Below are 144,179 nucleotides of genomic sequence, written 5' to 3' on the forward strand. Positions count from 1 at the left end.
CATAGATCTCAATAACACAATCAACGATTTAGACTTAACTGACTTATATAGAACATACCATCCAACAAAGAATGAATACACTTTCTTCTCAGCAGCACATGGATCCTTCTCTAAAATAGACCATGTTTTATGCCACAAAGCTACTGTTAGCAAATACAAGAAGACAGAGATACTACCTTGTACTCTATCAGATCATAATGGATTGAAATTAGAAATAAATGATAAAATAAAAATCAGAAACTTCTCCAATACCTGGAGATTAAATAATACACTATGATATGATGAATGGATAACAGAAGACATCAGGAGGGAAATTAAAAAATTCTTAGAAGTAAATGAGAACAAAGACACATCATATCAAAATCTCTGGGACACTATGGAAGCAGTACTTAGAGGAAGATTTATTTCATGGAGCTCATTCAACAAAAGAAGTAGAAATCAACAAATAAACGACTTAACACTACAGCTCAAAGCCCTAGAAAAAGAAGAGCAGACAACACCAAAAGTAGTAGAAGACAGGAAATAGTTAAAATCAGAGCTGAAATCAACAAATTGAAACAAAGAAACAATCGGAAAAATTAAGAAAATAAATAGTTGGTTCTTTGAAAAAATAAACAAAATTGATAAACCCTTAGCCACACTATAAAAGAGAAAGAAGGAGAAAACTCAAATTACTAAAATTTGGAATGAACAAGGAAATATCACAGCAGACACGAATGAAATACAAAACAAAATTTGAAGCTATTTTGAAAATCTATACTCCAACAAAACAGAAAACCTCGAAGACATCAACAAGTTTCTAGAGACATGTGAATTACCTAAACTGAACGAGGAGGACATACACAACTTAAATAAATCAATTTCAAGCAATGAAATAGAAGAGGTCATCAAAAGCCTACCAACAAAGAAAAGTCCGGGACCAGATGTGTTCTCAGTAGAGTTCTACAAAACCTTTAAAGAAGAGCTCATTCCAATACTCCTCAAAGTATTCCATGAGATAGAAGAGGAGGGAACCCTCCCAAACTCATTCTATGAAACCAATATCACCCTGATACCTAACCAGACAGAGACACATCGAGGAAAGAATTTCAGACTAATATCCTTAATGAACATCGACGCAAAAATTCTCAACAAAATTTTAGCAAATTGCATACAAAAATATATTGAAAAGATAGTGCACCACGATCAAGTGGGTTTTATCCCAGGGATGCAAGGTTGGTTCAACATCCGGAAATCAATAAATGTCATTCACCATATCAACAGACTTAAAGTTAAGAATCACATGATTATTTCAATAGATGCAGAAAAAGCATTTGATAAAATACAGCATGCCTCATGCTCAAAACACTAGAAAAAATTGGGGTAGTGGGAACATTATTTAACATTGTAAAGGCCATCAATGCTGAGCCCATGGCCAATATCATTCTAAATGGTGGAAAACTGAAAGCATTCCCCCTAAAAACTGGAACAAGGCAGGGATGCCTTCTTTCACCACTTCTATTCAATATTGTCCTTGAGACTCTAGCCAGAGCAATTAGACAAATCAAAGAAATTAAAGGGATACGAATTGGAAAAGAAGAACTCAAACTATCCCTGTTCGCTGATGACTTGATTATATATTTAGAAGAACCTGGAAATTCCACCAGAAAACTCTCAGAACTCATAAGTGAATTCAGTAAAGTAGCAGGTTATAAGATCAATGCTCATAAATCCAATGCATTTTTATACATAAGTGATGAATCTTCAGAAAGAGAAATTAGGAAAACTACCCATTCACAATAGCCTCGAAAAAAATAAAATACTTGGGAATCAATCTAACAACAGAGGTGAAAGACCTCTACAATGAGAACTACAGAACACTAAAGAAAGAAATTAAAGAAAACCTTAGAAGATGGAAAGATCTCCCATGTTCTTGGATAGGCAGAATTAATATTGTCAAAATGTCCATACTACCAAAAGTGCTATACAGATTCAATGCAATTCCATTTAAAATCTCAATGAAGTACCTTACAGAAATAGAGCAAGCAATTATGAAATTCATCTGGAAGAATAAGAAACCCAGAATAGCTAAAGCAATCCTTAGCAGGAAGAGTGAAACAGGGGGTATTGCAATACCAGATCTTCAACTCTAGCTACAAAGCAATAGTAACAAAAACAGCATGGTATTGGTACCAAAATAGAAAGGTTGATCAATGGTACAGAATAGAGGACATGGACACAAACCCAAATAAATACAATTTTCTCATACTAGACAAAGGTGCCAAAAATATGCAGTGGAGAAAAGATAGCCTCTTCAACAAATGGTGCTGGGAATACTGGAAAACCATATGCAACAGAATGAAATTAAACCCCTATCTCTCACCCTGCACAAAAGTCAACTCAAAATGGATCAAGGACCTCGGAATCAGACCAGAGATCCTGCATCTTATAGAAGAAAAAGTAGGTCCAAACCTTCAAGTTGTTGGCTTAGGGGCAGACTTCCTTAACAGGACTCCCATAGCACAAGAAATAAAAGCAAGAATCAACAACTGGGATAGAGTCAAACTAAAAAGCTTTCTCTCAGCAAAGGAAACTATCAGTAATGTGAAGAGAGAGCCTACAGAGTGGGAGAATATCTTTGCCAATCATACTTCAGATAGAGCACTAATTTCCAGAATATATAAAGAACTCAAAAAACTCTACACCAAGAATACAAATAATCCAATCAACAAATGGGCTAAGGAAATGAACAGACCCTTCACAGAAGGAGATGTACAAGCAATCAACAGATATATGAAAAAATGTTCAACATCTCTAGTAATAAGAGACATGCAAATCAAAACTACCCTAAGATTTCATCTCACCCCAATTAGAATGGTGATTATGAAGAACACAAGCAACAATAGGTGTTGGCGAGGATGTGGGGAAAAAGGTACACTCATACATTGCTGGTGGGGCTGCAAGTTAGTGCAGCCACTCTGGAAAGCAGTATGGAGATTCCTCAGAAAGCTTGGAATGGAACCACCATTTGACCCAGCTATCCCACTCCTTGGCCTATACCCAAAGGACTTAAAATCAGCATACTACAGAGATACAGCCACATCAATGTTCATAGTGGCTCAATTCACCATAGCCAGATTGTGGAACCAACCTAGATGCCCTTCAGTTTATGAATGGATAAAGAAACTGTGGCATATATATACAATGGAATATTTCTCCGCCATGAAGAATGATAAAATTATGGCATTTGCAGGCAAATGGATGAAATTGGAGAATATCATGCTAAGTGAGATAAGCCAATCTCAAAAAACTAAAGGACAAATGATCTCGCTGATAAGCGGATGAGGACATATAATGGGGGGTAGGAGGGGTTAGCGTTAGGGTTAGGGTTAGGTTTAGGATTAGGGATAAGGAGGGTGTTAAGAATGGAGGAAGGAAGGACTGTATAGAGGGAAAAGATGGGTGGGAGAGGTGGCGGGAAGGGAAAAAAAGAACAGAATGAATCAAACAACATTGCCCTATGTAAATTTATGATTTTTAATAAAAAAAAAAAAAGGAAGTCAGATCCTAGGCTGACATGGTGAAGATTTGGGCCTTCTTTTCCTTCTATTAGGTGAAGGGTCTCTGTTCTAGTGCTTAAGTCTTTGATCCATTTTCAGTTGAGTTTCTTGCAGGATGAGAGGGATTTAATTTCATTTTTCTACATATGGATTTCCAGTTTTCCCAGCATCATTTGTTGAATTCAGCAAAGTAGCAGACTATAAAATAAACACTCATGAATCACATGTATTTGTATACATCAGTGATGAATCCACAGAAAGAGAAATTAGGAAAACTACCCCATTCATAAAAACCTCAATAAATTAATAATGAACTTGGGAATCAATCTAACAAAAGAGATGAAAGACCTCTACCATGAAAACTACAGAACACCAAGGAAAAGAAATTGTAGAAGACCCTAGAAGATGGAAAGATTTCCCATGCTCTTGGATAGGCAGAATTAATATTGTCAACATGGCCATACTACCAACAGAGTTACACAGATTTAATGCAATTCCAATTAAAATCCCAATGACATGCTTCATAGAACTAGAAAAAGCAATCATGAAATTCATTTGGAAACATAAGGGACCCAAAATAGGCAGAGCAATCCTTAGCAAGAAGAGTGAAGCAGGAGGCATCACAATACCAGACCTTAAACTATACTACAGAGTCATAGTAACAAAAATGGTATGGTACCAAAACAGACTTGTAGACCAAGGGTACAGAATAGAAGACCAGAGAAAAATCCACCTAAATACAGTTATCTCATTCTAGACAAAGGTGCCAAAAACATTCATTAGAGAAGAGATAGCTCTTGAAGCCTTTTATCAGCTTATAATTATATAATTGTTTTAATTATACAATTATAGTATATGGCACCTATGACCATTGGATTCCAGGCTAAGATGGTACATGTTAACGTGCTGGTGTTTCTAACGGATGTGCTGCAGCAGCCCAGTTAGGAAAGAAGAAGCACTGTTATTAGATATTTATTAAATGTCCACTTTGTGTTACATGAATTTTGGTTATTATTATTTACACACCAAACACTGTGGTGTAGTTAAATATCCCATCTTACAGAGAAGAACACTGAAGATCATACCGTTTAAACCACCCGCTCCGGTGATGTAGGCAGTAAGGAGCGTCAGCCCATGGACACTGGTTGATTCCATATCTTAGCCGCTGTGAAAAGGGCTGCAATGACCACAGGAGGGCAGAGGTCTCTTTAATGTCCCGATTCCCTTTTTTTGGTATATATTCCTAGTAATGAGAATGCTGGCCCATCTAGGAGTTCAATTTTTGTTGCTTTAGAGAATCTCCATATAATTATTTGAAGTTTTCTGTCTGGTTTAAAGTCCTTCTCAAATGTATGCTTATGATTTTTAAGTTTATATTAATACATGTGTGTATTGGTGGGGATTTTTGTTCCCTTTGGAATTCATACCTTCAATAACTTGGATATGAAGGAAGAACTTTCCAAGGCCTCCTATCCCAAAGCATTTCTTGCCCCTCATGTTTCCCTCTATTCCTCTCATATAATACCACTTAAAATTCTGTCTAATTTTAAATGGAATGTTAATCAACCAACAAGCCTAAGACTTTTATTAGATGCACATAATTTTACTAGGTAACATGAAGAGCATAAAGAAATACAAACCATGCACTGAAAACACATAATCTAGGTGAGAGGGAGAAAATATATTTTATAATACATAAAGGTACATTCATTCATTCAGTAGGGAAAACCTAATTATCCCTGAATAATTGTCTCTAAAGTGATTTTTCTCCCTTCCCCAGAGTCTATGGTCTATAGGTACTCAATAAAGGCCTATTATCAGAAGCAATAACATTCATGTTATCTTACCCTGGCCCCTTCCTCTCTCCCTCTCCTTCTCTGCTTTCCAGCTGACATGAGTGGAGTGACTTTCCTCTGCCATGCACTTGCATGACACTTCTGCAATAATTTGTGAAGCATTTACATGCAGTCACTATCAAATCACTCACTGTTATGGATTAATAAAATACAGAGAGTGTTATTCATGTGGACAGAACCTTAGGCATAATAAAAGAACTACATGGACATTTTGAATGACAATGACAATAACAACGGTACTCATAATGATTCTAATATAATGGCTTATACTTTAGAAGCTACTATGTGTTAGATCCTGTTCCAAGTGTTTTTCATATAAGAAAACTTATTTAATCTTTACACTAACCCTCTAATCCACTTTGCCCCTGCCTCTCAAGTCACATACATGTATGCTTTAGAAAGAACTTTCATGTAAAATAAAAATGGTACAGGATACACAGCACGAAACCCACTGGATCCTGTTGCTGTTAGAACTGCACCCCACATTCATGACAGCTATGGGACATCACACAGTTCATGCACATCAAGATAACCCTTGGATCCCCATATTCTCAGGGTATTAATAATGAGCAAAGTTTCAAAAGAATTGCAATATTTAGGGAAGCAGGAGGCAACAACTCTGGAAATAATTTTCAAAATATTTCAGTAGCAAGTATTGGCAGAGAGCAGACTTTATGCAATAAAATTTCTAGAGCATTTAATTGTTTGAGTCGTCAGAAATAAATGTCAACACCGTTGTTTCACCAGAGAGAGAATGGCAGAGCTCTCATGTCACCATTCCAGAAGTGGCCCCCAGTTCACATTTTAAAGTCCTTGTATACTTTTATTTTATTCAAAATAGTGGATAATAAGAGAGTATGGTGTTTTCTAGCAGCATTATTTACTTAATATATTATGAACATAATTCTATTTCATTATTCTGTCACAAAATACTTTCTGGTCTTATCTTAGAACTCCATTGCATAGATGAACAGTAACTTATTAAACAATCTTCTATGGATTGTTTAATGTAGCCATTTGTCAAGGATACTCTATTAATAGGCAGCATTCTAGTGAATATCTGTGCAGCCAATATTTGTACATGCAAATGTTTTCTGTAGAAAAATTTCTAAAATTGGCAAGGTGTCGTGGCACATGCTGTAATCCCGGAGATTGAGGCAGGAGGATCACAAATTCAAGGCCAACCTCAAGCAACTTAGAGAGACCCTAAGCAACTTAGTGAGACCCTACCTCAAAATTAAAAATTAAAAGAACTGGAGATGTAACTCAATGGTAAATCATCCGTAGGTTCAATCCCTAGTCCCAAACCAAACTAAAAAAATTTCTAAAATTAGAACATCTGAATAAGTGGATAGGCTTACATTTTTAAGATAACTGGCAGGAAACTGCTGCAGTGAAAACTCCCAGGAGAGGGTTAGGGATACAGCTCAGTTGCCAGGGTGCTTGCCTCCTCACATGCACAACCCTGGGTTCAGCACAACCAACCAAACAAAACAAAACAAAGACAAACAAACAAAAACATATTCCAGGTAGAAGTGTAAACCTTTGTCTCCAGACCTTGATACCATTTAGAATGTGTTGTTTTGAGTAGAAAATTAAACAATGGCAGAGTGTTTGTTTAGCATGTCTAAGGCTCTGGGCTTCCTTCCAGCACAGCAAAAGAAGAAAAATATGGAGACAGTTCATGTCATCATATTGTTAAGGAAAAGCTCTGAGCATTTTCATTTTAAAAGCTAACTAAACTGAAATGACAATGACTTGGTGTCTTTGGCCCTCTCAGCTGTCCTTTCCTACAGTGGGTGAGGAGTGTGGACTGCATGAAGTTCTCCATTGGCAGAACTGTGTCCAAGTGCAGCAGCCTGCTGGGAGACTGCTAGGTGGGGAGGCCAAGGCAAGTGGTCATGGGCTGGAAAATACCTGATGGGTGAACCAGAGTTTTACTGATAAAAGTAGCTTTCTATTTGAAGTGTTGACGAAGACAAGAATAAATTGTACTTGTATTCATACTGTCATTTTCATTCACCATCATTTTCAAACTTTTTTCTTTGAAACACATTCACTCTTTGGTTCTATAAAACATCAAGGTAATCTTATTCTAAAATCCTTCCCCTGAGACACTTGTGTTCCTCTCTAACCACAGATCAAATGAGAATCTGGAGGTGTCACTCAGTATTCCACACACGGATGGCTCCGCCTTTAATGAAGGGTACAATTAAGTTGAACAATTTTCCAGTGACTGAGAATTACTATTATTTGCTCTAAAATTATTTGGCTCCTGAATTTCCTACAAAAATTACTATGTACCAGAGTCTGCATAACCCCATCAATAACACTTTGGTTTCTTTTCCCTTGTTAGGATGAAAGACTGGGTCATGCCAGTGAGATCCACAGGAACAGATGGAGCAGCTGGTGTGGGAAAAGCTGGGGCACCGGGAATCTGATAATACAGCTTCCAGATAAGTCACAGTCTAGGCACACCTGTGGGACTCAATGTCAGCCTCCTCCCAGTCCAGAGGGCGGGAATATGAAGGTGGAAACCGGCGCACTGATATCCAGGTATTGTGGTAGACAATGGAAAGTTTAGTAGTTTGAGAGCTGACGGGCTATGGTTGTGCACCCTACACACAGCAGCTCTGCTTACTGACATTTAACCATAGAGGTTTGCAGCAGCTCACAGGCACCTGTAACAAGAGAACCACAGTAGGAGAAGAAGAAAACAGCAGCGGGGACAGAAAAAAAACCCTTTACGCTTAGTGCAGTAAAAGTCCCTAAGCTGAATGAGCTAAGAGAACTTACACCTATAGAAGTAATGTAAGATGCACCCTCCAATAGAATTGTGCCAACTCCTTTGCCTGGATGGACCCCAAACTTGCTTTTGTATAAAAGTAAAAGCCCTCCTGTGCTTGGGGCTCAGACTTTGGGAATTATCCCTGAGGGCTAAGGCTACAATAAAGTATTGCTTCCAGGTCTTGGTGTCCTGACCCTCATTTCCTGCTACAGAATGGTGTGTTGGTGTGTGGGTTCCTGAGGGGCGAGAAGGTGACTGTTCCAATCACCATAACAAATACACTATTTATACACCCTGATTAATAGATGATGCTCCTCTGATGTCACTCATTGTTATCTTCTGAACATTATTTATTTTGTATAAACTTTATTTTATATAAACTTAACCAGGGGATCAAAGCTTGATGGTGTTTTTTCTTCTTTTTTTCTCATATGGAAATCTAGATGTGAATATTGAGTTCAGGGAAAAAACAGAACAAACAACAAAAAACAAAACAAAACTAAAACCTTTAAAAATATACTGAGTTATATGCCCATTTGCCATTTTGCCTGTGCCCTCTCAGTGGAGGATGAAGTAGTATTTACAAGCTAGATGAGGATGGTCAGAGGGCTTCCTAGTTTCACTTCCAGCAGCAAAACCAGTATTGCCATTTTCCAACATGTGACTGGACTACAGCATTCCTTTCCCTTCAGGAGGAACTCAGGAGCTCAATACATGGTTTTCTTTTAAGAAAGGGCTATTTTTATTTCAACTACTTTCCTAGGGTGAATGTTTCATGAAAATCAAGTAGAACAGAGCTCAAAACCACATGATGTGTATGTAGTCATTATTCTAGAATTGTATGAATTATTCAGATTAGTGTTAGGTACTAAATTTGTTAGTCTTGCAGGACTAACTGTATATCTTAATTTTACATTATATTAATATTTGTTTGAAATGAGCTAAGAAAGCAACCAAAGATCAATTATAAGATAAAATGGTGTTTCGAACCATAGATGAGAAAAATCAGGATTTTACATTGTCATTGTTTTCCTTTTTCAGTAATTTGCTTAGTAAAAAAAAATTCTCCATTTTCTCTTTCCCATTATCTCAATTATTTGCATCTAATTTTAATGTTACAACTTATCTAGTAGGACCCACTACTTTTATTAATATGCACTCAAATGTTTTATCTCAGCAAATATGTTCATGTTAAGAAAGATATCAAGAAAGTTTTGAAATTAAAGCATTATAAAATTAAATATGTTTGGGTTTTGTACCACTCGAAGAATATAGTTCTCAAAAATTCTGATCAGGTACTTCAAAACTACACTACATTTCAAATGAAGTTCGATTTAATGAAAAGGAGGTTTTCATATCAGAAAGTTCACCCATTGAAAATTCACCCATTCTTGGAAAATATCATCCAAATTTGAGTTAGTAGCAGTTGTTTTTGTTCTCCCTAAGTTCCTGAGTGTCGCCGTCCAGCGGGACATAAAGACACGTACACCTCAGATTGTCATGAAGCAGCTTCTTCTTTATTCGGATCCCAACAACAACAACAACAACCCCCTAAAAGCACTCTCACCCTCAATATATATGCAGTCTCATGCATAAGCCATTTCGATCAGATATGTCCACCCAATCCTGTTAAAGGTCAAGCAATCAGGAGTTCAAGCATACATGTAGCCAATTTTAACAGCTTCCTGTTTTTCTCCGGCATACCAAGCATGCCCTTTGGCTCCCTGCCAGCCCACACAGAGGAAAATCTATTTCTCAATAAAAATGTTATTTTTAAAAACTGTTCATTAAAGTGACATAGTGGGAGCTAAAGGGACAAGCAAGAGAACTCACAGTGTTGATGAATAGCCAGCAGAAGAAAGCTTCCTTTTTCAAATGCTGTGCTTAAATTCACAAGGGGCTCATTTAATTGGTAACATATGTCAACGACAATCTCTACTGTAAGGAGAAGCACACCAGTCTTTCTAACTTAGCTTATAGAGAAGTGAAATATACTAGATTTCTTTGACATCTTTCCCCATGGCTTAATCTCTCTCTCTCTCTCTCTCTCTTTTTTTTTTTTTTTTTTTTTTTTTTTTTGCGGTGCTGGGGATTGAACCCAGGGCCTTGTGCTTGTGAGGCAAGCACTCTACCAACTGAGCTTCCTATGAACATGTTACCCAAAGTTTTTGATCCCTGGGCAGTGAAGTTTGCATTCCAATGGTATAGAGTATACTTATTTAGTATTTGTACCGCATTGTTAAAAGTAAACAAACTTCAATTTAAAGTGCAGCCTTTTTTGTGGCATCTGTGTATTGACCATGTGCCATATGATGATTAAGGTCTCTAGAAAGTCTTTATGATACTTGCTATACTGTTTTTTATTTCACTTGCAAAATTTTGCCAGATTCTTTCTTTTTACCCATGAGTTCAATACAGTTTTCTTCTTTAGTCATGGAGAAGTCAGTCTCCATCTTTTCCTAGCATCTTTTCAACTATATGACAGAAGTAATTAAGATGTTACATTTGTGAGTCTGCATCAACAATCAAGAATTTCATAATTGTGTAGAACTGAGCACCTTACTATTTAATGAAGATGATAGAATAGCTGATGTAAGAATTGTCTGTTTTCTAACTAGAAACTATTGAGTCATTGTCACTTTTAGTAAAGGCTTAGATTTTGAAAAAGACACCTTCCCTTTCTATATCCAAACACAACACAATTGACTCATTTCCATGTTTATGAGAACCATATAAACACCTTGGGTAGTCATTTAACCTTTATACACAGGGCTGCCATGCCTGGTGTCTTCTTTTTAGGTCCCTCAGAAGTACAGCCCCAGACAAGGATTCCAGGCAGGACAGGTAGCCGATTGGGGAGGTGGAGGCCAAGGGAACAGTAGAGTGGGGAGGCCAGGAACGTTTAAGTGTCAGTAAAGGACATGCTATGGAGCTGGCTGAACTCTCGGCTGCTGAAGCAGTAAATATTTGGTGATACTGGCAAACAGTATGGAACACACAATCCAGACTTAACCCCACTAAGGAATAGGACTTCAAGTGGAAAGTTATTCTGGGCAAATGGAAGCAATTCCCTAGTCCTTCTAGTAGACAGGATAGCTCTTGCTGGCTTCTGATCAAGGAAAGAGCTGTAGGCACAGGTAGCTGGAACTTAGTAGGCACACACAAAGGATCTGGACAAGGTGCCTACAGTGTCCACTAGGTGTAATCACACACAAATTTTAACTCCAAGGGATTCTATTCCCATGTAATACAAGGAAAATGATACATATGGAGATGTCCCAAATGACCTTCTTTATAGATCACACAAAAAGAAGGGGAAAGTATAGAGAAAATAGCAGTACGCTATCTTCTGTCTTCTGGCTGAGATTCCAGTCTTCACTCTACACTTACTAGCCAAGTGACTTCGACAAGACTAATGGTGCATGAGCCCACGTTTCTGAAGACTCTCTTTTCTTGTTTGCAAGTTGAGAAAAATGAATATTTACCTTGTCTACCTCACAGGATTCTGTGGACAAAACAAGAAGATGTTTGAACAAAGACATATTAAGGCTGAAATTTCCCTTACAAATAGAAGAAGGTGGTATGGTACCTGGCACAGGGACTTGCTCAACAAATAAGTCTGTTGAATGACCACAAGGAATGCATTTCTGAACAATTTCAAATTTGAAAGGCAAATAAAAGGTACTGACATTGCCAAATGAAAATTAAATATTTACTTAAAATCTAACAGTCTTCAGCATACACACACACATATATGTGTGTATACATATATATACTTCAAACACATGTACACTTTTTACTGCCTTTTACTTCATATTATATCATAAATCTGCCACGAGATCTTAGTTTTACCAAGTGCTACAGAGTACATTAATATATATTATATAATATTAGAACATGTGATGTCTACATATAAGATTAGTTATAAAGTTATAATTCATTAAATGACAAAAATATGTTTTCCCCAAATCATCAAAAGTAATTGTTTACAAATTTTAAAGGTCACCAAATTCCAAGTAGGGCAAAATGTTCCTACCACACTTATGAAAGTACAGTTGAACTCCCAAAGCAAGGAAATTTCAAAGAAGTCAAAAAAGAGGTTTATGCTATACAAAAAGCATCTTGGGTGGCAGACACAGCAAAACAAAGTGATATGGTACCGTAATCTCACTTAACAGCAAGGTTCAGAGATAAAAAGAAAGAAAACTTTTACATAGCTGTACAGTAAGTTTGGGCTTGAAGTGTTTTTAAACGTGTGAAGAAACCAAAATTTTTGAAAGTTTATAAAGTAAAAATGGTACAGTAAGCTATCAATTTGTTATTGAAGAAAGAAAAATATCTTTCCTTACAGATCCTGTATAGCCTAAGTGCAGAGTGTTCACAAAGCCTACAGTAGTGCTGATGTCCTGGGCTTCTTTTCACATCTGATCACCCACTCACTGATTTGCCCAGAACAATTTCTGGTCCTGTGAGCTCCATTTATGGGAAGTGCCCTCTATAGATATACCATTTTTATCCTTTATGCCTTTATTTTTCCTGTATCTTTTCTTTTTAAACATGTTTTAGATACAAAAACATCATTGTGCTAAAAATGCCTACCATATTCTGTAGCATGCTGTAAGGCAAGTAACCTAGGTATAGCCATATAGCCTAGGTGTGTGATAGGCTATAGCATCTCTGTTTGAAAAAGTGCACTCTGTGATGTTCACACCACCATGAAAGCAATTAATGATGCTTCTCTCAGGAGGTGCCCTTTTGTTAAGCAACAAATGACTATGCTTTGAAAAATGTGATCTGTTGTCTTCTCACTTGCATTATTTTTAACAGGAAATTTGACAGGAAGTTTGTAGTGAATAGTGGTCCCTGATGCCTCCATTTAAAACTCTTTGCACATACGTGATTCCCTTGTTGACTTTTCATGACTTCCTCTGTATGTAATAGGTGTTGGAGTGCTGGAACCCCACTGTATAAATGCTTTTTCCCAGAACTGTCAGGCTGCCCTCCAGAGTGACTTTCCTGTCTGCAATCCCAGCACACACACACAGACTCCAGGTTTAGCCATAATCTCAGCAGACTGGTGCCTTCCAGCTTCCTCATCTGTTAAAGGAATAGTGCCAAAGTGAAACTTCATTTTATTCTGCATTTCTGATTCCTAAAAAAGTTGGAACAGTCCTTTATATGGTTGTTAAGCACCCGAGTTTGCCTTTTGAAAACTGCCTACTCAAACCTTTAGAATCATATATTTTGGGCTAATGGAACACAAGCATGTTTTTGTTCACTGCCTGCTTATCAACTGGATCAAGGTCATCTGTATTCTTGCATGGTGTTGGCACTAATTCCATATAAGTTTTGGACACAATATGTCTCATCCATTTGATAAATTGTCCATGTTTCCTTCATTGCCACAAAGTAAAAATCCACTAATGTTTTTGCCTTATTGGGTTAGGGAAGTTGAAAGTGACATCCCTAAGATCCCCAAATTCTTATTCATTAAACTTGATTTTTATCATTCACATTTAATGCAGGTTGTAGGATACAATGTCTGTCAGTATTTTCCACCATACAATGAGCCAGTGTTGTCAGAATTCTCTATTAAGTCATTTTTCTTTATTAGGTCATGGTATCACTGATATAGTTCAGATTCTCACATATGTACGTCTGGTTTTGAATTCTTTTGACATATATGTGTGTGTGTATATATATATATATATATATATATATATAATTACTCCTACATGACAATTTTTAATACTAGGTCTAAGCAATATATGTCCATTTATAAGAAGGCAATGCTTCTCTTCATTTTGTTTTTGTTTGCTAAATCAACCAAGGTATGCTTGTGAAACTTTGTTTTTCTATATACACATTAGAAAAAGGTTCATGGGCTCTTGAAGGAAAAAAGGGAGACAAACTCCACTGAAATTCAACTTGAATTGTGTCGGCTTTATTGGTTTGGGAAAAACTGACATCTTTATGTCAAAAACAGAGTCTCCATTTATTCAGATCTTCATTTATGTCCTTTCACTGTTTCTTAAACTTTCTTAACAATCTCATGTACACATTCATATCAGTGTGTTTTTCACAATGATTTCACTATTATTTAAAGTTTTGTTACTATGATGAACATAATCTTGTCTTCCATTATATTTCCAGTTGTCTATTGATATTACAAAGGAAAATCACTTATTCTTTTATAACAGAATCTTACATCCAGCACATCTGTTGAATTCCTTCGTTAGCTCTGAATGTGTGAGGATTCTTTAGATTACCTGTAGAACGTCTCCTCTGTAAACAAAGACAGCATTGTATGGGTGAACAGCAGTCATAGAAGAAAAACTCGTTTCTGCCTTACTGGGAAAGTGCTTTGTTTACGTTCCCCAGAAGCAAGAGCCCAGCCAAGGACTTGGTTCAAATAGTTTATTTAGAAGGTAATATTGGGTAAATGGAGTAGGAAACATAGTGAGACAGGAAAAGAGGAATGCCAACATAGAGGTGTGCTGCTGAAGTCTTCTCTGTAGGCGAAAGGGGCTGAATTCCTTCTCTCTGAGCAGGAAGGAGTGCCTCCCATAATTCCATCTGAAATACATGAGGCTGAGGCGTTTCTTCCTGGCGTGATCCCTGTTGTTGGGGTACTCCTGGGGTGTTAATGACTGCAATTTCCAGCTACACTTACACAAGAGCTGAAATTATTTCAGATTTGGAGAAGAGCGTGGTACAGGCTTGAAGAGGAATGCTGTCAGAATGAGCCCACCACATGGAACTGTCCACCACAGATGCAACCAGAAGTGCGGGAGCACAGAGGAGATGTGACAGCACCAGCAGCACCCACTGCAGTCTACCCCTCACCACGCAGATCCACTCATGATTGCCTTCAGTCCTTCTGTACTATTTGAGCAACTAGTTGTAATCTCTAGAAAACAATCCAGAGGTTTCATGGAACAAGCTGGTTTCCATTGCTGCTGCCAGTTACAGGCTTTGACCATAATTCTTTACTTCTCACCTAGACCATCCTTTCTAGAAGGTCCTCATTCTTTGCCAGTACTTCAGCTCCACTAAGCTGCCTGCCTGGCACAGTGATCCACATCTTCAAACCTAAGGGCTCAGACTCTTGGCTCTCATGCCCCTACCACCATGTGGGGCATGGAAACTCCAAATTTCCTCTATGAATTCTCTGCCCATTATGTAGCAAAAGCCAGAGCCTTCCAGGTGACAGGGATGACCAACACTTTAAGGACTTTCTTTGCTGCTGATCTAGTAGTGTGGAAATTCGAAAGTGACTAAATGATAGACACTGTCAGATTCCATAGAACCTTTTCTTTATTTCCAGGTGCCCTGGTCCCCTGAATCTTTTGGATTCAGGACTTCTAATCCAGCAGGACCTAAAGCTGCAGAGACAGGAAGCATAAACTATAAAATTTAGTTAATGAAAATAATATTGTGAGAGGGCAATATTGCTTGATTCACGGACCTACGTATTCCAATTATTGGGAACAAACACGATTGGTTTAATGTAGAGGTCTGCAAGCTTATACATAAATGAACAGACTAAACATTTTAGGCTTCGTATGTTATAATGGTCTTTATCAAAATGTTTTGTCATCAAGGGGCAAAAGTAGACATATATGAAACAAAAACATTTCTGGAAAGGCAATGCCTTTGCCTTTGTAAGGATCTATTGCCCAAGATAGTAGTCCACACATATGTCAGGAAAAATCATTCAGTTATTGCATGTAATCATTTTGCCACCAAGTTGCCAGATAGTCTGGTTGTCAAAAATTGCAGGCCCATACTGAGAACTCAGTGTCAGGTCCTGCTGCTGAGGGCTCAAGCCCCAGCAGAGGTCATCAGTATAGCAGCCTTGGTGAGAGCCCCAGCTGGCATGGGACCCAATGAAAGTTCCATTCCTGACACCTTGACATTCTGTCCTGAAGCCCATTGAACAAGCACTAGAGTAGGCCAAAGACATCTCATAAATGAGTGATGCTACTTTTCAAGTTTGTAGATGCTATAAATGTTAATAAAATTCTAAAGATCATGGAGGGTGGCTTCAAAGATAGGGAAAGAGGTATGTGCACTTCCTCTTTAACATCTCTCTCCAAACATCTCTTTCCAGCTATTTCTCTCCTTCCTCCCTCCTACCTGCAACATACCAAGGAAACTTCCACAGCAGCAGTCTTCTTGCAGTCTTGCTTGACAGCCTGGTAAGAGTATCTGGAGTATCAGTAGCAACTAGCATTCACTTATTCATGTGGTTTCTTTTATTTTAAACCAAATTAACTGGTCCCTCCGTTATATATTAAATCTGATGTCTCATAAAATATCAACAAAATTCATAAGAATATATACATACCCTTAAGTAAATTTTAAAGAAGTAACATTTTGTTCTTCAACTTATGAAAAATAAATTCTCACTTTCAAAACTATTCCTGTAATGAATTTTTATTATGTGTTTCTTAATACAATAAAAAATATAAAAGGCAATATTACAATAAAAGGGAGGACAAATATAAAAGAATATATCTACATCCTTATTAACTGAAAAAGTAGTTATCAATAATTTTGGTTGTTTTGGTAGGCATACTTTGTGAATAAATATAGATATAAATGTTTCTATGGACTGAAGAAGTGTGAACATAGGGAACTCTGAGTGAGGAGTGGTTATATATTAAAAGATTGGAATCAAAACTAATTGATGGATGTGTATTACAAATTTGAAAAAAATAAAATAAAAAGGATCAATGAAACAGAGAGTTGGATCTTTGAAAAGTTAAATAAGATTGATAAACCCTTAGCCAAACTAACCAAAAAAAAAAGAAGGAAAACCAAAATTAATAAAATTAGAGATGAAAAAGGAGAAATCACCACAGACATCTCGGATTACAACAGATCATTACGGATTATTTTGAAAACTTATACTCTAATTGGAAGGGCTAAAGGAAATGTATACATTTCTAGACAAATACAATCTGCCAAAACTGAATCAAGAGGACACAGAAAACCTAAAAAGACCAGTAACCTGTAATAAGATACCAGCACTAATAAGTCTTCCAACAAAGAAAAGCCCAGGACCACATGGTTTCTCAGCTGAATTTCACCAAACCTTTAAAGAAGAACTAATACCAATACTCCTCAAATTATTCTATGTATTAGAAAGAGAAAGGACATTTCCAAATTCATCCTCTGTAATATCACAGTCATACCAAAGCCAGATAAGGAAATATCAAGCAAAGAAAACTACAGACCAATATCCCTGATGAACTTAGATGCAAAAATACTTAATAAAATGTCAGCAAATTGTGTTCAACCTAGTAAGATTGTATACCATGAACAAGTTGGTTTTATTCCAGAGATACAAGAATGATTTAATATATGTAAATCAATAAATAAAATTCATAAAATAAACAAAAATAAGGACCAAAATCACTTTGTAATCTCAGTAGATGCAGAGAAGACCCTTGACAGAATTTGGCACCCATTCATGATAAAAATACAAAAGAAACTAGGAATAGAAAGAACCTATGTCAACATCATAAGGCTATATATGAAAAAAACCCAGTCTAGGGTAATGGTTCAGTGTTAAAGTGCTTGCCTAGCCTGTGTGAGGCACTGGGTTCAATCCTCAACATCACATAAAAAATAAACAAATACAATAAAGTTTAAAAAAATTCCAAATGCAACCTCATTAGTAAAAGGGGAAAAATTGAAAGCATTTCCTTTAAAATTTGGGACAAGACAAGGTTATTCACTCTCACCATTCCTATTTAATACAGCTCTAGACATTCAAGGCAGAGCAATTTGGCAAGAGAAGGAAATAAAAGGAATAAAAATAGGAAAGGAAGAAGTCAAAATATCAGTTTGTAGATGGTATGATCCTATACCTAGAAGATCTAAAATCTCCACTAAAAAATTGTTAGAGCTAAAAACAAATTTGGCAAAATAGCAGATTACAAAATTAGCATACAAAAATCAATAATTTAAAATCAGCATACTACAGAGATACAGCCACATCAATGTTCATAGCTGCTCAATTCACCATAGCCAGATTGTGGAAACAACCTAGATGTCCTTCAATTGATGAATGGATAAAGAAACTGTGGTATATATATACAACGGAATATTACTCAGCTATAAAAAATAATAAAATCATGAAATTTGCAGGCAAATGGATGAAATTGGAGAATATCATGCTAAGTGAGATAAGCCAATTGTGAGATAAGCCAATCTCAAAAAACCAAAGGACGAATGATCTCACTGATAAGCGGATGATGACACAAAGTGGGGGGTGGGAGGGAGGTAAAAATGGAGGAAGGAGGAACTGTACAGAGGGAAAAGAGGGGTGGGAGGGTTGGGGGGGAGGAAAAAATAACAGAATGAATCAAACATCATTACCCTATGTAAATGTATGATTACGCAAATGGTATGCTGTTACTCCATGTACAAAGAGAGAAACAACATGTATCCCATTTATTTACAATAAAAATAAATCAAAATTTAAAAATCAATAATTTTCCTTTATAAAAACACTTTCATAGCACAGTAAATACTTCCCATTCCTAGCAAAGGCGGCCTGTGGAAATAAATGAGGTGTTACAAGAGGTGGGCGGACTCTGTGTAAGCAGAGATACACAAGTTATTAAAACACAACTGCAACATTTTCAGATCTGAGAGAATCTTGGAAATGGCAAAACCCAGCTCTGGCAAGTTCTTCACGGAGATGGCTCTTAAGGAGCTGTGTGGTGGGACAGGCAGGGCCAGACGTGTAGCATAGCAAGGCTCCGCAGGAGATAAGGGTGCAACCACAGTATATACCACTGAATCATGCCAGGAAGTGAAGTGACTTCAGAGCAGAATGTTCCAGAAATGGCACAAAAGCCATGTCTCCAGACCCCTGGCTCTCTACTGCTCCTGTAGCCATAAGCCCCAGCCAAGACTCCTGAGCTCTTACAATTCCACAAGGAAAGTATCAGTGAATTCCACCAACCTCAATAAGCTTATAGAAGACACGTTTTTCAGTCATCATGACTTTTCTTATCCTAGAAATAATACTGACTTTTCTAACATATTTTAGATTTAGTACTTCCATAAAGCTTTCATGTATGTATTACTTATTCAACGATGGCAGATCAGAGATTCACAGACAATTAAAAGTGGAGGACTATCAACTGGCTTATTCATTTTGAAGATGAGAATACTGATTCTAGAGATATTAGTCACTTGACAAGCATTTCTAGAATTCCATTTTCCTTTTTTAGGTCAATAAAATATAGTTTTTCCTTCTTGGTTACTGTCTGTAGAGATGAACTAATATGTAATGCATAATCTTGTTAGTGTTTAGCTTGGGTTCTTCTGTGTATAATACAGTTTGTTGTGATTTTTCTGAACGTTTCTATTGATAATAATTGTTGCTATACAACAGTGTGATGGCAGCTGAACCCAAGACCACAAAAAGCCTTCATCGGATACTTAAATTCAGGTGCTCCTTTTGAATGTGAGGGTGATTCATGGTAAATTAAAGGAGAATTTAAGAATATTTTTTGAGAAATACCAGTTTTAGATAGGTAACGGTGAGGAACACAAGAATCATACAAGTCAGACTCAGGAGATTCTTCCACAAGCCCCAAGGCGAGAGATCGATGCCCTGGATGGTCAAGAATTCTTCACCGGTACATCTGAAATTCAATTAAAAAAAAAACACATCTAAATTCCTAGCATCTGTCAAATTTTACTGAATATATTCACTAGTCTTTTGTTAAAGAAACCTATAAGTTATCCAAATCATTAGGAGTTAGTCCTTCATATATAATAGCTAAAAGTCATTGAGTGCTTACAATTTTGCAGAATCCTGTGCTGAGCAACTTGTTTAGTTATATCGAAAAACAATCCAAGGGGATGGAGATATACACATTTAAAAGAGGAGAGGAAGTAGACTTAAAAACTTGGCCAAGCCTACAGAGACATACTGCAGAGCAAGTTTCTAGCCTCTTAGAGACTTTCATTTACAAATCTATAATGCTGCTCTCTTCAAAGGAAAGATTGCGTATGGTAAACTTTCACTGAGACTTCCCCATTAGGGCTAACTCCCAATGGGTAACCCTCAGCTCTAAGGGATGACATCTATGGCCCTTGCTAAGACGATCAAAGCTCCCCATAGTTCTGCTCACCCACAACACAGCCGTCCTAAAAACTCAGGCTAAGAATTCTGAAACTAGGACCAAAACGGAGCAGGCTTCCAGCCAGAGTGCTGTCTGTCAGCTCTCGCACCAAGACTGTGAAGAGCATCACAGATACTCAGCCACAGGAAGTCACCTGCAGCCCAGGAATCAGAACCAGAACTGAAGTACCAGCTGGAGCAGAACAGGATAGAGCATTCCAGCCACAGGTGGAAAAGCACCTAATACTAAAAACACCTGATGCAGCCACAATACTTGACAGCTGCCATTCTTGTGCCTATTGTTCCATCTCTTGGAATTTAGTGTCATAAAAACATCTGTTGGCCTCTCTTTGCTGTAATAAGAGCTTTGTCCTTCCTTTTCTGAGGTTAACCCCTGTGAGCATGAAGGCTGTGGTGGCTCCTCTTTATCTGGTCCCATTTTTTCCATCCACTTCATTCTGATAGCAACTTGGCACTGTTTTTGTGCCACACCCAGATCAAAAAGAGAGTGGGAAAGTGAAGAAAACACCTCTTCACAGATTTTCTGATTGGTATAGAATCACTTCTATACTATTTGAAAAATGCACGATATTCCAGCATTCTCTTTTTTCTTGTTAATATAAGCAACAAAGTCGAACCATTAACAACAATAATTGAAAAGGTAATAAGCATTATCAAAAATTTAAAGCAAGATCTTCTAATTTTATTAAAATCTGCATTTGTGTTTTAATGATATTATATGAAAATAAGATGTCCTTTTAAATTTACTGAAATACATATTTTTTTCTCTGAAGGTCATTCTATGATAGGAATTATTCCAAGTCAGTTTCCACACACACACACACACACACACACACACACACACACACACACACACACAACTGAGCAGTCTTTGATGTCACGATGTCTCCCATCCCAGGACCTTGGGGCCAGCGTTCACTTCCCTGATGCGATCACTGCCCTCTTGGTTCTTATTACTGTCCGTGGGCTGGGCTCACAGGCACCATATGATCTGTTCAGTTCAGAGACCATAGACCCTTGCTAAACTATCGAAGCATCCATTTCAAATTCAAACGTTCTGAAAAATAAGAACTTGAACTCACAATCAAAACATCAAAATAATTTTTCCAAAGGGAGAAAACAAGCATTTCTCCACATTTAATACAATATTGACTATAGTGGAATACAAGTACAGCATGTTCACATGCATCTGCGTACAACAACTCACTTTATGAGTGAGAAAACTTATGTTCAGAAAGATTCATTGTGCTTGGGCTCTAAACCCAGGGGACTTTCTATATCTCACCATAGTGGTGAGAAATCTCATTATGACATTGAATGGAAACTTATATCACATAGCTGGTGCAGCCACTGCTTTCTGTTGTACTGAGTCCTGGACAGAAGTTTCGTCCCAAAAATTCATTATGCTGCAAAGCCTGTATCATAAGGGGAGCAAGGCAAGATAAATAGTTTTAAATTTCAAAAAGTTTCCAGATGCCAGATACAGAAGTACACACTGGTAATCCAGCTGATGGGGAGACTCAGGCAGGAGGATGGCAAGTTCAAGGCCAGCCTGGGCAACTCAAGATAAGGAGACCCCGTTTTTTAAAAAATAAAAAGGGCTGGGGAAGTAGTTCGAGGATAAAGTGCTTGCCTAGCAAGCACAGGTCCCTAGGTTAAATTCCCATTACTGAAAATTTTATAGTTGCCAAAGAATTATCACAATTATATCTTTGTTTAATCTTCATTGTTGCTTCTAAAAATATACCAAGTCTCACATTCACAGCCTTTGTCACAGCACAGCAGCTGATATATTTTCCCTGGTAATCAAGAGGCATAGGTTTGAGATGTTGCCTCTCATTGGCAAAAAAGGGAGACCTCTGGCTAGATAACCCAAACGTCTTTCTTCTCACTCAATCTTATAACCCCATAAAAACTATAATTAAAATGATACAACAGTGCTCAGTGAACATTGTCAATGTATACTAACAATATTTTCTTGCTTGTTTTCATCAAAAAGCAGTTATAATTCTGGGAGTTAGAAATTTGGTTACACTATGCTAAGACACAGCTTTATTTGGAATTGATTCTCTTGCCAATATGTCTCTGGGTATTAGATGGTCTTCTGACACTCTCTTAAATTCACTTTCAATGTAAACAATGCGTTCCAGTCTCCCTTCCTCCCATTGATTCCCTGATTGAACTAAAACACAAAATATGTTTTTTATTAATCAGTCAAGCTAACTTTTCCTGTTTACTAGATTTCTCCACAGACTTTCTCTTCCTCAAATACTGATCTGACTCAAAAACCCCAGATACCTTCCTGAAAGACAATTCCTGGAAGGAAGAAGTTCATAGTTCATGCCCATGGAAATTAGACAATTAGGATTTTATTTTGATTGTTCCCACTTTGAGAACTCTGTCACAATGGCAAATAAGGACATCTTACCATGTAGCCATAATGAGGAATACTGAAGTATTCAAACCATGAGAGCCACGGTATTGTGTTTCCAAAATTTAGTGACATACCCAAGAAAACCTACAAAAAGCAAGACCAAGTGTCATGAGGACTCTAGATAAGACCCTCTACAAGAACTCTACAGCCTTCTAAACATTTCTACTAGCACCACTCTTCCTTAAAATTTCTTCCACTTACTTCTAAATACTAATTTTGGTCCTTTTCATGTATGTACCTCTGCATGGCTAAGGCAGTTTATGGTATTAAAAGAAGAACAATATACCTGTAACCTACATTATATATTCCACTTATTTAGGAAGATTCTTTATTATCAAGATTCTGTCTTTAAATTGGTCTATAACTGTATCCAATGGAAGATTAAGAAGTAAGGTCATCCCTTCGTATCTGACAGGGATTAGTTAGGGAGCCTTCAGCAACTCCCACCCACAGATACCAAAATCTGACAATGCTGATATCCCTTATTTCTAAAATGGCATAATATTTGCATGCAACCCTATATATCCTGTATGCTTTAAATATACATATTCTGTATGTTTTAAATCACTTCCATATTTCTTTTGAAACATACCACAAGTAACCACCAAGTAAAAAATTTATGTATACCAGAAGAAAAATTTGTGTATACCAGAAGATTCCTGAGCAACACATGCTCCTCTTTTCTTCTACACAATAATAATATTTGTTATTTACAAGAGTTTGCTTTTTGTACCCATTTCTAGGAATAATTTGGGATTCTGAATGCTGGCTTCAATGCCCCAAAGCTCTACAACTCAAAAACGAATAACATGGTGAAGTTCAGCAGAACACACAGTCAATACCTCCATTTTAAGCTACCAGAAAGCAGTATCGCAGTAGAGATGCCAGGAAGGACTGCTAGAGACGATCGAGAGATAGCTACAAGGTTCACATAACACTTGTCCTAACTGGTGTGAGATGCACTAGGGTATGCAGAACAACAACAGTGTTGGGGTGGGTGTACATATGTTTAGACTGGACCTAACCAAGTGCTTACTACATAACAACAACTCTGGGTTTCATAATTGGTTTTTAAAATTCCATTTGGAATTCTTTACATAAGAATTAGGCAAAGCATCAAATCAAACAAAACTGCATTTATTGAAAGACACTTTATTTGTTGTACGACAGCATAGGAACTATAACAAGATTTATCCCTTTACGATACACATTGTAGTTGCCAAATTCACCAACAGAAGAATTAAACTTTGGCAAGAGCTTATAATAAATCTGTATCATTGAAACACATCTCCTCCTACTGTGGCAGAATGGATGTGTGGATTAATAGGAGAAGCACTCTTGTTTAATTCATGCCCCAGGGGGAAGGCTGGTAACTAGTTATCTGCTGAGTCATCATTTTGAGTACAAAATTTAAAACATATAAACTAAGTAAACATTAAAAACAATCAAAAGATGTGCAGAAATATATTGATATAAGAGAACATCAGGAATTCATAAGGGAGGAAACCTAGTACTGTGGACTTTGGATTTTCCAGTGCTTTCAGTACTTCTTTTCAAAATATAAGAGGCACTTCAGTTTGACTTTCCATGCCACAACTGCTGAACTTCCAATGGATCTGCACTTTTACCTTGAAGTTACACAATCCAACCAAACCATCTCTGCTGGTTAAAGAGCTGGCAATTCTCTAACACCAGCACGAAGGTCAGGCAGGTTTTCATGAGGCAATTAGCCAATCATAATAATTCTGGGTTTTGAGTTTCCACTTTATCAAGGTTTCATAATGTCACCCAGAAGTGTTTTTAAAAGCTCATTAGTGAGGATATGTTTAAAAGTTATAGTGACAAAATTAGGACACTAGCAGAAAAGACTGGATAAGGGCCAGGAGGAATGTGGTACATTCTGTAATATCAACTGTATGGTCTCCTGAAAGCATTAGCGTCCCATACAGAATCCTAAAAGCAGGTTTTATAGGACAGGCGAAGGAGCAGGAAGAACAAGGGGACAGATTCCCCCTAAAACAATACAGTTCACACTCACCATCATAAACACAAAATAGACGTTCACAAGAAATGTCTTCATGTCCATTGCCTTCTCCCCTGCTCCCAGCACCAGGGCCATGGAACTGGTGGCATAAGCCACCAGTAAGACAACAGACATCAGCATGAAGAAAGCCTCCACTTCTAGTTTCAACCCTTGGAAGGAAAAGAAAGTCAGTCCAGATGCCTAGGTCACCTCGTATTTGAGATTGTTTATTTTGCAAATAACACTACAACATTCTGATCAACTAATATCAGCGTGAAAAAAAGTCACCCACTATCCAACTGTCATTATTGTTTCCTTCCAATAAGCCACATAAAGTTATCACATGGTTTTCTTTTTTATATTTACTGCGAAAGCACTTTCCACATAACATCTATGCTCCTTTATGTGTAAAGATGAACAACTTCTAAGTTGCTGAGATGGAGAGACAGGGGCAACACAAACAGCCAAAATTCTACTGTCACAGGAAACTTCTCAACAACACATTCACGTATCCAGACAGCTCCATGTTGTCTGTGAATGTATTAGTGAAGAAATTGGGATTCAAATTTTAAGGTCCTACAGTGGGAGGAAAAGGGGGAAGTACTAGGGACTGAACTGGAGCAAATTAAATTCCATTCTTGTATAATTATGTCAACAAGAACCCCATTATTATGTATAAGTATAATGCACTAATAAAATATTTTTTAAAATATTTAGGGGAAGGAAAGGTACCCCTATAACCTAGATCCCCCTGAACAAACCACCACATGGCTGTGATAGAAAATGAGCTAAATTAAATACTCTGTAAACCATAACAAGCTAATGCTCTGAGTCATATTATCTGAAGGTTTTGGAACATTTGAAGAACACTGATCAGCAGCCTGGGGGTCTAAATTTCATAATTCTTTATGATACATCTGATTTGTAAAACAGAAGGTTTAAGCTCTATCAGTGGTTCTTATTCTGCAGTATGTTGTCAAAAACAGATATTCTTGTGTGTGTGTTGATGAGAGGGTGGGGGAAGATGTGGAAATCCTGATGTAGTACCTGAAGTGAAGCCTGAGTCTAATGCACAAAGGAATACATCTACAGACATCAAATAGGAATTTTATTAAATAAATAAACACCAAATTTATCATCTTTCTTTCTCTGATTAGAGGAGAGGGAAAGAATATATATGTATATCGACTTTCTTATCCCTCACGATACATCCCTATACATAGTACAGGTATTACCTATGTGTATTTTATCTCTACATAGAAACATATGTAGATATAGAGGATAGATAGATAAACCATAAATATCAAGTAGTTTTATAATTTCTTCCATGTTTGTATATGACACACAGCATCTCTTGGTAAATGCAGTTTTATAAATTGTTTTAAAGTTTGGTTGGCCCAATGACAGGGGTGCACACTGGCAATCGCAGGTATCTGGGAAGCTGAGGCAGAAGGATCCCAAATTCAAACAGGTCTGGGCAACTTATCAAGACTCCATCTCAAAACAAAATAAAAATAAAATTGCCTATCATGCTCACACTTGGTTGAGTTTCTAGTACCAGTTTAAAAAAAAAAAATGTTTGGCTGGAAAAAGTCTTGACAACAACAGTGAACAGTTATTTTAGAGAGTGCACAATGGGTATATGTACTTCCATAGCTTACATACAGCTTGGTTTGTAGTTTTAATAACCATGAAAGTGCTCACAGAAATTGGCATCACCTCATATTCAAACTAAAGACACATCTTCTTCCTCTTGCTACTTAATTAACATGAAGTATAGTATAAAATTAAATAGGACACTTGGCAAAAACCTCCTGGGTAGTAATTCGGATAAGAGTTCTCCAAAGAAATAAGGCAACACTCTGTAGTATCCACTGATGTACTCGTGTCTACAGAACAAAAACACAAATCACACATCCAGATGAGTCCAGGAAGGCACGGCCTAGATGAGATGCTGCTGTGCAGACTCCTGCTGCCACCAGGTCTGACACCGCAGCTGCCCACAGGCTTCAGGCTGACCCCGATGTCCTTCTTTATCTCAGAGCCACCTCCCTAGGGGTCTGCCCCAAGAGGCTCATACTGTGACCCTCTCTCATGCTGTGAGGAGCACCCCTCCTGCTGCTGCCCACTCTAGCCTACCTCACCCCTCCAGGGACACAGAGTCTGCATCTCCTCACTCTCCTCAGAGACTCTGCTTCTCCTCTGAGGTTGGCTCTGCCTGAAAAGCAGCACTTCAAGGGCTAATCTCAGTGGTAACAGGGTTTTCTTCTCCCCACTCCTGATTGTGAAAAAGGTAACCTTGTTATTCTCCAAGGCCCCCAAATGTAGGTGCAGTTTCATAAACTTTATTTCTGCTGCTCTCATGTTAAAAAAAAAAAGACTTCTTCCTTCAATGATCATGTCTTTCAACAATACATCCTTTCAGATACCAAATCCTCATCTTTCCTCTTCCTGATGTCTCTTCCATAATTTCAGTTTCTTCCACCAGTGTCCTTACTCCTTCGCTCTCTGAGTATTCCTAACCTTGGCATGCACTTATCGGTTAATCTCTTCCAGTTTTGAATTGCAGAAGAAACAAAACCAGCTTGCTCTTTACTGTAAGGCTGCCCTCTGGCTCTTTCCAATCCTCTATCCACTGAGGGCTAAGCAACTAAATCATATCCTTTGTCAATTTTATTACCTATCTCCAATTTGCTGCTGATGCCACCATTTACTTTCTACCAAGCACCTCAAACTTTTCTTGCAAGGGTCACAATGACCTGTCATTTCCTAAAATCATAAAGATACTTTCCACACCATTACTGCTGGCTTTCCTGCAGCATTGGAATTGGCTGGTCATATCTAACTGCAAAACTCTCTTTTCCCTTAATGGTAGGTTCCACATACTCTTGATTTTTTTTTTATCCTCCTGTGACCGTGTTTTCTCAGTTAATATTGGTAATCTCAAGCTATACCTCAGAAGTTCACACTGTGCATGCTAAGTATACACAGTTTATGGCACTCTTCAAGATGACATCCTTGTCCCAATTCTGGATGTGGCCTGTTTGACCAACAGCTACTGATGCCTACTTTGAAACAGAGACCTACTCACTTAAACAGTTTCTTCTGGAGCTCAAAGATCTCCCCAGCTGTCACACTGCTGAAACACTGGAAGGCAATCAGCACATACAGTGCCCAGGCTCTGCCAGGACAGAACAGGAACAAAAGTATTACAGTCAATCATTGCCATTAGCTCAGTTTTCTACCCACAAAGTCTTCTCACAAATGACATAACATGAATAGATTTTTTTTTTCCTTTAAAAGGTGCAGAACTGTTCTTGTTAAAACTGAGAGGGAAGCATGAACCCATGAGGTCTCTCCCTATCTCTGTATTTCCACAATGATACCCCTGTAATTCCATATTATAGCCCTATTTGAAATTCATGGTCTTAGCTCAGGTGAGCTGACTTCTGTTACCAAAAAATGAAATGTGAAGGCAATAATCCCCAATATGAGGGTATTTGGAAGTAGGTGACTCAGTAAATAATGTTAGATGAGATCATCAGAGTAGAGACCCCTAGATTTGATTAATGTCCTTATAAGAAGAAGAAACGTCCAGGCTGCTCTGCCATGAGAGGTACAGAGTGAAGGTTGCTACCTGTTAGCCAGGAAGAGACCTTCGCAGGAGACTAACCCTCTGGAATGGAACTCGGAGCTCTGATTTCCACTCTCTAGAACTGAGAGAAAATAAATTTCTGTTTTGTAAAGTCACCAAATCTACAGCATTTAGTTATGGCAGTCTGAGATAATTCATAGGTCACAAAAATACTACCAACTTCAATTTTTTAAAAAAGTTACCACTATCATTACTAATGTATATTTGGAAGATAAATAAAGTCCCAAAGTGTTAAAACATTCACTTACCCAGTTTGGTTTTCAGGTGGAGTAAAGAAAAAAGTGAGACGTGGAAGGAACATGCCAGTCAGTGGAAGGAACCTGCACTCAGCTCTATACTACAGACACCCTGTACCTGACCACCAGCAAAGCCTTGACAGCTAGCCTTGGCATGGAACAACCACCCTGCCTAGGTTCCCAGAGTGCTCAGAAAATAAAAATAAAATTGATCCTGATTGATGAAAAAAAAAATTGGCACTTGTGTGAAAAGGAAGACAAGGCTTCTTTGTTTAGCAAAATAATTGAGGTTTAAAAAGGAAAATGTTCAGTTAGTCTACACTTCGATAGATACATGGATGTTATGAAAGAAACCTCACATACTTCAAACTTGGATGGGCTTCACCACACAACCAAACAGTTTAATCAATATGGAGGATGTTAGTTGTAACTTTTTGAAAACAGAGATGATGTTACACATCATTGAAATAACAAAAGCCAGAGAACATATTTAAAAATTGTGAAGAACCCCAGATACTTTAAGGGCAAAATACACATATAATAATTTTCCATAGTACCTACAGAATGAAGAAGTAAATGTACAGGCTATTTAAAATATAAATGTTTATACAATGATTAAACTGAATGGAAATCAGTCAGGCTTAATAGAAAAGCAGCTGCACAACTTTTGAACCAGGAACAAACCTAACATCAAGTCAAAAGCTAATTTGAGGAACATGGGAAATGACAAAGATTCAGTTCAATATGTTGTGTTACATCTAACAGTACACTGGTGTTAATGATTCTGAAAAAAGAGACAATGAAATTCCTTCTAAATCAGGATAATTTATTTTATATTAAAGATTCTTTTATATTCAGGGTTATTTAATGCATTCAAATTCTTTCCAAAGGGGCAAGCCACATCTGTATTATCTACTTACTTATCTGATTTATTTTAATGATAAGTTGACAAATTATATTTACCTATATATGAGTACAAAGTGAAGTTATGGTTTATGAACATAATGTGAAATTGTTAAATCAAGATAAGGTAATATCTACCACCTCAAATATGTGTGGTAAGAGCATTTGAAATGAATTCTCGGCAATTTTGAAATATATACATATATTAATATTTACTATATTCACATTTTGTAATATATCTCAAAGAAAAAAAAATACCCTTATTCCTCCTGAGACTTTGTACGCTTGACCATCTTCCCCTTGTTTTTCCTGCCCCTCAGCCTCTAGCAATCTCCATTTTACTCTTTGCTTCTAAGAGTTCAACCTATTTAGCATAATGTTGTCCACTTCCATCCCTGTTGTCATTATTGAAAAAATTCCTTTCTTAGAGCTGAGCAGGACTCTGCCATGCATACACACCTCACTTTCCTTATTCATTTATCTGAGGATGGACACTTAGATTGAATCCTCAACTTGGCTATCGCGAAGTGTACTTCAATGAACATAAGCGTGCAGATAGCTCCTCAATGGACTAATCTTAAATATTTCACATTAATTCCCAGAAGTGGGATCACTGGATCCAATTATTTTAAAACACCTTTTTCCTAATTCATTTAGCTGTCACCACAGTCCTGTAAGGCTATGGAGTCATAGGAGTTCACACTCCACACAAGATTGAAACCCAGTTCCTCTGTTACACAGGTTAGAGAAAATGCAAAGACAGTGCTCCATCCCACAGAAGAACTAAACCATTGGCCTCCCCAGCAATTTCAAAAGATGAAGCACTGATAGTCACCCCTGAAGAAAGCTTTAAGAACTTGCTTCCAGAAATGAAACTGAAACATTGTTTTCTTTTAAAAAAATTTTTGTGTTATAAATGAACATAATACCTTTATTTTATTTGTTTATTTTTATATGGTACAGAGGATAGACCCCAGGGCTAGGTAAGTGCTCTACCACTGAGCTACAGCCCCAGTCCTGAAATATTATTTTCAAACCAAAAGAATCAACCAATGATCACCCCAGGACAGATTGTATAAGCTACACACAGAGGCCATTTTCACATAGTCCAACTTTTTATTAAAAAAAAAAGGTAGTAGATATAAGGCAAAAATACAAATTAAAACAAGAAAAACATCAAATTTCTCCAGAAAACACCTGAAGAAATTACTAAAGCTCTCCTATATTCTCTATAGTTTTCTACTAAGACCTTTAATGCTTGGCTTTTTAGTTTGTCTTTAAATTTCCTATTAAGGATAGGTTTCTCAATATTTTTTTCAAATGCTCCCAGGCATATAATAGGAGCACAGTCTTTAGGTCCTGCCGGATTAAGAAATGGAGTCTACACGGGGCACAAACCAAGTACTACCATGTTTGGAAATAACCAGAGATCTAAGCCCATAGGGATGGTAAAAGTACGGCATAACTCAGGAAAATCTCCATATCATAGTGTAACACTATCTGATTCCACACAGAAGAAAAATTGTTTTTATTCGAGGAATCAATATTTAGCTAGGTACAGTGATACACATCTGTAATCACAGCTATTGGGGAGGTCAAGTTTAAGGCCAGCCAGGGCAACACAGTGAAACTTTCTCAAAATAAAAAAAAAGAAAGTGCCGGGGATGTAGCTCAATAGTAGAGTGCATGTGGATTTAGGCCCTAGCACTAGAGCCAGGAAAAGAGAGAGAGAGAGAGAGAGAGAGAGAGAGAGAGAGAGAGAGAGAGAGAGAGAGAAGAAGAAGAAGAAGAAGAAGAAGAAGAAGAAGAAGAAGAAGAAGAAGAGGAGGAGGAGGAGGAGGAGGAGGAGGAGGAGGAGGAGGAGGAGGAGATAGAGGAGGAGGAGGAGGGTGGGGGAGGGGGAGGGGAGAGGAAAGAGAGAAAAGAAAAAAAAGAATTGTCTTTGACACTTATTCTTTAAAAAACAATCAGCCTCTAACAGACAGTTGAAGATTTGATATAACCTTCCTCATCCGTCCTCGGTAGTAAAATGGGGATAAGACCATCCACCCCTCTGGCTGTCGGGAGGCACTGAGGCCATGGATGTCAATCATGGAGTCCAGTGACTAGCAAGGAGTGGATTTCATACATGAATTATGATGAGAACCCTGAAGTCTATGATGTCGCTAAGCACCTGTGTTATGAACAGGATAGTCATTAAAAGCTCTCATCCTGAAATGAGACTTTTAAGGGCACATTGTGATTAAACCAGGTAATGACCACAACATTAAGATAAGTGTTATCCATAAAACAGGAAAAACTGCTTGCTACCAGCCAGCCCTATACCCTTAAGCCAAATGAATTAAAAACCAGAAAGGAAATTGGTTCACAAGTAACAAAAGAAAAATAAACTTGAGTATATCAAATTCCAAATGTTTATGTACCAAATGCACTATCAAGAGAGTGAAAGTAAGGGACTGGGGAGATAGCTCAGTTGGTAGAGTGTTTGCCTAGCAAGCCCAAGGCCCTGGGTTTGATCTCCAACACCAAAAAAAAAAAAAAAAAAGAGAGAGAGAGTGAAAGACAGCCCACACAGTGGGAGAAAATATTTGCAAATTGCATACCCACAAAGGGAATTAATTCAATTTTAAAATGGACAAAGGACATTTTGCCAAAGATTCAGTGGAACTGGGACAACCGGGAGCGTCATAAAGGAGGCCGCTCAGCACAGCGCTGGGATTCGGAGCAACCACTGGGGCTCTGGTGGCTGCCCAGGGGAGGAGCGGCGAAGAGAGCTGTGTGGACTCAGGACACCGGGGCCTGCCCTGAGGAGGAGGAGGAGGAATGTGGCCGCTTGGATTCGGAGTGACTACACCAGAGCTACAGGCGGTTGCCAGAGGAGGAGCTGCGCAGCGAGCTGTTTGGACTTAGAGCGACGCTTCTGAACACCGGGGCCTGCCCTGAGGATGAGGAGGAGGAGGAGGAGGAGGAGTGCGGCGGGTCATTTGGACTCGCAGTGACTGCATTAGAGCTCCAGGCAGCTGCTCAGAGGAGGAGGCGATTGGTGAGTGGTTTCGACTTAAAGCGACCGCTCCTGAACACAGGGAGGCTGCCTGGAGGAGGAGCGCGGTGGGTCGCTTGGTCTCGAGTGGCCGCACCAGAGCTCCGGGCGGTTGCCCAGAGGACGCGTGCAGTGGGTCACGTGAATTCAGGGCCACTCAGAGCGACCGCTCCTGAACACCCAGGGGGTTGCCTGGAGGAGGAGGAGGAACGGGGCGGGTCACTTCGACTCGGAGTGATTGCCCAGGGCAATGGGCAGTTGGTGGGAGGAGGAGGCATGCAGTGAGTTGCTTGGACTCCTAGTGACTGCACCGGAATACGGGGCAGCTGTCTGGAGGAAGAGACATGCGGCGGGTCTCTGGGACACAGAGCGATTGTATGGAGCAGCCATGCTCACAGGAGGGGACGCATAGCCAGGCGATTAGGTACAGAGCAGGGTCCCAGGATCTAGGAGGCTTCTGGGTGGAAGAGCCCCACAGAGACACGCTTAGGGGCAGAGCGTAGGTTCCAGGACTGCGGCCAGATTCTCTGAGGAGGGGCAGCCTAAGGAGATTCATCTGCGAAGGGTGAGGCTCCTAGGCCGAGGAGGTAGGGCCGGTTCCCTGGGAACGTTGCAGAGGAAGGCAGCCCAACCCAGGCGGTAGCTGTAAATTGAGGGGAACCTCTAGGAGGGAACTGACCAGCGAGACCTCCCCACCGGGTGAGTCTTCCCTGCCGGGTGAGGTTTCCCCACAAGGACGGTAAAAGCAGAGACTCAGGCCCAAACAGGCCTTGCCTCAGCCCGCAGCCTAGGTCCCCTTTGGATGACCATTGGTCAATAAGTGGAGGCACCTCTGCACACTAGCAGGGAATATACCCCATCTGAAGGCCACCACTCCTAGAGAGGCAGCTTCCTTGTGGAGCACAGCAGTATCAACTTCCTCCAAGACTTCAGCCTACTGAAGGCTAAGAGGGGATATATATATAGAAATCTTCAAGAACATTGTAAGTCAATAGAGGAAATCTGCAATATCTCAGTGGTCCACTGATACCTGAACAATACGAGAAAACAAGGAAAGAAAATGCCGCAAACAAATCTAAATGTTACATCAATAAAACCCAATGACAGCATGGCAGAAGAAATGACAGAAAAGGAGTTGAGAATGTACGCAATTAAAATGATCAGGGAAGCAAACAATGAGATGAAAGAGCAAATGCACACACTGAATGATGAGATGAAAGAGCAAATGTAGACATTGAATGATCGTACCAATCGACAGTTAAAAGAGCAAATACAGGAAGCAAAAGATCATTTCAATAAAGAGTTAGAGATATTGAAAAAAAACAAACAAACAGAAATCCTTGAAATGAATGAAACAATAAACCAAATTAAGAACTCCAGAGAAAGCATATCCAGTAGGATAGAACACCTGGAAGACAAAACCTCAGACATTGAAGACAAAATATTTAACCTTGAAAACAAAGTTGAACAAACAGAGAAGATGGTAAGAAATCATGAACAGAATCTACAAGAACTATGGGATATCATGAAAAGGCCAAATTTAAGAATTATTGGGATTGAGGAAGGCCTAGAGAAACAAACCAAAGGAATGAACAATCTATTCAATGAAATAATATCAGAAAATTTCCCAAATCTGAAGAATAAAATGTAAAATCAAGTCCAAGAGGCTTATAGGACTCCAAATACACAAAATTACAACAGACCCACACCAAGGCACATTATAATGAAAATACCTAACATACAAAATAAAGACAGAATTTTAAAGGCTGTGAGAGAAAAGACCAAATTACATTCAGGGGGAAACCAATATGGATATCAGCAGATTTTTCAATCCAGACCCTAAAAGGTAGAAGGGCCTGACACAACATTTTTCAAGCCCTGAAAGAAAATGGATGCCAACCAAGAAGCTTATACCCAGAAAACTTACCTTCAAATTTGACGATGAAATCAAATCCTTCCATGATAAACAAAAGCTAAAAGAATTTACAAAAAGAAAGCCAGCACTACAGAACATTCTCAGCAAAATATTTCATGAGGAAGAGATGAAAAACAAAGAAGCAAATCAGCAAAGGGAGGAATTATCCTAAAGGAATTGTCAAATAAAGGAGGAACCAAGTAGTGTCAAATAAATAAATAAATAAAATTTTAAAAATGAACCATATGACTGGGAAACCAAATCATATCTCAATAATAACCCTGAATGTTAATGGCCTGAAATCATCAATCAAAAGACATAGACTGGCAGATTGGATTAAAAAGAAGATCCAACAATATGTTGCCTACAAGAGACTCACCTCATAGAAAAAGATACTCATAGACTAAAGGTGAAAGGATGGGGAAAAACATACCATGCACATGGACTCAGCAAAAAAGCTGGAGTATCCATCCTCATTTCAGATAATGTGGACTTCAAGCCAAAGTTAGTCAGAAGGGATAAAGAAGGTCATTTCATACTGCTTAAGGGAAGCATAAATCAGCAAGACATAACTATCATAAACATCTATGCCCCAAACAGTGGCTCATCCATGTATGTCAAAAAATCCTTCTCAATTTCAGAAACCAAATAGACCATAACACAATAACACTAGGTGATTTTAACACGCCTCTCTCACCACTGGACAGATCTTCCAGACAAAAATCGAACAAAGAAACCATAGATCTCAATAATACAATCAATAATTTAGACTTAATGGACATTTATAGAATATACCATCCAACCAAGAGTGAATACACTTTCTTCTCAGCAGCACGTGGATCCTTCGCTAAAATAGACCATATATTATGCCACAAAGCTAATGTGAGCAAATACAAGAAGATAGAGACACTACCATGTATTCTATCAGATCATAATGGATTGAAGTTAGAAATAAATGAAAGAGTAAAACACAGAAACTATTTCAACATCTGGAGATTAAACAATATGGTATTATATGATGAATGGATAAGAGAGGATATTAGGAAGGAAATTAAAAAATTCTTAGAGGTAAATGAGAACAAAGAAATATCATATCAAAATCTCTGGGACACTATGAAAGCAGTACTTAGAGGGAAACTTATTTCATGGAGCGCATTTAATAAAAGAAGTAAAACTCAACAAATAAATGACCTAACACTACAGCTCAAAGCCCTAGAAAAAGAAGAACAGACCAGCACCAAAAGTAGTAGAAGACAGGAAATAGTTAAACTCAGAGCTGAAATCAATGAAATTGAAACAAAAGAAACAATACAAAAAATTTACAAAATAAATAGTTGGTTCTTTGAAAAAATAAACAAAACTGATAAACCTTTAGCCACACTAACAAAGAGAAGACGAGAGAAAACCCAAATCACTAAAATTCGGAATGAACAAGGAAATATCACAACAGACAGGATTGAAATGCAAAACATAATTAGAAGCTATCTTGAAAATATATACTACAACAAAATAGAAAATTTCGAAGACATCAAGAGGTTTCTAGAGACATATGAATTGCCTAAACTGAATGAGGAGGACGTACACAATTTAAATAGACCAATTTCAAGTACTGAATAGAAGAAGTCATCAAAAGCCTACCAACAAAGAAAAGTCCGGGACCAGATGGGTTCTCAGCCAAGTTCTACAAAACCTTTAAAGAAGAGCTCATTCCAATACTTCTCAAAGTATTCCATAAAATAGAAGAGGAGGGAACCCTCCCAAACTCATTCTATGAGGCTAATATCACACTGATACCTAAACCAGATAGAGACTCATCAAGGAAAGAAAATTTCAGACCAATATCCTTAATGAACATCGATGCAAACATTCTCAAGAAAATTTTAGCAAATCGCATACAAAAACATATTGAAAAGATATGATCAAGTCGGTTTCATCCCAGGGATGCAAGGTTGGTTCAACATCAGGAAATCAATAAATGTCATTCACCATATCAATAGACTTAAAGTCAAGAATCACATGATTATTTCAATAGATGCAGAAAAAGCATTTGATAAAATACAGCATCCCTTCATGCGCAAAACACTAGAAAAAATAGGGATAGAGGGAACATTCCTTAACATTGTAAAGGCCATTTATGCTAAGCCCATGGCTAATATCATTCTAAATGGTGAAAAACTGAAAGCATTCCCCCTAAAAACTGGAACAAGGCAGGGATGCCCTCTTTCACCACTTCTATTCAACATCGCTCTTGAGACTCTAGCTAGAGCAATTAGACAAACCAAAGAAATTAAAGGGATACGAATAGGAAAAGAAGAACTCAAACTATTCCTGTTCGCTGATGACATGATTATATATTTAGAGGAACCTGGAAATTCCACCAGAAAACTCTTAGAACTCATAAGTGAATTCAGTAAAGTAGCAGGTTACAAGATCAATGCCCATAAATCCAACGCATTTTTATACATAAGTGATGAATCTTCAGAAAGAGAAATTAGGAAAACTACCCCATTCACAATAGCCTCGAAAAAAATAAAATACTTGGGAATCAATCTCACAAAAGAGGTGAAAGACCTCTACAATGAGAACTACAGAACACTAAAGAAAGAAATTAAAGAAGACCTTAGAAGATGGAAAGATCTTCCATGTTCTTGGATAGGAAGAATTAATATCGTCAAAATGGCCATACTACCTAAAGCGCTATACAAATTCAATGCAATTCCAATTAAAATCCCAATGACGTACCTTACAGAAATAGAGCAAGCAATTATGAAATTCATCTGGAAGAATAAGAAACCCAGAATAGCTAAAGCAATCCTTAGCAGGAAGAGTGAAACAGGGGGTATCACAATACCAGATCTTCAACTCTACTACAAAGCAATAATAACAAAAACGGCATGCTATTGGTACCAAAATAGACAGATGGATCAATGGTATGGAATAAAGGACATGGACACAAACCCAAATAAATACAATTTTCTCATATTAGACAACGGTGCCAAAAATATGCAATGGAGAAAAGATAGCCTCTTCAACAAATGGTGCTGGGAAAACTGGAAATCCGTATGCAACAGAATTAAACTAAACCCCTATCTCTCACCCTGCACAAAAATCAACTTAAAGTAGATCAAGGACCTTGATATCAGACCAGAGACCCTGCATCCTATAGAAGAAAAAGTAGGTTCAAATCTTCAACATGTCAGCTTAGGATCAGACTTCCTTAACAGGACTCCCATAGCACAAGAAATAAAAGCAAGAATCAATAACTGGGATAGATTCAAACTAAATAGCTTTCTCTCAGCAAAGGAAACTATCAGCAATGTGAAGAGAGAACCTACAGAGTGGGAGAAAATCTTTGCCACTCATACTTCAGATAGAGCACTAATTTCCAGAATATATAAAGAACTCAAGGGAGGTTTCAAGATGGCGGCCTAGAGGGTGGCTGCATTTCATGTTGCTCCAGGACTCAGGACTCAAAAGAGGAGATATTGAGACGCTTGGGACCAACTCAAAGCAGCCGGGTGACTCTCACCCCCTGGGGAGGCATCCCGGATGGGACGGTGGTCCCGGAACGCAGGAAACTTTGTGAAGTAGAGCTGCCGGCGAGACACCCCTCCCCCCGCTGGAGCAGTGAACTCGGACAGCTGGGAGCACCGTAAAGGAGGCCGCTCAGAGGGACTCGGAGCAACCACTGGGGCTCCGGCGGCTGCCCAGGGGAAGAGTGGCGAGGAGAGCTGTGTGGACTCAGGACACCGGGGCCTGCCCTGAGGAGGAGGAGGGGGAGGAGCGTGGCCACTTGGATTCGGAGTGACTGCACCAGAGCTACAGGCGGTTGCCAGAGGAGAAGCTGCGCGGCAAGCTGTTTGGACTCAGAACGACGCTTCTGAACCCCGGGGCCTGCCCTGAGGACGAGGAGGAGGAAGAGGAGCGCGGCCGCTTGGATTCGGGGTGACTACATCAGATCTACAGGCGGTTGCCAGAGAAGGGGCTACGTGGCGAGCTGTTTGGACTCAGACCACTTCTGAACCCCGGGGCCTGCCCAGAGGAGTAGGAGGAGGAAGAGGAGGAGCGCGGCGGGGCCTTTGGACTCGCAGTGACTGCATTAGCGCTCCAGGCGGCTGCTCAGAGGAGAAGGCGAGTGGTGAGTTGTTTGGACTTAAAGTGACAGCTCCTGAACACAGGGGGGCTGCCTGGAGGAGAAGCGTGGTAAAGAGCTCAAAAAACTTGACACCAAGAATACAAATAACCCAATCAACAAATGGGCTAAGGATATGAACAGACACTTCACAGAAGAAGATGTACAAGCAATCAACAGATATATGAAAAAAATGTTCAACATCTCTAGTAATGAGAAATGCAAATCAAAACTACCCTAAGATTCCATCTCACCCCAATTAGAATGGCGATTATCAAGAATATAAGCAACAACAGTTGTTGGCGAGGATGTGGGGAAAAAGGTACACTCATACATTGCTGGTGGGGCTCCCAATTAGTGCAGCCACTCTGGAAAGCAGTGTGGAGATTCCTTAGAAAACTTGGAATGAAATCACCATTTGACCCAGCTATCCCGCTGCTTGGCCTGTACCCAAAGGACTTAAAATCAGCATACTACAGAGATACAGACACAATAATGTTCATAGCTGCTCAATTCACTATAGCCAGATTGTGGAACCAACCTAGATGCCCTTCAATTGATGAATGGATAAAGAAACTGTGGCATATATATACAATGGAATATTACTCAGTCATAAAAATAATAAAATTTTGGCATTTGCAGGCAAATGGATGGAATTGGAGAATATCATGCTAAGTGAGATAAGCCAATCTCAAAAAACTAAAGAACAAATGATCTCACTGATAAGCAGATGATGACACATAATGGGGGATGGGAGGGGGGAAAGAATGGAGGAAGGAGGGACTGTATAGAGGGATAAGAGGGGTAGGAGAGGTGGGGGGAAATAACAGAATGAATCAAAAACTATTACCGTAGGTAAATGTATGATTACAAAAATGGTATGCCTCTACTTCATGTACAGAGAAACAAGATGTATCCCATTTGTTTACAATAAAAATGAATAAGAACAAAAAAAAGGGGGGTACACAGCCCAAGAAGAAACAGAAAGGATAGTAAGGCATAAGCAGTGAACATCCATTCTTGTCAACCGTTTTGATCACCTCAGCAGAAATAATCCCTTCGTTGTTTTTGTCTTTATTGGTGCATTATAGTTCTGCATAATATTGGGGTTCATTTTGACATAACCTTACATGCATGAAATATAATTTGTTCCACTTTGGTCTCCAGTAATTCCCCTTTCCCTCCCCTTCTCCTTCACCCTGTTCCCCTTTCTCTGTTCTACTGGTCTTCCTTTTATTTACTTATAGTTTTAAAAATTAGTGCTTTGTAGATAAAGATGCAATACACAGTGATATAGTCATAATATGTATGCAGCATAACTTCATCAATTTCATTCCACTGTTCCTCCCCTTTCCATCCCTCCCTCTTCCTCCTCTATTCCCTGCCTCTAAGATTTTATTTTATTTTTTTTCTTTTCTCCTTTTTCCAGCTCCTTTTTATGACTGTGTGTGTATACTAGCTGTGCTGATTGGCTTATAGATATTCTTATATTTATACTTTTTTCTCTTCATTTGTATTACTTTTTCCCTCTTTCTCTGTCTTTGCTCAAATCTCATTTCACCTTGTTTTCAGGTTAGAGGGGTAGGGTTTGTTTTTGTTGCTGTCAGTTTGCTGTGATTTGGCTTTTTGTTGTTTGTTTTGGTTCTTGTTTTCATTTCTCTTATTCTTCCTTCTCTCCTCTCTTGCCCCTTCAATAGCCAAATATGCTTTTTTCTTCATCTCTCATTGTTTATTTTATTTCTTTTTGTTATTTCTTACTATTTCCTTATAGACATTACTAATTACCTCTTTCCTGATTATCTCTGTTTGACTTTTGAATATTTTAAACTTTCTTTTTCCTTCCTATCCCATCTTCTTCTCTCTTGAGGAACTATAATTTTACTATATTTAAGAATGATTTAATTTATATAATTCATGCCCCCATCATCCTTGTTGCTATGGTTATTCCTACTGGGGAGGGCACAGTTGACATCTGCAGTATTTTAATGCAAGATCTAGTTCATGTTCACTGATTGTTATTGCTGATGCTAAATGCTGACCCCACCATTCCTCTTTATGTGGTAACTACTAGTGTACATGCCACAGAAGGCACAAACCCATTTATTCTAATGCTGTATGTTGATCATTACTATTGTTGTTGTGCTTGCTTTCCCTTTTCCTGAGGGGGCTGGGAAGCAACCAGGACATATGAGTTCACACATTAGAGAGACTCCATAGCTGAACACAACACAGCAAAGTGATAGTGCAATACGTCTGCACAAAAACTAACCTCCTCAATCTTCAAAAATACTTTAGCACCTAGAAAAGGGGAACTAGGCACCAAGTAGGAATGACTAGAAGGGAACATGAAGTTCCACCCTTGGATATGAATGCCTATATCAAAATCAGAGATAGATTTATAAAACAATGGCTCAGAAAAACCCACAGTGTTGCATCAGCTCTAAAAAAAGTAAAACCAGCAGTTCTGCAATGGTGAACTGAGATCAGCAGTTTAAACTAATATTTCAATTACACTGAGCATACATGTTGAGACTAAGAGATACCACCAACAGAGACCACATTACAAAAGGGATAACCATACACCAAAGGAGATCCTCACAAAAGAGGAAGAGGAGGCCATCTCAACAGAAGTGCAAATCCAAGACCTCTGAAAACATGAGGAAACAGCAAAGAAAAGTTACAGTCTCACAATAAAATAACGAACAGATATAGAAGGGGATAAAATTTCACACAAAGACTATGAACTTTTGATTATTAAAATGATTAATGAACTAAAAGAATATCTAAGGAATGGATTAAAGAGATCAACTACAGGAAGTTGAAGACCATTTCAATAAAGAAATAGAAATTCTAAAATGAAACTAATCAGAAGTCCTAGAAATGAAAGACACAAGAAATCAAAGAAAAATTCATTTGAAAGTGTCACCAACAGACTAGATCACACAGAAAACAGAACCTTGGGCCTTAAAGAAAGGATATTTGAATTGGGACACTCAATAGATATTAATGGGGGAAAAAAGATCATGATCAGAATATATAAGAATGCTGGGACATTAAGAGACCAAAACTAAGAGTCATTGGAATACAAGAGGGGATTTTACTAAAACAAGCTAATGGCATAAATAACCTTTTCAGTGAAATAATTGAAAATTTTCCAAACCTTAGGAATGAGATGGTTATCTACATGCTGGATGCATATAGAGTTCCAAATAAACAAGATTTAAAAATAACCTCTAAAAGATGCATCATGATTAAAACACCTAACACAGAGAATAAGGATAGAATATTAAAAGCCATAAGAGAAAAACATCAGAACACATTTAGAGGTAGACCAATAAAAATCACTTCAGAATTCTCAACTCAGACTCTAAAACCCAGAAGTATTTGGAAGGAGAAAATCCAAGCTCTGGAAGAAAACAATTGCCAGCCAAGGTAATACATACAGCAAAGCTATAATTAAAAATCAAAGGAGAAATAAAAATTTTCAATGATAATGATAAACTGAAATAATTCATGATCACTAAACCGGCACTATAGAAAATATTTAATGAAGCAGTACACAAAGAACTAAAAAACAAACCCCAGAGTTCTCAAGTGGATGAAGCTCCCAGAAGAGCAATAAAACAAATGAAAAGTAAAGACAAATTAAATCTATGAAACAAATCAGAATAACTAGAAATAACAAACATCTCTCCACAAACTTCTGAATGTAAATGGTCTCAACTTTTCAATTAAAAGACACAGACTGGCAGAATGGATTAAAAATCAGGGCCCAACAAAATGCTGTTTGCAAAAACTTGTCTTAGAAGCAAAGATAGCCACAGACCAAAAGTAAAAGATGAGAAAAAAAAAAAAAAGAAGATATCCTGGCAAATGAAATCTTAAAAAAAAAAAAAAAAGCAGGAGTTGCTAGTCTCATATCTAACAAAACAGATTTCAAGAAAAATTACTCAAAATTGACAAGGAAGGTCACTACATATTGTTAAAGGGAGCAATTCAACAGGAAGATATAACAAGAGTAAATATTTATGTCCCAAATGTCAGTGCACCTAATTACATAAAACAGACACTTCTTGACTTTAAGTCCCAGATAGACCCAAATGCAATAACACTTGATGACTTCAACACACCCCTCTGAATGAGAGACAGCTCATCCAGACATAAAAAGAAAGAAGAAAGACATTTCTGATTTAAATGATACAAAAATTAAATGGAATCTTCAGAATCTATAGAATATTTCACCCAATGAAAGATGAACACACTTACTTCATAGCAGCTCATAAAAACTCTTCCAAAATAGATCATACTTTAGGACATAAATCAAGTCTTAGCAAATACAAGGAAATCAATATTATCCCATGCATTTTATCAGATCATAATGTATTAAAATAAGAACTCAACAGCAATAAAACTTACAGAAAGCACATAAACATATGAAGATTGAACAGTACTCTTTTAAATGAGGAACAAATCATGGAACAAATTAGAGAAAATAAAAACATTCCTAGAATAAAATGAGAATAGTGATACAACATACCAGTATCTCTGTGATACTGTGAATATGGTACTAATACCAAAATTTATAGCATTAAGTGTTCACAATTAAAAAAGAAAAATCCCAAATAAACAATGTAATGCTGCATCTCAAGACCTTATAAAAGCAGAAACAAACTAATTCCAACATCTGCAATATACAGGAAACAATTATAATCAGAGATGAAATTAATAAAATGGAGTTTAGAAATAATATAAAGAATCAATACAACAAAAACTTGGTTCTTTGAAAAGATAAATAAGATGGATAAACCCCTAGTTAAACTAACCAGAAGAATGAAAGTGAAGACCCAAATCAACAAAATTAGAAATAAGAAGGAGATAACACCACAGACATTTCTGACATCCACAGGATGATTACTATTTTCAAAACTTATATATCAATAAATTAGAAAAGCTAGAAGATATTGACAAATTTCTAGACAAATATAGGGTACTTTATTTGAATGAGGAAGATACAGGAAATCTAAACAGACCAATATCAAGCAATGAGATTGAAAGAATAATAAAAAGCCTTCCAACAAAAATGAGCCTAGATGGATTCTCACTAGGTACTACCAGACCTCAAAGAACTGACACCAATCTTCCTCAAATTATTCCATGAAACAGAAAGGGAGGGAACATCCCAAACTCAATCTGTGAAATGTGTACCACCCTAATACTAAAACCTGATAAAGACACATAAAGGGAAAAACTACAAACCAATATCTTTGATAAACATAGATATAAAAATCCTTAATAAAATATTTGCAAAATACACTCAAAAACTCATTATGAAGATTGTACACCATGACCAAGATGATTCCTTCCAACAATGCAAGGTTGGCTCAATATACTTAAATAAATAATTGCAACTTATCATTTAAATAGAATTAAGGTCAGAAAAATGCATGATTGTCTCAGTAGATGCAGAAAAATTCTTTGACAACTTTCAGTTAAAAAACACTGAAGAAACTCCGGACAGAAGGAACTTACCTTGACATCATAAAGTCCATATATGACACACTCAAAGTCAACATTATATCATACAGAGAAAAACTGAAAGCATTTCCTCTGTAATCAGGAACAAGACAAAAATGTTCATTCTTATCACTCCTTCTCAAAAGAGTCCTTTAAGCTCTAGTCAGAGCAATCAGGCAAGTGAAGGCAATTAAATGGATACAAATAAGAAAAGAAGAATGGCAAACAATCTGTTGATGATATAATTCTATAAATGGAGGACCCTAAAAATTCCACCAGAAGACTTCTAGATCTGATAAATAAATTCAGCAAAGTAGTAGAAAGCAGAATAAATATACAGAAATCAATAGTTTTCTTATACTCCAATAATGAACCTACTGAAAAGGAATAAGAAAATTACTCCATTCACAGTAGCCTCAAAAAAAGAAGAAACCTAGAAATAAATCTGAGGTGAAAGAACTTTACAATTAAAATTATAAAACACTGAAGAAAGACAGAAGCAGATGGAAAGTTCTACCATATTCTTAGAAAGGTAGAATTAATACCATCAAAATGGTCACATTACCAAAAGCCATCCACAAATAAATTCAATCCCCATCAAAATACCAATGAGGCTGGGTGTGGTAGTGCACCCATGTAATCCCAGTGGCTCAGAAGGCTGAGGCAAGAGGATGGGGAGTTCAAAGCCAGCCTCAGCAATGGCGAGGTGCTAAGCAACTCAGTGAGATCCTGCCTCTAAATCAAATACAAAATAGGGGTGGGGAAGTGCTCAGTGGTTGAGTGCCCCTGAGTTCAATCCCCGGTACTAAAAAATAAATAAATAAACGCCAATGATGTTCTTCACAAAACTGGAAAAAACAGTTCTAAAATTTACATGGATGGATAAAAGACCTATAATAGAAAAGGCAAGCAAGAGCAAGACCCTGGGCATATAATACCTAATCTTAAATTATCCTACAGAACTATAGTAATCAAAACAGCATGGTATTAGCACCAAAATAGACATGAAGACCAATGGAATCAAATAGAAGCCACAAAGACAGATCCACAAAAGTGTAGTCATCTGATCCTTGACAAAAGCACCAAAATCATACATTCGGAGAAAAAAATAGCCATTTTAACAAATAGTGCTGGGAAAACAGCATTATTATCTTCTGTATGTAGAAGAATGGAACTAGATCCTTATCTCTCATCCTGCACAAAAATCAATTCAAAATATATCAAAGACCCAGGAATTAGACCAAAAATACTACGACTTCTAAAAGAAAGTGTAGGATCATCACTCCCACAAGTTGGTGCAGGCACTTTCTTAATAAGACTTCCAAAGCTGAAGAATCAATAAGACAGTAGTCAAGAATCAGTAAGTGAGATGGCGCTAAATGTGAAAGCTTCTGCACAGCAAAGGAAACAAGGGTGGTAGAAAGTCTTTGCCAGTTACTCTTTCAAAAGGGAATTAATAACCCAAATACATAAAGAACTCAAAAAACTTAACACCAAAAAAACCCTGATAACCCACTCAATAAATGGGCAAGAGATCTAAAGAGATTTACTCAAAAGAAGAAATAAAATGGTCAATAAATATATGAAAAATGTTCCATATTCTTTGCAATCAAGGAGATGAAAATTAGAACTACATTGAGATTTCATCTCACACCAGTTAGAACGGCAATCATTCAAGAATACCAATATCAATAATCTCTTGTGATACTGTAGGGGAAAGGGTACACTTAGACCTTGTTGGTGGGACTGAAAATTAGTATAACCACTTTGGTAAGCACTGGCGATTCCTCAAGACTACAAATGTAACCAGCATATGACCCAGCTATCTCACTTGGTGATATTTATCCTAAAGAACTAAAATCGACATAACATGGTAACACATGCATACTAATGTTTATAGCAGCACAATCCACAATAGCCAAGTTATCAAACCACCCTAGCTTTCCATAAATGGAAGAATAAATAAAGGAAATGTGATGTATATACATGCAATGGAGTCCTACTCAGCCATAAAGAAGAATAAAATGATGCCATTTTTCTGGTAAGTGATAAGAATTAAGCTAGACTCAGAAAATCAAGGTTGAATGTTATCTCTCATGTGTGGAACAAAATGAGAAAAAAGGAATAAAAAAAGGAGAATCTTGTGAAAATAAAAGCATATTAGCAGAGTAGGAAAGGGAAGACCCGAAGAAAGAATAGCAAATTATGCTATTCACATGTACAAATATATCACAATTCATTCCATTTTCATGTTTAACTATAATGCACCAATAAAAATAATTACATAAATAAAGAGAAAGACAGCCAGTAAAGTACAGGAAGAAGATCAGGGTTAGGGAGGAGAGGAGGGGAAGAGAGAGTACTAGGGATTGAAATGGAATAAACCATATATATGCATTTATAAATATGTTTTAAAGAGCCCAACTGTTATGCATAACTATAATGCAGTAATAAATAGTTTTAAAATCATTCATTATTAAACCATCTTTTGCACTGATTAGGATGCACAGAATACTTGTGGATACACATTAAAATTGAATAGTCCAAATCAATGCACATCATTTCTTTGTAACAGTTTTGGGAACATTTTTCTAGTCTGAAAAAAAAAAGTCAAAACATTAGTTGTTAGTGATCTGTGCATTATAATCAAATATTACACTTAAATACACCACAGTATTGCAAAGTATGAACTCTTGAAATTTAATCTTTTGGGTCTGTTCTGTGATGTTATCATTGATTTCATTGTCTCTTGAACGTCTTCAGCACCACTCATGTAAGATGTATTTACTGTCAATACTACAGCACTCTAAACAAACCATGCAAGTCTGTTTAGAAATATACTGACAAATGCACATGCCCTGAGAATTCTAAACTTGTGGCTCACAGTGCAAGAAAACACATGGGCATCCTTAAGCCACTGGTGAATGCATTGCTGCTTTGTTCACCTTTTGAAGTAGCCAAACAACAGAATTATCCCATGTGACAATTTTGCAATGAAAGATTATAAACCTGGTTTTGAACTGAAATAACCAGGATGTGAATATCATACAGTTGTATAATTATGTGGTGAAATAAGGTGATAGCCTTTTAGAGAAAAAGAAAGAATTTTCAAAGGGTTTTGAAACCACAAAAATTAGTATCATCTTTTGGGTCCAGTGTATGAGGGGAAGTAGGGCATCCCTTTCCACTCAGAAGTATGAAATACATATATGTTCTGTCTTGCAGTGCTGGAGATTGAGCCCATGACCTCATGCATACTAGGTCATGAGCTCCATACATAGCTTTCTTTTTAAGAAAATAGTTTTTAAAAGTTTTTTTAAATTTATTTTTATGTGGTGCAGAAGATTGAACCCAGTGCCCCACATGTGCTAGGCAAGCTCTCTACCACTGAGCTACAACCCTAGTCCTAGAAAAGAGTCTTTGATTTCAACTACCTTCCTGGAATGAACTTTTCTCAAAAAGAGAAATAGAAAAGATCTCCAAATCATAGAATGGGCATGTAGCCCTTTTTCTAGAATGTGAATGAATCATTAAGATAAATGTCAAGTGCTATGGGGTTTTTTGTTGTTGCTGCTGCTGCTATATTATCATACCTAATGTGTGTGGGACTAACTGTATAGCTTAATTTGTATGTTATTTTAACACTTATTTGAAGTAAACCGAGCAAACCATCTAAAACAATTACCAAATAGTGTTTCTAACCAAACTATAGGAAAGTTCGAAGGAGCCTTAAATTGTCACTAAATTGGATCTTTTAAATAATTCAATATACAGATGTCTCCATTTTCTCTTTCTCATGTATCTCAACTTATTTGCAACTGAATTCAATGTCATATCTAATTTTGTAGGGCCATTTACAATATTTTTAAATATACACTCAAAATTCTAAATCAGCAAATATGCTCATTGTAAGGAAATTTTTAAGGAAGTTTTAAGATTGATAAAGCATTCTAAAACTAAAGGTTTGGTTTTACACTCTTTGAAGGATATAGTTTTCAAATATTCCTAATCAGGACTGTCAAAATTGGAATTATAACTCAATGAAGTTCAATTTAATAAAAGGCTTTGGTATTGAACATTCATTCATTTTCAGAAAATATCAGCCAAATTCGAGTTAGCAGAAGTTATTATCCTTGGGGGAGGGTTTCTCCAAATTTCTGGGAAAATCTCTTTCTTAATAAAATACTAAAATGTTATTTTTCAAAAATATTAATTAAAGGGTCTGGGGTTGTGGCTCAGTGGAAGAGCCCTTGCCTAGCATGTGTGAGGCACTGAGTTTGATCCTCAGCACCACATATAAATAAGTAAAATAAAGCTTCATTGACAATGAAAAAAATTGAAAAGTAACTACATAAGTAAATACAAAAGCAAGTATTATAAGAAAAATATTCATTAAAATGACCAATTATTAGAAGCTAATGGGACAAGAAATAGATAATATGGTGTTGATGAATAACTAATAAAAGGAAGTCATGATTTTTAGTCTGTGTTTTAAATTCATAAGTTGTTCCTTTAATTGGTACCTTGTCAGTGAAATCTCTACTAGGAAGATGAGCAGACAGGCCTTTTTAGTTTAGCTTCTACAGAAATGGAACATATCAAGTTTCTCTAACAGTCATGCCCCATCGTTTCATCTCTACTGTTTTTAGCATGTTGTGTGAAGTTCTTTTTCTTGGTACTTAAGTTTGTATCCTAGGGGTTTTAGTATGTGTACCATGTTATTTCATGTAAACAAACTTCATTTTGAAGTGCAATCATTGTGTGGTAAGCATATGTATTGACTGTGTGCTATGTATACATAATGATCACTGGAAACTCTTTAATGATATTTATCTTTACACTCTTTTTCATTTCTCTTGCAAAGTTTTGTAAAATTCTTTTTTACCCATAATTCCATGTATTTTTCTTCTTTAAACATGGAATAGTCAGTTCTCAACCTATCCTTTTCTGATGAACTTCCCTTCTGAATCGGTACAAGATGTTATATATGCAAGACTCTCTCAACAATCAAGAATTTCATAATTGTGCAATACTGAGCACTTTAATTCATAATAAAGATTTGATAAAATAGCAAATCTAAGAGTTGTTAGTTTCCAAAGTACAAATAGTTGAATAATTTGTCTTTTATCAGTACAGACTATGAAAAAGATACCTTCTTTTTCTACGTCCCAAAACATATGACACATTTCCATGTTTATTACCACAAACACACATTTCAGGTAGCCAACAAAACTTTCAAAAACGTTCAACACAGGATTTCCATGCTTGATGTTTTTTTTTTTTTTTTTTTTTTTTTTTTTTTTTTGCTTCCTAAGGAGTACAGTCCAAGACAAGTATTTGAGGCAAGGAAAGTAGATTATTGGGAGGTGGAGGTGATAGGAATAGATTGGAAAAGATAGGAAAGGGCAGGTGTCTTGAAGGGCATGCTGTCAAGCTGGCTCAACCTGTAAGCTGCTGAAATCCCATTCCTATGATGAAACTGGAAAACAGTGTAGAACACACCATTCAGAATTATCCCTCCTGAGAAAGCAGGACTCTTTTTTGTTAAGCTACTTTGAGACAAAGGTAATAATTCCCTAGCTCTTCCAGTGGATGGAGCAGTCCTTGCTGACTTCGGAGCAGGGACAGATATGATAGTTACTAAACCATAAAGTATAAAGATTTTAGAGGTGAAAAACCTTGGAAATGGCAAAATTCAGCCCTGGTGAGTTCTTCATGGAGGTGGCTCTGCAGATACTGCTGTAGTAGGACAGGAGGGCCAGATGAGTGTTGTAGCAAAGAGCCTCAGAATATTCTGTTGCATCCAGATTATATACAGCTGAGCCATCCTGGAGAGTGAAGTGGCTTCAGAAAAGCATGTCCCAGAAATAGCTTAAGAGCCACATCCCCAGAGTCCTGGCCCTCTACTCCATCTTAAGCTCATAACTCCAAGTACCAGTAATGCCTGCCAACCTCACTTAGCGTATGACGTGGATGTGAGGTATGACCCAAAAGCTCACATGTGAGACAATGCAAGAAGGTTCAGAGGAGAAATAATTGGGCTGTGGGAGTCTTAATCCAATCAGTGAATTAATCCCCCCATAGGGATTAGGAGACCCCTCTCTTTTTGCTTATTGATTATCATGTGAGCTGCTTCCCTCTGTCACACTTTCCACCATGATGTTCTGCCTCACCCCAAGCCCTGAGGAATGGAGCCAGTCTTCTAAGGACTAAGATCTCTGAAACTGTGAGCCCTCAAATAAACTTTTCCTCCTCTACAGTTGTTCTGGTTATATCTTTTAGTCACAGCAACAACAAAGCTGACCAAAACACTTAGTAAACTCTTCAGACATGTTTTTCTGTCACTATAACTATTTTACTCTAGAAATAACACTGGTTTTTCCAACATTGTTGAGGGCCGTCTTGGACAAGATGGTGCCTGGCAGTGAGCCAAAGGGCACTGACTACCAAAATAAGGAAGTACCCAAAAAGGTTGCTTGTTTACTAGTTCCTTGGAGACTTATGACGTGTTAACGCCAGGCTCTAGGATTGGCTATCTAATATCAGGCCGCGCGTGGACAGCTCGTGATTCATATAGTGCTATGCTGACATTCCTCTACATGCTCTCCTGCGTGAGAGAAAGCTTTGCTATAATTGGCTGATAAGCTAGGAGCCTGGGGGAGGAGAGAGGGAGAGGGTAGGAGAAGGGAGATAGGGGGAGAACAAAGGAGGCAGGAAAACAGGGAGGATGCAATAAATCTTGTCAACTAAAGATTGGTGGTATCTCCTTTCTCCGCACTGGTTCTGATGGACAGAACACATGTTTTAGACTTTATACTTCTAATACAACAATAAACATTTGTTATTTATTTAACAATAGCTGATCATAAATGGTCGACTATTAAAGGTACTAAAGCTATTTATTCATCTTAAAATGAGGAAACTAATGTCAGAGATGTTAATAACTAGTCAAGATTTTTAGAACTCCATTATCCTTTTTCAGGTCAATATATTAGACTGAACTTCCTCCCCATGATTACTTTCTGATGAAATGAACTAATATACAATGTATAAAGAGGTAATATAGGAAACACACAGACACACACACACACACACAAGGATAGGTTAAAAGGAGACCAAGAGGGAAGGGAAGTGAGACAGTAACTACAGAAGCTAGAGAGGAAAATGGAAAAGAAAGGTGTGTGTGGTGTGTGATGGAGGAATCTCACGAAAATCAATTGGATATCAGTAGAGCAGAGGAAAGGGATGGGGGTAGAGGAGGGGAGGGAAAGGGGAAATACTGGGGAATGATACTGAACAAATTATACTGTTACGTAGTGTGCATGTATGAATATGTAGCAGTGACTCCCACCATCATGTGTAAGTACAATGCAACAATAAGAAATATGAAAAAGAAAGTAAGTCATGGTGCTCCATTTAATATGACAGTAATTTAATAGTAAATTAAGGATGAATTTAAGAATACTTTTTAAGAAATAACAATTTGAGGTAGGTAATTGTGAGAAAGAAAATCATCAAAACAGCCAAACCCACATAGTTCTGCCATAAACCCCAAGGTGAGAGATCCATGCCCTGAATTGTCAAAAATTCTTCTCCAGTACATCTGAAATAGAAGACAAAAAAAATTACATTCATAGTGTTTGTCAAATTCTATATATTCACTGTTCCTTTGTTAGAAAAGCCTATAGGTAACCAAATAGTTAGTAGTTAGCCCTTTAAATCTAATAGCTAACAGTCGTTGAGTGCTTACAATTCTGCTAGATACTGTGCTAAACAACTTGTACTTAATAGCTTACTAATCCCTAAAACAATCCAAAGGTGTATAGATATTACACCCATTTTAAAGAGGAGGAAAAGGAGGTTCAACAAACTTGGACAAGTTTATAGAGTCACTGTGAACCAAATTTTAACTTCCTCAGATTCACTCACTTCCAAACTATAATGCTAAATTTTGATCAGGTAACCTTTCACTTATTCCTTATGGTGAATGGTATCCATGGCCTTGCGAAGTTGATCAAAGCTCCTATAGTTCCACTCGTCCACTAGACAGACATTCAAAGTAACAGAGGCAAGAATTCCAAAGCTGAGGAGAAAAGGGAGCAAGGGTTTCCAGCCAGTCATGTTCTGTCAGCTCTCACACCACAACCCTAATGAGGAATGTAGAAACCCAGTTCTAGGATGTAACCAGCAGGCCAGGAATCAAACTCCAACCTTTGCTAGCAGCTGGAGCCGAGCAGGAGGGTGCATTCCTGTTACTGGTTAGAAAAGCGGCTGGTATTAAAAACACCTGGGCTGCCATAATTATTGCCTGCTGCCATTCTTGTGCATCTCTTGCCATTTCAAAAACATCCCTGGTCTCTTCTTGCTATTAAAGAAGCTTCTTCCTTCCTCTTGGGAGAATGAGCCTTCTGTGAGTGTGAAGGCTGGGGGGGCTCTTCCTTATCTGGTCCTACTTTTTCCATCCTTTCATCCTGAACAGCAGGTTGGCAGCAACGGTGTTACAAAAATGCCACACCCAGAGGAAACCAGAGATAGGCAGGCAAAGAGAATCCTTCTCCCTAGAGTTTTCCTGTCGGTCATTCAAAATAGAGATTTGTGCTTTTACTAAGTATTATTTCTATGCTCTTTGAAGCTCCAGGAGAGATTTAGGATGCTAGAATTCTCTCTTCTCTCATTAATCCATGTCTCAAAATCAGACCATTAATAACAATTACAGAAAAGGACAACATTACATGCTTAAAAGATCCTCTAATTTTATTAAAACCTGCACTTGTTTTTAATGATATTGTGCAAAGCTGAGTCTTCCATATCAACTTACCAAAATGTGTTTCTTTCTTTAGAGGATATACTCTCTGACAGGGAGAATTCCAAGTTAGTTTACACACACACACACACACACACACACACACACGCGCACACGCACACACGCACACACACATAGTGTGCAGTCTTTGATTTCATGATTTCTGCCAAAGACCTAAGCTGAGAGAAGGGCCAGGATCTTCGTGGGGCAATGTTCACTTCTCCGGTGCTATTGCTGCCCTGTCAGCTCTTAAATACTGTCCATGGACTAGGCTCACAGGTAGCCCATAATTCATATACTCAGAACCTATAAACCCTTGCTAAATTATCAAAGGAGTCCATTTCAATTCAAATGTTCTAAAAAATGAGGATTCAAACCCACAATCAAAATAGTACTTGAAAGAAGCACAAAACACATTTCTCCACATTAAATACAATTTTTTAAAATTTGTTAAAAAATTTTGTTCTAATTTGTTGTATATTCTTTGTTAGAATACAGGAGTTGTACAGCATGTTCACATGCATTAGTGCACGATGACTCACTTTAAGATGAGAAAGGAGGCTCAGGAAGGTTTGTTGACTTTGACATGACTCTTACCAGCTCTAAACCTAGAGACCTTTCTTCATCACACCACTGTAGCAAGCAAACCCTATGTGACATTGAATGCAAACTTACATCACATAGTTGGAACAAGTATTATTTCCTCTTGTATTGAGTCCTGAACAGTAGTTTTGTCCCAAAAATTCATTATGCTGCAAAGCCTAAGGGAGAGTGGGGTAAGGTAAATAGTCATAAATTTCAAAGAGTTTCAAAAAGATCATCATAATTATGTTCTTGAGTTTAATCATTATTGTCTGTAGAACATTCACAGTGAAACTTGTGAAAGCAACTGATGTATTTTCCCTGGCAGTCAGGAGGTCTAGGGGTGCGATGTTGTTTCCAATTGTCCAAGAAGGAAAACCTCTATCTAGATCACCCCTTATGTCCTTCCTTCTTTTCTCCCCAATTTCATAAACCCACAAATGCAATAATTAAAATAGTACCATAGTGCTCAATGAATAATGTTGATTTATGGTAATGGTCTTATTAGTTTTCATCAGAACCATTTGTCTTCATGGGAGTTAGAAAACTGGTTATACAACATTATGATACAGAGTTCACTTTGGAGCCAGTTAGTTTGCTAAACTGATACGGCTATGAATATTATGTGGCCTTTGTTTTTCTTCTAATTTTCTTCTCAATATAAACTATATACTCTAGTCTCCTCTCTTCTGATTATTTTCCTACTGAACTAAAACACAACAATATGTTCATCATTTACTTAATCTTTCCCCTTTACTAGGAGATTTCTCCCCAGCCTTCTTCTTCCTCTAACAATGAGGTGACTTGGAAAAACCCAGATGACTTCTAGACCATGTGCTAACCAAGGCTAACAGGATATACTCACACATTTCTCCTGAAAGACAATTCCCAGAAGAGAAGTTCACATCTCATGGCTGGGGAAATTAGATGGTTAAGCTTTTTATTTTGATAGTTCCCAATTTGGGAACCCAGTCAATGACAAAGGAGCAACAACTTACCCTTTCCCAATGACAAAGGAGGACAACTTACCTTAAAACCATAATGAGGAATACTAAAGTACTGAATCCAAGAAAGCCAAGGTGGAATAGTTCCAAAATACAATGAGATAACCAAAAGAACCTATAGACAGCAAAAACCAAGCATCAGAACCAGTTCAGTGATTTCATGAGAAATTCTAAACAACACCCTCTACAAGAACCCTAAGGCCTTCTAAACATTTGTGCTAGGAACAACTCTCTTGAAATTCTTCCCACTTACTTTAAACACTAATATTTGTCTTTTGCATGTGTGTACCTTTGTATAGTTAAGGCAGTGTATGTATTGAAAGAAGTATAATACATCTATCATCTACATTATACATTCCATTTGTTTGGAAGTTCCTTAATTATCAAGACTATGTCCTCAACTTTCCCTGTAATTGCACACATCAGAAGATTAAGAAGTACAGTTAGCCTGCTGGGTGCAATGTGGTGCATGCCTGTAATTCCAGCGACTGGAGGCTGAGGCAGGAAGATCGCAAGTTCAAAGCCAGTCTCAGCAAAAGCAAGGTGCTAAGCAACTCAGTGGGACCCTGTCTCTAAATAAAATACAAAAAAAGGCTGTGGATGTGGCTCAGTGGTCGAGTGTCCTTGTGTTCAATCCCCAGAAAAAAAAAAAAAAAAAAAAAAAGACACACAGTTGTCCTTTGGTATCCTAGGGGAATTGTCCCAGCCCCGCCCCCATCTCCAACCCACTGCTGATGCTCAATGGCATAGTACTGCATGTAACCTAAGTACATCCTTTATATTTTAAATCCTCTTTATTTTAAATCATCTCTGTATTATGATACCTTGTGAATGATATACAGAATATACTATACAGTTGAAGGAATAATGATAAAAAAAGAAAAAGTGCACATATTCCATACAGACACAATTTGGGGACTGTATAGTTTTCATCCACAGTTGGTTAAATCTTTGGATGCAGAACCCCTGGGCATGAAGAACCAACTATACTGGTTATTTGGATTACATCACCACTATCTGTTCCCCTAATAAACTTGGCAATCTAGGAGCATACACCAGAAAACTCCTGAGCAGCACATACCCCTCTCTACTTCCAAACAAAAATAAGATTTATATACAAAGTTTTGCATTCTCTATCTATGAATTAAGAAATAATCTGACATTCAGAATACAAGCTTCTATATCCTTGAATTTAGAAGTAATCTGACATTCATAACGCAAGCTTAAGAAAACCAGAAGCCTAGACCTGATAAAGGGATGATGTGGTGAAGCGCATCAGAAATTTGATCAATGCCTCCATTTAAAGAAACCAGAAAGCAGTATCGCAGTGGAGATGCCAGGAAGGACTTCTGAAGACACACAGGAGACAGCTAAGAGCTTCACATAACACTTACCCTAACTAGTGTGAGGTCCGCTGGGATATGCAGAACAATGACAATGTTGTGGTGTGTCTGCCTATGTTTAGACGTACCCTAACCAAGTGCTTAGTGTATAACGCAGCACCTCTGAGTGAAATACAGTTTTATAATCAGTTTTTAATGTTCTATAGAGAAACTTTTACATAATAATCAGTCAAACATCAAATAAACCAAGCAAAACATTTTTCTTTATTGGATGATAATATAGAATATACACAAACAAGACTTAAGATTTTCTCAATGATATACATTTGGAGTTGCCACACTCATAAATGGAGGAACTAAACTTTGGCAGCAGTTTGCACTAATTATGTAGCATTTAAAGACATCTGCTCCTGCCAGGCCTGGTGGCACATGCTTGTAATCCCAGTTACTCAGGAGGACAAGACAGGAGGACTAAGTTTGAGACCAGTCTGGGCAATTTAAAGAGATTCTTTGTCACAATAAAATAAAAAGGAAGAAATGTAGCTCAGTGGTAGAACATATGCATAATATACATGAAGCCCGTGTTCAATCCCCAGCATCTCAAAATGGAAGGAAGGAAGCAAAGAAGGAAGGCAGGCAGCATGGAGGTAAGGAGCAATACTGACATAAGAAGTTGTCAGGGACTTCGAAAGTCCGAGTATGGACTTCGGAATTTTCCAGTATTTTAAAAACATTCCATTCCTAAACATAAGAGGCATCCAAGTTATACTCCCACACAGTGCCACTCACTGTTACCCTTCTCAGGGAGCTTCACTTTCGACTTGGAGAGAAGTGAATCCAGCTAAACTATCTCTGCTGTGGGTAAACAGCCAGCAGTTCAAAACATCAGCATGAAAGGAAGGTTGACAACCCGCCGTTTTTTACGAGGGAATCATCCAACCATAATCATTCTCATGTTTGAAGTTCCAATTTATCAAGTTTTTCTGTCACCAAGACATATCTTTTAAAAGCTCATGAGTAAGGACATGTTAGTTAATGTTATAGGAACTACATTAGTACAGCAAAAATGGCTGGATAAGGGCCCAGAGGAAAGAGGCCTGTTCTCTAATAAACTATATCACAGTCTATGAACTCCTGAAAATGTCAGAGTCCTATCTACAGAATCCTCAAAGTAGGTTTTATACAACAGGTGAAGGGACAGGAAGAAACCAGGGGGAAGGAAGTTCCCTCTCATACTCACCATCATAAACACGAAATAGAGGTTCATGAGGAGTGTTAACACATAGTGCAGACTCTGATCTGTAGCCATGGCCAGGGCCATGGAACTTGCAGAGTAAGCCACCACTGTAACAGTGACTATCATGATGAAGAAAGCCCCTGCTTCCGGTTTCAATTCTGAGACAGAAAAGAATGGGTCAGTCCAGCTGTCTAGGTCACCATCTGTTCAGGGTTGTTTATTGTGCAAACAGTACTGTATTATTCTAGGAAACAAATAAAAAAGGTCACGATCTCACCATCCAACATCAATATCATTCTTTCCCTCCATGTGAGTCCATAAAGTTATATCGTACTGTTTTCTTTTACATACTTATTGCACTTTTTATACTTATTATACATGTACTTTATGCACTTTTTCATACAACACCTATGCTCCTCTGTGGACAATTATGAACAATTTCTGAGTTGCTGAGATAGAAAGACACAGGCAACACAAATAGTTAAAATTCTGCTTCCTTCTTCTGTCATTGGAAACTCATCAACAGCACGGTCACGTACCCAGATGTCTCCACATTACTCACTATCTGCTGCAACTGCATTAGTGTAGGAACTGGAAGCAGGATTCCACGACCTCACGGTGGGTTTGATATCCAGGGGAAGGTAAGGTATCTCTGTAACCTAAGTCCCCCTAGACAAACTATCAAATGGTTCTGTGATTGAGATCGGAGCTTCGTGAAGTTTTCTTAAACTATTTTATTAACTATAATTAGCTAATAATATGAGTCACAGAGTCTGAAGATTTTGGAACAGACCCAAGAACACTTTTCAGGAGTCTTGGGGATGAGGGGGGATCTATATTCCATTATGAATTCTTTATGACACATCTCTTATTTGTAAAATGAAAAGATTAAGCTCTATATATGCTTTTTAAAATCAGGTCGTGTATGTATTTTTTGAAGAAATTTCTTGTGTGTGTGTGTGTCCAGATCAGTAAAATATATAATATAAAATTTTGACAAAATGATCTAGGGTGTTTGTGTGTGTGTCTAGACCAGTGAAATATATAAAATTTTGACGAAATGATCTGGGGTTAAGCCTGAGCATAATGCACAAAAAAAGTTTTCATCCATCAAACAAGTATCATTATTAAATCAATAAACTCATAAAGTCACCATCTTTCCCTCATTAGAGAATAAGAGGTAGAGAGAATATGTGTATATTGTTTTTTGTCTCTCTTTATATGTACATTTATATATACATATCCCTATGGATATTAGATATACTACCTATCCATATTTTATCTTTATGTAGAAACATACATAGATATGGAGAAAAATAAGATAGACAATAAATATTCTGGTTTCTTCAGCTTAACTTCAAGTAGTATCATAAATTCCATATTTATATATGAAGCAGAGCATTTCTCAGTATAATGTAGTTTTATAGTTTTAAAAGTTCAAGTGGGTGAAAAGTCTTGAAAACAATGTCCACATTGAATAGCTATTTATTAATTAATTAATTAATTTTTGTACTAGGGATTCAACCCAGGGGAGCTTTACCACTGAGATATTTCCCCAACCCACTCCATCCCATTTCTTTTTTTTTTTTTTTTTTCAGTCTCACTAAGTTGCTGAGGCTGGCCTCAAACTTATGATCCTCCTGCTTCGGCCACCTGAGTTGTTTCTGGGACTACAGGTATGCACCACACAGGAGAACAGTTATTTTAGTGAATGCATGATGAATACACGCTTCCCAATCTCATGCCTTGGATTGTAGTTTGGATAACTAAAATGATTCTTGCAAAGAGACATTGGCTTCAGCTCATATCCAGAACAAGATACATCTTCTTTGTCTTGTTACCTACCTGCCATGATGTATATTATACAAGAGAATATAATACTTGGCAACAATTTCCTGGGTAGTAAGTCAAATAACAGTTTCCCAAAGAAATAGGATAGCAATCTGTAGTATCCACTGATGTACTCGTGTCTACAGAACAAAAACACGAATCACACATCCAGATTAGTCCAAGAAGGCACAGGCAGATGAGATGCTGCTGTGCAGACCCCTGCTGCCACCAGGTCTGACCCTGCAGCTACCTACAGGTTCTAGGCTGACTCCCAAGGCCCTTCTCCTCCTCAGGTGCAGCCTCCCTGGTGCATCAGCCCATGAGGCTCTTGCTGTGACCCTCTCTCAGGACAGCACCCCTCCTGCTGCTTCCCACTCTAGCCCACATTCCCGCTCCAAGGACAGACTTTCCTCAAAGACTCTGCTTCTCTGAAACTGGCTCTGCGTGAAAAGCCAGCCTCCGGGGCTAATCTCAGTGGTAAACAGAGGCTTTTCTTCTCCCACTTATGAGTGTGAAGAAAGTGATTTGTTTTTCTCCGAGGCCATTAATGCAGCTACATATCTCTAAACTCCTTTTATTTCCATTGTCATGTTATAAAAAGAAAAAGACTTCTTCCTTCAATGATCACACCTCCAACGCGCAGTCCTGTCAACTACTAAGTCCTCATCTTTCCTCTTCCTGACATCTTTCTCCTGTAATCCCAAAATCTTCCACCTGTGTCTTCATTCCTTCCCTTTCTGATGATTCCTGTTCTTGACATGTACGTAAGTTTGGGCAAATGTCTTCCACGTTTGAAAAGCAGAAGAGACAAACCCAGTCTGCTCTTCACTGTAAGGCCACCTTCTGGCTCTTTCCAGTCCTCTACCTACTAGAGTTAAACCTGGTCACATTCTTCGTCAGTTACTTCCCACCTCTGGTTTGCTACTGATCCCAGTGCTTAACCATTTCGAAGCTCCTCAAGTTTTTCTCGGAACCATTATCTGGACCTGTGATTTGCTAAACTGGGCATGGTGGTGAACACCTGTGATCCCAGTGGCTCAGGAGAATGAGGCAGAAAGATCACAAGTTCAAGGCCTGCTTCAGCAACTTAGAGATGCCCTAAGCAACCCTGAGGAAGGAAGGAAGGAAGGAAGGAAGGAAGGAAGGAAGGAAGGAAGGAAGGAAGGAAGGAAGGGAGGGAGGGAGGGAGGAAGGACCCACAAATCTATTATTTGCTAAAAGCAAGCAAGAGACACTTTAGCTCTTTATTGCTTCTCTCTCTGTAGCATTGGGATTTGCTGACCACACCCTAAACTTAAGACTCCGTTTCCTTGTATCAGGTCCCACACACTCTTGACTTTCTCCCCACCTATGACTGCTTTTTCTCACTTCACTTTGGCAATCTCCACATATATTACAAACACTTTATATTGTACATGATAAATAGGTAGAATTCATATCTGTCAATTAAACAAAGAAATGAAAGAAAAATGCTAATCCTTGGGGTCACATTCTTGGCCCAATTCTGTATGTGACCCATTTGCCCAACAGCCGTCAATGCCTCTTCCTAGAACAGAGACCTACTCACATAAAGAGCTTCTTCTCAACCACAAAGATCTGCCCCGCCAACACACTGCTGAAACACTCACAGACCATCATCACCAGAAGCAGCCCAGCTCTGCAAGGACAAAATGGAGACAGATGCCTGCAGTCAGTGCAACACTGTATCAGTTTTCTACTCACAGAATTCTTCACTCAAATGATATAACATTAAAAATTATTTTAAAAAACAATAGAACTGTTCTGGTTCAAATGGAGAGAGATGCATGATCTTCCTCTCTGGGTTTCCACAGTGATGTTCCATAACTGCATATTACAGCACGTTTTGAAATTCATGGTCTTAGTTTGCTGGCGACTGAATAATGACCCCCAATTGGATGTTACTGGGAGGAGGGTGATTAGGTTTAGATGAGGGCATGAGAATGGAGCATCCAACACGGGATTAATCCCTTTAGAAGAGGGAGAAACACCAGATATTCTGACATGACAGGGCACAGACTGAAGGTAAGAAAGGACATCCACAGGAGTCTGGCGTTGCTGGAACAGGACTCTGACCTCAGACTTCCAGATTCTAAAATTTAAAGAAAGTAAATTTCTCTTTTCTAAGGCACAAGGTCAGTAGTATTTTGTCCTGGCAGCTTAAACTAATACTTAGGTCACAAAAATATTTCACCTTCATCTTAACTAATGAAAATGCCAAGTATCTTCCTAATGTATAAACACAGAAACAGTGAGCTAAATAAAGCTCACAAGGGTGAAAACATTTAGTCAGCTCGTTTGGTTTTCAAGTGAAGTAAAGAGGGTAAGGCATGGAAGGAAATGCCAGACAGTGCAGGGAAACCCACTCGGTTCCTTACTGCAGACACCCAGCACAAGGCCACCAGAAAGCCCTGACCAAGAACTTTTACTTAACCACCCTAAGTCAAAGTTATTGCTCAGGGTTTCCAAGGTGCTCAGAAAAGAAATCAAGGTTATGCTTATTTATGAAGAAAAAAAAGTAATTTTTGTGCACCTGTGTGAAAAGGATGAATTTTTCCTTTTTTTTTTTTCTTTTTTTTTTTTTTTTTTTGGTATCAGGGATTAAACTCAAGGGTACTCAACCCCTGAGCCACATCCCCAGCCCTATTGTGTATTTATTTAGAGTCAGGGTCTCACTGAGATGCTTAGCACCTCGCCTTTGCTGAGGCTGACTTTGAACTCGAGATCCTCCTGCCTCAGCTTCCCAAGCCTCTGAGAATACACGTGCGCCACCACGCCCAGTAGGAAGAATTTTAACACTTATTTTTCTGTAAAATAATTGAGACGTAGAAAGGGAAGTGCTCAGTTAATCCAAACTTCAAAAGACATATGGACTTCATGACAGCATGCCAACAGCCTTGAAAGAGACAGGTTTCCCTTGTAACTAAACAATTTAGTCGGCATGGAGATATTGGTTGAAACTGTAGAAGAGATGACATGGTGCATCATTTGAATGGCATAAAATCAACGGAACACTTTTTTAAAACATAAGCCCTAGTAACCCAAACTACCTTAAAGGAAAAATATGAAAATAACTTTTCTTAATATCTAAAGAATGAAGAAACAAATGCATAGGCTATTTTAAATGTATATGTTCTTATAATAATTAACATGAATGGAAAACAGGTCTCATATACAAGCAGATACAAAATTTTAGTCCAGGAATAAACCTAATATGAAGTTTAAAGCTATTTTCAGAAACACAGAATGTAGTAAAGTTTACTTTGTTGTCTCACATCCAACAATACTGTAATGTTCATGAATCTATAAAAGTATTGGTATTTCTTCTAAATCATAGGATTTACTTTATATTAAATAGTGTTCACTATTAAAGAATTTAAAGCATCCTAATTCTTTTCAAGGTGGTAATTACTTTTTAATTATAAATTGATAAATTATACTTCTATGTTTATGAGGTACAAAGCAATTTTATAATTCACGAATATAATGTGAAATACTTAAATCAAGCTAATTCGTATGATATCCACCGCCCTGAATAAATCTTTTTATCATAAGAACATTTGAAATTATTCTTAGCAAATGCATCCTGAGACTTTGTACCCATCCACCATCATCTCCTCAGTATCCTCACTCCCAACCCCTGGCAAACACCATTCTGCTCTCTGCTTTGAAGAGTTCAATTACTTTAGAATCCACATATGTGAGAACATGTGGCATTTATTTATCTGTGTCTAGATTACTTTACTTAGCATCATGTTCTCCAAATCCATCCATGTTGTCACAAATGTAGTGTTAAAATTTCTTTTTTAAGGCGGATCAGTACTCCACTGTGTCCACACACCATGTTTTCCTTTTCCATTCATCTGCTGGTGGACACTTTCACTGATTCCTAACTAGGCCATGTGGACGGTGCTGCAAAGAACATGGAAGTGCAGATAACCTCTTCCATAAACCCACTTCAAATATTTTACATAAATACTCAGAAGTGGTATTATGGGACACAATTATTTTTAAATGCCTTTTTCCTAATTTGTTTAGCTGTTACCACAACCCCAAAAGGGTATTCACAGAAGTTCACACTCTACACAGGATTTAAATCCAGTTTCTCAGTTACACATGATAGAGAAAGAACAAAGATAGTATTTGATCCCCCAAAACAGAACTGAACTGTTGGCCTCCCCAGCAATCTCAAATGATATAGCACTGATATTTACCCTTGAAGAAAGGTCTAACAACCTGGTTCCAGAGATGACACAGTGATTTTTTTTTTCTAATCAAAAGAATTAATCACTGATCAGTCATCCCCAGAGGGATTAGGCAAGACACACACACAGACATGGACACACACAGACACATGCCACTTTCACATAGGCCAAGAGCTTCTAAAAAATAATAGTAAACATATCAGATAGAAATTAAAAAACCAGAAATAGAAGTGCAAGTGAATGATAACAAAAATGAAGCTATTCAATTTTTTTATTTGTCCTAATTAGTTATACATGATAGCAGAATGCATTTTGACTCATAGTATACAAATGGAGTACAATTTTTGATTTCTCTAGTTGTACAGGATATAGTTACACCATTCGTGCAATCATACACGTACATAGAGTAATAATGTCCCTCTTATTCCACCAACCCACCCCATACCCTTCCCTTTCCCTCCCTCCCCTTTACCCTATCAAAAGTTCCTCCATTCTTCCCTTGCTCGCCCCCCATTATGGATCAGCATTCACTTATCAAACACTCAGCATTTGGTTTTGGGGGACTGGCTTACCTCACTTAGCATAATATTCTCCAACTCCATCAATTTACCTGCAAATGCCATAATTTCATTTTTTTAAGACTGAGTAATATTACATTGTGTTTATATACCACATTTTCTTCATCCATTCATCTATTGAAGGGCATCTAGATTGCTTCCACAGGTTAGCTATTGTGAGTTGAGCTGCTATAAACATTGATGTGGCTGCAACACTGTAGTGCACTGATTTTAAGTTTTTTTGGGTATAGGATCAACCAAGGAGTGGGATAGCTGGGTCAAATAGTGGTGAAACCATTCAATTTAAAAATGGCAAATGAACAGAGATTTGCTCAAAGATTCAGTGAATCTTTATTATTTAAAAAAAGAAAAAGTAACAAGTTCTGGTGAGGACATAGAGAAACTGGAACTCCTGCCTGTTGCTGGTAAGAATAAAAATGATGCAGCTACAGTAGAAGACAGCATGGTAAATCTTCAAAAGATAACAAAATTGTCATATGACCCAGACATTCTACTAACCTGAAAAACTGAAAACAGGGACCCACACTCATAACAGCATTTTTACAACAGCCAAAAGGTAGAAGATACCCTATTTTTCATCAACAGGTGAATGGATAAACAGAATGTATTATACATGTAATGAAATATTTAAACTTCAAAAAGAACTTCCAACATATACTACAACTTGGATGAAAAGGACATGCTAAGAACAAATAAAAAAGAATGATTTTATGACTTTTGCTGGTAAATGGATGGAGCTGGAGTTATCATGCTAAGTGAAATAAGTCAATCTCAAAAAACCAAAGGCTGAACATTATCTCTGATATGAGGATGCTAACACACAATTAAGTGGGGAGGGAAGAAGAGAAGTTCAGTGGAATAGATAAAGGGGAATGAAGGGAAGGGAGGGGAGATGGGAATAGGTAAGACAGTAGAATGAATCAGATATAACTTTCTTATATCCATATATGAATACATCACAGTGAATCTCCACATCATGAGCAACTGCAAGAATGGAATCCTAATTAGAATAAGTTATACTCCATGTATGTATATGTATTTTGTATACACAAAATACACTCTACTGTCATGCATATTTAAAAAGAACAAATAAATAGGGTATGAATATACATATATATATATTTAAATATATTATATATATATTTAAAAATATTATATATATATATTTTAAAGGACATGCTAAGGAAATAAGCCAGTACATGAAAACAAATACTGCCTGAATTGGTGCATATGAGGTTCCTATAGTGATCAAATTCAAAGATAGAAGGTAGAAGGTGGTTGCCAGGGGTTGGGACAGGTGTGTATGGGGAATTGTTCTTTAATGAGGATGGAGATTCCATTGAGAAAACAAAAATAAAAGTTCTGGTGTTGGATGGTGGTGGTGGTTGCACAGCATAAATGCACTTGATGCCACTCACTGAACAGTGTGGTTAAAAAAGAGGTTGAAAGGTAAGATTTGGGTTGTTTGTAGTTTACTACTACATACATATGAATAAATATGGGGAGAAGAAATAAACTCAGTTTTCAATGTACTTTATACCCCACAAACAATAACATTTGACCCATACTATAAATTCAAATTATTGATTAATGTCTGCAAGAATGAAAAAGTAACAACATTTTCTCAAAATTAAGATCCAAATTACTTACGTTTTCTCTACTTTTGTACAATCATTTTTCAGTCCAAGGAAAGTGGCACCTACAACCAATCCCAGTATGATTGTGGCAATTATCTTTTTGGAAAGAAAAAGGAAATAGTTTAAATGAGAGGTAAAAATTTTGCTTATCATTTATATTTCTATAAGATATATGGCTACATAATCAAATTTCTCCATTAAGATAAACATTTCAAATGGGTCAGCCAGAGCCCCTGAGAGAATATAAAACAGTGTATGTTATTAATGCTTTCTAAATTAAATTGAAAATTAACATATCTGTTGTTTGGGGAACTGACAAGACAACAGAGCAGATAACTGTACAAACTAAGATTCCTCCCAATAGCTACCAGGCACTGCCAGTAGCTATTAATCTGCCAGTAGCTATTTAATCTGGCTCAGGAACTGAGTCTACAAATGCCACACAGGCACCTGGGGAAGTTGTTTGGGGAATAAAATAAAGTCCAAGTGGTCTAGACTTTTGACTTGAACTGAACTCTCAACCTTTGTGACAGCAAACATGCCCAAGTTTCATACTTCAAGAAGTTCAAGAAAAAACAGGTTGTCTTTATGCTTATAATTAGACAAATTCAGTTTCAGAGCCAGGAATGTAGTGGAGTATTTGCCTAAGATTGTGCAAGACCCTGGATTCAAATCCAAGCAGTGCAAAACCAATAATAAAAATTTAGAAGCACACACACACATACACATCAAATATGGAATTTTGTACAATAAGGAAATAGGTATGACTTGGGCCCCACCTCTCTACCTCTGGAGAGTCCCCACCTGCATGGGAAAGTGCATTGTCGCTGTCAGCACTCAGCTAGCTTTCTCTGGGGGCACCTAATGCTTCCACCACCATCTCCACTGTCACTGCCTCTCTATCAACCTCAGCCAGTGAAACCTACAGTGAACACCTTACACCTGAGCTGCCAGTTCTTCACCATTCTCAACATCTGCACCTACTCAGTCTGTGTGGATGACTCCCAAGGAGACTGTACTTTTTTTATGATAAAAATTATCATTAAAATGCTTCAATTAGCAAAGGGTCACAGGTTAACATAATGCCATAATTTATTTGATGAATTCTACTCACGATTATTCATGAGTTAAATGTAAAAACATAGGAAACAATAATCTAAAGAAAAAAAAATCCTACTATATATCTTGGAAACTTTAAAGTTAAAAAAACATATTTCCATACTACTACAGTACTGAGATATGAGGTAATCTGTGAAAGACATTTTGGGTAAGTAGTAACAAGTTGAAGTAGAAAAAGAGAATCGTGAGCTGTGAAAACTAGTTTGTGAAGACCCTAGTCTGGAAAAAATATTATGTTTCATTTATCAAATGAATTTATCAAATAAATGTTTCATTTATCATAGGTCCTTAAAATACCTTTGTTAATAAGACAGAAATTTAGGGGGGAAATCCATTACCCTGGCATATTTTTACTCATCTCAGAATAGACTATCATTTCAACAGATCAGGCTTCCAAAATCAATGCTGATCACTCTATTAAGATGCAGAGTACAAATACACAAGAGTCTATGCTTTCACACTTTGTAACCTTAGAGAATATTCAATCTTTCCAACTAGATGCTCTACATTGTTTGTGTCTTTTGCTTTCAAACTGAACACATTACTCTAACTCTGTCAGTATTATCATTAGGAGGTAACTACAGGCTTCATAGCTTAGCAACATTTTCATTGTTTTCAAACATACTGACAAACAATGAACCCTGGGATCCTGTCATGCTTTCACAAGGTGTGCCTGTGTAATTCTTTTTTGGGACAAGAAGGAAAAAAACCACAAGGCAAAACTGAACATTGGACAAAGGAGGAAAATGGACCCTCTGTAAAAGCTTTGTGCATCCAACCTCTGTTTTGACAGAAAGATAAAAAAAAAAAAAAATTCTCCTAATAGTTATTTCAGTATTTGTTCTACTGTGTTTAGCCAACATTTCTCAAGATGTTTTCTGAGGGATGTTTGTGGACTGCCACCAGGAAACTGAACCCATATTCAAGTGTGTAATATGCTAATAGAAACAATGACTCTCAGAGAGATTCCTGATACTGTCTTCCAAACTGATAAAAGAAACCCTTAGTGTCTTAAATAAACTCTTAATCTTCTTATACAGATACTCTGTTCATTCCAAGACTTTCCCAATACAACCTCTGGTAAAGCCTAAGTCTAAGTCAAAGTAAATGAATAACTAGTTGGCAATCAAAGCTCAACTAAATAATACAAGATTATTAGCAAAAAGCCATAAAACATTTTAACAATGGCATAATAAGAAATTTGGAGAAGTAAACATACAAGATTAAGGACCCTATGCTAAGGATTAATAAACTGTAGGCCACAAGTTTAATGGGCCAGCCACCTGTTTTGTTAAGCCCATTAGCAAGATGATTTGGGTCAATTTTAATAGTGGAGGAAAAAAGGTCAAGAATACTATTTCTTACAATATGAAATTTATATGATATTCAAAACTTCAGTGTCCATAATAAAATTTTATCAGAACACAGACAGGTTCATTTGTTTATGTATGGGTATGCCTGCTTCATGCTAAAATGGTAGGGTTGACTACCAGAGACAAAGACTACATATTGTCTGAAAAAACTTAAGATATTTACCATTGGTTCTTTACCAAATAAGAGTTTGCCTACTCATATACTAACACTCCAGGATTCATAAACCTGAACAAGAGTTCAGGGGCAACAAGGTTCTACCTTTATCCTACAGACTGCCAATTCTCTGAATATTTCTGGAATTCCTTTTGTGGAACCAAGTTGATTGACAAAGAAGACTGTTTCCACCTTAAGGAAGCCTAGACCCAAAACAGGCACAATCCTGGTGTACAAATAACTGCATTCTGATAATGCCCTGCCCAGAACTCCCATATAGGTATTTTGGAAAAAATACTTATAAACCACTTTTTAGAGGCAAGTAAGAAAAACCTAAATCATAAATCACATGAAACAATCAACTCATTTCATCACCTCACTGCTGAACAATGGGTAACCTAATCTGATGGTTCTAACTCACCATGCATGTTTCTAAATGACATTAAATATATTTCAAAGAATAAAACTTTACTGTTCATTGGTAGGACACAAGAATTGCCTGTGTTCTGACAAAAATGATAAATAACAAGGCTAAAAAACATTTGGAGAAATTGAGTCCAGTAGGGATAACTCAAATTGGGATAAATGTTCTCAGACACACTAAATGTGAAAATTACAGTACACGGGTTTAGGAGTCAAGTAGCATTTCATTAGAGCCAACAGCATGCCATCTTTCCATACTCGACAGAAATTCAATGATTGATAATAAAAAGCACAACCCCCAAACAATCAGGTGAATTAAAGATAAAATAGCTGGGAGAACTAGTGTTTTGTGTGACATACAGGTTGTGAATAACAGAAAAAAACTCAAGGAGTGATATTCAATAGCCACCACAGAGCCAGACAAAAGCAGAGAAGAACATTATCCCATCCTAGTTGAAGGAATCAGCCTCACAGTGAATAGCCTTAAGCCTGATTATTACCTGTGTATAAATTACAAACTCTGAGGTATCTGGAGCTTTCCAAAGCTAAGAATTTTAAATAGGAAGGTCAACAATAAGAAATAGCATTCTGCATGCAGGCTCTTCCTTCAGACAGTGGACAGTCCAGACCACCATCAGGAATACCCAACAACTCCAGGTTTCCTTCATTGCCTAATTTCAGCTGTAAAACAACCCTCTTCTCCCTATTTCTTCTCTCTCCCTCCCTGACCTCCATCCCTTCTCTGCTTAAACTTTCTGCATAGTCCCTTCTGTCATCTGACATGCTATTTTACTTCTTTATTCAGTTATCACTGACTTCTGCAATCATAAGAAAATAAGTCAGCCCCATGAGAGCAGAGATTTTGATTTTTACCCATTATTCACTATTGTAGCAGAGTCCCAAAATACAGCATGTGATCTTGTGTTGACATTGTTGAGTCAATCACTGGATGATGGTGGACAGCTACTAGAATATCCCAAAACAGGGTGATACTTCCTTTACATTAAAATTTTTTCCAATCAGATTACCCATTACAGTTTATTTCTATCATCAACAATTCTGAGTTAGGTACTCCAAGAAAAAACTAAAACAAGCTTTACATAAGTAAAATCTTGATTGTGTTTCACTTGTTCTATTAACTGTTTCTATAACCCAAATGAAGTAGGGATGACAGGTGGTAGATGGAAGGGTGGCCAGAAGATACACATAATCTTGAAGTGGGCCACATCAGAACCAAAGAGCTCCCACGTGAGTACTTCACAGCCCAATGAAAAGAATCTGTCAGGTTACCTGAGCTATGGAGGCCCGGGAATTGCCAAGTAAATTTTTGAACGAACGTCTGATAATCCATTTGAGCTGATGACAGAAGGAGGTGACATAGGTGATTTCCTTGAGGGCTAAGCTCCTCTTCTTCTTCTGACCACCTGAAAGTTCATCTAACTCAGCTTTTGTGTCTCTGCAGAAGGAGGAGTTGGCATAACATTCAACTAATGTTTCTATGACTGACTTTTCTCTCTGGGAAAGCTGTTCAGTCTCACTGGCTTTGGAATAAAAGTGGGTAAAGAAGGGAAACATTATTAACAGATCAATACCAAACTAAGCCATTCTTCTGTAACTCCTTTCTTGGATAACATTTTAATTCTAATGCTTGACTATAAAAAAAAAAAAAAAAAGACTACTAGCCTTGTCATTGCTTTATATATTAGAAAAACACAGTGAGTGAACCAGATACTGGTATACTCTACGGGTATGGCAAACTCACTGATTTTTTCCTATTTCCCTATTTCAGGAAAGACTCCTTACCACACAGAGGGATAATTCCTAATATAGAAATCTGACCCTTCCTTTCTACTCTGTACAAGTGCATGAAGGTCCCAGTTTCTTTTTCAAAAATACCATATAAAATGAGAACATTTCTTAGTGGGAACCCCCTTCCAACTGACAGTATCATATAAATGCTCATTACAAATTAAAATAAAAATTCCCACAGCTCTTATGAACAACAAAGTCTATCTGTTAACTAACTTCAGAACACAGCATTAACGTGAATTCACAAAGTCAGGTTTTAATGAGCCATCACATTACTAAACTTCAGCCAAATCAATTAGGCGAAATGAATCTAAGAGACTCACATACCTTCACAGTCTTCTTCCTCTCTGTTTAATCCCACAGCAGAAGAGTCTCCACTAATGACATCCAGGAAGAAGTCAGCAGGGTTGTTATAGGGCTCACAGGGGTAACCTGAGAAAGATGGTACCCCAAGAACTCAATATACAGTCTTGGAAAGGAAAGAGGACTCACTTCCAGAGGGCAATGAAGGTGAGGCTAGGGAAGACATAATCTAATTTCTCATCTTCTTTTCCCAATATTCATCTTTTCCCTTTATATATTCAAGTCACACAAAATTTTAACAATTTTTTATTTTCCAGCTGATAGATAATAGATAGATGTAATAGATGTATCTATCATATGATGTATAATAGATGTATCTATTTATAATAGATGTGTCTATTATATAGATATATATATGTACTATAAACATCTGTATATCTAATAAAGATATAATTTTCCATGGCAATCATGGATTCTTCAGAATATCTTACATGAGTCCTTACCTATCCTAAATCATGAAACTCAAATAGTCATCAGTATGATCTGGTGAGTATCAGTACTCCATAAAACTAAATCTAGGTCCAAGAAAAATACGTTAAATGCCTTGGCTTGTTTTGCTCTCTGAGTTCGCATAGCAAATACTGGAAGAACAGTATACATATCAGCAAAAGTAGCTTCTCCACCATCTACATTCAAAGGTCTAAGTTATTATCTGCCATAATTACAAATAGGCAACTAATTCACAAAGTATCATTATCAAGAGAACATGATTAGCACAGCACACCTGAGTTCTCACCTCAGCTTCTTGTGGCACAATCATGGGAACTTGACCCGAGTCCTGACACTTAAGTTTATCTCCTCTGAATTTCCCCAGACCTATATGCTTGATCATATATGCTTGATCATTTTTAAATGACAGAGATTAAACAAAACAAATTAAGAAATTTAGTCTATATTTACAACTATATTTTGGGTTGTGGGGTAATATCTATAATCATACCCAAATATCTCTAAAATGAAGCAGATTGCATGAGACATTTAAAATAATCACAAAATTCAACCTGATATAGAAAGAAATGGACAGCCCAGATATGTCAGAAATGCTGACCCATCAAAGTCAGATTTAGGACAAGTCATTGTATTGACTAATAGCCACTTGCACCTATTCAAGGCCTAAATCTGCAATTAAATGCTACCAGAAAGTTAAGCAACATCTCCATGAACCCTCATCGGGTAGAGAGGAAGATAATATGATGGGGAAAAACTGAAATACCATCATCTCTTATATGGTCAAAAAGACAATGATACTGGGTCATTCCATAGATGTTAACTGAGTAACTGTGAGTGAGTCCAATACATTTATTACTGAACATTCAGGGGAAGATCATTATAATTGGGAAACAGAACAGACACAGGCCCAATGAAACAGAATACATGCATGGATACTGAAATAGGACAGGATAAGGAAAGAGACCCAAACAACAAATAAGTGCTGCAAAATGGAAAAAACTTCTGGCATCAAACTGACTAAAGACGTTTAGAGTGGTGGCACCCCAGTTAAGTCTAAGTGGAGATCCAAAAGCACTACTGCTGGCCCCTCTGCTCTCCCCAGGATGCTAGAAATGAAGGATCTAGAGTGTGAAAAAGTCAACCACACCTATTGATTCAAAGTACCCCAGAGCCTCCTGGGCAGGACCGTGGAATATCAGTTTTCCTGAGGCCAATAAGGTGAGGCGGTCAAACAGCTTGAAGATGGAATACTGAGGTTGATGAATGGAGAAGATGATTGTTCGTCCCTGCTCAGAAATCCTAAGTGAAAAGAGAAAAATAACAAGTCATTAAGCATCTGAACTTTGCACTTCTTAGAAAAGTACTTCATTCTGCCAGTAAACCATTTGTTCCCAATTTCACTTGATTTTTTTTCTTACAAACTTCTCATCTCATATTATCTACTTATGGGGAATCTAAGTTCAATGCATTTATTAAAAGCACAAGGGCTTATTAAGGATGGTGCATCGACATTCTAGAGTCCACAAGAGGATCTATTGACAATGCAGCTTCCTAGACAGCCTTCCCAGACCCTGAATCAAAATTTCTGGGGCTGGGTACAGGGAGTCATATTTTTTTAACAAGCATCCCATAATCTGTATGTGCACATGAATTTGAGGACTAATTATGGACAGAATATTAAAATGCTTGTCATGTGCCCAATTCTCATTGATCACTTAGCCTTTTAGTTCTTAAGGTGGTTTTCATTCTACTGCCCTAATAGTACAATTCAGATCACTAAGCACTTACCAGGTCTTTGCAAAATGCTTTAGAGAAAAATCTTTCACTTTTCACAATGTTGTTAGAGGCAGTTCCCATATTATTATTTCCTTCTTAAAGCAATTGTCCAAGGGAAAAAAGTTACTAAGTGCCAAGGCTAGAATTTGCTCTCTGGTCTAACTCCACAGCAAAAGCAGTGCTAAACTACATTTTCACAGGAATTATTACTTATGGGTAAAGGAACAATGGTCAAAATTCCTGTGCCAAACTGTTATTAAAAATTTATGGTATGACAGCTGGGAGTGGCGGCGCATGCCTATAATCACAGTGGCTCTGGAGACTGAGACAGGAAGATCTCGAGTTCAAAGCCAGCCTCACTGACTTAGCGAGGCACTAAGCAATTCAGTGAGACCCTGTCTCTAAATAAAATACAACATAAGGCTGGAGATGTGGCTCAGTGGTCAAATGCCCCTGAGTTTTATATATCTATCTATCTATATATAAATATATACTGTGTGTGTGTGTGTGTGTGTGTGTGTGTGTGTGTAGTATGAAAAGAATCACTTCAATTTAAGCATTTGATGTAAGCACCTGGTATATGCTATAAGTATGCCCAAGGCTATTCTGCCTCAAAGAGAATTGTTGGAGACGGCTGCCCTGTAGGGCTCGCAGTGGTAGCTGGCCTCGCCCTAAGATGGCGCCAAGAGCCCAACCACAAAGAAAAACAACTTTAAGGAAGTGCTTTCTATTGGCTGACTGATCTCCTCCGTGTCCGTGCTTAGCTTGTGATCAGTGCATGTCCTCATTACCCACCATTAAGTCTCCATGAGCCAAACCCCTGACCCGTTAAGGTGATTGGCTGTTATATCCCATAAAGCTGCGTACTTTGCGCGGTGGAGGCAGGCAGGCAGCAGCTGCGGGAGGAGAGAAGAAGAAGCGAGGCAGCGGCGGCACGACAAGAGAAGAAGAGAGGCAGCAGCTGCGCGAGAGAAAAGAAGGAGAGAGAAAGCTGCGCAATGAGAGGAAGAAGAAGAAGAAGACGGCGGCGGTGGAGGAGGAAGAAGAACCAGGCACTCGGCTCAGAAGCTCTCCCATAAAAATAAAGACCTTAAAACTTCATCTGAGAGCCGAGTTTCATTGTACTCACTGGATGAGACAAGAATCAGGCCAGAAGATCAATAATTTCAATAGAATGTGGAACAGATGCAGACAAAGGTTCCTTGTAAGCAAAATGGGAAATTTATGAAACCCAGGCTAAAAATGACATAAGTAGAATATCAAAAGGCCTAACAAAAGTGAGCTAAGAAGAAAAATGTACTCCAGGTGAAAGAATGAGGTGAGCAAAGTGTGGAATAAAAAGGTCTATTTGGGAAATTACAAGAAGCTCAATGTTAAAAACCAAAGAAGAGAGAGAAAGGGAGGGAGTGTGTATGTAGAAGCTCACTAAAGAAACTGCAGCAAAACAGGCCCATGATGAACCTTTCATTCAGAATCTGGAAATTAATCAGTAGGCAACAGGGAGTTGAGAAAGAACAAGAAGGAGTAAGTGATTACACGAGAGCCCTGACATTCAAAGTGTGGTCTAGAGACCAGTGGCATCCGTATCAGTATCTCCTCTTAGAATTTCCTATGGAAAATCTTGGGCTGTCCCCCCAGACCAACTTCTAGAAATAGAATCTGCATTCTAACCAGACCCTAGGTGATGAGCATGCACAGCAGGGCTTGGGAAGGATAGATTACAGCTCTGCATGAGGCAAGATGCCTGTGTGCTAAGCACTGCAAAGCACAAAGAAAACAGTTACAGTACTCTGTGGGAAGCCATGCTTATTTAGCAGAATCAGACTAGGTTGAGAAATAGTTTGCAGAGGCCAGGCTTCTAGGAACTGCCGGGGAGCATGTGGCATTGCGTGAGAGTGGTTCCCTGTCTCCTTCTGTTTTATTCCCCCTAAGAGAATGGCTTCCCCAACTCCAACCTATCCTGTTCATCACAGAAGCAGCTCCTCCCAGTCTTGCCTCCTGCCAACACTCTACCTGTGTATTATAAATAAAAGAGAGTTGGGCAAGTTGTTGTTCTAAGATTCCAGAGCTGGTATGGTCAGATCCGTCACCGCCCCCTCTCATTTAAAAGGACTATTGACTCCTGTGTGTTTATTGAGTTGACCAGTTTTTTGGGTAATAGATAGAAAAACCGCCAATATCCTCCTCTGGCCAGATCCAAAACCTGGCATCTTTACTCTCATGTGCAATTGACATCTCAGACTGAAGACATTAAAAAACAATTTTCCATTTCTTTTTTCCTAGAATAGAGACTTGCTTAAAAAGCAGGGGAACCATGGTAGCCAGTTAGTGATGGAGAGGGGAAGCCATGCAGGTGGTGTGTCTGGAAACCTACACAATGGGGCAAAAGAGGACCACAGCAGCCGCTTCCTGCTGGGCTTGGAATGCAGGATTCCACATGCAGAAGGGAATAAGGAGTTGTGGATCCACCAGAGGTTTAAGAATAAACACCTGTTTCCAATTTAACAGGGTAAAAGTTGTCTTTAATGTTCTCTAGACACACTGTTATTCAAGGATCTATAAATGGTCACTTCTCCATTTTATTCCCTCCCATCAAATTAAAAGACCTTTTTACAAATACTTCAAATTCCTATAGTAGTTGGAACTCTGAAACAGGTGAATAAATAGTTCATTTCTCATCAGACTCCTCTTCTTTTGGTTTGATTTATCTCAGCAGACCCCTGAACTCCAGAGGGTACTGGCATTTGGATTGATGGACCTGCCAGCTGCTACTTCGGATATGACTCTAAGCTTTTATTCTAATGACAGGTTGATGATCATGACAATCTTAGGCCAGTAGCTGTAACTCTCAGTGATAATAAATAATTTGCTCCTAGGGCCCTTTTTTCTTTTAGAAAACTGATCCTGTACATTTTATTTGATTCGACATGTTTCAGTAATTTTTATAAATAGCTCTTAGATTGTGAAAAGTTTCCTAGTGTGATAAAACATATAAGATAAAATTTTTCCTCTTTGATGAAAATCATGCCTATTGCTGTATGACAGTTATAATACTTAATAGTATTGGGTGTACGGCATGGCAGTGATGAAAATTAGTACTTATGGTTGCTTATTAGTAATTAGACCTTGGAGACGGGACAAAACTGGTATCAACAGCAGGACAGTGACTTGCCCCTTCTCTCAACTAATCTATCTGGTAATTGTCTCTAATCTTTAAATTAACTATAGACCATCCCTCAAGTGGAGAACCTTGGGGATGTGAAATAGGTCTGAGGACTTTTAACCAAGGTGGAAAGGCATTGGTATTATTCGTAGCATAACCTGAGTGAGGTTGGAGAACCAGTAACCAAAACTAAAAGGTAACTTCTTGATGAATGGAGGTTCCTCTGAAGCATTGCCAACATACACCTACTTCAGGTAAGTAGGTAGAGTAACTTTTCAAGATTTCAGAACAAATGACATTAACTATATTCCAGTCAATGTATTCCTATGTGTAATGTTTTTGTTTCCCTCTAATTCTGAAGTAAACATTTGTTGTGAAAAGAAGATGGGGCAGAAGGGTTTACACAGTGGGTGGAGGACAACGAAATCAGCCAGAGCAACTGGGAGACTGATTGCATTAGAAAATTAAATTACTTGTTTGAGTAAGAAAGTGAGTATTAGGAGAAAATGGGAGTCACATCTCTTCCTGTCTGATGTCACTTTTAAACACGAAAATGGCAAAGACTCAAAATGACATGGAGATTTTAGACTGGAATTAAAATATTATTATGGGCTTTTTAATAGGTACACACTGACAGAAACAACAATAGTTATAGCTGTATTTTTACATGGTTTTTTCTATTCAAATATATATATGTTTGTTCTATTGTTTTATTATTCTTGATAACACTACTTTGTTCATCGACAGTTTCCCTCTAACTAGGAAGGAAGAAATTCTGCTGTTCACTTCTGAATACCCTGTACCAAGAATATCTGGTATACAGAAGTGATCAGTTATAAAATAAAGGAAACAACAATATTCCCACAGCATTTACCTTTTCAGGAGCAAAAGGACAGCACTTGCTGTGCTCGAGTCTAAACCAGTTGTGGGCTCATCCAGGAACAAGATGGGAGGATCAGTGATCAGCTCCATTGCTATATGGGTCCTTTTTCTTTCTCCTCCAGACACACCCCACATAAACTGAGTTCCAACCTAAAACACGAGTTATCATTATTATCTACAGAAACAACCACAGTCACTGTCATTTGGTAGATTAACCAGTGCTGGTCCTGTTAGAGACACTTTATTTTGCTGTCCTCATTATTCTGAACAGCAAATAAATAGACATCTAAGAGAAGAAGGGGGTTTCTCTTTTATCAGATGAGTGAAATGAGGCTCAGGCAGAGCTTCTAGATGACTGGACCTGAGATGAAGGCTGTGCTTTAACAGTTCTCTATGTTTCTTATCAAGTCAAATATTTAGGCTTAACACAAGTAAGCTGCAACACTAAGAGCTATATCCCTGATAGTGGAATCCCACTACAAAACAAATAAAGATAGGAGAGGAAAAAGGAAAGTCTCTCTAGTAATTTATTAGTCTTCTAACATCCTGACCACTGTTTCCACCAAAGGACTCCAAGTGGATTTACAAAGAATAGACTCACAATCAAAATAGTGTGCTTTCTACCACATCACATTAGCGACTTTTCAATCACCATAAGTCTTTCCAAACTGACACTGTCTCCACCCCAACTCAATGCACAATTTCTTATTTATTCTTTTAGACAAATCTAGAAAGTGGCATATTCCACAGGGCCACTGGCTCAGTCTTTTCAACCAGTCAATGTAATTGTGTGTGGTGAGCAGAGTAGGAAGGTTTGGGGAGACAGGATGTAGATTACAATTCTGAAATTCAGAGTCTCCAAAGGGATAATGATCAAATGGTACCCAAGGCCCATGACTGGGTTCTGTTAACAAATGAACCGTAAAAGATATTTGGAGACAATTTGGAGAATGTTAATGAATATGGGCTTGACATAGGTGATGATATGAATATACTATCCCTTTCATTAGTCGATAACAGTACTGTAAGGAAATGTCATTTTTATAGATGCATAGTAAGTATTCTTATAGAATACTTATAGAATACTTCTTACAGAGGAAACACTGTATGACTTGCTTTAAAATATTCAGAAAGAGGGTTGGGTTTGTGACTCAGTGGTGGAGCACTTGCCTTGCACACGTGAGGCACTGGGTTCAATTCTCAGTCCACATAAAAAAAATAAGTAAAATAAAGGTACTGTGTCAATTTACAACAAAATTTTTTTTAAATATTCAGAAAGAAATAATGAAGTAATCACAGCAGATGATATTGACAATTGATAAATCAGGTGAGTAGTATTAGTAATTATACTACTATATTATCTGACCATCATGTATTATCATAAGACTATATTTTCTACATTTCTGTTATGTTTAAAATCTCATAAAAATTTAAGATTATATCAATTAGATTACATAAATTATAAAAAGTCAATGACAGCCTTCATAAATTTTCCCTGAAAATCCAAGTAAGTAACTTTGAGCAGTACCTTTGAATATAGCAAAAGAATACCTAGTGGAAAGGCAAAGTCAAATAAATAAAGAGCCAAAAGAAAGTCTGGAAATAAACTGGCAGAGAAAGGAAAGAAGGGAGAGAGCGAGGGAGGGGATGAGAAAAAACAACTTGGTTACTACATAAACTATAAGTAAATCCTAATGTGAAAAAACATAATTTCCAAGCCAAATTATCTCAAATGAACTACACAGACCAAGAATCCTTGAATTCTCATCATTTATCAATTCCAGAAATATTCCTCAAAAAAGCACTGGAAGAAAGTCACTCCAGAGGAGGAAAGGGAGAAGAACTAGTGAAGGGGTCATAGAAAAAAAGGAAGAAGAAAAGTTAGAGCCAAGACATAAATGCGCCCTGACTTAACAATGAGGGTGGGAGGACCATTGGGAAAGACCATGTGAGGAGCACTCTGCAAACTAGACCACACTCCATTCCCAGGATTTGACCATGGTTAAGACTGTTTCTCCATCTTAATTTCCACCTTCCTATTATTTAACTTGACTTTCCTCATCATTACAGAAAGCTGCCACTTTTGACCTCATATATTCTGGGAAATTTCTGATTAAGGTCACATTGTCCACACAGGGAGTTTCTCTTCTCATGCTGACTCTATCGGGTTTACTTCACATTACCTTAAAATCTGCCACTTTACTCAGACCTAAATCTTGAATGACTTTGTTGATCCTCTCATTTTTTTCATGATTTGTCATTGTTGTTGGAAGACGAAGAGCCGCTGAGAACTGTAAGTTTTCTCTCACCGTCAGGGTGCCCATCACAACATCATCCTAAAGGCAAAGAGTGTTTTAATGAGACACTGAGTCTTTTCTAAGACTCTCCCTCCAGTGAATGTAACTTAATCCACAAAAGTAACAAACTCAAGGTAAAGTTTCAGGTCTGCCAATTTCAGTGATTCCACATACAGAGAGCTGCAGAGCCCAGGGGAGGCATTTCATCCACCAGTGCACATGCGGATGGAGCACAAGTAATCATGGTGACTCCAACTGGACACTTCCACACTGCTTTGTATAAAGACTCACTAAAGGAATCATGTAGGGGAAGGAGGAAGGAAAAGGAAGGGGAAAAAAAAAGATACGAACAGTCTCTTATGTAAATGACACAACAGCTAGAATTGACACCACTGTCTGACAGGGGTCATATTCCAGATCCTCCTTTTCATTCCATTTAACTCTAATCTTACTCTTATGGGAGATTATGAAAAGCTGGTGTAGAGAAGTTTTGTTTCATGACCATATGAAATAATCAACTGGAACCACACTAAACTATAAACCAAGGCTTTTCTCCATACAGAACAGAAAAAAATCTAATGGACAAATTCACTAATACTTACTTGTACCACATAACCAGTCTCACATGGGAAATTGGCATGTTGAGGTGCTCCATTTATCAAAACTTCTCCAGATAATCCACATGGATCCTTCCTTGCAGCTAAGATATCTAACAAACTAGAGAAGGATACATATATTATAGGGGTTTTCCCTCCTACACAGGCCATATTCTCTCAGCTACTCTGAGTCAAAATTTGTTCCAAGACAGAAAATGAACTAGTCAGTAATTTCTATGGTTTAACTAAAAGTGTATGTGAGTGTGTGTGTGTGTGTGTGTGTGTGTGTGTGTGTGTGTATACTTAAATTCTCACCTTTCTTTTCATCATGGGCTACAGGAAATGCCAAAAACATAAAAGTAAGATATCATTGGCTACAAAGGGGCAATGCAACATAGATTTGGTACCTTGAAAATGTTAATAAACCAAACCCTAGCCAAACTAACCAAAAAAAAAAAAAAAAAAAAGGAGAAAGAAGACACAAACCAACAAAATTTGAGATGAAAAGGAGATGTCAACACAGAAATTTATGAACTCCAGATCATTAGAGACAATTAAAAACACATGTAACAATAAATTGGAAAATCTCGAATATATTGACAAATTTATAGACCCATATGACCTACTCAGATTGAACCAAGAGGATATACAAAACCTCAACAGAACAATTGAGCAATGAGATTGTGAACAGCAATGAGATTGAAGCCATAATAAAAAGCCTTCCTAAAAAGAAAAGCCCAGGACCAGATGGATTCTCAGCTGAGTTTCACCAGATCTTTCAAGAAGAACTAACACTAATACTCCTCAAATTATTCCATGAAATAAAAAAGGAGGGAATACTGTCAAATTTATTCTATGAAGCCAGTATCACCTTGATACCAAAACCAGATAAAGACATCAAAGAAAGAAAATTACATATCAATATTCTTGATGAACACAGATGCAAAAATCCTTAATAAAAGCAAAACACATTAAGAAGATTGTATACCATGATCAAGTTGGTTTCATCCCAGGAATGCAAGGTTGACTCAGTATACATAAACCAAAAATGTAATTCATCACATAAGCCTGATTCAATATACACAAACCAAAAATGTAATTCATCACATTAATAGAATCAAAGACAAAAATAGATGCAGAAACAAAGTCTTTGGCAAAATTCAGTACCCATTCATATTAAAAACACCAGAGAACTGAAGAACAGAAGGAACTTACCTCAACCCAAAGCCAACATCATATTGAACAAAGAAAAACAAAACCAGGAACAAAACAAGGATATCCATTCTCACCACTTTTATTCAATAAAGTTCTTGAAACTCATCAGAGCAATCAGGCAAGAGAAGAAAATTAAAGGAATAGAAATAGGAAAAGAAGTCAAACTGAGGTTTGTTTACTGATGACATGATTCTAACCCTAGAGGATCTAAAAAACACTACCAGCAGATTTCTAAACAAATTTAGCAAAGTCGTAGAATACAAGATCAACATAAAAAAAGAGCTTTCTTATACTCCAAAAATTAATCTGATGATAAATAAATAAACTACTCCATTCAAAATAACCTAAAAACAAACAAACAAACAAAAAACCTTAGGAAAAAATCTTTCTAAAAAGGTGAAAGGTTTCTATAATGAAAATTATAAAATATTGAAGGAAGAGAATGAAGAAGATATTAGAAGATGGAAAGACCTACCATATTTATAGATAGGTAGAATTAATATCATCAAAATGGCCATATTGTAGGAATGATAGTAGAATTAATCAGACATTCTTACCCTATGTGCATATATGATTACATGACCAGTATAACTCTACATCATGTACAACTAGAAGAATGAAAAGTCATACCTCATTTGTGTACGGTGTGTCAAAATTCATTCTACTGTCATGTAAAACTAATCAGAATAAATAAAAATAGGAAAAATATTACGAAAAATAATGTATCAGATTTAATGAAATCTCTGTCAAAATCCCAATGACATTCTTCACAGAACTGAAAAAAAAAAATAGTCCTAAAATTTATATGGAAGAATAAAAGACCCAGAATAGCCAAAGAAACCTTGAGCAAGAAGAGCAAGAAGAAAATATGGTGGCAACACTCCAACCCATTGACTCAGACACTGACTTCCTTAGCAAGACTTCTACAGCTCAAGAAATAAAACCAAGAATCAGTAAGTGGGATAGTATTAAATTACAAAGCTCTGCACAGTAAAGGAAATAACTTAGATTGTGAAGAGAGATCCTACAGAATGGGAAAAATATCTTTGCCAGCTTCTCTTCTGATAGGAAATTAATAATCAGAATATATAAAGAACTCAAAAATCTTTAAAAATCTTGCCATCAAAAAACCTAATCAACCACTCAATAAATGAGTGAAAGATCTAAAGAGACATCTCTCAAAAGAAAATATATATATATATAAATGACTAAAAAATACACAAAAAAAGTTCAACAGCCTCAGCAAGCAGAAATACAAATCAAAACTACAGGGAGATTTCATCTCACCCCAGTTAGAATGGCAATCATTAAGAATATAAATGATTTCTTGGGCTATGGGAGTCCTGTTAAGGAAGTCTGCTCCTAAGTCAACAAGTTGAAGGTTTGGACCTACTTTTCCTTCTATAAGATGCAGGGTCTCTGGTCTGATTCCGAGGTCCTTGATCCATTGTGAGTTGAGTTTTGTGCAGGGTGAGAGATAGGGGTTTAATTTCATTCTGTTGCATATGGTTTTCCAGTTTTCCCAGCACCATTTGTTGAAGAGGCTATCTTTTCTCCATTGCATATTTTTGGCACCTTTGTCTAGTATGAGAAAATTGTATTTATTTGGGTTTGTGTCCATGTCCTCTATTCTGTACCATTGATCTACCTGTCTAATTTGGTACCAATACCATATGCCGTTTTTTTTACTATTGCTTAGTAGAAAGAGTTGAAGATCTGGTATTGCGATACCCCTTGCTTCGCTCTTTCTACTGAGGATTGCTTTAGCTATTCTGGGTTTCTTATTCTTCCAGATGAATTTCATAATTGCTTGCTCTATTTCTGTAAGGTACATCATTGGGATTTTAATTGGAATTGCATTGAATCTATATAGCTCCCATAGTCCGAGAAATAAAAGCAAGAATCAACAACTGGGATAGATTCAAACTAAAAAGCTTTCTCTCAGCAAAGGAAACTATCAGTAATGTGAAGAGAGAGCCTACAGAGTGGGAGAATATCTTTGCCAATCATACTTCAGATAGAGCGCTAATATCCCGAATCTATAAAGAACTCAAAAAACTCTACACCAAGAATACAAATAATCCAATCAACAAATGGGCTAAGGAAATGAACAAACACTTCATAGAAGAAGATGTACAAGCAATCAACAGATATATGAAAAAAATGTTCAACATCTCTAGTAATAAGAGAAATGCAAATCAAAACTACCCTAAGATTTCATCTCACCCCAATTAGAATGGCGATTATCAAGAACATAAGCAACAACAGGTGTTGGCGAGGATGTGGGGGAAAAGGTACACTCATACATTGCTGGTAGGGTTGCAAACTAGTGCAGCCACTCTGGAAAGCAGTGTGGAGATTCCTCAGAAAGCTTGGAATGGAACCACCATTTGACCCAGCTGTCCCACTCCTTGGCCTATACCCAGAGGACTTAAAATCAGCATACTACAGAGATACAGCCACATCAATGTTCATAGCTGCTCAATTCACTGTAGCCAGATTGTGGAACCAACCCAGATGCCCTTCAGTTGATGAATGGATAAAGAAACTGTGGCATATATATACAATGGAATATTACTCCGCCATGAGGAATGACAAAATTATGGCATTTGCAGGCAAATGGATGAAATTGGAGGATATCATGCTAAGTGAGATAAGCCAATCTCAAAAAACTAAAGGACGAATGATCTCGCTGATAAGCGGATGAGGACATATGGGGGGGTAGGAGGGGTTAGTGTTAGGGTTAGGGTTAGGGATAAGGAGGGTGGTAAGAATGGAGGAAGAAAGGAATGTATAGAGGGAAAAGAGGGGTGGGAGGGGAGGGGCGAAGGGAAAAAAAATAACAGAATGAATCAAACAACATTGCCCTATGTAAATTTATGATTTTTAATTAAAATAAAAAAATATATAAATGATGATAATTGCTGGAAAGGATGTGGGGGAAGAAATACTTGTACATTATTTGTGGGACTAAAATTTAGTACAACCACTTTGGAAAGCAGTATGAATAGTTCTCAAAGACTAGAAAAACCCACCATATGATCTAGCTCTCTTTTATCCAAAAGAACTAAAATCAGCATAGTATAGTGATACGTGCAAACATGTGTACATGATAGCCATACATTATCCACAACAGCCAGTTATGCACCCAGCCTAGATGCTCATCAACAGATGCATGGAGGGAGTTATACTCAACCATTATGTCACTTGTTGGTAAATGAACTAGACATCAAGCTAGGTGAAGTAAGCCAAATTTGGAAAGTCAAGCGTCAAGTGTTTTCTCTCATATGCAAAGGCTAGAAAGGGAAAAAAAAAATTTAAAAGGGGATCTCAGGAAAATAGAAGGGAGATTAGTAGAGTAGAATTAGGGAAGAGGGAGGATGGAAAGGAAAGTGGAAGAACTGGGAATTGAAGTTTAATGAATTATAGCATGTTATGTATGAATACATCAAAATGCATTCCAATTTTACATACAACTACAATGTATTAATTAAAATAAATACGTAGAAGGAAGATCAATAGAGTAGAGGAAAAGGATGGGGGAGAAAGGAGGTGAGGGAAGGGGAAAGTACTGGAAATTGAAATGCAGAAGACTATGGTATACACATTTATGAATGTGTCAAAATGAATCTCACTATTGTGTACAACTATAATGCACTAAGCATAAATTTTAAAAAGCACACTGAACCTGCGTAGAAATGGCTGACATATATTTTCTGTTATACTCACAAAGATTTGCCTCCACCTGTGGGTCCCATGATGGCATTGAGGCCAGGTTTCATGATCCCACTGGAAACACAAGAAAATACGAATTTACTGTTCCATTTGAAAAGAAGTTATTTTCATTTAGACTCTGCACTGAATATTTCAAATGAAGGTTGATGAAACTGTGGACAGAAAACAATCACCCACTCTTTTTGGGGGGGTCAGGGGAGGCACCAGGGATTGAACTCAGGGGCACTCAACTACTTAGTCACATTCACAGCGCCCCCCACTTTTTTTTTTTTTTTTTTTTTTTTTTTCATTTAGAGACAGGGTCTCACTGAGTTGCTTGGTGTCTCGCTATTGCTGAGGCTGACTTTGAACTCATAATCCTCCTTTCCCAGCCTCCCAAGTCACTGGGATTACAGGCATGTGCCACTGTGCCCAGCCATCAACTCTTAAAAAGGAAAAAAAATGATTAATATAAGTCTAGTATACACAGGATATCAACCACTAGTCAGAACCCATAAGAACGGCTCAGGTCCCTCTAAGTTCCTTTCATTTATCCTTGAAACTATTTATTCCTTTTTGAAAATGATATATCCAATGTTCAAGATTCCTTGAAATAAGTAGGAGTCTTTTGACGCATCTCTTACTCTTGCTACTCTTCACACAGTGTCAGGTACATAAGAGCTTCTGAGAAATGCTTCATCTTAGTACCTTCCAGCCAACCCTCTTGCTACCTAGTCCAATGTAGACACGGTTAAGTAACCATGGATTCATAGAAACCAGTAGTAGTGGTCTCACTAACAAAATCAAATAGACCAAAAAGTCAACATATCTTAAGTAGAAACAGGAAGGCTGGAATGAAGCACTCCAGAGGGTGAGCAGTCGTCACCTGTTCCTAACACCCAAGGAAAAGGTGGTACCAACAAGGAAAGGAAACACACGCCCTGAAGACAGATCGTTTCATTCCTGTTCTGGGTCTAGAAGTGGGCTGGAAAATGCTCGGTTTAGAATTAGGAGGCATCCCTTCAGTAGGAGCATCTTTCAAGCATGTACAACAGATGGAAGAGACACTGTTGTTTCACCAACTACGAGCATGTGTGAAGGTAGAATATTTGGATAGAGTAGAAAGGAGGAAAAGGAATGACCATGCTGAGAGCCAAGAAGGCAAATAGTTTGAATTTTATTTTCATTTTAATTTTTTACTTTATTTTTATTTTTTAATATTAGTTTTTTTTATTTTTGCAGACTGCATTTTGATTCATTGTACACAAGTGGGGTACAACTTTTTGTTTCTATGGTTGGTTGTGCACAATGTAGATTCACACTATTCATGCAATCATACATGTACATAGGGTAATGATGTCTGTCTCATTCTGACATCTTTCATACCTCCGCCTCCTCCCCCCTCTCATTTCCCTCTATGTAATCTAAAGTTCCCCCATTCTTCTCTCATCCCCACCCCTATCCCCATTATGTATCGTCATCCACTTATCAGGGAAAATGTTTGCACTTTGATTTTTTGGGATTGGCATATTTCACTCAGCATGATATTCTCCAGTTCCATCCATTTATCTGCAAATGCTATAATATTATTCTTCTTTATGGCTGAATAATATTCCATTGTGCATATATACCACAGTTTCTTTATCCATTCATCTGTTAAAGGGCATCTATGTTGGTTCCAATCTAGTTATCATGAATTGAGCTGCTATAAACATTGATGTAGCTGCATTCCTGTAGTATGCTGATTTTAAGTCCTTTGGGTATAAATCAAGGAGTGGGATAACTGGGTCAAAAGGTGGGTCCATTCCAAGTTTTCTGAGGAATCTCCATACGGCTTTCCAGAGTGACTGCACCAATTTGCAACTCCACCAGCAATGTATGAGTGTACCTTTTTCTCCATATCCATGCCAACATCTATTGTTTGTGTTCTTGATAATAGTCATTCTAATTGGAGTAAGATAAAATCTTAGAGTTGTTTCAATTTGCATTTCTCTAATTACTAGAGATGTTGACCACTTTTTCATATATTTATTAATTGCCTGTATGTCTTCTTCCATAAGTGTCTGTCCAGTTACTTGGTCCATGTATTGATTGGGTTCTTTGTATTTTTGTATAAAGTTTTGTAAGTTCTTTATAAATTTTGGAAATTAGTGCTCCATCTGAAGTGCATGTGGAAAAGATTTTCTCCCACTCTGTAGGCTCTCATTTCACAGTATTGAGTGTATCCTTTGCTGAGAAAAGGGTTTTTATTGTAAAGGTAAGATGTATATTACTAAATAGAATGAATTACAGAAGGCAGTTTAAGGGCAGGGCCTCCATAGGATTCAGGAATGATGAAACAGTCCTTTCAAAACCCAGGGTTCTACACGGTCTTTCTATAATATTGGTAAAGAGGTCAAGATTTATTTCACAGAGACAATAGTATCTATTCTATTCAAAACTGACTGCAATCGTTCTCACATAATGCTTCCCACAGAGGTCAATCTTACAATTACACAATTGTCACAAGTGATAAACTTCCCAGTGCAACTGCCTCACAGCGCTTACACCCAAGAGGACCTCAACATTCACTGCTGTGGTACCTGACCTGTCACAATTATACTGGCTGCCAGAGGCTAAGGCAAAATGTACTGTTCACTCTGCTCATTAACTGATGTATCGCTCACTGAAATATGGGGGAAAGCATGACTTCTGTAGACTCAGAGCCAGCTGTAACACAGAAAAAATCTTATTCTTTTGTTGACTTTTTCCTTTACTGCAATGACACATGAACAATTGGGTGGGTCTGTGGATGCAGATCAGTGGCAGAGTGAACACTCAGCATGCATGAGGTCTGGGGTTCAATCCCTAGTACCCCCTCAGAAAAAATCCTCATAATTGAGTAAACTCTCCAAGTGCATTTACCTGTGTATCTTAAGGCACCTGCTTTAATAGTACCTACCTACTAATTGCTTATAAAATGACCAGAAATAAACTTGTTATTCACTGTGGCTTTGATGTCAGAAAACTTACCAGGTTTTTAAAACACTTACTCAGATAAAGACCAAGAAATCCTGAATGACTCAACCAGAAATTGAATGTGAATATGTTAAGGCCATGAAGTTTACAAGCTCCCAAGTTTGGGTAATTTGACAATAAATGCTAGGATTTTTCAGGGGAAAAAGGGGTAGAATCCTCAATGGAAGAGTTGCAATATGGATCAGGGTCTAATTCCACCCCCATTCACTCAATATTTAAGTTCTACTATGTACAGACAAGATACTCTTAGGACACTGGATAGAGAAGAGAACAAAAGAAGAAGATGAATGAAAAACCAAAAAGTCCATATTTCTCCTGGACTTCATATTCTTGTCTAGGAATCAGCACACTATAGCTAGCCACCAGCTCTCTGATCTCACAAACAGTAGGTTGGAATAGAGCCTACTCATTGGTTTATGTAGTATCTATAGCTGTTTTCATGATACCAAGTCCGAGTTCAGTTGCATTGCTGTTGTGTGACCCTAAAAATGAAAGTAGTCACCATGTGGCCCTTTGCAGAAGGAGAGTGTTGGCCCATGTTCTACTCTATGGTCCACAACTCCCTGGTCTCCTCTCCCTCCACTCCATCCTTCTATCATCCCTACAAGCCATTCCCCTCTCTAAATTACTGCTTAAAGCACTTGCATGCAAGGCCTCCCTCCCTTATACCATAAAAACTTGCCCACAAGAACTGTGCCATACTATTACCATTTCCATCTCCTTTCTTCCCACATTATATGCTGCACACTGAGTACAAGAAATGAAATTTGCCTAAAGGATTCCTATCACATCTATTAAATTTTAGTGGATAATAGTCAATTCTTTGTTTATGGACAAAAGTTGTCAATACCATTCTTGGAGTAGAGCTGGTCTCCTTACACACACACACACACACACACACACACACACACACACACACACACACATGCAGGGTTTACTCTCTCAATCTCCATGTACCCAGCCCTCTAATTCAGGGTTAGGGATTCCATTGTGACTCTCAGTCCTTCCCTCACAGCAGAACACACCACAGAGAGTGCCCCAGCTTTCTGAATCCTCCTTTAGACAACAAGGTTCTGAGAACAGAGGACCTACTAGAAGCACTGGCCATTTTGTCCCATGCCAGGCAACTAATAGGCAAATTTTGTCAAATAAATAAAACTACAATTTTTAGAAAGAGAATTACTTTAAAGAAACAACAAAAATATTGCCAAAAGAAAGCAAAAATAATTGAGTAGATTGAAAATAGAAATACCCTGAGCTGGGTGAGGTTGTACACACCTATAATCCCAGTGACTCAGGAAGCTGAGGCAGGAGGATCACAGTAACTTAATAAGACCCTGTTTCAAAATACAAAATAAAAAGAACTGAGTATGTAGCTCAATGGTACAATTACCATGGTGTCTATCCACTGTGAAGAAAGAGAGGAGGAGGAGAAGGAGGTGGGGAGGAGGAGGAAAAGAAAAACAGGAGGAGGGAGAGGAACAGGAGAAGGAGAAGGAGGGAGAATATGGGCATATTCTGCCTGGAAAGAAAACGTACTTAAATTCCTCTTTGTTATTTCATGTTTAAATGATGTGTCAATGTTTTCTACTGTACTTTCCCTTCCCCTTCCTTTCTTAGTAGGAAGAAGATAGATATTCTGGATAGAGGTGCAGCAACTGCCAGCACCCAGGAGCACAGGCTGAAAAGGAAGGTGAGAGGGAGAGGAGACCGTCAGAAGCTGAGCAGATGCTTGTATTAGGGAATAAGAAAATTGAACAAATCAGTAAGCATATTGAGAATAAGAAGAGCAAGTTTTCACCTTGTTAAGAGTTTATAAACATGAAAATGTGAAAAGAATTTGAGTGTTAGACTGAAATTGCTACATTAAGAAAAAGTTATGGGTTTTAATTTATATTGATAACTAGAGAAAAGTATAGATCAATAACTCCCAGGGTGCGGTGGAAGTGGCTGTCCCCCGCACACTGCTCCTCTTGCCCCTCCTCTTCAGGTTCAGGGGCACATGCACACGGGGCATTTTCTAACAAAGTAACAGATGGATGCACAGCCACATGCGTGTATGTACATGTATTCCCTGGGGGTGTCCATTGGGAAGGCTTGGAGTAATGACACAGCAATAGCAATGAGCATTCTAAACACTCAGATCTTGGTTTGTAAATACCATCCTCCACAAGAGTGAACAGCAGCTGACTCTGGGTCTGGTGGGGTTATTACACAGTTAATCTAGAATTTTTGTCTGTGCCAAGAAAATACTAAAGAATGTCAGGACAAGTGAAATTAATGGGGGAGGAAGGGAGGAACCCACCTTTCTGGAAAGGTCTCCCACTGACCTTTCCTCAAAAAATCTGGAACAATATGGTATCAAAGTAAGTGACAATAATCAAGCATTACCACTGAATGCTTTTGAATGAAATACAAATCCAAGAGTCAATAGAGGAAGTGAAAGAAGAGATGATTAATGAAATTTCTTCCCATTGGAAAAATGCAGACTATGAAATAATAATAAATAATAATCATAAATCACCCTTTAGCAACTATAATAATGGTTGCTGATTTAGACAGGAGTCATCAATGGAGGCTGAAGCTGGTGAGTAGAATTTTAAGGAGAAACTCCTGTTTCTCTGGAATAATGCCAGAGCATCTCCCTTCATAATGATCAAGCACCAAGAAGAAAGTAGTGACATTATGGTGAAGTTTGTCAGATGGCAACATGACCTGGAGTAGGTTAGGACTAGAAAATACTACATTGGACGAGACTGAAGAGAGATGAGGAGGTGGTCAGTCACCTGTGAGAAGCACGGTGACAGGAGGCCCTTGGATCACTCCTGCCTTCATTCTGAGGACACAGGTCCCCTGGCCTGCTGCCAGACAACATCTGGGTGATTACACAGAAGAGGGTCCTTTCTGGAAAGTAATGCTGAAGGAGCTGAAGATGATGGAGCATCACATGAGCAGACTACACGACAGTAGTTCCAAAACCAGCAATGACGATAGTTATCACGGAAACAGAGAGTGACAGGAGCAGAGGCGGGGCCCGTGGACGGCGCGTCTGGGCAGAAGGTGTGTGTCCAGCAGGTTCCTGCTCCCGATCACTCCTGTGTTTAATTACTTGAAAAATCTCTCACAGAACATGTTGAATTTCCCTCAATTCTAGGATATCTACAGATCCGCTAGGACAGATGACTTTATCCCATTGACGGGGAGAGGGAAAGCTCAAGGGCTGGGTTTGGAGACAAACTGAGCATAAGGGAAAGATTTTTCACAAGAAAAGAATATTCCTTATCATGTCTCCTGGTCAAATTTTGTTTATCTTCTCTTTTCAAGAGGTTAGGAAAAACAAAAATACAAAGGAACAACAAGATGCCCAACAGATTTTTTAAAAAAATTTTACAGACTGCATTTTGATTCATTGTACACAAATGGGGTACATCTTTTACTTCCTATGGTTGTGCATGATGTAGATTTATACCATTCATGTAATTATACATATACATAGGGTAATGATGTCTGTCTCATTCCACCATTCTTCATACCTCCCCTCCCTCTCATTTCCCTCTATGTAATCTAAAGTTCCTCCATTCTTCTATCATCCCCCATCTCCTCACCCCCATTATGTATCATCATTCACTTATCAGGGAAAACATTCAGTTTTTGGTTTTTAGGGATGGACTTATTTCACTTAGGAAGATATTCTCCAATTCCATCCATTTATCTGCAGATGCCATGATATTATTCTTTGCTATGGTTGATTAATATTCCATTGTGTATATATACCACAGTTTCTTTCTCTATTCATCTGTTGAAGGGCATCTAGGTTGGTTCAATAAATGGGATGGATTCAAACTAAAAAGCTTTTTCTCAGCAAAGGATACAATCAATACTGTGAAATGAAAGCCTACAGAGTGGGAGAAAATCTTTTCCTTACACACTTCAGATAGAGCACTTATCTCCAAAATTTATAAAGAACTTACAAAACTTGACACCAAAAATACAAAGAACCCAATCAATACATGGACCAAGTAACTGGACACACACTTTACAGAAGAAGATACACAGGTGATTTAATAAACATATGAAAAAGTGTTCAACATCTCTAGTAATTAGAGAAATGCAAATCAAAACCACCCTAAGATTTCATCTTACTCCAATTAGAATACCAATTATCAAGAACACAAACAATAATAGACGTTGGTGTGGATGTGGAGAAAAAGGGCACACTTTTACATTGCTGGTGGAGTTGAAAATTGGTGCAGCCACTCTGGGAAGCAGTATGGAGATTCCTTAGAAATCTTGGAATGGACCCACATTTTGACCCAGTTATCCCACTCCTCGGTTTATATCCGAAGGACTTAAAATCAGCAAACTACAGGAATGCAGCCACATCAACGTTTATAGCAGCTCAATTTGCAATAGCTAGATTGTGACCCAACAGTTTTTTTGGAACATATTTATCACTTTGAATGCTATTGGCACTATATCAAACATTACCAAAAATAAGATAATAAGAGCAGCCTTACCTACACCCAGAGGTCCTACTTAGTTGAAGAAGAAAGATTTAAAAAACACAGCAGTCAAAAACTGGATAACCTTTCTCATGGATACCTTAACTGGGAATGTGAGCAAATATGAACACCAATCCTATGTGTCATTTTTAACTATAAAATTTTAAACAATTCCAAAGTTTGAGCCTAGGAAAGCACAAGACAATGACCTTTGCTGAGATGCACACCATTTGGCCATAAACATGTGAAGTCTTGAGCAGAGAAGACTCTTAGTGTATGGAGTTAGTAGTGCACTAGCCAAAAATAATAAGTAAGAGGGATTGGGGGCATGGCTCAGTGGTACAGCACTTGTTCTGGGTTCAATCCCCAGTCTCTCCTCCCCCCCCCCCAAAAAAAAAGAGAAAAGAAAGAAACAAACAAAAAGAACACTCAAACAGTTCACATTTTACATCTATTTAACCTGCTCATATTAAAATCACTTTACCTTCTACCTGTTTCAGCACCAAATATGAAGGAACCAACATTTTTTTTTTTTTTTTTTTTTTTTTTTTTTTTTTTTTGTGCAGGGCCTTATGCTTGCAAGGCAAGCATTCTACCAACTGAGCTATATCCCCAGCCCATATTCTGGATGGTTATGTTTTACAAAAAGTTTGCCAGCTTTCCACAAGTCAGTTCTATCTAATCATGTAGCAAAAGATCAAAAAGCCTTCCATCCATCATTCCTGTCCTTATTCTCCTAGTCAGGATTTCTTAACCAACACAAGAAAGAGATGGTGAGAAGAGGAAGACAGAAGTCATTGTGCATGGAGAGTCCTAACCCTGCACAGCACCCCTGGCCTCAACCCAGTCAGCTCTCACATCCTGATCATCTCTCCCCCACCACATACCAAAAAAATTCTACCTTATCCTCTAAAGGAAGTTGGTGGCTATTAACAGGAAAGACCCCAAGAAAACAGGATAAACATCTGATTCCATGTGGGTCTGCAGCCATCCCAGGTCAAAGGGTTCATTTATAACCACTTCCCAGTCTTGGAGAGTCAGGAAAAGTCAGAAAGTTGCTTGGTTTGACTAGGAGCAATTATCTTCCCCACTAAACAATAAATGAGTAAACAAACAAAACCACATATTCCATACTGTCTGAGCAAACCCAAATTCACTTCCTGTCACCAGAGAGGGGAAGCTCAGGTTTAGTTCTCTAGAAATCAAGAAAACACTGACACCCCTAATGGCCAGCATCTGTGAACTCATGGAGGTGCCTAGCAGTGAGGTGTAGATTCTAAAGAAACACTCATTTCCCTCCCACTTGAGCTCCCATTTGAATGCCATATTCTAAATTCTAAATTTGTTGCTGAATGAAAATCATAATTACGGGGTGCTTTTAAAATCAACTGCATTGATTTGGATCCTAGAGTATCATCACTTCACAGTTCAACTGCATAACTTCTATTAAGTAATAGTTATCTTAAACATTTTCTACCTGATATCATTATGGTGAGAAAGCATGAAGTAAATTGCTATAGCCCATGAAGTTGTATAAATAAGCCATTCATTTGAAACAAGTCTATTTGTCAATGTGGGTAGCAGCACACACCTGTATTCCCACTGACTCAGGAGTCTGAGGCAGAAGGATTGCAAGTTTGAGGCCAGCTCAGCAACTTAGTGACAGCTTTTCTCAAAATATTAAAAAAAAAATGGGATATAGTTCAGTGATAAGTTGCCTCTGGATTCAATGTCAATACTTCCCCAAAATAAAAAAAAAAAATTAAAAACAGTTCTACTTATAAAGCAGAATATGGTCACAACATTCTGTCATTTCAACCTCCTTGCTCCTACAATATAAAGGGCACAAAGTGCATGAGTATCTGAAAAATGCCTGGCTCAAAAAGTGCACCAGCAGATCTTCTGTTTAATAGTTGGAAAACTAAAGTTCAAAGCTTACAATTATACTATCACAATCAAAATGCACTAAATCATACAGCCAGGTCCACTTCCGCCAATACACAGGGAGAAATGAATGACACATAACATAGGGGAAAATAAATAACACATTAATTATCCAATTCTCAAAGAAAACTCAATGCACAAGGCAAAATCACTTTTAAAAATAGCCTGTAAGTTCTTTTTCAAAGTTAAACATATACTTAACAAGTCATCTAGTCATTTCTGTCCTAGGTTAGCCAAAATAAATAAAGGCATGTGTCACTCTATCTGTACAAAATGTATACACAGAAGTTCATAGCCTCTTATTTGTAATGGGAAAAACTGAAAGTTGATTGTAGATCAATACAGGGGCCTTTTAAAAAGTTCACATACGTACTTGATATCTGATAGTATTTCTAACTCTTCTTTATTCTGAACAGGTAGAAAGCCACTCTTCACTTTTACTCTATAGCAGATGTCATGAAAACTCAACACAGCCCTCTCGGGAAATGTCTTCAGGCCATTGGTGTTTCTTTGTGACATTGGGATGCATATCTGGTCATTACCGGAAGCCATCTGGAGAGTTTCTGCCTTCCTGTGAAGGGAAAAGCAATAGTAGGTTGAAAGAGAAATTAGATTGTCAATCCTAGATAACAATATATTGAAACCAAGTCTGTTTTAAACTATGCTACAGTGAGATTCCTTTCCAATGAACAGTCCACATCACTGTGATAAGAACAAACTGAGAACCCATAACAGGAGGAAGACAAAACTCTAAATTCCTGCACTACAAACAGATGTCAGATAAATTCCTCATAAATAAATAGTATGATAAACAGATAAATTCCTTATAAGTAAAGAGTATTCCTCATAAGTAAAGAGTATGAAAATTACTCAAGGCAGATGAGGGTTATCCTTGACTGGCTTGGAAGCATCAGTTCAGGGATGGCCAAACGATCATCATCATACTGCCTATATTTCTTTTTTAGTTTTGAGTTCAGGACATTGTTGTCACCAAAAAGAGCATAGTCCAGCAGTCAGTGACAGAAGAACTTTCTTAGACTTTATAGCTTCAGACTTTACCTCTCTGGTTGTTATGCACCTTAAATCACCTAAAAAGGTAAACCCCAACATCCTTTGCAAAGATATACTCATTTCCTAAGGCATGCTCATACATTGCTGGTGGGACTGCAGATTGGTGCAACCACTATGAAAAGAAGTATGGAGATTTCATAGAAAACTTGGAATGGAACCAACTGACCAGTTATCCCACTCCTAGGTATATACCAAAGGACTTAAAGTCAGCACACTACAGGAACACAGCCACATCCATGTTTATAGCAGTTCAACTCACAATAGCAAAGATATGCAAAAAACCTAGGTGTCCTTCAATGGATGAATGGATAAAGAAAATGTGGTATATTACTCAGCCATAAAGAAGAATGAGACTATGGTATTTGCTGGTAAATGGATGGAAGTGGGAAAATATCATGCTAAGTGAAATAAGCCAAACCCCCAAAACCAAAGGCCAAATGTTTTCTCTGATAAACGAATGCTAATCCATATGGGGGAGGGTGATGAAAGAACTTTGGATTGTGCAGAGGGGTATGAGGGCAGGGGAGGGCATATGGGAATGGAAAGACAAGTGGAACGAGATGGACATTGTTACCCTATATACATGTGAATACACCATGTTCAGCCAGAAGAAGAAGTTGTGCTCTGTTCGTGTACAATGTGTCTAAATGCAGTCTACTGTCATGTATAACTAATTTGAACAAATTTTAAAAATATACTCATTTCTTTATGGGAAAACATTTAAATTCTAGAAGGATTTAAAATTAAGTGTAATTTGATTAAGTAAATCAAAATACATTTAACAGTTCAAGAATTTAGAGAAAAAAACTGAATATTAAATTTATAAATGAAATTTAAAATATTTTGTTGAAACAAATTTCAAAAGTCCCCTTAGAAAGACTTAGACTAAGAAATTAAGGTGAACAGAAATTATGAAAGAAGTTTGAAGTATCAACTGCAATAAACCTAATTTTCACTTTTAAAAACCAAAGTCATCCATGAAAAACTTTCTCTCTGCCTTTGGTGGACTAGCTGCTCCAACTAATCATCCTCCTGAGAAAAACCATTGGAGCAGACAGAACATGAGGAATGTTGAAGAGTCCTCTGATGAGAGCAACAAAGCCACAGGGACTGGAGGAACCAGAGTCCCAGCAAGGAGGCAGCAGCACTGGGAAATCCCAGCAGCCCATGCCTTTCCCTCTCCTGGTACTTGCACACACAGACTGCACAGTCATGGAGCAACACTTGGGAAATCCATGTAGAAAGAAACTGCTAGAGGCATTCTCCTGAAGCCTCTAATATATCTAACCACATATTTCAGCAGTCTCTCAGCAAGGGAGACTCAGCAAAATTTTCACTTCTCAGTCAGCAAACATAAGGCATCCTGGAAACCTCAGGCTGCCAAGATCCCAGAAGCATTATGACCTGGGAATATAGACAAACCAAAAAGAGACCAGACTCTGCTTGATCAAAGTGATCTTCTTAGACTTTGCAAGGAAAAAGATAAATCTACTCTCAAAGAAGCTATCATCCATTTATCAGGGAAAACATTCAGCCTTTGGTTTTTTGGGATTGGCTTATTTCACTTAGCATGATATTCTCTAATTCCATCCATTTATCTGCAAATGCTATAATATTATTGTTCTTTGTGGATGAATAATATTCCATTGTGTATATATACCAGTTTCTTTATCCATTCATCTGTTGAAGGGCATCTAGGTTGGTTCCACAATCTAGCTATTGAGAATTGAGCTGCTATAAACATTGATGTGGCTGCGTTACTGTACTATGCTACTTTTAAGTCCAAAAGATGATATATAATGGGAGGGGGGGAATGAGAGAGAATGGAGGAATTTCAGATTACATAGAGGGAAATGAGAGGAAGAGGTGGGTATGAAAGATGGTGGAATGAGACAGACATCATTACCCTGTGTATATGTATGATTACATGAATGGTATGAATCTACATCATGCACTACCATAGAAATGAAAAAATGTACCCCATTTGTGTACAATATATCAAAATGTAGTCTGTAAAAATTTTTTAAAAATTTTAAATCGTTATGTGATTGTTAAGAAAATACAAAACAAATGAATGTTGTTCACTGGGAAAAAAGAAGTTATCATCATCCAAATTTTCAATCCAAAATTACCAACCATGCCAGAAAACAGGAGCTAAAGTTCCAAAAATGAGAACACAGAAATAGACCCAAAGAAAATCCAAGTTGGAGTTATCAAGTATCAAATATTGACATTAAAGTCACTTATTAATATGTTCAAGAAAATAAGCAAAAAGATAGATTGTCACTAAAGAACCAGCATCTCTTCTTAAAAGTCAAAATTAAAAATTCAAGCTGAATGTAGTGGTACATAACCATACTTCCAGGTATACCAGGCTAAGGCAGGATGATGGGCAAGTTTCAGGCCAGCCCAGGCAACAGAGTGAGGCCCTCCCTGTATCTTACAAGAAAATTAAGAGGACTAGGAACGTAGCTCAGTTATAGAGCACATATTCAAGGCTGTGGGTTACATCCCCAGCACCAGAAGAAGGAAAAACAACAAGGGAAGATTTTGGTGTATATTCAGCAGCAGTTTAAACACGGATTAGAAATAATAATTAGGGAACCAGAACACTGGTATCTAGAAAACATTCACGATGAAAATTGCAAATAATGAAAATCATCACCATAAGAAAAAAAACTTTCCACTGGACAAAGAGAGGAAGAACTATGTGAAAGAGCCTAAGAAGCACAGAGCATGATGAAAAGGGTCTGGCATACATGTAACTAGAGAGCTGGGAGAAGGAAAAATGGAACAGAATCAATAATCAAAGAAATGCTGGCCAAGTATTTTCCAAAATACAAAGGTATTAAGCCAGAGATTGAAGAAGCTTTAGTGGTACCAAACAGGATAAACACAAGAAAACCATATGCAAGCCTGACATAGCAAAACTGACAGAAAAGAAAGCAATGTCCAATTATTGTTTCTGTACCCCCCAAAATAGCATTTATAACACTCTATTCATTTTGGAAACTAAAAAGCAAAAAACTAGTTAAGGATTGGCACCCAAGATATTAAAAGTAAACAGCTGGGGTTTTATGTGAACATAGTGAATGGTAACAATCAGACAAAATTCTATTCTCCTGAAGTACTAAAAAAGAAGAAACAAGTAATATAGGAATGTTACACTTTAACTTTAAAAACACCTAAGCCATCTCCCCAGTCTTCAATAACCAACATAGGGCAATTCTAACACCAGCAGTCACTTCTACTGCCATCCCATGTGAAGTTCAGCCCCTGAGGACATTTCTAACCTCCAAAGATGTATTAAGAGAACCAGGTAACATACTGCTTGACTTTAAATCCCTCACTGACTCAAGATGGAAATGAGACTTTTGTGAGGTTTCCCACTAATATAAGGCAACAACTGGGACTAAAGTACCCAAGAAGGATCACCCAAACCCATACAAGACAGTGGACTAAAACTTTTAAATATAGTAACAATGTTAGGCATGGGTATAGACTTTCCCTCCCTGTGACTGGATTAAGTTCACTATTCATACTGCTGAGCAGCTTCTTAGCTCCTGACTAGGGTGGTAGCAATCTTACTCAGAGAGATACAGCCTCCTAGTAATTCATAGGTCACAAGCCCAGTGATTAGACAGGTCTGAACAAAGTCATTCAACTGAAGTACATTGTAGCAGAAAGAAAAGAAAAAAGAAAAAGAGAGAAGTAAAAAGAAAGCAAACAAAATGCATTTCTAAAACCAATATGGAATAGTGCATTATCCTAAGATGAAATGAAAAATACAGTAAGGATTTTAAAAAGCAAAGGAAATATATCTGGGTACTGTGGCACACTTCTGTAATCCCAGCAACTTGGGAGGCTGAGGCAGGAGGATCACAATTTTGTGCCTAGTCTGAACAATATAACAAGAAACCATCTCAAAATAAAATTAAATTTTTTTGGAATATACCTCAATGGTAGAGTCTTTAACATGCATGAGGCCCTGGATTCAATTGTCAGTACTGCAAAACACAACAAAACCAAAATAGGTTTCTTTACTTTATATTTCTTACCATGATCTAAAACCAAAGTGCAAAATTAGTTTTTACACAATCAAAATTGCCCATAGGAGAAAAATGAATGCAGGTAGATTCTACATCTTTTGCCAGACACCTGTTCAGTTATGACTACTGCACATTTTGGTAGAGGGAGGGCAGACTCAGACCAAGAGCTCAGGGCCTTCCCTTGCATTTTTCCCTAGGGATAATACTAGCAAATGGAGAACCACTCTGCTTTATAGTTATATATTAGGTGGCTGCTTACGCATATACCTACTTAAACTACTGACTCAGGTTACTGCCATGAGATTAGAAACCTGACAGGGACATCCACAGGCTTGAAGGTAAAAGATTGGGAAAAAATGTCACTCACATGAACTGCATAAACAAGCAGGGGTTTCCATCCTCATATCAGACAAAGTGGACTTCAAACCAAAGTTAGTCAGAAAGGATAAAGATGGACATTTCAGGGGCTGGGGAGATAGCTCAGTTGGTAGAGTGCTTGCCTCGCAAGCACAAGGCCCTGGGTTCAATCCCCAGCACCCAAAAAAAAAAGATGGACATTTCACACTGCTTAAGGGAATCATATATCAAGACATAACAATAGTAAATATATTTCCTCCAAACAATGAAGTATCTATGTACATCAAACAAACCCTTCTCAATTTCAAGAATCAAAGAGACCACAACAAAATAATACCAGGTGATATTAACACACCTCTCTCACCACTGGATAGATCTTCCAAACAAAAACTAAAAAAAGAAACTATATAACTAAATAATTCAATCAATGATTTAGACTTAATGGACACATATAGAATATTTCATCCATTGTCAAGTAAATACACTTTCTTCAGCAGCACATGGATCCTTCTCTAAAATAAACCACGTTATGTCACAAAGCAACTCTCAGCAAATACAAGAAACAAAACAAAACAAAACAAAAAACACTAACCTGCATTCTATCCAATCATTACAGAATGAAACTAGAAATCAAAGATAAAATAAAAAATAGAAGCTACTCCAACACCTGAAGACTAAATAGCATGCTATTGAATGATGAATGGAAAAAAGAAGAAATTAGGGAGGAAATAAAAAAGAATACTTAGAAGTAAATGAGAACACCGGTACAACATATCATATCTGGGACACTCTGAAGGCATGCTAAGAGGAAAATTCATTGCATGGAGCTCATACATTAAAAGAATAAAAAGTCAACAATGAAATGACCTAACATTACATCTCAAAGCCCTAGAAAAAGAAGAACAATTCAACACCAAAGGCAGTAGAAGACAGGAAATAATTAAAATCAGAGCTGATATTAACGAAATTGAAATAAAAGAAACAATTGAAAAAATTGACAAAACAAAAGCTGGTTCTTTGAAAAAATAAATAAAATTGATAAACCCTTAGCCACATTAACAAAGAGAAAGAGAGAGAAAACTCAAATTACTAAAATTTATTATGAAAAAAGAAATATCATGATGGACACTACTGAAATATAGAAGATAATTAGAAACTATTTTGAAAATTTATACCCAAATAAAATAGAAAATCTCAAAGATGTCAACAAATTTCTAGAGACATATGATCTACCCAAGCTGAAGCAGAAGAACATAACACAATTTAAACAAATCAATTTTTAGCAATGAAATGGAAGACGCCATCAAAAGCCTACCAAACAAGAAAAGCCCAGGACCAGACAGATTCTCAACAGAGTTCTATAAGACCTTCAAAGAATAATTAACACCAATACTTCTCAAATTATTCCATGAAATAGAAAAGGAGGGAACCCTTCCAAACTCATTCTATGAGGCTAGTATCACCCTGATACCAAAACCAGACAAAGACACATCAAGGAAAGAAAACTTCAGACCAATATCCTTGATGAATATAGATGCAAAAATTCTCAATAGAATTCTGGCAAATTGCATACAAAAACCTATTTAAAAGTTAGTGCACCACAATCAAGTAGGTTTTATACTTGGGGTGCAAGGTTGTTTCAACATATGGAAAGCAATAAACATAACACATCACATCAATAGACTTAAAGACAATAATTATATGATTACCTCAATGGACAAGAAAAAGCATTTGACAAAATACAGCATGTCTTCATGTTCAAAACACTAGAAAAAGTAGGGATAGTAGGAACATACCTCAACACTGTAAAAGTTCTCTATCCTAAGCCCAAGGCAACCATCATCCTAAATGGAGAAAAACTGAAAGTATTCCCTCTACAAAGTGGAACAAGACAGGGATGCCCTCTTCACCACTTCTATTCAACATTGTCCTTGAAACTCTAGCCAGAGCAATAAGATGAAATAAAATAAAGGGATACAGATATAAATAGGAGAAGAACTCAAACTATCACTATTTACCAACAACATGATTCTATATTTAGAAGATCCAAAAAATTCCACCAGAAAACTTCTACAACTCATAAATTAATTCAGCAAAGTAGCAGGATATAAAATTAATACCCATAAATCAAATGCATTTATATACATAAGTGATGAATCCACTGCAAGAGAAATTAGGGAAACCACTCCATTCACAATAAACTCAAAAAAAAAAAAAAAACTAAAATACTTGGGAATCAATCTAACAAAAGAGGTGAAAGACCTCTACAATGTAAACTACAGAATGCTAAAGAAAAAAATTAAAGAACGCCTTAGAAGATGGAAAGATTACTCCTGTTCTTGGATAGGGAGAATTAATATTTTCAAAATGGTCATACTACCACAAATGTCATACAGATTCAGTGAAATTCCTATTAAAATTCCAAAGACATTCTTCATGGAACTTGAAAAAGCAATCATGAAATTCATTTGGAAAAATAAAAGACCCAGAATAGCCAAGGCAATCCTTAGCAAGAAGAGTGAAGCAGGAGGCATCACAATACCAGACCTTAAACTATACTAAAGAGCAATAGTAACAGAAACAGCATGGTATTGGCACCAAAATAGACATGGTAGACCAATGGTACAAAATAGAAGACACAGAGACAAACCCACATAAATACAGTTATCTCACACTAGAAAAAGGTGCCAAAAAACATACATTGGAGAAAAGATAGCCTTTTCAACAAATGGTGTTGGGAAAACTGGAAATTCAGATGTAATGAAATGAAATTAAACCTCTATCTCTCACGTGGCACAAAATCAACTCAAAGTGGATCAAAGACTTATATACTAGAACAGAGACCCTGCACCTAATAGAAGAAAAAGTAGGCCCAAACCTTTACCATGTTGGCCTAGGATCTGACTTCCTTAACAAGACTTCCAAAGCACAAGAAGTAAAATTAAGAATCAATAAATGGGATGGATTCAAACTAAAAAGTTTCTTCCCAGCAAAGGAAACAATCAATAACATGAAGAGAGAGCCTACAGAATGGGAGAAAATCTTTACCATGTGCGCCTCAGATAGAGTACTCATCTCCAGAATTTATAAAGAACTCAAAAACCTTAAACACCAAACAAACAAATAACCCAATCAATAAATAGGCTAAGAAACTGAACAGACACTTCACAGAAGAAATACAAAAACCTTAACACCAAACAAATAACCCAATCAATAAATAGGCTAAGAAACTGAACAGACACTTCATAGAAGAAATACAATCGATCAACAAACAAATGAAAAAATGTTCATCATCTCTTGTAACTAGAAAAATGCAAATCAAAACTAGTCTAAGATTTCATCTTACTCCAGTCAGAATGACAATTATCAAGAATAGAAACAATAATCAGTGTTGGTGAGGATGTGGGGGAAAGATATACTCATACATTGCTGGTGGAACCACCATTTGACTCAGCTAACCCACTCCTCAGTTTTTACCCAAAGGTCTTAAAATCAGTATACTACCATGACGCAAACACATCAATGTTTATAGTGGCTCAATTCACAATAACTAAGGTATGAAACCAACCTAGATACCCTTCAACAGACGAATGGATAAAGAAACTGTGGTATATATGTGCAATGGAATATTACTCAGTCTTAAAGAAGAATGAAATTATGGCATTTGCAGGTAAATGGATGGAACTAGAGAATATCAAGCTAAATGACATAAGCCAATCCCATAAACCTAAAGGCCAAATATTTTCTCTGATAAGCGGAAATTGATCCATAGAGGGGGTTGAATCGGGAAGAATAAAGGAAATTTGGATTATACAGACGGGAGTGAGGGGCGGAGTGGGGTGGTGGGGATGGGAAAAATAAATAAATAAAATAAATTTTAATTTAATTTAGCTTAAAAAGGTTGAACTTGACCTAGGACAAGTGGGATCCTTGGCATATGTAATGGAAAAGAATTTCAGCTCATACCAAGGACACAAACTGATTTATTTACAGAAAGCAAATACACATTCAAGGGAGAATGCAGGCTATCTCTAGAGAGAAACATCTTCAGGAGTAAAGTAAGAAACATTCATTCAAGGGAAAATGCAGGCCACCTCCAGAGGGAGAGACATCAACTGCCTTGGTCTGGTGTGTTAACATTTATAGAGAGAAAGTAGCCATGGGAGGAACCAGAGGTGAAGTCAGGGTGGAGTTACACAATTTCATGCCAGTTTTTCTAGTGCTCGCACAACGCATCATTACTTTTTGAAGGCAAGGATGGCCAAGGGTATAGGCCAAGGACATGAGGCTGATTGTGCACGAGTTGTGATTTGCATTTCAAATGTTCATGGTCATTTTCTGCATTAAAGCATGTGTTAATATTTATAGAAAGACAGTGGCTAGGGGCTGAACTATAGGTAGAGTCAGGGGAGAGAAATACAAATGTGGGTCAGATTTTCTAGCTCTTGTTCAATATCCTCATATCACATTACTTTTTGAAGGCAATAACATGGGTTAAGGACTTTGGTTAGACTTGTCCAGAGCTGCTCATTTTGCATTTCAAAGGTCCATAGATGTTTCCAACAAATCAGGGAGCTTCTCTTTTAAGACTCAGGATTTTTTTTTTTGTAGCCCCAAATTTCTATCTCAAAATGCCAAGAATCAGTTCTATATTCCAAGGCTCTTGAATGAAGTAATTTTGAAGTCAGTCCACTGGGGTGCTCTAAGACCCCAAAATGGTTGCAGCCATGATTTGTAGGACATGACAGGATAAGAAATGGGAAGAGACCCTATTATGAAAGATATTCCTGCTTATTTAAAAGCTTGAGGCTTTTTGATAAGGAAAGGCTCATGATACTAATTATGTTTTTAGAAGAACACATTAGCTGCTGTTCAGAGAACACTGGGAGAAGGAGAGGTTAGGGGCTAGTGCAGAAAACAGGACAGATAAGTTAGTAAAAGATGGAGAGGCCTGGGTAATGGCAGACAAGATGTCAAGTTGAAGGGGTCAGAGGGATGTGGTAGAGCATAGGCTTAGCGTGCTCTGAATTAAAAAAAAAAAAAACACTTATAACAGATCAATTAACAATATAAAAAGTTTCATCATATAAGTGTTCACAGGAATTTCACACACAACAGAATGAGGCTGCAGGTTGGATCCAGGCAGTTCAGTATTATATACCATGTTAGTCTAAAGAAAAAGGGTTTAGGATTTCTGGTGGCAAGTTTGGGGAAGATGAAGAAAGGGAAGGTTTGGTTAGGTAAGGGTTGTCTTGTTACGCAGGTTTCTCCTGAGTGAAGAGTTGTCTTGGAGATGCACTTTTAGAAATAGAAAATTCTCTTACAAAAGTAAATTTCCACTCAAAAGGTCAAATTTATACTCTGTTTATAGGTAATTGGAGGGAGGGGGTCAAAGTGATTTAGAAGTGTCCTCAGACTCTCAATTGTCTTACACTCAAAATAATCTAAGTACCACAGAGGCATATTGGGATGGCATTTTCTGGAACCCTTGCTACAGATTCACATTTGAGAGAGCATCCAAGTATGAGGTGTTTTCAGGGCAACATCAATGGCCCTAAATGGTCACACACAATTTTAAAGTTTAATATCTTGTCAGCAACAGTGATTTCAGAATTGAAATGGAAGATCTTTGTCATTAGCTTACAATCTCTGATCTTCTCTTCTCTAATGATCTTGCCCCCGCACTACTCCAGTCAAGCATTTTCCCCACTTGTCAGTGTAAATAGAGACGCCTTCCTCTCAGTCCTGACTTTCCATCTTATTCCTTCTGTAACAAGGACTTAGAAACTGGTTTTGCTAAAAACATTGACTCTTCACTTGAGACTTCAAAGGTTCAAAAACACTTGACATCTCTGCCTCCCTATTGCATCTGTCTCCTTTGCTCTGAGTCAGTCACCTTGAATTCCAAGAACAACAGATCTGATTGATAAACATCTTGTGATAAGCTGAAGCTACCCACATCTGGGTAACAGCAACTTTCTTATCACTGCCAACCAGACCCTGCCTGACCAAACCTCAGATAATGATCAGCCATACCACAGTTTAACCAAGACTGAGTGATTATACATACTTCTGGTCTGACTTATCAATATGATCTGGGAATTCATGTCTGTATCCCCAAAGACAAGGCTGGAAATGTAGATTTCCCTTGTCTTCCTAGTAGAACTACAATGTTATATATTTTCTGCTTTTCACCATGATTTTTTCCATTTGGTTGATGGAGAAAATGGCCAGACCTGATTCATTTGGACCCCCAGAGTCCAAATATTCTAATTAAGAAACATTCTCTCTGTTAGCCTTAGCTGATGAAATGGCTTTTTAGATATTCAATCAGAGATAAAGTAGATGGTCAGAGTTCTAGGAGAGAGTCTAGGAAAACTAAAAGGGTGGTAAGTCCTGAAATCAGACAGATTGAATAGAGGGATGACTGTTATTTTGGGCATAAGTTACTTGAACTACTCAAATCCTTTATCTGCCTAAAAGTAGAGACTTCAAAAAGAAATCAGTTGTCACAGATCTCATCCTCAGAAGTGATCAAAGAAGACCGACTCTCAACAAATACAAGACATTCTCACAAAACTATTACAGGCCCCATCTATATCCTGAGGGCCCATTCATCTTAAAGTTGTTATTTTTTTCCCATAAGTAGCCTTCAATCTGCACCTCTTCGCCTATTTAGATGATAAAGAAGTCTCAAATTCTACACACTACTTTGAGTCATATTTTTCTTTGGGTCTGTCTTTGTTTAAATTTTTTCTTGCTAATATGGCTTTTGTTAGATGATTCACACAAATATAAACACTCAACCTAGAGGGGACAACAAAAGTTTTCCTCCACTGTACTGTAGACAAAGAAGTTCAGGGGTTGTGCCCAAGGGCTACGTGTTACATTACAGAGATCAGAAAGCACCACTAGAGGTGTGGAACTTGACAAAGTCAAAAGTCATCAATCTCCTTCCATCCACACATTGTTCAAATCACTTACAATAATCTGGTTCTTGATATGTAAAGAAATCTGTAAAAAACAAAGATCAGAAAAAGTGATTTTCTTCTGTACTGCAGCTCAACATAATGGGGTCAGAATAAAAAGTTCCTGTACTTCTTTCCAATTTCTTTAGCAACATGCAGGAGAAAGAAAATAAGTGAGAGGTAGCACTGTCCACTGGAAACATTCGGCAGATACTTTTCAGCATATTACAGTGACGCAGTCACATTGATGTTTATAGCAGCTCAACTCACAACAGCTAAACTATGGAACCAACCTACGTGTCCTTCAACAGATGAATGGATAAAGAAAATGGGACATATATATATCCCCCCCATTTATGGTGTCCTGGTGTCAATATTATCCCCATTGTCACGGAAGTCCCTACAGAAAGCATCATGACTGATAGCAGACCTAGGGGAAACAGAAAGATTTGCAGCAGAAAATAGGAGTTCATAGAACCCTGCCCAAACTGGAAGGAACTCTGAATCTTCTATAAACAGATGTGGGACAAAGTTTATACCTTAGGCTGTAAGAGATAAAGTTCAGGTGTCTCTACTTCCCAACATAGTAAGGCAAATTCAAGAATTTGTGAGGACACTCAGTTATTGGAGGGCTTTTATCCTTCATTTGGCTCAGTTATTGTGACCCCTATGTGATTTGCATAGGCAGGGTAGTATGGGACTGGCCTAACTGGCACATTAAAGCTTTTAATCAGGCCCAATGGACAGCGAAACAGGCACAAACCCTTGAGACACTAGACACATGGAAACCGGTGAGCTTATCATTCACATCACTCTGGATGACTTTGGATGCAGTTTATTGCAGTTGATTAAGGAATATAGAGCCCTATTGGATTCTGATCACAGTTAAGGAAGAGGGCAAAAGAATGTTATAACTTGTTGAGAAGACAATCGTGTGCCACTTACTTTGTTCTTCTTGCTATGGAGCCCATTGCACAGAAATACCACTCAAGGTTATACAACAGGCAAAGATAAGATGGCTGGAGGAAGACCCATCAGAGGAAATTGACACTTGACTACATCACATATTAAAGCGTGCTGGTCAGAAGATCATGTGAGCCTCTGTGACACTCTGGAAAGTGCCCCTAAAGATGTCTGATGTTGCTGCTGCATGCCAGAACTGTCTTGCCTGCTCTTGGCATTACCCACTGTTTCACGCAGCTTTTTCATTGCTGTGACCTTAAGTCCCAACAAGAACACACAGAGGAGGAAAATTTTGTTTGGAGCTTAGAGTTTCAGAGGTTCAATCCATAGATGGCCAACTCTATTACTCTGAGTCTGAGACAAGGCAGAACATCATGGCAGATGGGCACAAAGCAGAGGAAAACAGCTCAGGACATGGCAATCAGGAAACAGAGGGAACTCCATTCACCAGAGGAAAAATATACACCCAAAAATCATACCCCCACTGACTTACCCCCTTAAGCCATACCCTACCTGTCTAAAGTTACTGCCAAGTTAATACACATCAGTGGATGAATCCACTGATTAGGTCAAGACTCTCATAATCATTTCACGTCTGAAAATTCTTGCATTGTCTCATGCATGAGTTTTTGAGGGACAACATATATCCAAATCATAGCATTCGTGATGACAAAATGCCACCAAGGTGCACACCAAGGAAAGTTACACCCCACTTCAGCAAGGGCAGGTAGACTTATATTGAATCTCTCCCCTTATCAGAAGAGACCAAATATGCATTGACTTGTGTGGTCATGGACAGGCTTGATGCAGTCCTTTCCCAGCAAATGAGCCAATGCAAAGGTAACTATTAAGGGACCAATCGACTGAATGCCATCTATAGTACACCACAGGTACTTGAGAGTGACCTCAAGACTGGTACATACCAGGAACTTTCATACAATCCAGGAGAAGCTGGATTAATTGAAAGAATGAATGGCCTGCTGAAAGAAGTCTCAAGAACTGTGAACAACTCCATGCAGGGTGGAGTGCTTATCTTCCTGAGGCACTGAGGACCCTAAGTGAGCCAACAGACAGCAGTGGCCTGCAGCCATTTCTATGTTATCTCACCCATGGTTACAGAAAAGGACACTTCCACTGAAGTTTAAGATACAAGTAACAATTTACTGCCACTTGATCCTCAAGACAGAATTACAAACAAGGGGCATTAGTTGTCCTTGGACTATATGAGTAAACTCCCAGTTGTTTGCTTTACTGACTCCTTGAGAGGAAGAAGAATATCTAAATTTATAAGTTAAAACTAATATCTTGGGAATCTGGCCCTCAAAGTTTAGGCAATATTACCCTTGAATGTCATCACCCAAGGAACACTTTGTATCAGTGTATAGTGGTGACATATTCCAAAGGCGACTTATTTTTTCTGTGCCCCTGAAGTACAAACAGACAGATTGAGTGGTTCACTTACCTAGCCACGCCTACTATGTAGGCTAATTTACTAACACAAGATTGTTCAGTATCATGAATATTGCTTCATGGAGCTGACTTAATGCTATTTGTACCTATTAAACATTTGCATGTTCTCCATATGTTGATAACAACTAACCTATTCCTGAACTGGCAACAGAAATTTCGTATCACATCAAACACACTGACTGTTGGATCCACTGGAACTCCCTATGACTGCAGCACAAGACCTTCCCTTGACAGTCCAACCTGCAAATGAAGTGGAATGGACTTTGATAGTGGCACACACCTGTAATCCCAGTGACTTGGAAGGTTGAGGCAGGAGGAGTGCAAGTTCAAAACCCATCTCAGAAACTTTGTAAGGCCCTAAGCAACTTAGGGAGACCCTGTCTCAAAATAAAAAATAAAACAGGCTGGAGATGTGGCTCAGTGTTTAAGCACACCCCTGGGTTCAATCCCGGGCACCAAAAAAAAAAAAAAAGAACTGGGTTAAAACATAATACCTCTCGTGCTTTAACCCATGTGTCTAAACAAAATAATGCTATCTTAATAATGCTATCTTAATTAACTTAGTATGTTTGCTAACAGGTGCTTGCTCTTTGTATTGCCCTTGTAACATATGGGTGAAATGTGCTTCCAGAGCCCTGTCCTGAGGGCTTCACAGAAAGCATGGAATGATCAGAGACTCTGAGGGACATGAAGGGGATTTCAAGGCACTGAAGGGGTAGAGTGTTGGACTGAACACTAATCAGTACCCAGGAAAGCTTGCAGTAAGAGAAGCTCTCTAATATGATAATGTGCTTACTGAAATAAGCCAACCCCAAAAACCAAAGACTGAATGTCCTCTCTGATATGCAGATGCTAACTCACGATAAGGGGTAGGGGGCAAGGGAAGAATAGAGTTACTTTAGATTAGGTAGAGGGAAGTGAAGGGAGGGGAGGGATGGTGGGGTAGGAAGGATAGTAGAGCTAATCTGACATTATTACCCTATATACATATAAGACTATACAACCAGTGGGATTCTACATCATGTAACAATCAGAAGAATGAAAAGTCATACTCCATTTATGTATACATTCTACTGCCATGTATAACTAATTAGAACAAACTAAAAAATACATTTAGAAATTTTTAAAAAGAATATGAGAATGAAGGAAATGGAGAAGGGAAACTGATCATTTCCCTCATACCCTGTCTTTAAGAGAGGATCTAAATAGAGTGACCCTGGTTGTAGAGTAATGTACTCAAAAAACCTCTGAGGAAATGCACCTGTGCAGTACGCATGCGGCCTGTCCTATTTATGCCCCATGTCTGTAAGGTGCAGTGTGGCCCTCCATTGTACCCTGGCCCCTGCCATGAAGGATTAGTAAGTAAGTAATAAAATGTCCAAAATCTCTCTGTTGAGTCCCCTAAGTTCTTTCTTTGGGATCAGTAAACAGTATGCTTGGGGCACTTCCAACCCTGGGGTTGAACACTCAGCACTTGAAATGTAGTCATGTGCCTGAGAAATTCAACTTTTAATATTGCTTAATTTCAAGTCAATTTTTGCATACACTTGGTGGCTGTCATACTGAACCCTTCAAAGTCATACTTCTACTCTACTAGGATGTAATTCTTATTGCTGGGTTAGTTATAAATAAAGAAATTTTATAATACCATAAATAACACAAATGCAATATCAAATGTCAAAGAAATCCATTCCTGTTTTTAAAACAACACAAAACTCACCTGCAATCCCAGCAACTTGAGAGGCGAGGCACAGGAGGATCACTAGTCAATCCAACCTCAGCAACTTAGTGAGACCCTGTCACAAAATAAAAAACAAAAAGGGGATGGGTATGCAGTTTAATGGTAAAGCAGCCCTTGATTAAATCCCAGTACAAAACACACACACATATACACACACATATACAAGAATATTTTATTTCTTTCAAAAATAGGGAAGTGCTAAAAACATATAGGAAGATGCTACACACTTTAGGTTGAGACTAATATTTATCAAATGAGCAACTGTCACACTAGTCTAAAAGAAAGTGCTTCTGTTTTTTAGAATACTTTTCTGTTCACTAAACTATGGATCTGATCTCTAAGCAGAATTCACATTTTGTTATCAAAACGCAACATTTCACTCCTGAGTTTTCTACTTTTGTATTCAAATTTCCAATAGCAATTGGAGGTCAATGAAAGAAAAATAAGATCAATTTTAATAAGCATAATCCCACTGGGGTGCCCCCCACCCCAGAGCTTTTCTCTGAGTGTTCTAAAGATTCCTAAGCAAGTATGCCAGTATTTGGGTTAGTGTTTCAACAATTCAGCATTAAAATGCTCTTCAGGTACAGGTTATAGAGCAAGAACTTTCTCATTCTCTTGTTCTTTGCCCTCAACTAGTAACTATACTGTAAGTACATAAGAGAATCATATTTATAGAGGTTTCTCTTTTAAACTATCCTATAAAACTGTAAATTTTAAAAATCATATTTGCACTTGATGGAAGCCAGGTGCAGAGGTTCATGCCTATAGTCCCATCTACTCAGAAGGTTGAAGCAGAAGGATAACAAGTATGAGGCTAGCCTGGACAACTTAGTGAAACCTTGTCTTAACATAGAAAAATAAAAAAGGTTGGTTATATATGACAGTGGTAGAATATCCTTGAGATCAATACCCAGTAACACAAATTAATAATAATTATAAAATTAAAGATTAAATCACAGCAAATCACAGATATTATAATTGCTACCAAGAAGTAACTGGCAATCATGTTAAGGAGTAGACTTAGAACTCCTCTAAGTATGTTAGATTCCGGTAATGTTACCAATTTTGGGTCTGAAGCTCGTCTTATTGAAAAACCAATGTCTAATAAAGAAGTACTGGGAAGACAGAAAAGCTTTATTTCAGTGGCCAATGTATGGAAAAGAGGGACATTTGCTCACAAATTAGCATCTCAACTCCAGGGGGTTGAAAGTTTACAGATATAGAATAGAAATAATGAGAAAGAGATAGGCTAATAAAAGGAAATGTTCATGTCTTTTCTGGGAATTGACAGAGAGCTTCCACAAACTCCATGACCCTCTTTTCTCTCCTTTCATGGTCTGTTGCTTCCAGTCATAGTGGCTGGTAGGAGCTTTTATCCTTGAAGTGGGGAGAGAGAGAACTTACAAAAGTTTAGGCCAAGTTATCCCTGTATTATAGTTTTGAACAAAACATTTCTTAAATGTTCATCATGTCTATATGCAGAGCTGAGTAAAATCTGACCCAAATGTTAAGGCAACAAAAGAGAAAGACATAATGTAAAGATTGAGGAATGATTAAGTAAATAATATTAAGTAAATTAAATAATTGTTATTGTTTGGATCTGGATTGTCCTCCCAAGACTCATGTGTTGAGGGCTTTGTCCCCAGTGCAGTGTTCAAAAGTGGGGATTTTGGAAAGAGATTGGATCATGATCATCTAACAAAATCAGTGGATTAATCCATTGAAGGATTCATAGCTGGATATGCTATTGGGAGGTGGTGAAAACTGTAGGAAGTAGAACACAGAGGAAAGCAGTGGGTCCTTGCAAACATGTCCTTGAGAAGCATATCTTGTCCCCAACACTCTTTTCTCCCACTACCCCACAGGTGGGCAGCCTGCTCTGCTCTGCCACATGCTCTCATTACCACAATATTTTAGCTCAGGCACAAAACAATGGAGCTAGGTTACCTTTCACTGAAATCTAAGGAACCATAAACCACAATAAATCTTTCCTCCTTTAAGTTGTTTTTCTCTGATGTATTGTCACAGCAATGAAAGCTAACATTAGGATCATATTTGTAGATTTGAGGAGAGGGTATAAGGGAGTGAGGAGGTGGGCAGATGCTGAGGGAGAATCATTACACGTTCTCATTCCCTCACAAGGCCAGTCCCACCAAATTTGCACTGTTGGAAGATGAGAAGAAGGGGGAAAGAGGTGAGGATGTTAGAATCCTGAGATCAAAGAGGAAAATAAGAGAAACAGGCAACTCTCAAGCTGAACCTCTGAGTTAGAATTTACTGAACAATACAGAGCACTAAGTTTAAAACAAAGTCCTTCCACAACAATTTAATACATGTCACTGTATGAAGGTGAAGATTCCTGTTCTCTTTCATTTTATAATTTAATAATTGTAATCATAATCAGACACTAATGATTGTGAACAGAAAGTCAGAATTGGAAAGCAGCACTACTTCTCAAAATTCTGATGAGAACTGCAGTAAAAAAAAAAAAAGTCTTTTCCACCATAACCTCGTACACAAAAGTACATGTGTGCATGTGCATGTCCTCCCTAAAATAATTATGACACGGTACCCTATAAGCCATGAGTAAAGACATTGACTCAAACCAAATAATGTCTCTTTATGTATGCAGTACTACATCATTCCTAGTATGACTAACATCATTGCTACTATGACTAAATGAAATATGGATTTGAAATTTAACTGAACCCATTTACCATAGTGAATTAAATCATCAGATAGTAAAATTATAACTAGGACAGGGTGTTCCAAATATTCTAGATATTAAGGGGTACTCTGAGCTTGCAGAAAAAAGAAAAGCATGGGTAACAAAAATATTGCATAAAACCTTTATTTTTAGAATGAGGAAGCAGGCTTAAAGACTTGCCCCAAGAGGACAAAGGGGAGGCATCATCATTCACTGGAGAACACTTCAATCATCTCAAAGATAGAGTCTCTGCATAGATTCCCTTCATATACATTTTGTTATTCAAGACATAGTTTAATTAAGCTACTAAGCTAATAAAATATTTCTGGTTTCTTATAAGATTATAATCATTTGAAAAACTGCTAAATCCTGCCAATTTCAACTTTTTCTCATAAAAGATTGAATTCAAATTGGCTACATCAGTCAGGTTCTCTTTGGTGCATGAAATTGAAGGTAATACTAGCCTTTGTAGAGATGTACTTTCAAAGTCACAAACCCATTAAAATAAATGGGCGGTGGGTAGCTCTATGGTAGAATGCTTGTTTAGCATTCATGAGATCCTAGGTTCTCGCCTCAATGCCGAATCCAACTCAAAAGTAACTTTAAGCAGCATAGTGCCCATATCTTGGTTTTAAATACCACTCTAAATAAGTAACCAGAATGCCTTGAAGAAATGGATCATTCCAGAGTCAGGTTATGGGTAATACAAAATGAACTGGGAGTACTTCATGGTATCAGAAGGTAAGGAAATGCTTTTAAAGTTAAGAAACAAAGCAAGATGATATGTCAGAGTGGCGCAGGGACCAGTCTGGAAGAAGAGGACCTGGTAGGAAAAGTTGGAACAATTTGAGAAGCAAATTAAGTAAAAATAATATTGGAGTATAACCCACGTAATAGAATAAACATCCATAAGTTGGTATTGATACAAATATTTAGATAAACAAGGGGAAATGGACAGCTCTTCCTTACAGAAAAAAATTCAAAACATAGAAATAATGAAACCTTTTTCACAGCCACCATTAGATTGACAAATTACAACATGTTCCACAAGAGGATGCCAAAATTAGTGAACAGAAGTTCAAGGGGAAATGATATTTGCATAGTCCAAGATTTTCTACCAAGATATTTCTTAATTACAATGGAGAAAAAAATGTATTTCTATCTTGAGATCCTGGCAAACATCACCTTCACAAGGTTAACGTCAGCAGTAATAAAACACATTGACCTCACACACCCCTGACACAATGCACCAAGCAGAGCCCCTCTGTGGCATTTTTCCTGAAAGTCAGAACCTCGATATAGACATAAGAAAAACATCAAAGAAATACAAATGAGGTGCATTCTACAAATTAACCGACTGGTATCTTCACTGGGGTCAAGATATGAGATCTTGATTGGAGATCTTGATCTCCAAAGATTCTTTGCTCTCTGCCTTTAACAGGGGTCCACATCATGCTTTGAAAGTACTAGAGGTTAAGGAACCATCACAGAGGGCTGGGGCTGTAGCTCAGTGATAGAGTGCTTGCCTAACACTGTGAAGCACTGGGTTCGACTCTCAGCACCGCATAAAAATAAATAAATAAAATAAAAGGATTGTGTCCATCTACAACTAAAAACATGTTTTAAAAAAAGAACCATTTTTTTTTAAAAAAGAGGAAATTAAATATGTTAGAACTAATTGCAATGTGGATCCTGGATGAAAAAAAAATAATAGAAAGACAAGAGAAATTGAAATAAAGTATATAGTTAGTAGTATTATAATTAATTTAATTAATAGGATTATAGTATTATGCCGATGTTAATTTATTAGTTTTGACAATTCTACTATAGTTATTCAAGATTTTTTGTTGTGTTGTGTTTTGTTTTGCGTTTGATGTGTGTTTGTGTGTGTGTGAGAAAAACATGAACAAACTTTAATCAGTATAGTTACACTGGGAAGACAAGGGTTGCATGTCTTTAGCTCTTTCTTCAAGGGACTGACAATGACTTTCAGGTTTTATAGAAAGGGGAATGAGGGCAAGGACTGGAGGTTTGCATAGTTGGAGGCTTTTCACAGCTGACCAAGCAAGTGATCTTTATCCAGCGGGGTGGATCATTATCTCCGTATTGGTCAGGTGTGGCCTTATTCCAACAAAAAAGTTGTCCTTGCCTTGGGTGTAGCTTCCACTGATCACATGTCCTGAATTACCTTGTTCCTGGAATCAAAGTTCACTCAGAGAAAAAGGGATAGATGTCAAATGAAGGAGGATGTGCCAGGTGCTTAATCCTGATTTTAGCCACACTTCAGACATTTGTAAGCAAAAGTGGAGAGTCTAAGTCTGTGTTATAATTCCTCCATTTTTTGGCCATTCCTCAGAGTCTGGAGGTAACTGGGTGCCAGCCAATCTAACTTGGCAGGCTTCTTGTCCCAGTGAGAATTAGTCTATAAACAATGGCTGAAGCAAAAGGGGTCAGATGCTTCAGCCTAAAGGTAGAAGTATCATTATAAATTATAAAGCACAATTCAAAAGGGAGTCCAAGTCTGAAGATAGCCAACTAAATAAATTGTGTAGGGTGTTCTTTTTCCGTTTACAAAGCTCCATGAGTATGGAATACTAGGGGGGACAAACCTTGGGATCAGAAAGTGTGCACTTATAACTACTTTATACCTCTTTGTCCTCCTTGCTCTTTACCCCTTAAGTTTAAATTTTGAAACAATCCTTCCTGTAAGGAATCTGGCCTCTCCATTACCTGTCAATCTGCCTTCCGCCCGCCTCTCCCTGTTACAGGAATTTCTGGCCTTCCCATCACCTGTCAGTCTGCGTTCTTCCCGCCTCTTACGTTACAGGAATTTCAGGCTTACGCTGCCGTAATCTTCCTGCCTCCCACGTTATGTTCTAATATGTCATTGGTCCATCAGTCAGTCTGTAAGAATTCTCCTCCGAGATTGGTTCCTCTCAGCCCCCGAAATTCCTATGTCTGCACCATGTTCTCTCTTTTCTTCTTTCCTTCCCCCCCCTCCCCCAGCGGACGTGAATCGTCGCATAAAATAAAAGTTCCTTGTGTGAGACCTGTGTCTGCGGAGCGTTTTCTGGGAGCTAACAACGAACCATAACTGCCCCTAACACTTCCAAATTTGAATTTAGAAAAATTACTTCTTGTTTTCCAATAAGATGAAATACTTTATGCTTTCTATAGTATTCTAATCAGAACACAGCTGAAATTCTTCATATTTTGTATATGGACTACATCTGTTAATTAGAATTGTAACTCTTAGTAGCCTTGATTTTAGTGGAGACCCAGAAACAAAGCAATCTTAAAACTGTTTTTTCTATATACTAACAATTTATAAAAACATATGTAATAGATGCAAACATATATTTTTCTTATTTAAGAAGTCAAGCACACTTGTGTTTACATTAATCAATTGGTTTTTCAGTATTTTAAATTATAAATGACTTAGATTTTTTTTCCTAACAAATCCAGGGTGTGGAGAGAAGTCTGTACCCTGCTCTAAGTAACTCCATAATGTATTGAACAGTAATTTTCAGACTATATCTAAACTTGAGTTATTTCACTTTGTAAAATAGTAGTTGCCCTGAGCTACTGTATTTTGAATACAAGTTCCAAGGTGTAATGACTCTATTCTGTCTGTAAAAGTAAACAAGCATCTGCCTACCGCAACCATAAGACAGAAACTGATAAATTAATCATGCTAATAAAAATGACCACCTGTGAATTAATCAGAAGTACATGGATGCATTGGGCATATCAAATTCATATCAGAAAAACCAGGCCCATGAACTCATAGAACACACTAGATAAGTGAAGGAAGAAACCTCCTCACTCAGCATGAGAAGCACCCCTCACCCTGAGATTGGACACAGTAACACCCTCACACAGTTACCTGGTTATTCCTCACAAGCCTTGCCTTAGAAAGTCAATGATGAACTTCCATATATCTGTCCTCAAGTTTCAGCAGAGTGCTATTTCTCCTGCCCATGATGATCATGCACACGCCAAGCTCACATCTGAATCTGACACTCTGAAACTATTGTCTGTCTGGACCTTGGCCTAGAATAAGTTCCCACACTTTGACAGCTTTGTGCCCTGAACAAGTTCTTCAACTGGTTCATAATCTTATCACCTCCAATGATTCTTTGCTCTCTGCCTGTAACAGGTCCACGTCATGCTTTGAAAGTAACCCTTGATGCCCTGTCACGGTGACTTATTTTAAAACAGAATTTTTTTTTTCTTTTCTCCCTCTCCCTAGTCATGGAAGAAGCAAGATTAACCTTCTTCCTGTCCTAGGTCAAGTTATCTGTCCTTCATTTCCTGCACCACAGAAATGGAGGAAACCACACTTCAGGACTGCCACTGAAAGATCTAAGAAATGGCTATATCTCAAGGTTACAAATGAATTATTGCTCTTGACAGGGCACAGTTGGAGTGTAGCCTTTGAAGCACCCCTTTAAAAACCCACTGTTTCTCCCGACAGAATCACAGTACAGGAGTCCCCTGTGTTGCTCCTTTGCTAATAAAGTAATAAAATGTCTTTTTCTTTCCCTTTAAAACCTAGTCCTCATTATCAGATTGGCATCAGGGACAAGGACCACCAGGAACCTGAGAGCCCTTCTGCTCCAGCTTTCCTGGGCAAGTCTGGCACTTGGAGCAATGCCCCCACACCTAAGCTGCCTACCACAACCAAGGAGGCGGGTGAGCCAACACTGGAGAATGAGGAAGCAGGGCGAGTTTGCCTTAGGTTGAACCAGAGGAGCTATTCCTAAGTAAAGGGAGTCTTCTTTGCTTCAGGTATCTCCCTCCTTCTCTCTCTGAATGGTATGGTTTGATACACCAGTTAGTCTACTTTGAGAAAATGGAAACTGGATGAAGTAAAGTCATGACAACTTGGCCATCTGGTAAGTGCCCCCGGTGTGCATGCTGAGACCCATGATTCCATACATTTGGTCCCTCTTCATGGGGACATGTGTGGCACCACTGGTGTAGCAATCGCAGTTACATACAAGTAAGGAACTTGGGGATTTCCCCCCTAATTTTGTCTATGTGTTTTAAAGGTTTCCATCTGTTAGTCCTAGTGTTGGGGTATCCCCTCTGCTCGCATACATCTGTGGGGAATTTTGTTTCTATTACTGGCCTTTTAAGACATGGTCAATGCTTCAATGAGCTCACCAAAAGTCTCTTGGGCAAAATTTTGGCTTAAAGGGCCAATATAGGCATAAGCCTATGACTAAGAAAAAGATGATGTTTTACTGTAGCATAATCTGCCATTTAATGGTTTTCTGAATTGTTACATAATCTCGCAGTTGAAGTTGATCATCAGAGGTAAAGTAAGTGGAAGAAATTTCATATGTGCAGGCATTTTATGCAGTTACATGATAAGGAGTCTGAACAGTCAGAAACTAAGTTGATGGTGCAAAAAGGCATGGCCTCTGGTATGAAAAAAGAGCAGACATCAGAAGAAGAGGTTAAAAAAGAGCTAAATCCTTTCAACTTAGTGCTGGCAGGCCAGCCATTGCTTCTCAGCCCAACTCCAGGTAGCCACAGATCATCCTGGGCTGGGGGAATATTCCAGCCGCCTGGGCTGTAGAGAAATTGGCTGCCAGCCTAAAAGGACATGGCAGTTGATGTTGGCACTGCTAGATTATGACTTGGGGACAGAAATGGTCTCCCTTTCAGGATCTGGTAGGACATTCCAGGAGATGCCCATCGCTGGGGCACAGCAGTTCTTGCTGTGACAGTACTCCATCAATCTAAATGCACAGGGAGACTGGCAAAAAACAAACAAGCAAAATGCTATGGACCATGGCTAGAACAAGGGAAAAAAACCAAACTGCAACCCTAGGTTCTGGACAAAAGTGTCAGCAATGAAATATGAACTGAGCAACTGCAGGTCCTGCCATCCAGCTATAAAAACTAAAGACTTTGAACTATGCGGGTTGTACTGCAGCTGAACCACAGCAGCAGGGGCCTGCCCACATAGAGACAAAGAGGAGCCACCTGTCTGTCCTCAGCACCCAAGATAAAGGCCCCCAGGTACTGATATAAATGGAGGCCAGGGTAACCCGGAAGAGGCAGTCCTCAGTATGCCCATGCATACTCCCCCACCTTGTGCATCCTAAACCTCTGAGCTTTCTCCTGCCAGCACACATTTCTGGGTGGAACCCTGCCTACTGCTCAGAGAGCTGAGCAGGTATAAGGGCATCCTTGGAATCCCCATGTATACAGGCACCTGTCTCTTGGCCCTGTTAGCTTGTGCAGAGTGATCCCTAAAACTTTCTGTATGGTCAGTCTGCACTTTACTGGACAGGGTGCACTGGATATAAGGAAAAGACTTCAGTGAGTGGAAGAGGTAAATGATAAACACTTCACAGCTAATCGATATTGCCTTTCAAATATATAATGCCTGGAAGAACAGAAACTAAAGCCAACTCATGTTTTGTTGCAGCCCCTGCAAAATAATTTTCAAGAAAACTTAAAGAAAAGGACAGGAGGTAAATGATATTAAGTAGATCCTAAATGGGTATTTAAAATTTGTTCATGATTATTTAAATAAATATTCATAAAAATGGATGATTGAGGAGAATATATAAAATTAACATATTCAGGTTTTTAAAAAGGATAAAATAGAAGGGCCTCCCTCCCTTGAAATCAATATGCCTACTGTAAGAAAAAGACCCAGCAAGACCATCTAGTACAATGGACAGTGGGGTGCTCACTTAAAGTCAGTGGCATTGTGATAATGATAACAGTCACAAGTCAGGTTCAACCACATCCCATACTCCCACCCCTTGAATGCAGGCTAGGGAAATAACAATTAAGGCATAAGATTTTTATACATGCTGGATTGTCCAGTCCCTCTCCCAGGAAGAGATTTGTTATGTAAATATTTAGACAACCTTCTCATCCAAAAAGCAATGACTCTATTTGCAAGTGCCACTAGAACACATGCTCTGGTTTCAACTTCAATTTCTCATCCAGGAAAAGGAAATAGAGCCTGCTGTGCTTGAGGACTATTAAAAAGTGAATAAGGTCATAAAGGTCAACCCTGGGAAGGATGATCAATGTTACCCCAACCAAGATTTGCTTAAGGAGGAAGTTACCTGTCTCCGGAAGAAACAATACCCCCCTTAAGAGAGAGGCATTGATAAGGATCCAGCCTCTTCTGGATAAATTCTTAAAACATGGATTGAGGGCTAGGGATGTGGTTCAGCGGTATGACACTTGCCTAGTATGCACAAGGTCCTAGGTTCAATCCTCAGCACTGCCAAATTAAAAAAAAAATAAGACTCAGTCTTGTCAGATATCTTTACAATACTCTAATCCTGCTGTTTAAATGCACACACCCACACAAATCCTGACAGGTACTAATTTGTGTAAGACCTTAGAGCTTAAAGAAATATTGTTTAGGATATTCAGTCCTTAGTACCACATCCATACTCCCTACTAACTGAAATTCCAGAACAGTTCTAGATTTAAAGGATGCATTCTTTTGCATTCCACTGCAAAGGAATTCCCAATTACCATTTGCTTTTGAGTGACAGTACCTCAGTACCAAAGTAACCACCCAGTATTGCTGGATTGTCCTACCTCAGGGATTTAAAAACTCTCCTGCTCCTTTTGGTGAGAGTCTTGCAAAAGACCTATAAGGGTAACAGCTGAATCAAGGAATCCTTTTGCAGTGTGTGGATGATATGCTTATAGCCAGCCTTTCAAATACTATTGTTGATTAAACCACCTAATCTCATACGGATAGGAGGTGCTCAGTAAAAAGGCTCAGTTTTGTACACAAGTCACCTACATGAGATTCCAGATTAGCCAACAAACATGAAGTTTGATGTCAGATCCAAGCAGGCCATTGAGATTTAGTGAAGCCAGAAACTACAGGCAGTTTTATGTGCTCCTGGAAACGGTAGGATTCTGCCATATTAGGGTCTCTAATTTTAGACAAATAGCTAAACCCCTGTATAAAATCTTAAATAGAACAGAATTAGAACTTTAACTGGGACCCCAGAATGCCAACTTGCCTTTGAGAAGTTGAAATAAAGCCTAAAGACAGTCCCTACCCTAGGCCTGCCTACTCACTAAAGGAGTTCAGACTATGTATATAAAAAATAAGGTACATCCCTTAAAGTTCTCTTATAAACATTGGAGACACACTGTGACCAATAATCTATTTGTCAAAACAGCTTGATGACACAGGAAAAGGATAACTACTGGCTGACTGCTGGAACAACAGAGAGACAGCAGGCATTCTGTCAGACAATCCAAATGTTGATTATTAAAAAAAAAAAAAAAAAAAAAAAAAAAGTTTCCACTTTAAATCCATCATCCCCATTGCCAGCAAATGATAATAGGCCAATACAACATGACTTCTCAGAGATCTGAGAGACTGTTTAGCAGTTTAGATGTGCTTGATCAGCCTGTCACCGAACTAAACTGGGACCTCTTCACTGATGGGAAAAGCTTCATGGACAATGTTCACCAGATAGCTAGATATGCTATGGCTCAGGACAATAGGTACTAGAAATTGAGGGTTTGCTGCTGAAAACATCAGCCCAGAAAGCTGAACAAATTGCTCTAACAAGACCCCTCAGACTTTCCAAAATGAAAGAAGGTAAGCATTTATACCAACTTGAAATATACTTTCATGAGAGTACATGGACATGGAATTACCTTAAAAGAAAGAGGGTTCCTCACTGCTGAAAACAAGAACATTAAACATACCCTTGAAATTGTGGCTTTAGTATAGGCTGTGGCTGAACCAAAACATGTCAATCATTCATTGTCCTAGATATCAGAAGTTGGATGATTATGTGATCAGGAGAAATGGAGCTGCTGACAGGACAACTGAAGGGACCAAAAAGAACAAAGACCCTAACACCTCAATTTGAATCAGACCAAATAAACAAACTGGCTCCCAGAAAATGGTGGAGGGAAAATAGTAAGTCCTCCACAGACCAGAATCAAAGCAGTGGCAGAACAACTTACCAAAGAACCAAATCAAGTTTAAAAGCACTTTTTACTTTTCTTACTAATTTCTTAACCAATTCAAAGAAATCGCTCCAATGTACCACTCAAAGTAGTGAATGCTGAAGAACATTATGAATAAGTTTTTAAAGATTTATTAGTATAAGGCATTGTTCTGAAATGGCTATAATTACTGGAGATTAGAATCTCCTTGCAATGTGGTATTAAAAACTGAACATATTAACAAGTTCAAATTTAGTGAAAATATTTACACCAAGACTTTTGCTGAGCTCAAGACACATACTAATATAAACTCACTAAAAAATTCCTTATATAAAAGTAGAAGAGATAATTATCCCAGATTATGGGTAGAAATACTAATGATATTTAAAATAAGCATGGGAATGAGCTACCACAAATAGCTAATAACAGAACTGACTCTATTGACACCACCATACCATAGTGATAGAGATAAAGGTAAGAGATAGAGATAGAGATTCTGGAGAAAAAAAGAAAGAAAAGAAAAAACAGAAATTCTGGAAATTAAAGGTTTAACAATCAAATTAAAAATTAAGTTAGAAGCATCACCAATATATTATACCACTTTAAAGACAGAGTTTGGGGCACAAAGACAAAGTAAATAATCTTGAAGATAAAGTCAAAATAAAGAAAAGATGTTAAGAGACCACAACCAGAATATTCAAGAAATATGGGATAACACTGAGATCAAATCTAAAAATCATAAGCATATGCAAAGGCACTGAAATAAAAACTAAAGGAATGCACAATCTTTTTAATAAAATATTATCAGAAAAATTCCAAACCTCGGGAATGAAATAGAAATCCAAATATAAGAGGCACTTAGAACACCAGATATTCAAGACCACAAAAGATCCTCTCCAAGACACATTATAATTAAAATGCCCAATGTACCCAGGGTTACGCCACGTGCATCCGAAGATGGCGACTGACAGAGAGCAAATGGCGTTCTGAATATGCATGGAGAAAGGCAGAACGCATTTACAATTGGCTGTATTATAATCAGTTCAGCTGCCTAGCACGTGGACAGATATACTTTACATGTATGCTCGAGCGAGGACTGTTTGACCTTTAACAGGATTGGATGGACATATCTGGTTACAATTGCTTATGCATGAGACTGCTTATATATTGAGGGTGTTATTTGAATAAAGGGGAAGCTGCTTGATGAACCTTTGAAGTGTACGTGCCTTCTGTCCTGCTGGTTGGGCCGTTAGCGTGAGAAGCAGCGGTTTTAGGTAAGCGAAGCGGCGTAGCCGCTTGGAGCAAGTTGCGGTTTTCCTCAGTATCCAGAGCCGCTTGAAGCAGCCCCACTGGCAAGCAGCAGCAGCTATCCGCAATAAAATATTATCAGAAAAATTTCCAAACCTTGGGAATGAAATAGAAATCCAAATATAAGAGGCACTTAAAACACCAGATATTCAAGACCACAAAAGATCCTCTCCAAGACACAATATAATTAAAATGCCCAATGTACAGAATTGCCATAACCAGAGCAACCAAACTCTAGGGTCCAGCAAGGGGGAAGGGGAATTGGAAAATAAAGATTCACAGACACAGATCTTGAAGATTAAGCTGGAATCAGGTGGAGCTCTGCTCTCTGATGGAGATGCAGATCTAAAGAGTTATGCCAGCAATCTTTATTTATATATGTCTCATTATCAGGTTAAAGACTATGCAACCATTATTCTTTGTATTCAGGAAAGTTACAGAAACTAGGACATCTTTGTAGCTTTTCCACAGTTGCAGTCCACAGTCGCAAAGTGCAGTGTTAGGAGCTTTGTGTAGCTCTCAAGAAACTCCATTGTTTAAAGTTACTATAGGGCTGGGGCTGGGGCTCAATGGTAGAGAGCTTGCCTCACATGTGCAAGGCACTGGTTTCAATCCTCAGAACCACATAAAAATAAATAAATAAAGATTTTAAAAAATAAAATAAAATAAAGTTACTATAAAGTGGGCAGGAACTGGAGAAGCAGAGCTCGTGAAACATTTTGGTCGTCTAGCATAAGAATTCCTTCCTTCCCAGAAGCCGTGTGCCTAAGATCAAGGTCAGAGCTGATAGGACTCTTACACAGAGTCTCCTCATGCAGGGCATTGCCACAGCAGCTAAGCATCCTATGCCCTTGCACAGGAACATTCCCAGTTACCAGGCATGCCACAGTCATGAGATCATCAGAGACCCCCAATCTCAGTCACTGCTCTCCCATCCTCTGTCACCACTTTCCACATATAATTCTAAAATAGAATTCCAAAAACTGCAAAAGAAAAATGGCAGGTCACATTTAGAGGTAAGCCAATTGGAATTTCTACTGATTTCTTAACCTAGACTCTTAAAACTAGGAGGACTTGGAATAATATGTACTATGCCCTGAAAGATAACAGGCGCTAACCAAGATTGCTATATCCAGCAAAATTGTCCTTCTAACAACCATAAGTTGTTTACAAGAGACTTATCTTATAGGCAAAGGCTGAAGGTTAAAGGGCAGAAGAAGACATACCATAAAAAAGGAGACCAAAAGCAAGCTGCAGCACCTACTCTCATATCTGACAAAATAGACTTCAAGTCAAAATTAATCAGAAGATACAAAGAAGGTCTCTTCAAACTGGTTAGGAGAATCATCAAATAATAAGATATAATAATTGTAAATGTTTATACCCTTAATATTGATACATAAAACTAACCCTATTCAATAGAAAGAATCAAATAGACCACAATACAATAGTACTGAGAGTTTTCAACACAACTCTTTTGCCAATACATAGGTCATTCAGACATAAACTCAGTAAAGACTCTTCAGAACTAAATACCATTAATCTGAACCTAACAGACAAATGTAGGGGAAGGGAAAGAAGAAGTACCAGGGAATGAAATGGAGCAAATTACATTCCAAGCATGTATGATGGTGTCAAAATGAATACCACTGTTATATATAAGCATAATGTACTAATAACACATAAAAAATAGGTATTAGACACGAGTTATTAGTTATTAAAAGCAAAAAGCACTTTTAGAAATACAGTATCTTCAGGATCAAAAAGTCATCATTCAAATTTATTATATCAGTGATCAGTTTAATGCCTCTAGATTCATCCTACCCAAAATAGCAGCCACTGGCCATATATGTCTACTGAGTACCTGAATAGATAGTCTGCATTACAATATGCTGGATATATAACATGCACAGCAGATTCTGAAGAATTAATATGAAAAAATAATGTAAATTGCCTCAATAATGTTATATTAATCATGTCACTGGATGAGGTCTGAGGAGGTCCCAGGGAAAGAGACTTCAACCTAGGACAATAGAGTCCTTGACAAACACCATAAAAAACAATTTCAAGACTTGTCGGATAGAGGAACAAGCAGATTTACTTTGGAAGAATCTACATACTTGAAGGGAAAGAGAGAGAGTGAGATCTGTCTTTAGAAAGAAAAAAGCAAGACTTAGAGTATTAATATCTATAGAAGAATAGTAGCTAAGGGCTGAACTAGATGTGAAGTCAAGGTAGGGTCACACTTTGACCCCCAGTTTTCCTTATACTTACACCTTTCCTTCTCATTGTGCTACCTTCTTGTTCAAGGATGTGGGTACAAGAACACAGGTTGGGTTCCTCAGGAGTTGCTTGTTTGCATTCCAAAGGTTCATGTACATTTCCCTTCTGAGACTCAATACTGTCCATGTCCCTAAATTCCTACCTCAATTGCAAATTGAAATTAAAGTATCCTTAATATGTTATTTTACACATTACATACAGATAGATAAAGTGTTTTACAGTTCACAAATGATATTGCTGTATTATCTCCTTTGTTCCTCACAGCCATGAGGTTAGCTGGGCAAGAGAGGCTATGAGCTGGTGATTGACATGCCAGCACCAGATCCTTGGGCCTTAGACTCTTACCAGGTCATGACTCCACAGGCTGAACACTTACATAATACAATGGCTGAAATCATGAAGCATCTAGCATTCCTAGTGAAGGGTCCAATAAGACTAAATGTTCTCAGCATACTTCACACTGTACTGAGTGTACACGGGCACTTTCCACTGGCCCATAATTCACTTGTGAACTTCTTAAATAAAATACAGATCATTCCTGACAAACATGTTCCCTCATCCAAGAAAGAAGCTGTCATCTAAGACGAAGTAACTAGAGGTAGAAAATGAAGGAGTGGGACAGTTTATAGACAGCTAGGACTGAACCTCCCTGCTCCCTATCAACTCACGCCCTCTACTGGATATGGAGAATAAGAAATTCCCAAAATAATGAAGCCTGAGAAAAAGAAAAGGGAGCGAAAATGAGGGCCTTGCACTGATAGCTTTCACTTCCCGAGACAAATGTTTTCCAGATGCTGGCTGAAGGCAGAGGATGTTTTATCATCCTCAAAGGAAACAGTCGCTAGAAGGAGTTATCTCCTCCAGAGTAAATCCTCTTCAGACCCTTCCCACAGACCTTGACCAAAAAGGTCACATTCCTGACTGTCCAAGCAAACTGATACATGTTCACTAGCCTATCCCTCAAAATAACCTATAGAAACCAGTCCCTTTCTTTGTTCAGTGGCTCATTTTCCACCAGGAGAGTGGGTCCACGGGCACCATTTCATTCCCCAGAATAAAGAGCTGAGATGACGCATGAGGTTTGCGTCCTGCCCGGTATTTTGTGCTAACACACTCCTCCCTGCTCCCTGTTGGCCTTCAGCCTGAGCTGCTCCATGAACAAGCAGGAGAGATATAAACACACTACCCGGTTAGGGGAGAGGAAGAAGAGAGGGAAAGAAGGAAGGAGAGCAGTGGGCAGGCAGGAAGGCAGGCTGCCAAGACAAGGAGGAAAAAAGAAAAGAAACAAGGGTGATGGACAGACATGGTGAACTTTAGTAAAGTTCATTAGTCTTTTGTCTCATTTGAACACTTAACCTTCCTCATCTATGAGACTAAACCTCATACCTAGAAGGCTTTGTCCCAGATTATGTGTGTGTGTGTGTGTGTGTGTGTGTGTGTGTGTGTGTGTGTGTGTACACACTGGGGATCAAGCCCAAGGCTCACACATACTAAGCACATGTTTACCACTGAGCTACACCCCCTGGGCCCTACTTTATCTCATCTTTGAGTGACCCTGGCAACTCTCAACTTCCTAATATACAAATGTAAGACTAAAATACCTACCTGGGAGCTTAGTATGAGCATGACGTGGTTGAAAAACACACTTTACACAGTAAGCACTCAACTGAACATCGAGGGCCATTTCCCTTTATTCTAATGATCTGAAGATCTTCTCCAAAATCATTCCAAACTAATGGGATGATCCAATAAAGTGAAATGCTTTCTTCTCCTTCTAAGGATTCTGTTGTCCCTTCTGGCCTTTCTATCCCTTCTCTTCTCCACCCTAGAACACAAGTAAGGTGGGTCAGAGTGAGGCAGGAAGCAGAAGGAACTGACTTCCTGGATGAGGCTAGGCCAAATTTGGGTGCCTCTCCTTCTCCCTCTCCCCCTCCCTCCCCACCCTCTCACCCTCATTTCCTTGCTTCTTTCCGTTCTCTCTCTCTTTATTTTCAGTACTAGGGATTAAACTCAGGGCCTCATACATGCTACACAAGCACTCCAGCAATAAGCTACATCCCCAACCCTTTTTATTTTATTTTTGAAACAGTATCTCACTTAGTTACCCAGGCTGATCTCCAACTTGTGTTCCCTTGCCTCAGCCTCAGCGTAGCTGGGATAGCAGGCATGACTATGATAATCAGAATTGTGTGTGCTTTAAGTTGGTGAGTCGTATGGTATGTAAATTATATCTCAATAAAGACATTAATGGAAAGAAAAAATTACGAGACCAAAATCATCTAGAGTATCAATTTTTGCTTCACATCCTGGGGTAAGCTGGTCATTGATTTTTTTTTTTAATGGAAAAATTTTAGTTTCCTATAGACTTATATAACCTATAAATAAAGAGAGGGTGGCCATTGGGGTTCTATAATTTTCACTAAAACATTTCAATCCAAACTTTTTACCCCAGAAAGCAAAACACTCCCCCTTGAAATAATTAACCACTGCCAAAACTCTATCAAAAATGTCTGAGGTGACAGATATGTCCACTGCCCTAATCTGATCATTATACAGTCTAAACATGTATTGAATGTCACACATGAAACATCTGTATCTATCTATAGAGATTTAATTATTGAAGGGCAAATAAAAATAAACTTTAAAAAACTCTCAAAAGAAGTATTTTCAGAGTAAAGAACATAAAGTCTATTTGCCATCTATAAAATCTAGATTTATTCCCAGATAAGATCCCATCAAACCACAGCACATGGGGCCAGAAGGTCTTAGCATCCAAGTGGATCCTGTGATGTGCAGGGCAAGAAAAATTACCCCGGCAACAATTCTCCTTAGGAAGAAGTACCCTGAGAACATGTACCATCGCAAGCTTTATGGATCGCACTGAGGGTGCTTCCATTGCCATTCCTCAGTCTCTTCTGCATCCCCAGGTGACACACGCAGACATTTGCCTCAAAAGTAAATGCCAGGGAAAGTTTCTCAGGAGAGCTGGCATGTTTTCCCCTTTATCTTCACTGAACTGTGATAATCATTTTCTTTCATTCTCCTTTATTAAGTGCTGGGGGCCCTTGGGTCAGCACATATCCATTCTAATGTGCTCCTTCAAGGCAGTTTCTACTCTAGGCTATATTTTATTTTCCATTTACTACACTTATGCTCACTTCAAATACTTCATGGATGCTTAATGACAATAAATGCAGAAACAGCTTTGCATGTGTGTGTATGTCAGCATATCTTATGTAAAAGAATGTTTCCTGACGGAATTCCTGCATAACACCCAGGGCCTGAAACAAAGATGCCCAATTGAGAAGCATGGTGCACATGCCTGTAATCCCAGCTACTCAAGTAGCAATAGCAAGAAGATCCAAGTTCTAGGCCAATCCTGGAAACTTATGGAAATCCTGTCTCAAACTTAAATAAAAAGGGCTGGGAGTGTAGCTGAGTACACTTGCCTATCATATGTGAGACCCTGCTTCAATCCTCAATACTTAAAAAAAAAAAAAAAGGAGAAGAAAAGAAACCAAATAAACATTTGTTTGTATGAATGAATCTGTATATTTTTCTCAAAGAGAAATGAACTTTTACATGTTTACATATTAGGTAAGAAAATAAAGCAAGGCAACATTGTATATATATATATATAATTTAACTGTTAAGTTTACAATTTAATATTTGGTCTTATTTTTTCTATATTGCACAATTATTGGAAATTTTCCGGTGTTATTTTTAATATTTATTGTAACACAATGTTTAATTTTTACAGTTAATTATAAAAACTCAACTATTCACAGAAAGGTTATGAAAGTGACTTAATAATTTAGCAAGCTACCCAATTTGTGCACAAACTTTATGTCCTTGGAATAAAAAGGAAAAAAAAAAAAAAAAAGAACAGATTGATCAATCACTTTAAAATACTAATGTCAACAAGTCTCTCCTCAACCTGTAGCAACTCCCATGCTCCGTAAGTTTAGCGTCTGCTATCCATGACATTTATCTTCACCCATTTGGAAACAGTCAAGAGTTCTTACCTGAGCCCACTGGCCGGACCAGCTTCAATTGCACCATCATCTCGATTTCTGAAAAACAACAACAACAACAACAACAACAACAACAACAACAACAACAACAAAAACCCCTCAAAACTGTTAGCTTGTATTTCGTACTCACTTTCAAGAGAAACTGCGGAAGGAAACAAACTTAGTCCCCGCTACTAAGCTAATTTCTAACATGCACACACGAGAGCACCCACATCTCTTGCCACGTGTCAGCCAGCCCCTTACAGACGTGCATACTCAGAGGCTGCGCGTCAACCAGAATCCACTGAACGTTTCTAACAGTGCTGAAACAGCAGCTTCCGCTCCAGGATAACATCCAGCACCCACAGGATGCCATCAGCATCTCTTTTCTCCCCTCCCCTCCTCTGTCTCCTCTTCCCCTTCTTCTTCCTTCTTCAGAAGGGGTCTCTCCCCATGTTGTGCAGGCTGACCTCCCTATTCTGGGTTCAAATGATCCTCCCTTCTCAGTCTCCCGAGTAGCGGGACTACAGGTGGGTCCCCATGTGCCCAGTTTTGTCCAGAGCTGGGAAATCCTGACGCCCCTGCCCAGCTCCCCTGGCTTCTTTCCAGGGCCCCACCTGCCCGCCCCTCCCTACTTCAGTGGGGGCGTGCGGGGCTTGCCCTCCCTCCTGCGCTCTGGGGACAGGTCTACACGGATGCAGGACATCAGCCGCCCGGAGGCAGAGCCTTCCGGGGACAGGGACGACCCTCTCCGCTCCCGCTGCCCTGGGGTTGGGAAGTCACCACGGGTGGAGCCTGGGACGTTGCAGACCGCCCGGCTCAAGGCTGCGGGCAGCAAGTGGGGAGGCCAGGAGGCAGCGTAGACGCAGCCTCACCGTGCAGAGTTGGGATTGCGACCTCTCTCACAAGCCACACACCTTGTGCCAGATTCTACTGGACATCCCAGTGGGCTGTCTCACGGGCACAGAAACCCAACACTCCTAAACCTGTCTTGTCACCTCACCCTCCAAACATGCTTCAGTCACACTTCTCTCCTGGGATGAGTGTTACCATCACCCGCATGAGCACCTCACCCAAGCATGAGCGGCATCCCAGATACCTTCCCTTAACCATCTTCTAGCATCCTTATACCTCCTCAAAGGTAGTGCCTTTAAAATCTGTCTTTTTCTCATGCATCACTTACTTTTAAATCTGAATGTTTCCCCAAAAGCTCAGTGCAGCAGTGTTCAGAAGTAAAATGAATGGATTGTGAGGGCTGTAACTCCATCAATGGATTAATCCATTTGATGGATTAATAATTTGCCTGGACTAACAGGTGGACACTGTAGGGGCATATGGGACATTGTGAAGGAAGTAAATCACTGGGGGTCTTTGGGGATACTGTATCTGTTCCTAAACCCTTCCTGTTTCTTTCTCTCTCTCTCTGTTTGCTTCCTGGATGCAATGAACTAACTGGCCTTCCTCCTCCATGTCCTTCCACCATGATATTTTTACCTTGGAGTCAGCCAACCACGGACTGAGTCATGTGAAACCATTAGCCAAAATAAACCTTTCCTCTTCTATGTTGTTCTTGTCAGGTATTTTGGTCATGGCAACAAAAGGCTAACAGAGGAATTACTCTTGTCCCTATTCAAACCCTAATCATCGCTCTCTTGAATTATTCATTTTTTTATTCAAATGACTTTTTAGTAATTTAACTAATTACAAACAAAACAAAATTTATGAAAAAACATAACTGGGAATTCTTCAATAAGAGTGTTCTTCCGCTTCAGAGACCAGGACAGGGCGCCAGGGACTCCCCCAGGCAGCCCATCCCCCTCCAGCGGGAAGCGCCTCTCTAGGCTAGCTTCCCGGGGCAGACCGCCCAGTGAGAGCCTCTCGACGCAGAGCCAGCCACAAGTCCCCAAGCCAGCGGAGATATCCGATACACAAGCGGCTTCTGGGACCAGGGCTGGGCAGCCAGAGACCTCTCCAGGCAGCATTGTCCCCCTCCAGCTGCAGGCTTTTTCCACGGTGCAATCCAAGATGGCAGACTAGAGGGTGACTGCATCTCCAGTTGCCCCAGAACCCAGGATTCAAAAAGGGGAGGCATTGAGAGTCTCGGACTAAAATAGAACCACGGGGTGAGTCTCCTCAACCCAGCGAAGCTCAACTGGGCAGCAGGCCCGGATTCGAGTGGCTTATTAGAGTGGGACAGGGCAGATAGCGTCTCCCCCAGGCAGCTCTGTGCAGTCTGGCGGTGGGCTCCACCCATAGCGACAGATCCTCCAACCTCTCTGAACAGGCCCCCCACTGAGAGCCCTTCTGCACAGAAGCAGCATGGCCAGCTCCGGCCCGCCCCGCTGCCAGCTCCAGCCCGCCCGCAGGTTGCTTCAGTGACCAGCACAGGGCGCCAGGGACTTCCCCAAGCAGCTCAGCCCCCCTCTGGCGGGAAGCGCCTCTCTAGGCTAGCTTCTCGGGGCAAACCGCCCAGTGAGAGCCTGTCTACACAGAGCCAGCCACAAGTCCCCAAGCCAGTGGAGACCTCTGACCTACAACCAGCCTCTGGAACCAGGGCTGTGCAACAAGAGACCTCTCCAGGTCTCTCTCCCTGGAACCAGTAGTGGGCTAGGGGCAGCATTCTTTGGAAGCACTGCATTGTCAAATTAATCCAAGACTTCTGGCTACTGAAGGCTGGTAGGTGATACACTGGAAATCTACAGGGTCACTATAAGCCAATAGAGGAAATCTACAATATCACAGAGTCCCATTGACATCTGACCAATATGAGAAAACGAGGGAAGAAAATGTCCGAAACAAACCTAGATACTATATCAATAAAACCCAATGACAGCATAGCAGAAGAAATGTCCAAAAGGGAGTTCAGAATGTACAAAATTAAAACAATCAGGGAAGCAAACGAGGAGATGAAAGAACAAATGCAGGCATTAAATGAACGCACCAATCAACACTTAAAAGAGCAAATAACGGAAGCAAAAGAGCATTTCAATAAAGAGTTAGAGATACTGAAAAAAAAACCAAACGGAAATCCTTGAAATGAAGGAAACAATAAACCAAGTTAAAAACACCATAGAAAGCATAAACAATAGGATAGATCACCTGGAAGACAGAACCTATGATATTGAAGACAAAATATTTAATCTTGAAAACAAGGTTGACCAAACAGAGAAGATGGTAAGAAAACATGAACAGAATCTACAAGAATTATGGGATATCATGAAGAGGCCAAATTTAAGAATAATTGGGATTGAGGAAGGCGTAGAGAAACAAACCAAAGGAATGAACAATCTATTCAAGGAAATAATACCAGAGAATTTCCCAAATCTCAAGAATGAAATGGAAAACCAAGTACAAGAGGCTTATAGGACCCCAAATATGCAAAATTACAACAGACCTACACCAAGGCACATTATTATCAAAATACCAAACATTCAAAATGAAGACAGAATTTTAAAGGCCGCGAGAGAAAAGAATCAGATTACATTCAGGGGGGAAACCAATAAGAATATCAGCAGATTTTTCAGTCCAGACCCTAAAAGCTAGAAGGGCCTGGAACAACATTTACCAAGCCCTGAAAGAAAATGGATGCCAACCAAGAATTTTATACCCAGCAAAACTTACTTTCAGATTTGACGATGAGATAAAATCCTTCCACAATAAACAAAAGCTAAAGGAATTTACAAAAAGAAAGCCGGCATTACAGAACATTCTCAACAAAATATTCCATAAGGAAGAGATGAAAAACAATGATGTAAATCAGCAATGGGAGGAACTAGCCTAAAGGAATAGCCAAATAAAGGAGAAACCAAATTTTGTCAAAAAACAAAAATGAGTCCAATGACTAGGAATACAAATCATATCACAATAATAACTGTGAATGTTAATGGCCGGAACTCATCAATCAAAAGACATAGACTGGCAGATTGGATTAAAAAGAAAAATCCAACAATATGCTGCCTGCAAGAGACCCATCTCATAGAAAGAGATACCCATAGACTAAAGGTGAAAGGATGGGAAAAAACATACCATGCACACGGACACAGGGAAAGAGCTGATGTATCCATCCTCATTTCACATAATGTGGACTTCAAGCCAAAACTAGTCAGAAGGGATAAAGAAGGACATTGCATACTGCTTAAGGGAAGCATAAATCAGCAAGACATAACAATCATAAATATCTATGCCCCGAACATTGGCTCATCCATGTACGTCAAACAAATCCTTCTCAATTCCAGAAATCAAACAGACCACAACACAATAATACTAGGTGATTTTAACACACCTCTCTCACCGCTGGATAGATCGTCCAAACAAAAATTGAATAAAGAAACCATTGTTCTCAACAACACTATAAACAATTTAGACTTAACTGACTTATATAGAATATACCATCCAACAAAGAACGAATACACTTTCTTCTCAGCAACACATGGATCCTTCTCTAAAATAGACCATGTTTTATGCCACAAAGCTACTGTTAGCAATACAAGAAGATAGAGACACTACCTTGTACTCTATCAGATCATAATGGACTGAAATTACAAATAAATGACAGAATAAAAAACAGAAACTTCTCCAATACTTGGAGATTAAATAATACACTATTATACGATGAATGGATAACAGAAGACATCAGGAGGGAAATTAAAAAATTCTTAGAAGTAAATGAGAACAAAGACACATCATATCAAAATCTCTGGGACACTATGAAAGCAGTACTGAGAGGAAGATTTATTTCATGGGGCGCATTCAACAAAAGAAGTAGAAATCAACAAATAAACGACTTAACACTACAGCTCAAAGCCCTAGAAAAAGAAGAGCAGACCAACACCAAAAGTAGTAGAAGACAGGAAATAGTTAAAATCAGAGCCGAAATCAACGAAATTGAAACAGAAGAAACAATTGGAAAAATTAACAAAATAAATAGTTGGTTCTTTGAAAAAGTAAACAAAATTGATAAACCCTTAGCCACACTAACAAAGAGAAAAAGGGAGAAAACTCAAATTACTAAAATTCGGAATGAACAAGGAAATATCACAACAGACACGAGTGAAATACAAAACATAATTAGAAGCTATTTTGAAAATCTATACTCCAACAAAACAGAAAACCTCGAAGACATCAACAAGTTTCTAGAGACATATGAATTACCTAAACTGAACGAGGAAGACATACACAACTTAAATAAATCAATTTCAAGCAATGAAATAGAATAGGTCATCAAAAGCCTACCAACAAAGAAAAGTCCGGGGCCAGATGGGTTCTCAGCCGAGTTCTACAAAACTTTTAAAGAAGAGCTCATTCCAATACTTCTCAAAGTATTCCATAAAATAGAAGAGGAGGGAACCCTCCCAAACTCATTCTATGAAGCCAATATCACCCTGATACCTAAACCAGACAGAGATACATCGAAGAAAGAAAATTTCAGACCAATATCCTTAATGAACATCGACGCAAAAATTCTCAACAAAATTTTAGCAAATCGCATACAAAAACATATTAAAAAGATAGTGCACCATGATCAAGTGGGCTTCATCCCAGGTATGCAAGGTTGGTTCAACATCCGGAAATCAATAAATGTCATTCACCATATCAACAGACTAAAAGATAAGAATCACATGATTATTTCAATAGATGCAGAAAAAGCATTCCATAAAATACAGCATCCCGTCATGCTCAACACACTAGAAAAAATTGGGGTAGTGGGATCATTCCTTAACATTGTGAAGGCCATCTATGCTAAGCCCATGGCTAATATCATTCTAAATGGTGAAAAACTGAAAGCATTCCCCCTAAAAACTGGAACAAGGCAGGGATGCCCTCTTTCACCACTTCTATTCAACATCGTTCTTCAGACTCTAGCCAGAGCAATTAGACAAACCAAAGAAATTAAAGGGATACGAATTGGAAAAGAGGAACTCAAACTATCCCTGTTCGCTGATGACATGATTATATATTTAGAGGAACCTGGAAATTTCACCAGAAAACTCTTAGAACTCATAAGTGAATTCAGTAAAGTAGCAGGTTACAAGATCAATGCTCATAAATCCAATGCATTTTTATACGTAAGTGATGAATCTTCAGAAAGAGAAATTAGGAAAACTACCCCATTCACAAAAGCATCAAAAAAAAATGAAATACTTGGGAATCAATCTCACAAAAGAGGTGAAAGACCTCTACAATGAGAACTACAGAACACTAAAGAAAGAAATTAAAGAATACCTTAGAAGATGGAAAGATCTCCCATGTTCTTGGATAGGAAGAATTAATATTGTCAAAATGGCCATACTACCAAAAGTGCTATATAGATTCAATGCAATTCCAATTAAAATCCCAATGATGTACCTTACAGAAATAGAGCAAGCAATTATGAAATTCATCTGGAAGAATAAGAAACCCAGAATAGCTAAAGCAATCCTCAGTAGAAAGAGCGAAGCAGGGGGTATTGCAATACCAGCTCTTCAACTCTATGACAAAGCAATAGTAACAAAAACGGCATGGTATTGGTACCAAAATAGACAGGTAGATCAATGGTACAGAATAGAGGACACGGACACAAACCCAAATAAATGCAATTTTCTCATACTAGACAAAGGTGCCAAAAATATGCAATGGAGAAAAGATAGCCTCTTCAACAAATGGTGCTGGGAAAACTGGAAAACCATATGCAACAGAATGAAATTAAACCCCTATCTCTCACCCTGCACAAAACTCAACTCACAATGGATCAAGGACCTCAGAATCAGACCAGAGACCCTGCATCTTATAGAAGAAAAAGTAGGCCCAAACCTTCAACTTGTTGGCTTAGGAGCAGACTTCCTTAACAGGACTCCCATAGCCCAAGAAATAAAAGCAAGAATCAACAACTGGGATAGATTCAAACTAAAAAGCTTTCTCTCAGCAAAGGAAACTATCAGTAATGTGAAGAGAGAACCTACAGAGTGGGAGAATATCTTTGCCAATCATACTTCAGATAGAGTGCTAATATCCCGAATCTATAAAGAACTCAAAGAACTCTACACCAAGAATACAAATAATCCAATCAACAAATGGGCTAAGGAAATGAACAGACACTTCACAGAAGAAGATGTACAATCAATCAACAGATATATGAAAAAATGTTCAACATCTCTAGTAATAAGAGAAATGCAAATCAAAACTACCCTAAGATTTCATCTCACCCCAATTAGAATGGCGATTATGAAGAACACAAGCAACATTAGGTGTTGGCGAGGATGTGGGGGAAAAGGTACACTCATACATTGCTGGTGAGGTTGCAAACTAGTGCAGCCACTCTGGAAAGTAGTATGGAGATTCCTCAGAAAGCTTGGAATGGAACCACCATTTGACCCAGCTATCCCACTCCTTGGCCTATACCCAAAGGACTTAAAATCAGCATACTACAGAGATACAGCCACATCAATGTTCATAGCTGCTCAATTCACTATAGCCAGATTGTGGAACCAACCCAGATGCCCTTCAGTTGATGAATGGATAACGAAACTGTGGCATATATATATACAATGGAATATTACTCCGCCATGAGGAATGACAAAATTATGGCATTCGCCGGCAAATGGATGAAATTGGAGGATATCATGCTAAGTGAGATAAGCCAATCTCAAAAAACTAAAGGACGAATGATCTCGCTGATAAGCGGATGAGGACATACGGGGGGGGGAGGGGTTAGTGTTAGGGTTAGGGTTAGGTTTAGGGTTAGGGATAAGGAGGGTGGTAAGAATGAGGAAGAAAGGAATGTATAGAGGGAAAAGAAGGGTGGGTGGGGAGGGGGGAATGGAAAAAATAACAAAATGAATCAAACATCATTGCCCTATGTAAATTTATGATTTTTAATTAAAATTAAAAAAAAATTTAAAAAAAATCACAATAAATGTTAGCAAGAATGTGGGGAAAGATACACTCATAGATTGCTGGTAGGACAGGGAATTGGTACAAACACTCTGGAAAGTAGTATGGAGTTTCCTCAGAAAACTCGTAATGGAACTACCATTTGACCTACCTATCCCTCCCCTCAGGATATATCCCAAAGATTTAACATCAGCATACTATAGTGATGTAGTCACATCAATGCTTATAGCAGGAAAATTCACAATATCTAAGCTATGGAACCAATCTAGGTGCCCTTGAAAAGATAAATGGATGAGAAAATATGGTATATACACACAATGGAATATTACTCAGCCATAAGTAAGAATGAAATTATGGCCTTTGCTAGTAAATGGATGGAACTGGAAAACATAATACGACAGGATATGAGTCAGTCCCAAAAACCAAAGGTGGAATGTTTTCTCTGATTTGCAGATGCTAATCCAAAATGCAGGGAGGTGGGGAACAAGAAAGTAAAAGGAGGAAAAAAGAGGGGATAGGGAATTTCATCAAAATTGAGGAACAACCAGTAGAGTAGATGAAAGGAATTGAAGAGGATAAAGAAGGAACAGGAAAAGGGAAGAACCGAGGAATTAATTGGACTAAATTTTTGTATGTGCATGCATGAATGTGGCACAGGGTCCCAGTATCAGGTGTGTTTGCAGGACACTAATTTAAAAAGGAAAAGTAAATTGTAAATAAATTGAAGGAGGATCAGTGGAGCAAGGAGGGAGGGAGGGTGGGGTACCAATGGAAAGTGCTAGGGACTGAATCAGAGTGGGTTGGGTTCCATGCTTTTGGGATTATGCCAACATGTATCTTGATGTTGTATCTTAACTACAAAGAATAATTAAAAAAGAAAAGAAAAAAAAAAAAAAGAGTGTTCCTCTACAGGGAAGGCCTCTCTGGAGCCTGAAGCAAAAGTGGGAGTCAGTCAGATGAAAAGAGAACTACGTAACTGAAGAATCTGAGACAAGAAAATGCTCAGAACATTCCAGAAGCTGAGTAAAGCCAGTTCCCTGAGTGTGCCATCAAATGAAGAAGGAAAGGTGGCCAGGAACCAGATTACTGATAGGGCTTTGATAGGGAGCTTACAGTGGAAAGTAGGGGTTGTAATCAAGAGAATAACAAGATTCATTAAAATTTTAAAATGACTCAGTGCCACATGAACCACAGCTTAGATGGAAGATACTGTCCCTGTACCTGGATTTCAGGATTCCCAGGCACTGCCTCCACGAACTACTGCTTCTGAAACCAGATTAGTGCAGGTCACTTTTCCCTGGGACATGCTTTTCACCTTCAAGATAAATTCTAAAGCCTTTAGATAACAGACTTGAATTTCACAATACGGTCTTTGATTTCTTCAGAACTGTCATTTCCTACAAACACTGGTACTTGAACCTCATCAAGTCTATTTTGTTTTGTTTTGGTTTGTTTTTGAGACAGGGTGTCTCTAAATTGCGAGACCTCACTAAGTTGCTGAGGCTGGCTTTGAACTCACAATTCTCCTGCCTGAGCCTCCCAAGTTGCTGGGATTACCAGCGAATGCCACAGCGCCCGGTTTCATGAAGTCAGTTTTGGTGTCCAAAAAGGCCTACTGTTTCCTTCCCATTGACCTAATTCCTGCTGTAAAAGAAAAAATTATTCGACGATACTTATCAAAGCAGGGTAAGTAGACTTTTTTTCAGGACCATCACAGTAGGAATGGGGACAAAAATTGGGCTGGGTTGTGAATGCAGCATGGGCAAGTGGGTATTTTTAGCTCAGCAGCAGAGAGGGAGCAGGAAGTGTTGGAAAGTTATTAAGAGGAAACATCAGAGGCAAAGGAGATTCTGGATAAACCCACCAACAGAATCCTTGCTAAATATGGGCCAGAGTGATCAGACATTACCTGAGAAAGGTGGGGAATGAAGAACTCAGACACTGAGGGTGATCAGATATGGAGAAGAGAGGAGTATTGGTACACCGACTTACCTCGGTTCTCTGCTAAAGCTCAATTCCTAGAAAGCTCAGGAGTCTGCTCTCTGTTCTGCAGGTATCCATCTAAAGTAGCCCCTTCCAAGCAGTGGGGACGTCCTGGGCCCACCTCCTCACATCCCAAGAGGTTCACCTATCTGTCACTCTCACAGAAAGGGAAGAAAGGATGCTGTCATGCACAGATTGGTATTGGCACATCGAGCTTCTCATGTATTGTTGACAGTATTGCCCATTTCCCTCTTGTTCACTAGTACTTATTATTCACTAATATGCAGAAATTTTTTTGTAAGTTGCTGACAGTTAAATCAGTTCAAACCAAATAATTCTTTGACTTATGTATGGTACTTGCATTTATATATGGCATTTTGGACTTATAGGGTCCCTTCAGATACACATCTGTGTGTGTGTGTGTGTGTGTGTGTGTGTGTGTGTGTGTGTGTGTGTATGTGTGCGCACACTTCTGGGGATTGACCACAGGACCTCATGTGTACCAGGCAAGTGCTCTACTTCTGTGCTAAAGCCTCAGCCCTTTTTCATTATTTATTTATTTATTTAGAGGCAGGGTCTTCCTAAATTTCCCAGACTGACCTCAAACTTGTAATCCTTCTGCCTTGACCTCTTGAGTAGCTGGGGTTACAGTGATGTGCTATCATGCCTGGCTCTAGGTATCATTATTTTGTCTCCTCTACGTCCCTGTGAAAATATAGTACAGAACAGAGCTAGCAAAGAAGGTAGGTTTCCTGTGCAAACTGGCAACTTCACTTTGTGGCCTATGGCCTGGAATCTGGGACTGAGACCTCTTGGTTTTACTCTCTTTACATCTGTCACAGTTACATTTTTGTGGCAGTTTGATTTCCTCTTTGGCCCACACATAATTATGAGTAAAAATTAATTTCCAAGAGACTTAAAACATGCCACCTAGTCAGATTGTGTGTGGTTTGTTTTTTGGTGGTTGGTTGTTTTTTGTTTGGGGAGTTTTTTGGGGGGGTGTTACTTACTTTGTAAGGTGTTAACCTTACTTTGTAATGACAGCAGACATTTGTTAACTCAGAATTGTGGAGGCCAGAAGTGTGGGGAAGGCCCTGTTCTCTCTGAAACTGAGGATCCTCCTGCCTCTTCCTTGCTTCTGGTGGTCACCCCAACCCTTGGCATCCGTGCTGAGGCTATACCATGCCGATCCTCTATCTTTACATGGTGGTCTCACTGTCTCTCTATCCACGTGTGACCAGCCTTTTGGCCCTGTTGATTTTTAATTTTAGGGATTTATTGATGTTCCCTATGTGATCTAGCATCTTACTAATTTTCATAAATGGTCCACAGACACTTGAAAGACTGTTGTTAGGGGACAGACAGATGTGAATGGTGGGTACATGAGGTTAAGGGAATAATTCTATAAAATGGGTTCCCTGTGCTGACCTCCACGTGCTTTCTATTCCAGGAAGCGATTTACCTGTAGCCCTGCCTGGCCTTCGTGGACAGGATATCTCACATTCCTTAGAAACTCCTGTTATCTGCAGGAGAAATGCAGGCCCAAAATAATGTTGATAAGAGGAACCCAAGTTACCCTGAAGCGGGAGACTGTCATGATCAGATCCTGAAACTCTGGGAGAGAAGGATAGTTCCTCTTAACCACAAAATCTGTAAGGATGTATGATTCAGAATCCAATTAGAACTAGTCAGCATGGGCCAAAGTGATCTAGAGTTGCCATCGCAGTGGGGACTTAAAAGTCTGATGTCATCTTGCTGTCAGTCAAGAGTCAAGAGCTGGACCTGAGTGGGACTCTCTGGAAACTTCTCTGGGAAGTTTCTGGAGAGGACTTACTCTCCGCCTTGAGAGTGTCCCCTTTGGTTTTCCCTATCCCTTCAATAAATTCATTCCTGTTACTCTGAGTGACATGTCTGAAATATTTCTGACTTGGTTGCAAGAATCAGGGTTTAAAGGGGGTCTTCACGCTGCTGCAGTTTCTTAGAAGGCCCTAGCTCTGTTACACTGAGTGATCTATTTTGGTAGGATAGGTTGAGTATCCTTATCCAAAATTCTTCGGATTGTTGTTTTTAGGATTGTGGAATGCTTTCAGATGTTGGTGTATTTGCATATAGATAATGAGATGTCTTGGATATGGGATTCAAGTTCATATGTATCTTATATGCATGGCCTAAAGGTAGTTTCATGTAATATTTCTAATAATTTTATAGATAAAACAAAGTTTCATGGTATAGAATATTATGCTTCTGGTGTCACTGTTCACTCAAAAACTTTCAGATTTTAGAGCAATTTCAGATTTCAGATTTTTGTGTTAGGGATATGCAACCTGTGTGAAGTTTTTTTTTGTTGTTGTTGTTCTAATTAGTTATACATGACAGTATAATGTATTTTGACACATCATACATAAATGGAGTATAACTTCTCATTCATCAAGTTATACATGATGTAGAGTTACACAGGTCATATAATCATATATGTACAAAGGGTAATAATGTCCAATTCATTCTACTATCATTCCTATACCCATTTCCCCTCCCCTCTCTTCACTTCACTTTGTTTAATCCATAATACCACTATTCTACCCCCCCCCCCGCACCCTTTGTTGGTAATTAGCATCCACATATCAGAAAAAAACATTAGGTCTTTGGTTCTTTGGGATTGACTTATTTCGCTTAGTATAATATTCTCCATTTCCATCCATTAAAAAGCAAATGCTATAATTTCATTCTTATTTAAGGCTGAGTAATATTCCATTGTGTATGTATATATATATATATATATATATACCACAGCTTCTTTATCCATTCTATTTTTCTTTATTTGTTGTTGGTTCCATAGTTTGGCTATTGTGAATTGAGCTGCTATAAACATTGATGTGGCTATGTCACTGTAGTATGCTGATTTTAAGTCCTTTGGGCATAAACTGAGAAGTGGGATAGCTGGGCCAAATGAGGTTTCTATTCCAAGTGTTCTGAGGAATCATCATACTGCTTTCCAAAGTGGTTGCACCAATTTGCAATCCCACCTGTAATTTATGAGTGTATCTTTTCCCTCACATCCTTACCAACACTTATTGCTTGTCAATACATAAGAATTTATAATAATAGTTAAATCATTGTTCATGATACCACTTATCAATGCTAAATAATCTCCTATCAAACTCAATTTTTACCCAGTAATCACATTTTTCCAATAAGTGTGCTATTCCTTAACACCTCTTAACATTTCATACTTAATGTGTTTTCTCAAAGCTTATTTTTAACTTTATTTTATGTGGGTTTTTTTAAAATAAAATTTCTACAGATGACTATTTTATTTCTTTCACCTGTTGTTGGAACTTTGTCATCTTTAAGAGTTGAATTCATTCACATGTCATACTTTTGTTAAATTTCTTATTATTTTCTCTTTTCAATATTTCCTTACTTTCCATTTTATTTTCCACTTGCTAAAATTTAAGATTTGTTATTTGCCTCTTTATTCTAGTGGTGAGAAATTTTATAATAGATGTGATATTATAATACCATGTATTTTATAATATTAGGAATAAAATATTATCCTTAACTGCTTTGAAATGAAAGACCATGTTTTTATTTATTTATTTATTTATTTTTTATTGTAAACAAATGGGATACATGTTGTTTCTCTGTTTGTACATGGCGTAAAGGCATACCATTTGTGTAATCATAAATTTACATAGAGTAATGTTGTTTGATTCATTCTGTTATTTTTTCCCTTCCCCCCACCCCTCCCACCCCTCTTTACCCTCTATACAGTCCTTCCTTCCTCCATACTTGCCCCCTCCCTAACCCTAACTCTAACCCTAACACTAACCCTTCCCTCCCCCCCATTATGTGTCATCCTCCACTTATTAGCGATATCATTCGTCCCTTGGCTTTTTGAGATTGGCTTATCTCACTTAGCATGATATTCTCCAATTTCATCCATTTGCTGGCAAATGCCATAATTTTATCATTCTTTATGGCTGAGTAATATTCCATTGTATATATATACCACAGTTTCTTTATCCACTCATCAATTGAAGGGCATCTAGGTTGGTTCAACAGTCTGGCTATTGTGAATTGAGCAGCTATGAACATTGATGTGGCTGTATCTCTGTAGTATGCTGATTTTAAGTCCTTTGGGTATAGGCCAAGGAGTGGGATAGCTGGGTCAAATGGAGGGTC

The 144,179-nt window shown here is 38.2% G+C and overlaps 2 protein-coding genes across 3 annotated transcripts; both read right to left on the minus strand.

The window, feature by feature from the left end:
• Window positions 1–19,450: 19,450 nt before the first annotated feature.
• Window positions 19,451–31,356, minus strand: LOC306669378 (broad substrate specificity ATP-binding cassette transporter ABCG2-like). Of its 2 annotated transcripts, XM_079153350.1 has the most exons (5): window positions 27,904–31,354; window positions 24,828–24,982; window positions 22,784–22,873; window positions 21,683–21,770; window positions 19,451–19,850 (listed from the first exon to the last, which is right to left on the minus strand). In XM_079153350.1, the coding sequence occupies exons 2-5, from the start codon at window positions 24,951–24,953 to the stop codon at window positions 19,705–19,707; spliced, it is 450 nt and encodes a 149-aa protein (XP_079009476.1). In that variant the 5' UTR covers window positions 24,954–24,982; window positions 27,904–31,354; the 3' UTR covers window positions 19,451–19,704. The 2 variants fall into 2 exon arrangements, 1 of the variants encoding a protein (XP_079009476.1); XR_013766074.1 differs by lacking the exons at window positions 19,451–19,850; window positions 21,683–21,770; window positions 22,784–22,873; window positions 24,828–24,982 and adding an exon at window positions 24,998–26,701 and having other exon boundaries at window positions 27,904–31,356.
• Window positions 31,357–51,605: 20,249 nt separating this feature from the next.
• On the minus strand, window positions 51,606–110,919 carry LOC306669340 (broad substrate specificity ATP-binding cassette transporter ABCG2-like). The gene is made up of 16 exons (XM_079153269.1): window positions 110,841–110,919; window positions 94,616–94,813; window positions 84,794–84,853; window positions 79,856–79,970; window positions 79,140–79,292; window positions 76,949–77,106; window positions 72,283–72,434; window positions 70,650–70,754; window positions 69,804–70,054; window positions 65,458–65,540; window positions 60,574–60,663; window positions 59,022–59,146; window positions 57,180–57,334; window positions 54,622–54,711; window positions 53,686–53,771; window positions 51,606–51,810 (listed from the first exon to the last, which is right to left on the minus strand). The coding sequence occupies exons 2-16, from the start codon at window positions 94,792–94,794 to the stop codon at window positions 51,663–51,665; spliced, it is 1,950 nt and encodes a 649-aa protein (XP_079009395.1). The 5' UTR covers window positions 94,795–94,813; window positions 110,841–110,919; the 3' UTR covers window positions 51,606–51,662.
• Window positions 110,920–144,179: the final 33,260 nt, after the last annotated feature.

This window comes from Sciurus vulgaris (assembly GCF_902686455.1).
Source record: "Sciurus vulgaris genome assembly, chromosome: 9".
NCBI lineage: Eukaryota > Metazoa > Chordata > Mammalia > Rodentia > Sciuridae > Sciurus > Sciurus vulgaris.

Coding starts and splice junctions, on each gene's coding strand:
- LOC306669378 (XM_079153350.1), bottom strand. CDS start 24,953: ATGCTGATGTCTGTTGTCTTACTGGTGGCTTATGCCACCAGTTCCATG. Junction 21,771..22,783: donor TTCCTCATTATGGCTACATG/GTAAGATGTCCT, acceptor CTTATGATACAG/GCTTTGCAGCATAATGAATT. Junction 19,851..21,682: donor CTGCACCAGCTATGTGATAT/AAGTTTCCATTC, acceptor TGAATTTCAGAT/GTACCGGTGAAGAATTCTTG.
- LOC306669340 (XM_079153269.1), bottom strand. CDS start 94,794: ATGGCTTCCGGTAATGACCAGATATGCATCCCAATGTCACAAAGAAAC. Junction 84,854..94,615: donor GAAATACTATCAGATATCAA/GTACGTATGTGA, acceptor TTGTGTTTCCAG/TGGGATCATGAAACCTGGCC. Junction 70,055..70,649: donor AGAGGAAGAAGACTGTGAAG/GTATGTGAGTCT, acceptor TTTATTCCAAAG/CCAGTGAGACTGAACAGCTT.